At 39.3% G+C, this 140573-nt stretch overlaps 3 protein-coding genes across 9 annotated transcripts; 1 reads left to right on the forward strand and 2 right to left on the reverse strand.

The window, feature by feature from the left end:
• The first annotated feature begins 28938 nt into the window (after window positions 1-28938).
• arsh.L (arylsulfatase family member H L homeolog) lies at window positions 28939-59587 on the forward strand. 5 transcript variants are annotated; one of them, XM_041581012.1, is made up of 10 exons: window positions 28939-28956; window positions 42216-42365; window positions 42767-42888; window positions 47630-47755; window positions 52224-52647; window positions 53998-54134; window positions 54953-55081; window positions 55317-55479; window positions 57750-57871; window positions 59040-59587. In XM_041581012.1, the coding sequence occupies exons 2-10, from the start codon at window positions 42223-42225 to the stop codon at window positions 59381-59383; spliced, it is 1710 nt and encodes a 569-aa protein (XP_041436946.1). In that variant the 5' UTR covers window positions 28939-28956; window positions 42216-42222; the 3' UTR covers window positions 59384-59587.
• Window positions 59588-62796: 3209 nt separating this feature from the next.
• gyg2.L (glycogenin 2 L homeolog) lies at window positions 62797-84243 on the reverse strand (the record flags this gene model as incomplete). Its single annotated transcript, NM_001110742.1, is given in 10 exon segments — window positions 62797-62958; window positions 62961-63108; window positions 68965-69051; window positions 71584-71797; window positions 74444-74570; window positions 75441-75603; window positions 77592-77766; window positions 80323-80464; window positions 83544-83629; window positions 84160-84243. Coding segments are annotated over 8 exon segments (1063 nt in total), but the record flags the coding sequence as incomplete, so codon positions are not given.
• A 9870-nt stretch (window positions 84244-94113) lies between these two features.
• On the reverse strand, window positions 94114-121262 carry MGC115708 (uncharacterized protein). Of its 3 annotated transcripts, none has more exons than XM_018245308.2 (12): window positions 120984-121262; window positions 107870-107917; window positions 106328-106372; window positions 105569-105619; window positions 104946-104978; window positions 103922-103978; window positions 101723-101782; window positions 99695-99718; window positions 99241-99267; window positions 98152-98265; window positions 97383-97439; window positions 94114-96427 (listed from the first exon to the last, which is right to left on the reverse strand). In XM_018245308.2, exons 1-12 carry the CDS (start codon window positions 121039-121041, stop codon window positions 96405-96407), a joined length of 597 nt encoding a protein of 198 aa, XP_018100797.1. In that variant the 5' UTR covers window positions 121042-121262; the 3' UTR covers window positions 94114-96404.
• Window positions 121263-140573: the final 19311 nt, after the last annotated feature.

Raw genomic sequence — 140573 nt, forward strand, 5'->3', positions numbered from 1 at the left:
GGAAGAATAGGAAAAAAGTCTATAGTTTCCAAAGTTCATAAAGGCAATGGGATTAATTTCTGCATTTTATGCCAAACATCTTTGTGCATATTTGTATATAACAAACTGAAACACGAGAGAAAAACTAAGATCCTGAGCTACTCTGCTGATGGCTCAGTAGACACATGGGTATTTTAAAATATGTAAGTATATCCTGGACCTTTCTAAGTAAAGAGATAATTAAGTGAAATCGCAGTCTTGCATTAGCATAACTTTGAAGAAAGTGGCCAAGTGGCTTTATATCCTGGAGTTTGGAAATATGTATACCGAGTTATTCCAAACAATAAATCTTCTCTCCCAGTGTAGGAGTCACTAGATAGCATGAGCAAATTAATAATGGAAAACACATGTGAAATATAATGTGGGTTAGGAACAACAATACATTAAACAAAACAGCAGTTTATGCGCTAAACCGGGGCAATAAAATCTGTTTATACATTAATAAAATAAGGAAAATAAATAGTTTGATGTTATTTATGTCTGTACTTGGTATTTCGATTTAATTCAAGGAAATAAAAAAAGTTTGCGCTGAACTGTTAAGAGCATACGACTGGTTTGTACTTTAATGATACTGAAACTGGGTCAAAATTATTATGTCAAAAGAATTTGACCCAATGTATTCCTATTGGTGAATAATATGAACATTTTTCCATAATTTAAACATAAGTGAAGCCCCAAAATAAATAAATTATAAATAAAGTAAGTATGCTACATTGGTAGAACAGTGAATAGCCATGCCTCCAAATGCAATTTCCCACATTTTTATCCTGTTGTTTTTGAATAATTTTCCAACTTTGAAATGGGGGTCACTGACCTCAGCATGGAAGAAACAGCAGGAACTCACAGATCCCAATTAAAGGTAAGTAAAAGAACTGACTTTATTTTAGGCTAAGGGTGGACAAGCACACAGACTTATGCGTTCCATGCACTATATAATCTAAACCCAGCAATCAAAGTAACACATTGATTAACCAATGAAAAAAAGGGGAGAAGGGCATTAAAACTATATATATATATATATATATATATATATATATATATATATATATATATATATATATATATATATATATATATATATATATATATATATATATATATATATATATATATATATACACTGTATATATACAAACAAAGGCATCTGAGAATATACTTATAGAGAGTTATTCATAATAGCAGGATATGTTGAAATCATAATTCAGCTGTTGTCTTGTCCTTAATTTGAAAATCCATTTTACTTCTCTTTATTAAGCAATAAAAGTTGTATTAAAATTTTCAATCAAATCATTGCCTGGTTGCTAGGGTAAATTGGACCCGAGCAACCAAATAGCTTATGAAATTCCAAACTAGGGAGCTGCTGAACAAAATTTGAATTCAAAAATCCACAGAAAACATAATATAAAGACCAATTGTAAGATGGAATGGACACATGGACCCAAATTGACTAAGCGCCGAAGCGCCTAACGCTAGCGTCAATTCGCTAGCGTTGGGCATTTTCGTTACTTCGTAAATTCACTAACGAACTCTGGCGTAAATTCGCTAGTGTTACTTCGCACCCTTTCGCCTGGCGAATTTTCGCTACGGACGTAACTACGCAAATTCACTAACGCGCGCAGTGTACTGAATGCTACCTTTTACGCTAGACTTCCTTCGCCACCTCAGACCAGGCAAAGCTTCAAAAAAAGTTAAAAATTTTTCTAAGTCCCAAAAAATGCTGGGACTTAGAAAATTTTTTGGGGCTCCCCTCCTTCCCCCCTACATTTCCTAACTCATGGCAACTTAACTATACAGTGGGCACATGTGTAGGGCAAAAAAAAAATTGTATTTGATGTTTTGAAGGTTTCCCAGGCATTTGTAGTGATTGTACATATTCCTCCATTGAAATTTGAATTTGGCGCCGTATGCAAATTAATCATTGCTAGCGTAACTTCGCTTCGCTTAGTGAATCAACGCTAGCGCAACTTCGCAACCTTACGCTACCCCTGTGCGCAACTTCAGATTTTAGTGAATTTGCGGAGCGCTGGCGAAACTACGCCTGGCGAAGTGTGGCGAAGTGCGGCGAAGTTGCGCCTGGCACAACTACGATTCTTAGTGAATTTGCCCCATGGCTTTTACCACCAGTGATTCTTTTTCAGTGATTTTATCGCCAGTGGGAAAAGCATTTGGAAGAAATTAGTCACCATCAGAAGACTAGATTTGTAGCAGGCGATTAATCTCCTTAGGGCAGAAACACACGCGAAGATTCTGGGAGATTTAGACGCCCAACAGCAAATCGCCTCTTCTTTAGGCGACTAATCTCCCTGAAAATCCTTCCTGTCGGCTGGGATCTAAATCGCCAGAGGGATGGCACATGGATCATTTCGTTTTCCAAAGTCGCCCAAAGTTGCCTCACAAGGAAGCACTCTGAGTGCTTTTCTGGGAGATTAGACGCCCGAAGAAAAGGCAATATGTTGACGGGCGACTAAATCTCCCTGAATCTTAGCGTGTGCCCTTACCCTTATGGACCATTGCCCAAAGGTCGTCCAGGCCTGTTTCTGATGGTAAGAAAAGGGCTCGTTTGTACTTTGTACCCTTTAGTGATCCCTAATCTACAAATCTCAGTGGAACACAAGTTATGGAGCAGGTTGGAGAATGCCTATATGCCTGCCAATCTGTCTGATATACATTGCTGCTAAACATTTCTGGAGTGCAAAGACTTATGGCTATAGTTCTACTTGCAAAAACCATGGCCTTTGCACTGTGCCCTGCATTTCGTAAATAATGTTATTTCACAGATATTAGATTAGGTTAGGTTAGATATTTGATTAGTTATCTCCTTTAGGTTTCTTTTACAAAGTGTTGGAGCAATGTTAGCATTAAGATTAAGAAAGAGATCATCCTAAAGCATCATTGCTTTACTTGTGCATATAATGTATTGCCATTTAGACATTAGCAATGAATGTATTTAAAGTGCATTAAATGTTTTATTACATAAAGTTCCTTGCAAAAGCATTCATTTGACCAGGTCTTGTATTTCAATGAAAAACAAATCCTACACTCAAATTTTGATATTTTTCATTTCAGAGCACTGAAACACAAATTTGTTTTTAATGTAACATTATTTTATGTTAGAAGAAAAATCTAAAAAAATAAATAAAAAAGCAAATATGTTGTTTGCACAAGTATTTCATCCCTGTGTTGCTGAAGACTGAAGTCTACACAGATGAGAAAAGGTTGCCCTGATGAGCACACAGCACAGTTAATCAGGTCTTTGTTTTTGTTTTCTAAATAATAGACCAACCAAAACTATTGGTTTTATTATCAGGAAGTGGATGAAACCATACAGAGAAGCCTAGAAAAGGCTGCCCCTCAAAACCCTAACATGAAGACTTGTGACAATTCTAAAATTGACTTGAATTAGATGATGACACAAATGAAGTCATTGCCATCTACTATGTTACCGTTACCTGAAGGTCTAATGTTCATATGTTCTACTAAATAAACCTTTTTTAGCTTTCCCAAACCGTTGTAGGGTTTTATGCCTAGAGAAAGTATACAGAAACCGACAATGCTAAGTACTGTTACCAAATCAGAATCATGGAGGAAAACCTGTATTGAGCTTGGCAGCAATATCATTGAATTTCTTAGGTCACCCTGCATGATAGATTCAAAGCCAAAGGTAATGCCAATATGTTTAGTAAAAAAGGATCCCTTGGCACAAACATTCAGGTTCATTTACTAAAATAAAGAAATCGAAGCTTACATTATAATGATGAAATATTTATAACAATTTTCTCCTATGGGTCTCAAGGTGCAAAACACATTACTGATTGATGAGAAGCTTCTTATAGTAACACTTGGGTGAACCAGTGGGGGTTCTGACTGTACTGTGTTTCCTTCTGAACCTGGACTAGATATATTTTGTTGTTTGAGAGCCTGGCTTCCAACCTGTTTTCTACTGCCTTTCCTAGAATTAATACGTATAATAAACTATTGATGTTTTATGGAAAAACTGGTAAATTAAAGGGGTTGTTTATCTTTGAGTTAGCTTTTAGTATGATGCAGAGAGTGATATTCTGAGACAATTAGCAATTGGTTTTCGTTTTTTCTTATTTATGGTTTTTGAGTTATTTCGCTTTTTATTCAGTGGCTCTCCAGTTTGCAATTTCAACAATCTGGGTCCAAAATACCCTAGTTACCATGCATTGATTGGAATAAGAGACTGGAATATGAATAGGAGACGCCTGAATAGAAAGCTAAGTAATATAAAGTAGCAATAGATGGGGTCAGTGACCCCCATTTGAAAGCTGGAAAGAGAGAGAAGAAAAAAGGCAAAAAATTCAAAATCTGTAAAAAAAAATAATAATAATAATGAAGACCAATTCAAGAGTTGCTTAGAATTGGCCATTCTATAACAAACTAAAAGTTACCTTATAGTTGAACTACCCCTTTAATGGAGGGAATTGAGAATAAAGGGGTGTAGTTTAATTTCAATTTTCTAATTCCATTTTTTCAAAGACTAGATTCTTATATAAGCCAAAATGTAATTCTGCCTTTTTATTCCCTCGCTTTTTTTCAAGGCAACACCTGCCTATTCTCATTTGTCTGTTGAAGGTTGAAAATAATTCAAGTGCAGCGAAGGGTCCTCAAAAACATATGTACTGTTTACAGTAACAACCATTATGAACCTTTCATAACTTATCTCAGGGGCAGGGAGAATAAAGGAAAGTCGTGCCTGGATGACATTAAATTCATATTTGACAGTTTTTGTATGGTATGGATAGTATCACTGCTCCAGCAAATCACTAAAATAGTGCTTTTAAAAGATGGTATTAAATAAATGTAATACGCGAGTATGAGTTGTTCTTTCATGATCTATGCCTTATTTAAATATTCTCACCGTTTCTGTAAAACTGTATGAAGTAACCTACCCAAGGAATTTGTATAGAAAATAGTGTGACAAGTTGATTGTGGCCTTTTTTGTCCCTCTTTTTCCACCACTGTAAAATACATACATATAAATCTGTAGGATAAGGACTTGTCTCTGTGTATTTAGAATGATTCTGCAGTATTTTATGTGAGGGTCAGAGAGGAATGCAGAGATGTTCCCTGTAAGCTTCATAGTCATTAAAGACATTTCACTACTCATCCGAGCAGCTTTTTCGGATTTACCTATACTAGATGTACCATGACCTGGATGAATGAAAATCTTCATAGTCATATCCCTGTAAGCTATTTGCTCATTAAAGAGGATACAACATATTTGAAAAGCAGAGAAATATTTGAATGCATACCCATCATACAGCACTGGTAAGGGCTAAAGAACATGCCCACCAAAGAACGTTTTTTTTTGCATACAGCCTTCAATGTTTTTATGCAAGAGGCCCACCAATGGGATTTGTGCCCTTGACCCACAAGTGCTGTAGATAAGGTTGCCACGGTTTTTATCATGCCTTGTAGGGGTGGGAAAGAAAGGGATGGGGTTGTGATGTTTTTGGTGCGGGATTGTGCCATTTCAGGGACCTGGTCATTACGTTCCAGGGGTTGGCTCTCCAAGAAAAAACTGCTGGTGTCCAGGGTTTGGGGCAAACAGAAACAACAAGGAATCATAAACTTACCAGCAATGTATTTGACAATATCGGCTCCAGCATTGGCTGGTATTTTACCGGTTAGGTCAGCGACCCTTCCATGTTGAGCGTCTCTTGGTTCCTGGTAGGGTTGCCACCTTTTCATTACAGGAAAGCTTTGCAGGCAAGTGAGCAGCTACATCACAGGGTGGGGGCTGTGATGTTACAAGGGGTACCAGTGATTTTTCAGGGCGAGGCTATCAATTTAGGCAAGTTCTGCCCGAATTTTCTAATTTGGAAAACCGGGCAGGCAGTTTGGACCCAGGCAGCCCTTCTGAAAACCGGGCTGTCCTGTTCAAAACCAGACAGGTGGCTACCCTAGTTCCTGGTGTGCAATTGCTCTCCTGAAGTTGCTGCATTCTACCAGAATTGAAAGAGAACCTGCACAAAAAATTGGGAAAATAATTAAAAATTGAGAGAATGCAGTAGAACAACGGGAGACTGAGGGGAGAGGGCCAAGATCAGGTAACTCTCAAAAAAGGGGGCGGGGCTGAGCCTAGGTACTTCATCATTAAAACCCCATGATTTGACTTGCATAAGAATATCTTTTTGGTTGCAAATTTTAGGACAGGGAAAGATGGCTGGTTGAGCTCTGGGATGTTTATCACTGGTCTGTGTGCATGAGAACATATTCTTCTCTTCTATTTCTCGGGCGCTGCAGCTTTGCCTTCCAGACAGTAGGAATTCCCTTAAGCTCTGACCTGTATGAAGAAGTTATAATCTGAGCGGCAGAGGAGATATCAACTGACAGGTCAGCATAGGTCAGTTTTGGTATGTGTATAAAGTCTGTTTTTTGGGTGTGTCTAATTAAGATAAATAAGGTGTCCAGGATTTTTGCATATGGTTTAGTGCAGACCGGTATCACTCACATCATCATGTATAAAAAGATTAGCTGTGTTCCTACAACTGTCTGCTGGGTATTTGTATATTATTAGCATTATCTTTTTACCATTTACTTATAGTGCTTGTTAAAATTTCCAGAACTCTGCTGGACATTTATAAAATAAAAAATAACCTTTATTGCTGCTTTATTAAAAATTAAAGGGGTGGTTCACCTTCAAGTTAAATTTTAGTATGTTATACAATGGCTAATCAACTTTTCATTAATTTTTTATTTTTTTTACAGTTTTTTAATTATTTCCTGTCTTTTTCTTTTTCAAATGAGGATCAATGGCCCCATCTAAACAAATTTTCTCTAAGTCTACAAATGTATTGTTATTGCTACCTTTTATTACACAATTACACATCTTACTATTCAGGTCCTCTCCTGTTCTCATACATATATATATATATATATATATATATATATATATATATATATATATATATATATATATATATATATATATATATATATATATATATATATATATATATATATATATATATATATATATATATATATATATATATATATATATATATATATATATATATATTAGCTGCTGAATTAAAAGCTAAATAACTCAAAAACCACAAATAATAAAAAATTGCATTTATCTCAGAATATCATTCTCTTCATTATACTAAAAGTTCATTTAAAGGTGAACAACCCCTTTAAGCTAAAACCCTAATGAAACAGCAATAAAGGTTTTTTGATCTTGATATATTATCTCCTCAGGGATGCATGTTCTTCTGATTAAGTAATATTTATTAATATATATTATACTGTATGGAATACATCAGGTCCCTGTCTACATGGGAGACCACGTGGGTGACTGAGCTGTCAATGAGGTGAGCCCAGTATGTGTTTAACCTTGTTTCACTAGTTATAAAAGCAATATTTAAAGTCATGGTGCATAGATTTCAGCAAGGAAATATTTTTCCGTATCATATCAAAAGGCCTAAAGTCAACATCTATTTTCAATTACATGATTACAGTTTCAGGGCTTGTTGTGTGCAGGAAAGATTCCCCCAAGTATCCTTATCAGCAATTTGGGGGCAATTAGAGCTTAGGGCAGAGACACACGCTCAGATTTGGAGAGATTTAGTCGCCCGTCAATCGCCTCTTCTTCGGGGGTGACTAATTTCCCCGAACTGCCCCCCCCCGCCAGCTAGAATCTAAATTGCTGGCGGGGTGGCAATTGGTGCGCTTTGTTTTCCGAGGTCACTCAAAGTTGCCTCACAAGGAAACTTCGGGCGACTTTGGAAAACAAAGCACTGCGGGAGGCAGTTCGGAGAGATCGAAGAAGTCGAAGAAGAGGCGATTTATCGACGGGCAACTAAATCTCCCCGAATTTGAGTTTGTGTGTCTGCCCTTAGAACAACAAACAGGAATATGGACAGATGTCATTTCAGCACAGTAATTAATTGTAATGAATTGTATGGGCCTTACTTGCACCTTTGGAGTAAGTAGATATACCTTCCTTTAACCCAGTTATTTGTAATCAAACTGCTTTCAGTTTTCTTTTCTTAAATGTGTAATCCAGCCCAGTAGATCTTAATCTTGATTTATAAATGTGCTGCAATGTGCAAAGTACAATTTTTGGCCAAAATTGCAATTGTTTTTTACCCATAACAGGTTTTATTTTTCCAGAATTTCAGCAAATGTGCAGCCATATAAGGAGTTGCACCATATCAGTGCGGCATTGTAACAGCATTAGTTACGGGGCCAGATTCAATTCAGCTAGATAAAAAGGTTTATCACGTGAAAACTCATTGACGAGATTCAATCTGAGATGCAATTCAGAAAGACTTATCTCATAGTTTGTCACTTGAAAACACTATTGAAGTCTATGGGGATAAAACTGGAACTGAATTTGGAGGAAATTTTTTTCACATGATAAAAGATAACTTTTTCTCACTGAATTGAATCTAGTCCAATGTGTGCTAAAATTATTGCCATGTTCAGGGTGGCGGTAGTTCTGTAGTTCATCATTAGACGCACGTGCTTACAATTCAGGACACAGCGGCACTTAAAGGGCATGTAAAGTCTAGAGTAGAATAAGGCTAGAAATGCTTTATTTTGTATACTAAATATAAACATGAGCTTACTGCACCACAAGCCTAATCAAACAAATAATTTATGCTTTCAAAGTTGGCTACATGGGGTCACCATCTTGTAACTTTGTTACACATCTTTGCAAGACTAAGACTGTGCACATGTTCAGTGTGGTCTGGGCTGCTTAGGGATCGTCATAAACAAAGCTGCTTGAGTTCTGCATGGCTGGGAAGTAAGGCAGGGGCTCCCCCTGCTGTTCATAAGTATGATTGTTTCCCTGCTCAGCAGTTAGGGACCATCTGACAATTCCTATCCACAGCAGTAAATGAAGGGAGAATTTCACTGCATACAGTCAGGTTTCTTATAAAAACAGTACACATTTGCTAATTAAAGTATATTGGAGATAGTTTCTTTTTAATTAAAGAAAGTAAAAATGGGATTTTATTTTTTTGCCTTTCCATGCCCTTTAATGTAACTATAAGGAAGCACTTGTAGCTGCGTTCTTATAAGACCCTTTCCTATTTTGATTTAGTGGCAAACTGTGCAACTGGTTGAATTAAAACTCCCCATACTTTCTCATTTTTAAGGATCAGTTTTACATAACGAAAAAAAAATTATTACAATAATTTACAGAAAATATAAAGCAGTTTAGCTCCCCTCCCTTATCTGCAGTAACAGATAGTCTGCTGGGGGCAGGAGATAAAAGACCGTTAACGAAAATGACTAGGCATTTCTACAATCCCCCCCAAATTTTTTGTCAGGTTGAAGTCTCTGCAATTAAAGGAGTTGATCACGTTTAAATGAACATTTAGTATGGTGTAACGAGTGATAGTCCGAGATAATTTGCAATTGGTTTTCATTTTTTTATTATTTGTGGTTTTTGAGCTATTTAGCTTTCTATTCAGCAGGTCTCCATTTTGTAATGACAGCAATCTGGTTGCTAGGGTCCAAATTACCCAAGTAACCATGCATCGATTGGAATACTGGAACATGAACAGGAAAGGGTATGAATAGAAAATAAGTAATATAAAGTAGCAATAACAAAACATTTGTAGCCTTACAGAGCATTTGTCTTTAGGTGGTTCAGTAGATGGGGTCAGTGACCCCTATTGGAAAGAGTCAGAAGAAGAAGGAAATTATTAAAAAACTATAAAAAAATAAATAATGAAGACCAATTGAAGTTTGCTTAGAATTGGCTATTCTATAACATACTTAGGGGCAGATTCACTAAATGGCGAAGTGGCTAACGCTAGTGACTTTTCGCTAGAGTTGCCACCAGCAATGACATTGCCAATTCACTAACAGGCGCCAATTCGCTAGTAACCGGGACCGTCGCTATAGTTCATTCGAACTCTATCACCAGGCTACTTTATGCTCTGGCGAGCGATCGTTGCTCCGCAATTTCACTAAAGTGCAGATTTTACTTCTTTCGGCAGATTTGACTTCACCATCTCAGACCAGGTGAAGAGCGTAAAAGTAGCTAGATCTTCCTGAATCTTCTGTCACTTACATCATATCATGTGTGCTGAAAATGCATTAAAGTTCCAAAAACGCTGGCAACTTTTCCTTTTTTGAAGCGGAATTGCCTGCAAAAGTCCTGAAAAACTTTTTGTGGGTAACCGGTTTTCTCCAGGCATTTCATAACATATGGAACATTCATTTTACAGTGGGCACATGTGTAGGGCATTATATTAACTCTCTTGTTTTTATTAAGGTTTCCTGGACATCTATTTAAAAAAGTGGCAACTTAAAGCATTTCCACCCACCATTTATAATAAAGGCCTCCAAAAAACTTTAAATTACCCGTCGAATGCAAATTGACCTAAGCGCAAGATCACTAGTGAATTTTTCCTAGGCACAAATGAACGCTAGCGCATCTTCACTATGAAATGCTCGCACAGCCGAAGTAACGCTAGCGAAAAGTCACCAGCGTTCGACGCCTGGGACAAAACTTCGCATTTTAGTGAATTATTTTATTCGTAGCACATATGCGCCTGGTGAAGTTGTGCTTAGTATGGCGAAGTGGTCGCTGGCGACAATTCGCCCTTTAGTAAATCTACCCCTAAAAGTTAACCTAAAGGTGAACCACCTCTTCATTACATTCTCACCTTAATATCCTGTGTCATTAATTAAGTAAACCTGTTTATAGTACAGAATTTCTATCCAAATTCAAAAACAGAGGGGTAAACTTATAAAGGGGAAAGTAGCCATCATAAATCCCTTGAGTGATTCTCAGTGGCTTTTTGAATAAAAAGTGAGTTCAGTGGCCACCAAGGAGTTATACTATTTCTCTGCTTGGGAATTTGTGGTTTCTCAGGCTCTGCTCATGCTTATTTGACTACAGAGTTACTCTGAAGCCTGTGGAGAAGCTTTCTTAGCTCACTTACTTTCGTAAACTCCAAAAGTCTTCTGGGACTCTGGCCATAGTTTGGAATTTGCTGGAGGTTCAAGAGCACAGACAAACAAATGACTATAAATATATGTATTTCTGTATCTCCTGTGCAATGGAGAGGATGTGGGGCGTTGCGGGGTTATAGCACACACGAGGGGATAACTCGGAGGCCTGGTCTTTATTATACTCAGTGTGTCAACAGATTTAGCACTTTCTGGCAGTCTAATCATGTTAGGATGCTACTTGCTTAGACAGATGAATAGAAAGACTTGTGTTGAGTGTTGTACAGTTATTTGTCTAAGGGGTCTTATCATTCCTCCGCCCCATGTCTTTCATAGCCATCATTCAATTTCATTTGCATTAAATAATCTTTATTTGACAACTTATATCTAATAAAGTCAGGACCAATATTCCAGATGTGACAGTGAGGCCTATATAACTGCTGCAATCCACCAGAATAAAGATGGGTTTCATCATTCTTTTTATTAAGTTATATGAAAATATGTGTGAAGTGTCTACATTTTTTTCTGGTAGTTACTTTATAGCCTGGCATAACTTCCCTCTCCTTAGCCCCCTGCAAAAGGTTATTGGGGCCCCTTCCATGTCATGTTATCACAAGGGTGGGTGCCAGGGTGATGTGAGTTCTTTCTGGGCACCCTAACGACCCATACCTGTGGGCAGTCACGGTAACTGCTGATATATGCCAATGCTTTTACTATGTGTGTTTTATTCTTAAAGAGCATGTAAAGGCAAAAAAAAAAAATCCCATTTATGCTTTCTTTAATGAAAAAGAAACCTATCTCCAATATACTTTAATTAAAAAATGTGTTCTGTTTTTATAAGAAACCCGACTGTATGCAGTGAAATTCTCCCTTCAGTTACTGCTGTGGATAGGAATTGTCAGATGGCCCCTAACTGCTGAGCAGGGAAACAATCATACTTATGAACAGCAGGGGGAGCCCCCGCCTTACTTCCCAGCCATGCAGAACTCAAGCAGCTTTGTTTATGATGATCCCTTAGCAGCCCAGACCACACTGAGCATGTGCACAGTCTTAGTCTTGCAAAGATGTTTAACAAAGTTACAAGATGGTGACCCCCTGTAGCCAACTTTAAAAGCATAAATTATTTGTTTGATTAGGCTTGTGGTGCAGTAAGTTCATGTTTATATTTAGTATACAAAATACAGCATTTCTAGCCTTATTCTATTTCAGACTTTACATGCCCTTTAAGTTGGGTAAATGTTGCCAGTAATATAGAAATATGCAGTGAATAAAAAAGTATCCTATAAAGTACATGACATCTGTTATCCAGAAACCCATTATCCAGAAAGCACCAAATTATAGGAAGGTTATCTCCCATAGACATTTTAATCAAATAATTACAATTTTAAGAAATGATTTCCCTTTTCTCTGTAATAATAAAACGGTACTTTGTTGTACTTGTTCCCAACTAAGATATCATTACTCTTATTGGGGTTGATTGATGTTTAAATGATATTCTAGTAGACTTAAGATAAAGAAATCCAAGTTACGGAAAACCACATTCTGGATAACAGGTCCGATACCCGTACCAGCAATAAAATGTCTTTAAAACTGGCATTGCAAACACAAATGGAAGTGAAATGAATATGTTATCTATTCACACCCTCTTGTGGTCAAACCAAGAATGAAAACACTTACTAAAAGCCCAAAAGCAGCGGTATAAAGCTGAAAGTGTAAGTGTTTTCAAGGTGTTAACTGAGCCATTGAAGGTCTTGCAATTTATCCATATTAATTCCAAATACGGGAATGGAGGAGTCCCCTTACTTATATTTGCTCCTGCAGAAGAATTATAGCACAATAGCTCAGTTTTGTTTATTCCAAACAGTTGACTGGGCACACCTGTGAGATCCCAGTAAACTCCCAGTAGCCACCATGATCTCTGTACCTTGACTTGGGTTCCGGCTTAGGGAAGGTGGTCTCTAGCAGAAAGGTTATTACTACCTACAGATGGAGCGAATGAATAATGGCAAATAAATGCATGCCACAAAGGGTTCTTTAACATAATACACAATCCCATTAGCCTTTTGCTTCCTCCAATGCAATCAGTTACAGGAACCATGAAAAAGAATTTTCTACCACTGTGGAATTCTTGGATAGCAATGTCATTTTCAAGACCTCGGTATGCAACGGTATTTATTTTGCTCCTGAAGCCTACATCCTGCTGGGTTTTGAACCCATCAAAGAGAGTTTAGGCTTTAGCAGTCAGATTGCTATTTATTGTGTTAATGATCTTGGGTGCAGTGCAAATTGCAAAAAGAGCAGCATGGGCTCCATCAATGGCAAACAAAATAACAGGTGACCTAACATGTCATAGGGTAGGAGTACATCTGTAATAGATGCCTGTTTGTTGTTTTAATCATCCGAATAAAGCTGGATAGTGAATTTTATCCCACGTGTGTAGAATGGTTTTCTCACCTACCAAACCCCCTACATATGATGTCTATTGGACTGGAGACCAGTATGAGGGAACCAACACACTACTGGGATTGGACACAATGGAAGAGTGGCCACAGTATGGGCATGTGAGTTTTTTTCTTCCTTCAAACAAAATAACAGCCATGATATGCCAGTGTAATGGGAAAAACAAGTTGCAAGGCCAATTTAAATTGCTGCACTGCTGTCGTCTTCTTTGTCTCCTGCATTGCCTTACCTAAACTGGGTATGAAGATGGCAATGGCCCTCTTTTATGCTGAACAATTTATAAACAGCCCCAATTATAGGCAGTGGGTTCTCTGAAAAGACTACTGCTCGGGGGGGGGGGTGGCTGCCAAATCAGGGCTCCAGCCTCCCTCATGGGTCCCCTTCAGGCCCATTGGCTGATTGGTTGCTAAGAGTTACTGCTCTTGGGCAAACTTAGTGCATTTTATTATATAACCCCCTTAGCCTCAAAAATCCTGTGCTTCTCCTTAGATCTTCTGCCACTAGGAACTATGTTATACAATAGATGATTGTTTGACTATGGAACTGACAAAGAAGATGGCCTGCAATAGGAAACAGAACCTAAGATGGCTCTGAAACTGACTCATGCAGGGGATGCTTATATGCAAATTACTCACTTTATGAATTTGCTAATCCAGTATTATCTTGCTTGGCTGAGTGGATGGTTGAGTTCTCCAAATCAGCACATAGTCTACAAACACATGTAGTAAGATGAGCATGGTTTTGCCTAGGACATGGCACCCAAGATATGAAGTGTTTTGCTAGAGCCATCTCAGAGAAAACTCGCATCACAGATAGTAGACTTAATAACTACATTAGCTGGAAGTCAACACAACTCTTCAAAGATACTAAGGAGCAATTCTACCTAAACAAAATATATGGAGATAATGACGTTCAATATATATATATATATATATCAATATATATCTGATTTATCATGAATCAAACCTTAGCTATAAGTAAAGTACCATGTCCCTGATCTACATATATTGGTGGGGAAAACATTCTATAATAAATACAGATATAATTACCCAGCAAACATTCTTGAGGATGATACAGACAGTAGGCCAATCAGACAAAACACAGAAAGGACATGGCTAGGTACAAAACTCATGCTGATCTGTTAGAATACCAAGAATTTGGACAATCACTTGGTTTTTGGGAAACAAGGGGGTTAATTCATCAGTGTTCAAGCTAAAAATTTCGCCATGATTAATAAAACATTTTGTGCTAAAACTCATGATTTTAAATTGTGCTTTCAAAAACTTAAATGTATGATATGTATTAAGCACCAAAAAAAATTAGAAAAAATTCAAAAGTAAAAACTTTGCCATCTAAAAGCTGCTGAGTTGATGTACAAGTCAATGGGGTTGTCTATGGCAAAATTAAAGAGTTTTTACAATGCGAGTTTTTCTAATTTCTCGACACATTGAAAACGATAAATACAAATTTGAGATATTCAAGTTTTTTTCACAATTTTATTCAACTGAACTTTTTATATAAACAAGCATATTTATTTTTTAAATTTGAATTTATTTGAAGTAGAAAAACCTTACAATAAGCTCCCCAGGTGTGCTGAGGTTGATAAAAATCACCAGTACACATATCAGATTTGCTCTGGATTTATGATTTACAGTACTTGGTTTCTCCATTCTTGCTAAAATGTTACCTTTCACATATATTTCATGAAGCGTCACTATCTATGGTTAATTTTAAACTTTGCTATAAACTCTGAGTGAGCAAAAGTTAAAATAAGAGTAAATAAGAGTGACTAGCTATTCTGCTTATTGGTATGGCACAGCAAGCTTTGTTCCTTTTATTTCTGTTACATTTTTTTCAGTAGTTTTAAAGGGGCTATTTATCTTTAGAATAACTTTTAGTATGATGTAGATATTCTGAGACAATTTGTAACTGGTTTTCTTTTTTTTTTATTTGTGGTTTTTGAGTTATTTAGCTTTTTATTCAGCAGCTCTCCAGTTTGCGATTTCATCCATCTAGTTGCTAGGGTCCCAATTAGCAACCATGAATTGATATGAATGAGAGACAGGAAAATGAATAGGAGAGGGTCTGAATATAAAGATTATTAATACATGTGGCAATAACAATACATTTGCAGCCTTACAGAGCATTTGTTGTTTTAAGTGACCTCCATTTGGAACCTGGAAAGAGTCAGAAGAAGAAGAAGGCAAATAATTCAAAAACTACAAAAATGGGGGCGGAGCTAACCGCCATGCTGATCGGTCGCACTATCTGAGCGCTCCGTGTAGCGAAGCCATACCGCGGTGAATTGCGGGGCCTCCTGTCTTTCAAACATCGCCACAAATCTTCAGCGACCCCAGAGGACCCTGCAGATAGCAACATGTCCAGTGCTAAGCAACGTGGGTCACAGAGAGACTTTTTCAAACGCCAAGCACCTGGCCCGGATAAAAACCAAGATGGCGCTGGCTCCCCTTCTAGTAGTCCGGAACAGAAAAAGGCTACTTCTCATGCCTCATGCCTGAAAAAGCAGGACCTGGACACAGGTTTGGAATCTTTATTTACCAAATTATCAGCTACGTTTCATACTGAGCTCAAGTCAGCAGTTACTGATCTTACCAAAGAAATTACTTCATTGGGTTCACGTATTGACACACTAGAAGGGAAGCATGACACGATGGTGCAGGCCCATGACGCACTTCAGGAGCAAGTACACTCCTTACAACGTAATGTTACAGCGCTTAATCTTCACATAGAAGATCTAGACAACAGATCAAGGCGTAATAATGTTCGCCTTAGGAATGTACCAGAATCTGCTACAGACCTGCACAAAGTTTTTGACTTACTGTTCTCTAAACTGCTACCAGAATATAGCCCAGATTTACTTATTCTCGACAGGGTGCACAGGGCCCTTCGCCCTAAGCCACAACAAGGCGAACCCCCACGAGATGTTATCGCCAGACTTCATTACTTTGAAACAAAGGAGGATTTGCTTGCTTCTGCTAGAAAACACCCAGCAGTAGAACTGGAAGGGGAGACGCTCCATTTATTCCCAGATGTAGCACCGTCTACATTGCAGAAACGCCGCGAGCTTCGTCCTATTACCCTGCTACTGCAACAGTCAGGGCTCAAATATAGATGGGGATTCCCTTTTCGCCTTACCGTATTGAAAAACGGATCGCTCTTTTCAATAACTGATCCTGTTGAAGGCCCATCGCTATTGACTCGGCTTGGTCTCGCTGATACAGAACTTTCTTCTCCTGTGAAGAAAAATTTTCCTCCAACACTGCATCCTATTTGGGAAACGAAACAGCTGAGAAGTTCCTGAACTGGCTCATTTCTTGATTGTGCTACTCGACAACCACAGTCGCAGCAATCCCCAGAAATGGCTTATTTGAAATCGACATCAGGAATACATAGTTTTTCCACCTTGCTTTACTAGCACTGTGTGGCCCACTACATGTTAATCTCGGAATGTGAATATTGGTTCACCTTACTGGAAGTTCTATCTTTGTTCATATATACCGGTTGGCTGGCTTTTTTCTCCCCCCTACACGACCATGGATCGCTGCAGCGAAGCCACACAGCGAGGTCTATGGTCTACTTGAGGATCAGGTATCCTCAGGCACTGTTGATACTTTTATCACGATTTTTCTTCTTTTTTCTTGTTTTTCTTTTTTCTCCTTTTTTTTCTTTTTTTGACAATTTGAAATTTTTTATTCTTGTTTTTATTGCTGTTACAATGAAACCGACGCTCAGGGACAATTTCTATGAGACATTAACTGTACCTGTATTCCCGATTTGGCTAATAGTTTTAGCTGCACTTCTTCAAACTTTTTCGTTTACTGTTCAGCATCCTGTTCCTAGAGATCTTGAAGCTATACGTACTATGATTGACTTCAATGATTGGTTCAAGCATGGCCTATTTTACACCTTACACTCATATGGTTATCATGAGCATATGGCTGACCAGCTATTGGCGATAAAGCTAATAACTCATACTGCAGTTTGTAAGTTTTTACCGGGTTTTCCCGAACATTATGTATACTGTGACACTGAGATTTTGCCTTTTCATGTTGACTTTGAAGTTTGTCTCAAACACTGCTTAAGCGTTAATGATGTTTGGGTGATTTTCACTATGATTGTTACGATTGTTTACATAGGCCTGAATATCTGGTGTTTAAGATGGCTATAACTATCCTTTCGCATAATGTTAAAGGCCTTAATTCCCCTACAAAACGAAAAATGGCAGCTCAATACTATTTGCGCCATAAAGCTGACATAATAGGACTCCAAGAAACGCACTGGCAACACTCGGGACCTTCTCCCTATTTACACAAATCTTATTCTCAAATTTATGCAACATCTTATGCTGAAAAAAAGAGAGGTGTTGCCATTGCTTTTCGATCTCATTTAGCATTCATACCCTACAAGTCTATAATGGACCCAGAGAGTAGATATATATTATTACAAGGGACAGTACTGGGCTTTGACATCACGATAGTTAATGTATATGCGCCTTTCTCTGGCTTATTGACATTTTACTCCAAGGTTTTCAAGCTGTTACAACAGCACGCCAAAGGGATGGTAGTCTTACTGGGTGACTTTAATTTAGTAATGAACCCCACTATAGATCGTAAGGGACTACTTGCCAATACGTCAGCGGCCTCCCCAAAATTTTTGAAACGAATGTTGATTGAGGATTCGTTAATTGATACTTGGAGACACCTTCACCCAGATCAAACAGACTATACCTTTTATTCTCCTGTACACCACTCTTATTCACGAATCGATTACATTTTCCTATCTCAAGGTTACTTACCTCATCTAACTGCGGCAGAAATAGACCCAATATTTTGGTCAGATCACGCCTCTATAACCATTTCGATTCGGCTGCCCTCTACTTTACCAGGCAGGCCCTCTTGGCGTCTAAACGACTCTTTGTTGGCTAATTCCATGATACGAGATCAGATATCACAATCTATTGAGAATTATTGGAAAGAGAATCTTGATGAAGAATTATCAATGGGCACGCTATGGGCTGCACATAAATGCACCATCCGGGGGGAAATAATAAGACTTGCTACCCAGAATAAAAAATGGTTACTGATCAGATATCCGCATTAGAATCCACAATACAACAACTGGACGCCTTGCATAAACAAAATCCATCCTCTGCAATTCATTTACAGCTATCAGAAGCCAGACACCAGTTAAATACACTGACACAAGGTAAAGCTGCTAAACAACTTAAATGGTTTCAGCAAAAACTGTTCCAAATTAAAGATAAACCTGACAAATTTCTGGCCAAAAAACTTAAACTTGAAAAAGGCTTTAAGCCTATTCATTCTATCCAGTCAGATACAGGAGAGGTGGTTCATAACCCCCTAGAAATAATAAAGGTCTTTCAGAAATTCTACACCAAATTATATGAGATACCCATTCCCGACCACACAATTAATAAAGAGGTATTATTCTCGGATGTAACCCTCCCTAAACTTACAATGGAAGAGCAGTCTACCTTGAACTCCCCTATTACTGCCTTAGAAATTGAAGAGTCCTTGAAATCTTTAAAAAACTCGTCTAGCCCAGGCCCAGACGGTTTTTCGGCTCGGTATTACAAATCATTCAAAGCTCTCCTTCTACCACATTTAATTGTATTGTTTAATGATATGCTCCAAGGGCATTCAATTCCCCCAGAAATGGTACATGCCAACCTTTCATTGATTCCTAAACCTGGGAAAGACCATTCATCAGTCCAGAACTACCGTCCTATATCAGTGATTAATGTGGATATTAAGTTGTTTTCCAAGATATTAGCCACGCGTTTAAACCAATATTTACCAAGTTTGATACACCCAGATCAGACAGGCTTTATTCCTGGCCGACAAACAACTGATAGCATTCGTAAGTTAATCAACATAATAGCAGATGCGAATACTTCCCATTCTCAATTATTAGTATTGATGTTGGACATACAAAAGGCTTTTGATAGCGTGACTTGGCCATATCTTTTCCATATTCTCCCTAAATTTAACATTTCTGGTCCCTTTTTGGAGGCTCTTAGAGTACTCTATCAACACCCTATAGCATACATTAAATTTTTGAACCGTCAAACTTTACAAGTACCAATTCACAGGGGGACTCGTCAGGGGTGTCCTTTATCCCCTTTACTTTTTGCTTTAGCAATGGAACCATTAGCCCATCTTATCCGCAATGATGTAAACATTACAGGATATGTCAAAAATAATCAACCCCACGAGCTGAATCTTTATGCGGATGACCTATGTTTAACTTTAACCAAACCCCTGACGAGTCTCCCTAACTTATTCTCACTCTTAGATACTTTTGCCAAGATCTCAGGCCTCCGGGTTAATGTTTCAAAAACAGAAGCCCTACCGATTAATATCTCAAAACCTCACCTGAAATTATTGGAGCTGAACTTTCCATTTCACTGGCGAACTACTACGGTTGACTATCTTGGGGTTAAAATTACGAAAACATATCAAACGTTATATTCACTTAATTTCCCTACAATGTATAAAAAATTACAACGTTTCTTAACAGATTGGAATGCTTTGCATATCTCATGGTTTGGACGCATAACCGCGGTGCGCATGATTGTCCTCCCTAAGATACTATATTTATTTAGAGCCCTTCCTATTGCTGTAAAGTCCCAGGATCTTATGTTGCTACAGAAGCAAATATGGCAATTTATATGGCAACATAAATACCATAGAATTAATAGAAATGTATTGTATCGCTCACGACTGCAAGGCGGTCTTAAGGTCCCCTACATAAGAAATTATTACTGGGCAGCTAGAATCGCACAAATAATACAGTGGCATAATGACTCAGGAATGCTCAGATGGGTAGAATTTGAGAATGATTCAATTTATCCCTTGCAAGTTAGAGCACTACTGTGGTTAACTACGAACAATATACAAAAATACCCTATTACTAACCCCATTGTTAAATTTCATATGCAACTTTGGAAATTGCTTAAACCGAGATTGTTACCAGTGGCTACTAATAGTTACATGCAAGCTCTGGTAGGAAATCCAGATTTCCCCCCAGGGATGGTTCATAGCGATTTTCAATGGTGGGCCTCTCAAAATTTCAATAAATTATATGATCTATTGTCCCTGCATGGGTTTAGAACTTGGAACTCATTAAAAGAGTCGCTCACAATCCACCCACGAGAGTTTTTACGTTATTCTCAACTTTCCCACTTTTATTTCTCACAACTACAAAAGAAACCTACATTAACTGGATCCTTATTTGAAAATCTCTGTAAAAATGCCCTACGAGCTAAAGGTCATATTTCCACTATATACTCCATATTAATTGAGGCTCCACCTTCCTCTTTACCTATGTATATGAAAGCTTGGGACAGGGATTTCAACCTATTCTGGACTACAGAGGATTGGTCCAAAGTAATGGAATTCTCTCATAAATTTTCTCCCAATGTTGCCATACGGGAAATGGCTTACAAAGTAATTTCAAGATGGTATTACACACCAATGCGTAAACACAATTTTTCTCCTTCCTCTTCTCCTTTGTGCTTTAGAGGCTGTGGAGCACTAGGTGATTATAAACATTCGTGGTGGTCCTGCCCAGTAGTAGAGCAATTTTGGAATAGGGTAGTCCAAATTGCAGGTGACTTAACTGATTCCCCTATTACACGAACCCCTGAACATCTTTTACTGAATCACCCTAATCCAGATTTTAATAAAGTTACCAATGCTTTGCTATTTCAGATATGGGCAGCGGCGCGCTGGGTTGTTGCACTTAACTGGGTTTCCCCTACGCTTTCAATAACTCAATTCATTTCTAGACTCAACTACATTCAGGAAATGCATTTATTAACAGCCATTGCAGATAACAAAAAAGAAGTTTTTGACGATATATGGCAACCTTGGGAGAACTTTAAGAAATCCTCTGGTTTTTTGCTTTTGTTTCCTTAACTTAATTTCTTCCCACGAGTAATTCTACTTTTTCAGAGTCATTGAGAATACAACCTGTCATAACACACCGGTCTCCCAGTTAGGGAAAACTTAGCAATTTGAGAGCCACCCGTTTATTCTCTTTGTAGTCGCGCTATTGCCTACCCTGCCCTATTTAACTATGCAGGTTTCCTTACTCTTCCCCCCCTTTTTTTTTTTTTTTTTTTTTTTTTTTTTTTTTTTATTATTTTACTATTGGTTTTGGTTTATATTCTTTGCCTTTTCCTGTTGTTTAAGTGAAGTTGTAATACTTACCTTATGCTTTTGCAAGTTCATATTGTTGTAATGTCTTTCAATGTCTATTACATATGAAGCACCAAATGTGAAAAATGACGCAATGACAAGATTGTACTGTTACCATTTTGTTCACGAAATAAAAAAAAGATATGTTAAAAAAAACTACAAAAATGAAGGAAAATTGAAAAGTTGCTTAAAATTAGCCTATTTCCTATAAGATACTAAGAGCTAACCTAAAGGTGAACCACTCCGTTAAAGTTATGTGTAAATATAATTGAAATTGAAAGCAATAAAGGTATGGGACCTGTTATCCAGAATGCTCGGGACCTGGGGTTTTCACTATAATGGATCTTTCTGTGATTTGTATCTTCATACCTTAAGTCTTCTAGAAAATCATATAAACATTAAATAAACCAAATTGGCTGGTTTTGCTTCCAATAAGGATTAATTATATCTTCGTTTGGATCAAGGTACTGTTTTATTATTACAGAGAAAAATACAATAATTTATAAAAATTTGGATTATTTGGATAACATGGAGACTACGGGAGGAAGCCTTTCCATAATTTTCTGGATAATGGGTTTTTCCTCCAGGTCTGCTAACCAGGCTTCTGTTACATTGTTTCAAACCTCAGAATTATATTTTATTATTATATATAAAAACTGATTTTGGGGATCCCCTTTAACACAGTAGTTAAATGTAGGTACCTCATGTTCTGATAAGCTTACATTTGTCTCTTAATTAAAAGAAATGAATCCCGAGTGTCCACTGGTATCACAGCAAATACCCTGTGGAATTACTTCTGCCTTTATACCACAGTTATTATCCACTGGGTTTTCTTAATCCATACTGGGCAACAAAGCATTGTACTTTCTTGGGGGATAGTTGTGGGATCATTGGGTATACATACATCCTTGCTTGACCTTCAAACTGTAAACTTTGCCATGGAAAGTGCTGATGTGGTAATACAACTGTAATTTGCAATTATTTGTAGATATATTTCATTTTTCCTAATGACTCAATTGCAAAAAGCCTTGTAAATAAAGCTCAGCTTGCAGAGCCATTAAAAAGTGGTAAAAGATATTCAACTGGGAGTCATAAAGGAAGGAAAGAAAACATGGCATCAGCTGTCTGTCATTACCAAACCATAAGCTACACCAGTTTTTAAAAAATAAACTATAATAAATGCTAACTTAAAGAATCCTGGAATTTGCCAGCACATTAATAACAAAATAGACCACCAAGACTGATTTTCTTAGAACTGATCTGAAATCAACATTGTTTGATCATCCAGGTCCTTTCATTCATGTATATAACACAAACATAAGTCTATTCCAGTGCATTTTGGCCAGTGTAATCTATATCTACACTATCTAGTAACCCAAGCCCTATAGCTGTGAATGAATACTTCCACATTTTCCTAAAAGGCTGATTCTTTCAACTTCCCCCAATCTACTTTACCTGCTCTCCTCCACAACGCTTCTCCACTCTTCCCGATCCAATGCACATGGACGCCAGTTACGTTCTTCCATGGTTTTCAAATCATTCTCCACATCGTTCAGCCATCATTTTCTTTGGCATCCTGTAAGTTTCATCCCTCGGGCCTTTGATGATAGACTTTCCTCAGGGCTCACTCTTTTCCCATATGTTCCAGATGGCTGGCCCAGTGCAGCCTTCCACTCTTGATGATGGAGCTTATGCAGGAGGAGGTTATACAGGAGTCCAAGTAAAGGTCATACAGCTCTACGTTTGCCACTCTCCCTAAACCTGAATCGGGCCATGTATCCGCCTCAACACCTTACACTCCCAGGTGTTGAGCAGGTGCTCTTTACATGCCAACATCAATGAGGCCACACTACTGAAGGTGACCATGGGCCTGACAATGGTCTTGTAGAGTGTCCTCTTTGTTCTGACGTATCATCTGTTGCCCATGCTGGCCTTAATTTTTAAGTGGGTTTCGTTCCTCTCTGTAATCTGGGATTCCAGATACTTGAATATAGGTACCCTCTAATAGTTGTAGTCCTCTAACTGAAGTGAGCCTGCTTGTGCTTCATGCCTTATCATGAGTATGTACTTGGTCTTCTGCTTGTTGACTGCCAGCTCTGCTTACCCAGATGCCTCTTCTAGCTTTTGGAAACTCTCCCTAAGGAAGCATTCCATCTGGCTCAGAAGGCCCATGTTGTCTTCTTGGAATTCCTGGACCCTTGTGCTCATTGATGCTTTATTTCAAGTAGACATGGAAACAGCTGCCATGTTTTCTCCTTTCCATACGCATTTCTGTGTAGATATTAGTCTCTAAATACCCACAGTCACTTCAAGGCCCAATAATCCACTAAATGCAGGCCAGGAAGATTCTTCAAACAGGACAATCCTAATAAAAATCCATACAAAAGCACCCCTATACATATCCAGCTTGCTTATATACTGTATATAGTGGCAATGTCACCAGATTAAACCCTTGTAATAAAAGTGCTTTTCTATATAGTGGAAGAAGCACCCACAAAGGAATGCTTTTACATTATACATTTCAAAATGATGTCTACATCAAATGTTTGTATTCAAGTTTTATGTGTTTTTTATACTTGAATCTTGATTTTTAGTGTTTTAGAGAAATTTAAAATCAAACATTTTAGAGAAAAATAAGATTTGTGAAAAAAATAGAAGTCGGTCCCCTACGATAATTAGTAAATTGGCCCCTACGATAATGCTATATCCCCATTGTAGAGATACTCTGCTCTCAGGAGATCTCCTTTACTGGTGCATTATCTACATTTCTTACTGGTCAGTTTTGTGATCCCTTCTCTCTTCCTTTTAACCCCAAACTATCAGCATTGTTTTTTCCATATCTCCCTACCATGCTCTAGCATCCAAGAAATTATTATCCAGAACTCAATTTTTATAAATTACGTGAGGTGTGCAAACTCCTTCTCCTGCGCAATATGTCGGCACATAATAATAAACGACTAAATTTGAATAAACGGGATATGCAAGTCATCTTTTGCTTTTATTTCCCATTAATACTGGCAGTAAAAGTGAAAAAGCCCCACATTGTCATTCCCTGTGTTTTGAATGTGTTGCAATAAACTTGGTGACCTTTAAGCTCTTTTCTGTCTTGCGTAGTTTTGGACCAAATGGTCAGCTAAATAGTTACCTCTAATTTAAATATTAACCAACTGTGGACATGAAGCCATTGATGCATTCCTAGGGCACAGTGTTAATAGCTCTAACAATAAAAGATTTTTAGATTATTTATGGAATATACAAACATGGTGCATGGCAATTTGCACGTCAAACACAGGCTATGGGATCAGTAACCATATGCCACACTATTTGTTTGTTAGCAGATACAACTCTGAGTAGGGAAATGTATTTGTGTGTATTACAGATTTTGTTTATAGTGTTTATATTATTGATTCCATTACATTAAATACAGTAGGAAATCAACACAGGCACAATGACTAGTTTATTTTCACGCATAGCAAAACATGATTTATACTGCTGTTGAGCCAAATGTATTGAGATTGTGGTAAACTGATTAATCAAGGGCCGGATTTATTTATAATGAAATGAGAAAAAATAGCCGAAATGATTCAGACCATTTCTGTTTATAAAGTAACTTCACTGTATGTTGACACTTTATTATACACTTTCAGTTATGATAAAACTGTCTTGGTCTTATTAGGATAATAATGTACCTGTTTTCCTCCACAGATATTGAAGACAACCCAATCTAGAGTAAAACACTATCATAGCTTTCGCTTTATAGAAGCCAACTAAGGGTAAGATACGAATAATTAAACCCAATAATGAAGTAAATTCAAAACATAAATGTGGGCAGACTCTGCTTTTTCAAGTCTTTTAGGTAGGCTCATAATAGAGCAGTTCCTTATGTATATTGAGAAAAATTATGTACATAACTATTTTTTTAAAAAAAAACTCTTATTGTAAACTATTTTTGATACTTTTGATCTTTTTTTGATGTTTAGACACAATGCCATATATATGGAGATGGACAAGTTCACAGATGGACACTGAATTGTGACACATGGATTTACCATTTTTAAATTTTCTAAAAATTTTTTGACTAAGGACCTAAGGGTTAACTACCCGGGGCTTTGTTGATTGGTGGGCGGGCCAACATCACATGTGGTGTATAAGTATGTTCATTTCACACCAGTTTGTACACACTTGAAAAAGGGCCAATAGGTCCGAAACATGTCGTGTGGTGACACAATAAACAGCATAATTGCAGTTAACCTGCTGTCGTGAATGATTCCCATACTTCACAATACATTGGTGTGAAAGAAACAGGTTATTTATACAGGATTTAGTGCCGGTTTCACTGATCTGTAACTTTACAGCAGGGAAGCAGCATCAGAGAGGGAAAGGAAGGAGTCTTGTAAATGGTCCAATCCAATGTGGGAAAGATGTCAGGAAAGATGAAGGGCTTTCAAATGGGTCATTTATGGTTGGATCGGGCATGGGGGTTGGAGAAGTAGGGGCAAGGAAAGGGGAGCATATTGGGACCCATGATTCCTTATGGTAACCCTTACAGCAGTGAGGTGATGGAATATACTTTTTAGGTGGGTACTGTATACTGTCATTATCAATCCAGACAGTCAGTGAGGAGTGACTCCATTGCACCTGGTTGAATAGAAAATAACTTTAAGGCTTCATCTCGGTTTTCTCAGTCTATGACCAAAAGGGACACCCAAACATGTTTTATTTCTTTCTAAATAGGTTGGGGAAGCCAGGTCCTAAAAAAACCTGGTGGTTAGGAATATACACCAGTTGGATGGGGGAGGGGGGTACAGGGATCCACAAGCACAACAATGAGCATGGGAAGAGAAAGAGGCAGAGACACAGATAGGGTCATTTATCAACACTGGGCGAATTAGCCCATGGACATTTACCCATGGCAACCAATTAAATTGTTGCATTCATTGTTCTACCAGCAGCTGCCCAAAAAAAGCCAATCACTTATTGGTGGGTTTGGTTACTGCCCATGGGCAAATTTGTCCAGTGTTGATAAATGAGCCCCAGAGAGACATATGGGTGGTCGAGGAGACCTTAATGTCTGGAGCAATTGTTACCTTGCTTAAGAATGAATAGCCAAATTGTTACTAAAAACCATGTATTTCCAGGTAATTCTCACTTAAAGGAACAGTACCACCAAAAAATTAAAGTGTTTTAAATAATAAATAAATAATGTACTGTTGCCCTGCACTGGTAAAACTGATGTGTTTGCTTTAGAAACACTGCTATAATTCATATAAACAAGCTGCTGTGTAGCAATGGTGGAAATTGAAAAACGGCTATATGGCACAGGTTAAATAGTGGATAACAGATAACACCATTATGTTCTACAGAGCTTATCTGCTGTGTAACCTGAGCCTTTTTTCCTTTGAATGGCTGCCCCCATTGCTACACAGCAGCTTATTTACAGTTAGGCCCATAAATCTTTGGACAGAGACAACTTTTTTCTAATTTTGGTTCTGTACATTACCACAATGAATTTTAAAAAATTTCGTTTCAGGGGCTCAAAAGTAATTGGACAATTGACTCAAAGGCTATTTCATGGGCAGGTGTGGGCAATTCCTTTGTTATGACTATCAATTAAGCAGATAAAAGCCCTGGAGTTGATTTGAGGGGGAGGTGCTTGTATGTGGAAGATTTTGCTGTGAACAGACAAAATACGGTGAAAGGAGCTCTCCATGCAGGTGAAACAAGCCATCTTTAAGCTGCAAAAACAGAAAAACCCAACCCAAAGAAAGACAGACAGACAGACAGACAGACAGACAGAAAGAAAGAAAGAAAGAAAGAAAGAAAGAAAGAAAGAAAGAAAGAAAGAAAGAAAGAAAGAAAGAAAGCAAGCATTGGTGAACTCAACAACGCAAAAAGAACTTGACTTCCACAGAAGATAACAGTGGTGGATGATCGCAGAATCATTTCCATGGTGTATAGAAACCCCTTCACAACAGCCAAACAAGTGAACAACACTCTCCCGGAGGTAGGCGTATCGATATCCAAGTCTACCATAAAGAGAAGACTGCATGAAAGTAAATACAGAGGGTGCACTGCAAGGTGCAAGTTGCTAATAAGCATCAAGAATAGAAAGGCTAAATGGACTTGGCTAAAAAAAAAAAAAATCTAAAAAAGCCAGCACAGTTCTGGAAAAAAGTTCTTTGGACAACATCAACCTCTACCAGAATGATGGCAAGAAAAAAGTATGGATAAGGCGTGGAGCAGCTCATAATCCAAAGCATACCACATTATCTATAAAACATGGCGGAGGTAGTGTGATGGCTTGGGTGTGCATGGCTGCCAGTGGCACTGGGACACTAGTGTTTATCCATGATGTGACACAGGACAGAAGCAGCCGAATGAATTCTGAGGTGTTCAGAGACACTGTCTGCTCAAATCCAGCTAAATGCAGTCACATTGATTGGGAGGCGTTTCATAATGACTCAAAACATACAGCCAAAGCAACCCAGGAGTTTATTAAAGCAAAGAAGTGGAATATTCTTGAATGGCCAAGTCAGTCACCTGATCTGAACCCAATTGAGCTGCATTTCACTTGTTGAAGACTAAACTTCGGACAGAAAGGCCACAAACAAACAGCAACTGAAAACCACTGCAGTAAAGGCCTGGCAGAGCTTTAACAAGGAGGAAACCCAGAATCTGTTGATGTCCATGAGTTCAAGACTTCAGGCTGTCATTACCAGCAAGGGGTTTTCAACCAAGTATTAGAAATGAACATTTTATTTTCAGTTTTTTAATTTGTCCTATTAGTTTTGAGCCCCTGAAAATAAGTGATTGTATTAAAAAAAAAAAAAAAAAAAAAAAGCTTCAGTTCCTCATATTTTTATGAAATCTTTTTGTTCAACCCACTGAATTAAAGCTGAAAGTCTGCAGTTCAACTGCATCCGAGTTGTTTTATTTCAAATTCATTGTGGTAATGTGCAGAACCAAAATTAGAAAAAAAAGTTGTCTCTGTCCATAGATTTATGGACCCAACTGTATATAAACAACAGTAGTGTTTTTGAAGCAAACACAGCAGTTTTACAAGTACAGGGCAACACTGTATTATATTTTTATTACTTTAAAACACTTTCATTTTCTGGTGTTACTATTTCTTTAAGAATGGTCAGTTTACAGAACTGAGAAAGCAGTGAGCAAAGTACAAACAAATGGCTGGGTGCGCTCTGTATTATAAATGACCCCTGAACTAATGCTCAGCAAAGGGGAATACAGGTGGAGTTTTCCTATCCTGCGGGTGAGTGCCAGAGCAGCCTCCCTGAATGTGAGCTAAGTTTTTGTTTTGTTTTTAATTAAAAACTGCTATTAAATATATTGCATTGGTGAAAGACACCCTTTTGGTCATTGTAGTTAAATAATATCCTTATTAAGGGAAGCTGGACATTTGACTTCAGACTTTCCCCTATATAAAAGCAGCAATCCTGCCGGCTGGGTACTAGCACGTGTATTAGGCAGCTGCTGTCATGCAAATTGGTTTTGTTCAGTCCTCCACTCCCCGTGTGTAATACCTGGAAGCAGACAGAATTGATGGAATATACTTTTTAGGTGGGTACTGTATACTGTCATTATCAATCCAGACAGTCAGTGAGGAGTGACTCCATTGCACCTGGTTGAATAGAAAATAACTTTAAGGCTTCATCTCGGTTTTCTCAGTCTATGACCAAAAGGGACACCCAAACATGTTTTATTTCTTTCTAAATAGGTTGGGGAAGCCAGGTCCTAAAAAAACCTGGTGGTTAGGAATATACACCAGTTGGATGGGGGAGGGGGGTACAGGGATCCACAAGCACAACAATGAGCATGGGAAGAGAAAGAGGCAGAGACACAGATAGGGTCATTTATCAACACTGGGCGAATTAGCCCATGGACATTTACCCATGGCAACCAATTAAATTGTTGCATTCATTGTTCTACCAGCAGCTGCCCAAAAAAAGCCAATCACTTATTGGTGGGTTTGGTTACTGCCCATGGGCAAATTTGTCCAGTGTTGATAAATGAGCCCCAGAGAGACATATGGGTGGTCGAGGAGACCTTAATGTCTGGAGCAATTGTTACCTTGCTTAAGAATGAATAGCCAAATTGTTACTAAAAACCATGTATTTCCAGGTAATTCTCACTTAAAGGAACAGTACCACCAAAAAATTAAAGTGTTTTAAATAATAAATAAATAATGTACTGTTGCCCTGCACTGGTAAAACTGATGTGTTTGCTTTAGAAACACTGCTATAATTCATATAAACAAGCTGCTGTGTAGCAATGGTGGAAATTGAAAAACGGCTATATGGCACAGGTTAAATAGTGGATAACAGATAACACCATTATGTTCTACAGAGCTTATCTGCTGTGTAACCTGAGCCTTTTTTCCTTTGAATGGCTGCCCCCATTGCTACACAGCAGCTTATTTACAGTTAGGCCCATAAATCTTTGGACAGAGACAACTTTTTTCTAATTTTGGTTCTGTACATTACCACAATGAATTTTAAAAATTTCGTTTCAGGGGCTCAAAAGTAATTGGACAATTGACTCAAAGGCTATTTCATGGGCAGGTGTGGGCAATTCCTTTGTTATGACTATCAATTAAGCAGATAAAAGCCCTGGAGTTGATTTGAGGGGGAGGTGCTTGTATGTGGAAGATTTTGCTGTGAACAGACAAAATACGGTGAAAGGAGCTCTCCATGCAGGTGAAACAAGCCATCTTTAAGCTGCAAAAACAGAAAAACCCAACCCAAAGAAAGACAGACAGACAGACAGACAGACAGACAGAAAGAAAGAAAGAAAGAAAGAAAGAAAGAAAGAAAGAAAGAAAGAAAGCAAGCATTGGTGAACTCAACAACGCAAAAAGAACTTGACTTCCACAGAAGATAACAGTGGTGGATGATCGCAGAATCATTTCCATGGTGTATAGAAACCCCTTCACAACAGCCAAACAAGTGAACAACACTCTCCCGGAGGTAGGCGTATCGATATCCAAGTCTACCATAAAGAGAAGACTGCATGAAAGTAAATACAGAGGGTGCACTGCAAGGTGCAAGTTGCTAATAAGCATCAAGAATAGAAAGGCTAAATGGACTTGGCTAAAAAAAAAAAAAATCTAAAAAAGCCAGCACAGTTCTGGAAAAAAGTTCTTTGGACAACATCAACCTCTACCAGAATGATGGCAAGAAAAAAGTATGGATAAGGCGTGGAGCAGCTCATAATCCAAAGCATACCACATTATCTATAAAACATGGCGGAGGTAGTGTGATGGCTTGGGTGTGCATGGCTGCCAGTGGCACTGGGACACTAGTGTTTATCCATGATGTGACACAGGACAGAAGCAGCCGAATGAATTCTGAGGTGTTCAGAGACACTGTCTGCTCAAATCCAGCTAAATGCAGTCACATTGATTGGGAGGCGTTTCATAATGACTCAAAACATACAGCCAAAGCAACCCAGGAGTTTATTAAAGCAAAGAAGTGGAATATTCTTGAATGGCCAAGTCAGTCACCTGATCTGAACCCAATTGAGCTGCATTTCACTTGTTGAAGACTAAACTTCGGACAGAAAGGCCACAAACAAACAGCAACTGAAAACCACTGCAGTAAAGGCCTGGCAGAGCTTTAACAAGGAGGAAACCCAGAATCTGTTGATGTCCATGAGTTCAAGACTTCAGGCTGTCATTACCAGCAAGGGGTTTTCAACCAAGTATTAGAAATGAACATTTTATTTTCAGTTTTTTAATTTGTCCTATTAGTTTTGAGCCCCTGAAAATAAGTGATTGTATTAAAAAAAAAAAAAAAAAAAAAAAAGCTTCAGTTCCTCATATTTTTATGAAATCTTTTTGTTCAACCCACTGAATTAAAGCTGAAAGTCTGCAGTTCAACTGCATCCGAGTTGTTTTATTTCAAATTCATTGTGGTAATGTGCAGAACCAAAATTAGAAAAAAAAGTTGTCTCTGTCCATAGATTTATGGACCCAACTGTATATAAACAACAGTAGTGTTTTTGAAGCAAACACAGCAGTTTTACAAGTACAGGGCAACACTGTATTATATTTTTATTACTTTAAAACACTTTCATTTTCTGGTGTTACTATTTCTTTAAGAATGGTCAGTTTACAGAACTGAGAAAGCAGTGAGCAAAGTACAAACAAATGGCTGGGTGCGCTCTGTATTATAAATGACCCCTGAACTAATGCTCAGCAAAGGGGAATACAGGTGGAGTTTTCCTATCCTGCGGGTGAGTGCCAGAGCAGCCTCCCTGAATGTGAGCTAAGTTTTTGTTTTGTTTTTAATTAAAAACTGCTATTAAATATATTGCATTGGTGAAAGACACCCTTTTGGTCATTGTAGTTAAATAATATCCTTATTAAGGGAAGCTGGACATTTGACTTCAGACTTTCCCCTATATAAAAGCAGCAATCCTGCCGGCTGGCTACTAGCACGTGTATTAGGCAGCTGCTGTCATGCAAATTGGTTTTGTTCAGTCCTCCACTCCCCGTGTGTAATACCTGGAAGCAGACAGAATTGATGTGTAGATTGTGCCTGGAGCTCTGTGAGTATTCTGACTCTCTCATTACACCGACTCTATCATTGCGTACAGGAAGGAACCAGGATTTCCTAAGCTGTTAAAGCAAAATGTTTAATAATATTTTGACAATTCATATGGTTTTAGAAATGTTTTTTAGCATTCCTTTGGCATCTGTTATAGCTGCGTACTGTATTTGGCAAACCACCTTACTCCTAGCAATTGCCATTGTGCAAAAACAGATCAGGTTCTCAACCTGAAAACTATGTCTGTTAGTTTGACATCATTAGTAGGAAAGCTTTCAAAGGACTGATAAGAAATAAGACACAGGAATACATTGCAAATCTCAGTACAGCTTTGGGACCTGTTATGCAGAATGCTCGGGACCCAGGGTTTTCTGGATAATGGATCTTTCCATAATTTGGATCTGCAAAGTCTAGTAGAAAATCATGTAAACATTAAATAACCCAATAGGCTGGTTTTGATTCAAATAAGGATTAATTATATCTTAGTTGGGATCAAGTACAAGCTACTGTTTAATTATTACAGAGAAAAAGGAAATCATTTTTAGAAATCATTATTTGGATAAAATGGCGTGTGGGAGACGGTCTTTTCATAATTCAGAGCTTTCTGGATAAGGGATTTCTGGATAACGGATCCTATACTTGTACCATGAGTACAACAGATCTTGGTGCACAATGTTAAAGGGATACTGTCATGGGAAAAAAATTTTTTTCAAAATGAATCAGTTAATAGTGCTGCTCCAGCAGAATTTTGCGCTGAAATCCATTTTTCAAAAGAGTAAACAGATTTTTTTTATATTACATTTTGAAATCTGACATAAGGCTAGACATATTGTCAATTTCCCAGCTGGCCCAAGTCATGTCACTTGTGCTCTGGTAAACTTCAATCACTCTTTACTGCTGTACTGCAAGTTGGAGTGATATCACCCCCTCCCTTTAGATTTTTCCTCTTAGCAGAAAGATTTGACTAAATTAAAGAACTGGTCAACAAACTGGCAAATGAGGTAACACATTAATAAGTGAAAAGTCATTGCATTTTGGCAGAAATAACATAAGTGTGAGTTATACATTAAATGGAAATGTGTTGGGGGGCCTCCTTAATTGAGAATGACTTCAGAGTTTTTATTGCATAACAAACTGTGCAGCTTTAGGAAGTGACTTTTAAAGGACCAGTAACATCAAAAAATGAAAGTGTTTTAAAGTAATACAAATATAATGTAGTGTTGCCCTGCACTGGTTAAACTGCTGTGTTTGCTTCAGAAACACTACTATTGTTTATTTAAATAAGCTGCTGTTTAGCAATGGGGGCAGCCATTCAAAGGAGAAAAGGATCAGGTTACACAGCAGATAGCAGATAAACTCTGTAGAACATAATGGTGTTATCTGTTATCCACTATATAACAATTTCAGCTATTGCTACTCAGCAGCTTGTTTATATGAACAATAGTAGTGCTTCTGAAGCAAACAGATTGGTTTTACCAGTGCAGGTCAACAGTACAAGATACAGTATAACCCCGAATTTACGCCCCCGGATTTTACGTTTTCTCGCATTTTACATTGTTTTCCCACGGTCCCTTCATGTTCTAATGCATATCAATAGGAGTTTTTCCCTGGTTTTATGTTTTGTTTTCCTGGGTTTTAAGTCGCTTTATGATCCTTGCCAATTGCTCTATTTTAGCAATAAAAACCCTTTTACATTTAGTGTTAAGACATTTGAAACTTGTGACACGCTGCACAATTCTGCAAAAGGAGAAAGAAGTAGTAAGGGACCGTGCACAAGACTCGGTTCAAAGAAGCAGGAAGTGTTTAATGAGAAGTAAGGGACCGGGGCACAAAATTGTGATCGGCAAAAGGGAAACGGTAGCAGTGCTGGAAAAGAAGGGAGGGGGCTGGCAGGGAAGCTTTAGAAGCAATCCGGAGAGGTAACCCTTTGTTGGAGAAGAAAGTAGACAGGAGCAGCAGCAGCAGTGTTGGAGGGTGCGGAGAGGCAAGCGGTGCTAAAGGAGGAGTTAGGGACTGGGGCACAAGATTGTAAATGTAGCAAAAGGAAGCAACAACTTTGTTTCCCTTATTTTACGTTTTCCCGGATTTTAAGTTTTTTTCCCACGGTCCCTTCAGAAACGTAAAATCGGGGTTCTTACTTTAAAACACTTTCATATTTTGGTGTTACTGTTCCTTTAGAGAGAATAAAGTACTCTGTTGCATAGGGGCAATGACTCATGAAAACACAAGTTTGCCTCTTTATAGATCCCTGGTAAGGCCTCCCCTTGAGTATGGAATGGATAAAGTGGGCAGTGCAGACATTTATGGCCAAACAGACATTTATAAAAGCACTTGGCCTTGTGTCTTGGTATGGCCATAGAACTCCTTGATGTCTTTTGACAGCCTTATAAAGTGAACTTGGTGGTACATTATCCCCTCTATATATGTATGAGCATTGAGGTATCATATGGAAGGGTTGAACTTGATGGACAGTTGACTATTTCCAACCCAAATCAACTAACTAACTACAAACAGTAGTGTTGTATTACATAGAAGAGAATATCCACTGAACTGGAAAGAAAAGGGAGTCCCCAGAGAAATGTAAGGTTCTGCTTTAGGATAAATCTCTCTGTAACTGCTTCGCCCACCATAATAGAATTTAGTGTGCAGCTGCAGCCTATACTCCCACCTGGGCCACAAGCTTCACAGCTGTACCTGTGAGTATATATATTTCATGCACTTCTCTGCCGTTTAAATTGATACAGACCTCACTGTGTGTAACTCGTCATGCTCCTTAAATCCCAGTTGTGTATAGTCTCCATGCATTTGTATTGTAATTCTTAACTCCATCAGCAGGAACAAAGAAGACAAAACCAGATTTATACAGATCAGCTGGCTTTCTGATTGAAAGATTTTTTTTACAATATAATACAGCTGCTGACTGTGGAGATTTAGGGAAAAGTTTTATTGTGCCATATTGCTTTAAGAATACAATCCTGATCTTGCTGGACTACAACTCCCAGCATATACCAACCTTTAGTATTCTGGGAGTTGTAGAACTGAGTAAAGTTTGGTTGAGCAGTGAAGCAAGGTTTAGTATCCCTTTAACTTTTGGATATGATTGAATTATTTCTTATTGATTTTTTTTTTTAAATGTATAGTAAGAAGTAGTAGTAGCAGAATGCCATATAATGTGCATATTCTCATAAGAATGTGCCTTGTGCATACGGTGCTTGGATAAGATGCATTTTCCTGTAAGGCAAAACTAAACCTATTTACTGCAGCTTTATAGGATCTGTGCCTCTATTACTACTTTGCCGCACAGACTGAAATATAACATGCAGCTGCACAATTTGGCAGACAGTTCATCCACAGAGTCACAGCAGAGGGATACTGTATTCACTCTATTGTAAATCTTTCCCGTGCATGGTAGGCTTAAACATACTGTATGTCTCATGTAGCTAAGATCTTCTGTAATCGTTTTATGAATAATACGATGTTCAAATGCCAGGAGAGGTAAATATCCTGAGTGAATGGTTACCGAAGATGAAAAAAAATCATGGACAAAAATTCAGCTGAAAGGGCTGAACTGCTTTAAGATGCATACTGTTTAATTGTTGCTATTTATTACATTTAAACACAAAAGATGAAATGAGGAGCGGTAGACACAGTGTAACGAAGGCAATTACACTGCAAGTTTGTGTAGATTAAACTACTAATCACAAAAGAAGAAACAGAAGAAGTGAAATCAAAACACTGTTAGTCCATACACACTCACTTCAAAGCAAACTAGTTCAGTGTGGCGCCTATGTAGTATGATTGGCAAAACTGCCTTAAGTAAAACTTTTAATAAATAAGGCTAAAAAGAGAAGAGCGCCCACGAAAAGACAAACCCACTGCTAATAGCCCATAAGGCCGCAGTGCAGGAACAATGTCCCTAAAAAACATACAATTAAAAACCAGCAAATGGTGGAAACGGTGGTATCTTGGTCAGCCCAAGAAAATACTTAGACGGTAGTAGTATAAACCATTGGTTAGAGTGCAAACACTACCCGCTCCCACCCTTCCATTTGTGCCCCAAGTTTGTCAGCAAGAACCTGCCTGTCTACGTAGGGACAAAGTGGGAGCTAGGCTGCCACCGTCCACCTATGCCGCCCAACGCGTTTCGCTGACTACATCAGCTTCCTCAGGGGCGTAAGTGGTGGGCGCTCATCTTTGCAAAGTTTAAATAGGCATTCGCGCCGCGTGTTTGCGCCGCGTGTTCACGCCACATATTCACGCGAGATTACGCTGGACGCGATTTCCGGGTATTGCGCATGACATCATCAACAAAGGTTAAGTTTTACTTAAGGCAGTTTTGCCAATCATACTACATAGGCGCCACACTGAACTAGTTTGCTTTGAAGTGAGTGTTTATGGACTAATAGTGTTTTGATTTCACTTCTTCTTTTTCTTCTTTTGTTATTTATTACATTTGCCTAAATGCTTTCCTACTATAGGGGGAATATGTGGTGTTTATACAAATTAGGGATGCACCGAATCCAGGATTCGGTTCGGGATTCGGCCTTTTTCAGCAGGATTCGGATTCAGCCGAATCCTTCTGCCCAGCCGAACCGAATCCTAATTTGCACATGCAAATTAGGGGCGGGGAGGGAAATCGTGTGACTTTTTGTCACAAAACAAGGAAGAAAAAAATGTTTTCCCCTTCCCACCCCTAATTTGCATTTGCAAATTAGGGTTCGGTATTCAGCCGAATCTTTAACTAAGGATTCGGGGGTTCGGCCGAATCCAAAATAGTGGATTCGGTGCATCCCTAATACAAATGGCCTGTAGGTGTCACTGTGCACTTGAGTAAGGGCTCTTACTCACTGGCGTTCTGACCTGCGCTCCCCTGCATTCCGTTTTTTGGCGTTCAGCCGCAGGGGAGCGCAGGAATAGACGCATGCCATTATTTCAAATGGGGCTGTACTCACTCAGGCGCTTGTAGGCGCCGAACGCAGGAAAAATGCAGCATGTTGCGTCTCAACCTGCGTTCGGCGCCTACACGCGCCTGAGTTAGTACAGCCTCATTTGAAATAATGACATGCGTCTATTCCTGCGCTCCCCTGCGGCTGAACGCCAAAAAACGGAACGCAGGGGAGCGCAGGTCAGAACGCCAGTGAGTAAGAGCCCTTATACTGTGTTAACATAGTACTTTCTATACTGCTTAAAGTGATAGAGTTGAAGTGTAATGGCTGCATGAACCTGCTAATAAAGCACTGTTATACTCTACTCATCCTCGGTAACCAAAACATAACAATTACCTTTAATTTAAGTGCAAACAGTTTGCGATTAGCCATACCCCTGATTTTTAACTGAGCTGGTAGCCTAAGGGCCATTACACACGGGCGTTTTGAGCTGCACTCCCCTGCGTTCTGGTCTCATGCGTTCAGCCACAGGGGAGCACGTTGCTTTTTCATCCGGCGTGTCGTATTGGATGCAATCAGTTTTGCGACATTTCTATTACTTACATTCGATTCGGTGCATCCGCTGTGACGCCTGCGCTTCCTCTCATCTTGTTGGATCGGAAGGACATGCACTGTGTAGTTCCAGCCTAAGTCTACTATAAATTTGAAATATGTAAATGTTAAATAAACCCAATAGGCTGGTTTTGTTTCCAATAAGGATTAGTTATATCTCAGTTTGGATAATTAATGGAATAAATCTGCATGGAATATAGACGGCCGCATAGCAAATGATACATTTCTGTACAGGGATGGGATCCTTTATCCGGAAACCCATTATCCAGGAAGCACCAAATGATTTAAAGGCCGTCTCCCATAAACTCTATTTGATCCAAATAATACAAAATTTTAAAAATGATTTCCTTTTTCTCTGTAGTAAAAAACAATACCTTGTACTTGATCCCAATAAAGTTATCATTAATTCTTATTGGAGGCAAAACAATCCTATTGGGTTTAATTCATATTTAAATGATTTTTTCATAGACTTAAGGTATGATGATCCAAATTACAGAAAGATCACTCCTTTAAAATATATAAACCTTCATGTTTTAGGGTTTTATCTCACAAGTCATGATTATGCATCAAATGGGTAGTTCACTTTTATGTTAACTTTTAGAATTGCATCTTCAGACCAGAGCCTAGTTGCTAGGATAGATTGAACCCTAGCAACCATTAAGCTGCTAAAAGTCTAAAGTGGAAAGCTGTTGCATGACAAAAAAATATAACACAAAAAATGAAAGGCAATAAAAAATTGTTTTGGAGGAACACTGTCTGCATCATAGTAAATGGTAAAGTTGAAATATTCCTTTAAACATGTGTATGGCCCCTTACAAACGGGTTTGTTGCTATATTTTAATGTTTCATACATGTTTAGAACATAATAAACAGATAAATATATGTTAAACTCACAAAAGCTCACACATAATATTTTCATGCTTCAGCAATCATTTTAATAAACAAATTTAAAGGGGCTGTTCACCTTTTGCGAACAGCCCTCGCCCCATAGCCTTTACTTTAAAAACATTTTAGGGCATACAATATGTATGAACGCTTTGCAAAGTGCAGAATTCTGATGCAAATTGTCATGTTTTTTACCCTCACTGCCCCTTTTTTTCCCAGAATTCCAGCACAATAGCAGATATCCTTTCATTACTATTGCAACATGCATGCAATAGAGATATACAGATGCAAATCAATGTCCATTTTGGCAAATTGTGCCAAGTTGCACCACATCTTTTTCTTATAGCATTTGTGTGCAAATGGGCAGTTGTGCTGGATAAACAAGGGAAAGTTGTGCTCACCACTCATTTTTAAAACCATTAGGCAGGGTTGCAATGAGGCTGTGACCACAAAATACATATAGACAAATACAAACGTTCCTCTACAGTCAACCCATTATCAATATATTTAAGACATTGAAACATTTTGTGCATACTGCTACTAAAAAATGCCTTACCCTTTAAACAAAACAGGGATTGTTTGTCCATATATTGCAATATATTTAAGCTGGCCAACTACGTCCTCTTGTATTTGTTTATATGTATTTTGTGGTCACAGCCTCATTGCACGACCGCCTAATGGTTTTAAAAGTTATTGGTGAGCACAACTTTCCCTTGTTTGTTATAGTTCTACAGGAGCAGTGACCAGCTCCATGTTGTAGCTCCCACCCTTCACAGCTATAGTCAGGTGATCCCACTGGTGTCTAATAAAAGGGCAGCCAAGTTTGGGAGTTTTACTTTGAAAGCAGCTAGTAAGTTGCAGGTAAAACTTAGTCCCTGTGTAAAATGTATAACGACGCAATCGAATTCTTAATGAATCAGATGAAAATTGAGCATAGGACTGGCCAGATATGGGATGACTTTGACGTAGTTGGCCAGCTTAAATATATTGCAATATATGGACAAACAATCCCTGTTTTGTTTAAAGGGTAAGGCATTTCTTAGTAGCAGTATGCACAAAATGTCTCAATGTCTTAAATATATTGATAATGGGTTGAGTGCAGAGGACCTCTTGTACAGTTCTGCTGGATGGCATCAATAACAGCATCAGCATCTACTGTAATTCACTTGGTGCAAGCCATAGTAACATAGTAAGTTAGATTGAAAAAAGACATACGTCTTTCAAGTTCAAGTTTTTAAGTCTATATAACCTGCCTAACTGCTAGTTGACCCAGAGGAAGGCAAAAAAAACATCTGAAGCCTCTCCAATTTGCCTCAGAGGGGGGAAAAAATCCTTCCTGACTCCAAAATGACAATCAGACCAATCCCTGGATCAACTTGTACTATGAGCTATCTCCCATAACCCTGTATTCCCTCACTTGCTAAAAAGCCTTCCAACCGTTTCTTAAAGCTATCTAATGTATCAGCCTGTAACACTGATTCAGGGACAGAATTCCACATCTTCACAGCTCTCACTGTAAAAAAAAATCCTTCCAAATATTTAGCTGGAACCTCCTTTTGTAACTTAGGCTTTTTTTGTCTTAAAGGAATTGTTCAGTATAAAAATAAAAACTGGGTAAATAGATAGGCTGTGCAAAATAAAAAATGTTTCTAATATAGTTAGTTAGCCAAAAATGTAATGTATAAAGGCTGGAGTGATTTGATGTATAACATGTCAGTCAGAACGCTACTTCCTGCTTTTCAGCTCTCTTGGTTTACACTGACTGGTTACCCTGGTTACCAGGCAGTAACCAATCAGAGACTTGAGGGTGGGCCACATGGGTCATATCTGTTGCTTTTGAATCTGAGCTGAATGCTGAGGATCAATTACAATCTCACTGAACAGAAATGTACCATGTGGCCCCCCTTCAAGTCGCTGACTAACTCAGAGTTATAGAGCTGAAAAGCAGGAAATTGGATTCTGGCTGTTTTATTAGACATCTGTTCACTCCAGCCTTTATACATTACATTTTTGGCTAACTAACTACATTAGAAACATTTTTTATTATGCACAGTCTATCTATTTACCCAGTTTTTATTTTCACACTGAACTGTTCCTTTAACTAAGGCTTCTATACCCAAAATGCGAGGAGTTCTTTTTATAATTCCTCTGTTTTAAGGGTCCCCTTAGACATTGTTTCAACAGACTATGCTCAGCAACTGCCAGTTTCCATTGTAGATAAATGGCACTATGTTGAGGATGGTCAGCCTGGGTTCCATTTAACAGCCATGCAGGAGTGTTTGGTCAATGCTAGTTATCATATTAGTTGCCATACATAATTGTGACTGTTACAAAGTCAGTTTTCACACAGAGAAGCTCATGCCTTCGGTATATTTTTCTTTTAAATATTGGTCCTACATCTATGACTAATGGGCCAATTAGCCGTTTGGCTGCACAGAAGTGTGAGCTTGTGAAGCTGGGGATCAGCTGATGATCTCATACTAATAATAAATTAGGTCATTGCTTGGCCTTTTTTCCCCTTTTGACAGCTTTCATCAGCCAAACCATTTGTTAGGGGCCCTCACACAAGATCATTTAACTTGGGCATGCCTTTGTCATGAGGGCATCTCTGAGCCTGCCATCATGTGGATGTCACAAAATTAACCAATTACCTGCGTTTGATAATATGTCGACTATAGTTTGCCTCGTGGCTCATCTACAAATGGGGCAAGGTGTAGAAAAACAGGAGCAAAGTAGCACCTCACCTGCCCATTGTAAGGAGCGACTCTTTAGCATAGGAACAAAAAGAGTTGTATCTTGTCCCTTACCTGAGTATTCAATATAGACAGACTGGGGCGGTGGGACACCAGTAAAAAGCTAGGTGGGCCCAGCCGATGCAGACCCACTCCCCTCCAAAACCTAAGTCATTCCTCTGTAACCTCCCCCTGAACGTGGACACAGCTTAGAAGTATTAGGTATTGGGGCCACAGACACCCCAGTATGATGCTGCCCTCAAAGACCCTAAAAATAGTAACTTTCTATGGCATCTTACAGCTCCTCTGTCATTTGCAAGAACCCTCAGTAGGAGTATCTGTATGGCATCATACATAGAGTGCAATTTGATAATGACAGTTTGTAAATGAGCCTTTATAACTTAAATTGGGTGATTGATCTACTGTCAACCCACCAATGATTTCCTGATAAGTTACTACAGGTATGAGACCTGTCATCCAGAAAGTTCTAGACCTGGGGTTTCCAGGATAAGGGGTTTTCTTTCATTTGGATCTCTATACCATAAGTCGACTAAAAAATTATTTAAACATTAATTAAACCCAATAGGCTGGTTTTGCTTCCAATAATGATTAATTAGTTTGGATCAAGTACCAGGTACTGTTTTATTATTACAGAGAAAAAGGGAATCATTAATTTATTTGATTAAAATGGAGTATGGGAGATAACTTTCCCGTAATTGGGATAAAGGGTTTCTAGATAACAGACCCCATACTTGTATAGCATTGCTCGAACTGGTATGTTTAGCTTGGTTTGTTCCTATATCACATACTCAAGTTTAATGTTATTGTGTGTTGCCTGCTTCATTTTAGGAAACTCATGGCTCTTATTCCAGCTGTATTTTTCCTTCTCTGGGCCAGTACTGCATCACAAGCACATGGAAACAAACCCAACTTTGTATTGTTGATGGCGGATGATCTTGGAATCGGAGAAGTTGGTTGCTATGGAAATAACACTTTAAGGTAAATTGTTGATAAAATAATTGCAGTGAATTGCAGGGTTTTTTTTTTAAACTGTATTTGTTTGCTATGATTTATGGGATTTAGATGTGAAGAACAGGGAGGGGGTGAAGCCTGGTGACTGAATGATAATAGATTCAGATAATTTAGGACTTTGAGGAATACAGGGGAATCCAAATAAAGATGCATTCTGTCTATGGAGGATTTTTAGTTCTGTTGGTGGAGGAATACAGTATAACAGAGAGGGCACAGGGCAGTTGGGAAGAGGTACAGTATGTTTTGAAGCAGCTAAATCCCATATCATGAGACATAAATGGACTCCACATACGACACAGGGGAGTATTGACACTTGAATTGCCAGCAGCTCAATACAATGTCCTTTAATAAATGTGATTGTTTTTCAGGACTCCAAACATCGACAGACTGGCGAGGGAAGGAGTTAAACTTACACATCACATAGCGGCATCTTCTCTATGTACACCAAGCAGGGCAGCGTTTTTGACTGGACGATACCCTATCAGATCTGGTATTAAAATCTCAAATTCAATGAATATTTCAATAATTCAGGGGGTACAGGCAAGTTATTCATTTCTGGTTCTGTTAAAGCAGAAACCCCACAAGTAGAAACAATTCTTACCAGCAACATGCACATTGAATATGCACTCGTATAATTATTTATATCAATCCTGTAAAATATAAAAAAACACAGGTGTAGAATTGTCAGTGCGTTTGCTTCATCCTCTGCCCCATATACAATATTTGTGCCCTCTGAACTCTACACAAACACAATAAACTCCCAATGGATTTGGGAAATGATTTGCCAGAATGAGAGAGATAATAAGCATAGGTCCCATGCTGTTAGGGTTTCTGCCTTCAAATAGAATCTGATTCCATATGTAGTACAAGCGACCTGCCTTTTGTACAAATATATACATGTAGGATTGATCTAACTTTCTGACAGGGCCCAGGGGAAAATACTCTGCATTGGGTCCCATTATGTATAATACAGATTGCATCACTACAGCTGTCAGGGAATACTGGGAATTGTAGTTCACCCACAGCTGGAGGCTGCATGTTAAGTATTGCTTATGTTATTGAACAATTGCAGCCTCTTCACAGAGAAAAAGATAAATCTCAGAGGCCCATTTAATATTTTCTGAAAAGTACTGCGTCCAAATCCACAAGGATTTTTTTAGCTTATTTGTTAATACACTTTCCAGAACATTTTGTTTTCGGGGAAGAATCCCCAAACAAAACGTAAAAAATAACAAATCATATGAATTTTTTGGATTTTCCACTCAAAATCTCAGATTTTTTCTGATTTTAGCCTGAAAACCACGAAATCTTCGGATAATTGCACGAAACCCAGTGCAGATCAAAATATCTTTGGGACTTCTCCCATTGACTTATATGCAACCTCAGCAGATTATTTGGATTTTTTGGATTTGGACTTTTTCCATCCTCTGAGGGTATAATAAATCCCGAAAAAATTGTGTTTTATTCCCACTAAAAATTCGGATTCTATCATGAAAAAAAAACGTGATTTTTTTTTTTGGCATTCAGAGTTTAGTAAATAACCCCCTCTGTGTCACAATGGAGTTTCCTCGCTGACTAACAGCATGTTTGTGGTTCCCTGAATATATCAGGGCCGGAATCCTCTCTAAAGCCACAGTCCTTCCTAAGGCTAATGCCACACTGGGCTGAAACTAACTGCCTGCACCCAGATCCATCGCATCGGCTTGGGTGCAGGCACACATGATGGACTTTTTCCAACAGCCATTGAGACTAACTTGGCTTGATCTGTTTATACTTTACAGTAATTCATTTTATTTGTTTTTGGAAGTCACTGCAACGTCTAGAATATGGGGTCAATCCATAATAAAGGGCAGTTCCAGCACCTACAGCAATATGGACCCAGTTTTTTTGTCAGGCAGTTTGGCTGATTTACACCATACTTCTTAACTGGCACTTTGGGTAGCCAGTTGTGACCGATCATACAAGCGGATTGCAAATGGTCTTTCCAGACTTACATTTCGGCTGCTTTCTCATTGGATAAATGGCACATCAACAATGTTAGCGAAAAGCAAATTGCTATGTCATCCTCCAGCCTGATACTCCCTCTCTTGGGCCCCCCACCAGAAGGGGTCTAGAAAATGCTGTATCCTACTGCAGTATCAGACAGGGCACTTTTGTGGGGCGCAAGACTGCCCTTATTAGCTGGTCTCAATATCTCTCACCTCTATGCCTAACAACAGCTAGTGCTGTGCTACTTTACAGATATTGGCTTGCCCCTTTCCATCTGCTCCTTGGCTTGTAACTGAGACAGTTGTTTTAAACCCTGACAGCACTGTCTGATATTCAACTGCCCAAAAGAGTCCTGACCTCTTTCTTCATAACCCTATATGCCCACCACAACCCCTGCGTCCCCCAACTTTAGGTTTTTCTCCGTGCCTTGAACTGTCCAAAGGGAAATCCTAACAAGAGAGAACACTACCATCTAGTGGCAGAAAATAGGTTACTACAATAACAACATATACAGATTATATAATATAATAAGAGCTTTTAATATTACACACAGATGATCTCCCCATCACAGGGGAATGCAGGAAGGAACACCGCCCAATCTATTCTATAAGTTCGTACTCATTTGAGTGCAGGCAAGTGGAAGGTAACGGGATCTAATGTAGTACATGTACGGGAACTGTTATCCAGAATGCTTGGGACCTAGGGTTTTCAGGATAAGTGAGCCTACCATAATTTGGATGCTTTAAGTCTACCAAAAAAATCATTTTACAATAAATTAAACACAATAGGCTGCTTTGGCTTCCAATAAGGATTAATTATATCTTACTTGTGATCAAGTACAAAGTGCTGTTTTATTATTGGAGAGAAAAAGGAAATCATTTCTAAAAATTGTAATTATCTCATTAAAATGGAGTTTATGGGAGATGGCCTTCCCATAATTCAGAGCTTTTGGAATAACGGGTTTCTGGGTAACGGATCCCATAGCTGTACTTCAAGTTTGGCATCTGTGTAACATTCTCCAGTAGCATGTTTCTGCATGTTGATTGTCTCCAATGCTTCCCATAACCTTTAAAGCGCAAATAAAAGCATGAGTGCTTTGGGATACACCTCAGTTTCCCTTTAGAAAAGGTATTTAACAAGATATTCTGCAAAATACAAAACAGACTAAAACACTACATAATTAGGTGAACACAAACATAGAGATAACATCTATTGTTATGTTACCGTACACACTGTATACAGCATTGGGCAACCGGTGGGACATTATTCCTGGTGCAAGATTTCCCAGCTGTCATTCCGTGAGTTAAATACAGTCAGTGATACAATACTCCGACCAGGGCTGTCAAACCCACCGTGTAAAGTGCAGCTGTTGTGCTGCTCGGAATCCTGTTACACGGACAGCTGAAATAACATCATAACATTATTATTACTATTTTTTCACTTGAGGGAGAAGATTGATTTGTGGCGTTATATACAAAGTGTGGGGAGGAGAGGAATTTACAACAAAAATGCAGACAAAAACAAGTTGAAAATTTTGGTACTGGGTCTAGCGGTGCTGAGTGGCACATTTTCCCTTATGTAAATTGTACCAGCTAAATAGACAGTGCTTGGGACCCCATGTGCATAAGAGTTTGTTGGGAATGTATGGAAAAGTCACCCGCCTCCGAAGTGTTAGCGATATCTCTGTATAGTTGTTGAAGCAGCCGTATTGTTCAGAGCCCCGGATTTATATTTCCGGCACCTCTAGGCTGGCCGCTGTGTGTCTGTCTGCCCCCCTGCCCACCCCAGGTGTGTAAGTAAATGAGAATTTTTTTGTGCATCCAGACCTCAGTGCTTTAGGAAGAAGATGCGGCTGGGGGGCATGCCACCCCTGATATCCTGCCATCCTAGGTCCGGGTTCTTTGTGGCCTTGCCACAAATCCAGGCCTGATTGTTCATGCCAATCTCCAGGGCAATGAGGTTATAGTGCTTTGCCACCTCTACAACTGCAAAAGATCAATTTGTTGGTCCAAATAAACCAATAAATTGATATTCTGCTGCCACTTTTATGCATGGCCAAAAGTATGTGGATGCCCAGAGTCGGGCCAGACGTCCTAGGCAACCTGGCCAGTTGCAGCACCGGCTGGGCTTGCATATGCGCGAATTGGTGCTCATGCGCAGAAGTGCAAATAGACTGGGAAATAGCACAGACAGTCTGGGAGAGAGGGGACCGGACATGGGGTAGGAAGCATAGAAGGTATGTGCCTGGCGCCCTCCCCAGCTTTGCGCCCTAGGCATGTTCCTACCCCAAGTTCCCGCCCTGTGGATGCCCCATATAAAAAATTGGAATCAGTCATTTAAATCATACCTGTCATCAGGGCCGCCATTAAAGATCACAGGGCCCGGTACAAAAATGTTCTGAATCCCGCCCACCACAGATCCCGCACACCTTACACCACAATTAAAAGACCACACAGACATCAGTGCTAAAACGGTACCTTCTGTGTCCCCCTGATGGTGGCCCTGCCTGTCACTGCCAACACAGATACCATTGCATGATTCAAGGGTAGTTTTGAGAATTCTATGTTTATCTGCAACAACACCTTATTGGAAGCCCCATCCTGGAGTGTAAGAACTTGATAGACCTGCAGCAGCACTGTCTTGCAATGCCCATGTGAACCACCTTTATGCATCGCCAAAAGTATGTGAACACCCATATAATAAAATGGAATTGACCATACACACTATTGCCAATGCAGGTGCCAGTGCATCTTTCCAGGGTGGTTTTGAGAATTCAGTGTTTCCTACTCTGCAACGACACTTAGGGGAGGCCTATCTTGGAGTGGAAGAACTAGACAGACTTGTGGCAGCGAATTCAGATGTGAGCTTGATCCCTAGGAAGGAAATTCCACCAGCAAGGTTCCAATATCTAGTGGAAATTCTTCCCCAGAAGGATAGTGGATTTTTTTAGCAGCAAAGACACAACCAGCTTCTTATTAATATTTACATGTTGGACAGGCAACGGTCCACACGCTTTTAACCATACAGCAGAGTCAGACTGAGCCGGCGGGACACCAGGGAAAAACCCAGTGGCCCCCAGGCCTCATGGACCCCACCAACCCAGTCCGATCACCACCTGCCCTCTGCCATCACTCCACCATCACTCCACAGCTGCCCTCGGTGGGTAGGGGCAATGTTCTGTTCGGTGTCTATGGAAATCATTTAGAGTTATATCTTGTATTTTGTATGTTCCCTTTGCGTAGGAATGACTGGACACGATGGAGGATATTTAGTTCTGATGTGGTCCGCTGTGTCTGGGGGCCTCCCAACAAATGAAACAACGTTTGCCAAAATACTGCAGGAGCAAGGCTACACAACTGGGATCATAGGTTTGTTTTCAATTGATACAAGTTATATACTGTATATCATAATTAATTATATATGAATTTACTGGTACATACTGTTTGTTTGCTTGTGTTTTTCTATATTTGTATTTCCTATAGTCTCTAGGAGATGTAAATAAGTTAAAGGGAGTGTTCACCCTTCAGTTAACTTTTAATATGATATATGTAGAGAGAGATATTCGGAGACAACTTGCAATTGGTGTTCATTTTTTATTATTTGTGGTTTTTGAGTTATTTAGCTTTTTATTTGGCAGCTCTCCAGCTTGCAATTTTAGAAATCTTGTTGCTAGGGTTCAAATTACCCTAGTAACCATGCATTACTTTGAGACTGGAATATGCATAGGAGAGGGTCTGAATTGAAATGTGAGTAATAAAATATAGCAAAAAACATTTGTAGGGTTACAGTACATTTTTTAGAAGGGGAAATATTTAGAAGCTGGAAAGATTTACAAGAAGTAGGTAAATAGTTCAACAACTATAACAAAAATAAACAGTAAAGATCAAATGAAAAATTACTTTAAATTGGCCATTCTATAACCACCCCTTTAACTTCCCATTCTGTGCAGGAAGCCCCATGGTGGGAACATGTGCCATGTGTGTGGAAGGTGCTCCAGTTGGTCAAGGGTGTTATAGGTATTTTCTAGTTCCATATTTTCTAGTTCCATAGTCTAAATGGAGAGTATTTCTCAATGGACTCCACTATAAGCTGAAGGGCCTGAAGAAAAGTGTAGAACAGTAACCTTAGTAAAAGTTGGGGAACAGGAACCCCATGAACAAGGCTTTAGAAAGTAACAATCCAGCTCCTGTAAAAATTTTGAGACCTACTGAGATTCAATCGCCTATGGATCAAATATTGTGAGTTTGGTCTTTCATGCTAGTGTACAGTGAATGTAATTAAATGTCTTGATGAAGAAGCAGTTGATTTTGTAGCAAGAAACCCATGTCATTTTCAAGCAGGTATTTCAAAGAAACAATGAACAAGTAAAGATTTGCAATGCAACAAACTGTGTAGGGAGCAGTATTCCATCATAAATAGGGATGTCGCGGACTGTTCGCCCGCGAACTAGTTCGCGCGAACATCGGGTGTTCGTGTCCGCCGAATGTTCGCGAACGTCGCGCGACGTTCGCCAATTTGGGTTCGCCTTAGCTGGCGCTTATTTTTGCCCTCTCACCCCAGACCAGCAGATACATGGCAGCCAATCAGGAAGCTCTCCCTCCTGGACCACCCCCACACCCCCTGGACCACTCCCCTTCCATATATAAACTGAAGCCCTGCAGCGTTTTTTCATTCTGCCTGTGTGTGCTTGGAAGAGCTAGTGTAGGGAGAGAGCTGCTAGTGATTTCACTGATTTGAGGGACAGTTGATAGTAAGTTTGCTGGCTAGTAATCTACTTGATACTGCTCTGTATTGGAGGGACAGAAGTCTGCAGGGATTTGAGGGACATTTTAGGTTAGGTAGCTTTGCTGGCTAGTAATCTACCTTCTACTGCAGTGCTCTGTATGTAGCTGCTGTGGGCACTGCTGCTGATCTCTCATCTGCTGACTGCTGCCTGTAACCCAATAGTCCTTGTAAGGACTGCTTTTATTTTCTTTTTTGTTTTTTTACTTTGCTACTATAAGAGCCCAGTGCTATTAGTCTAGCTGTGTTGGGGAGTGGGACTGGTGTGCTGCTCCTAGTAGTTCAGCACCAACCAGAGTAATTTTTTTTTTTAATATATATATATATTTTTTTATTTTACTTATCTCACTGTTCTTTAACGTGTCCAGTGCTGTTTGCTGTTCTTCATAGTAGTGCACCAATAGTAGTGCACTTGCAGGCATTATTTGCCCAGTGTGTTCTTCAAACAACTGCCAGCTAGCTGTGTGAGATTGTTCACATTCTGTCTAAATATCAATAATAATACCGTCTCCAGAAACACCACCTGAGTGACGTTTTTCAAGCAGCAATAATATATTCCGTATCCACTGCTGTAGTGTATACGTTGACCTTGCAGGCATTGTTTCAATTTGTTTGCCCAGTGTGTTCTTCATTTTCAAACAACTGCCAGCTAGCTGTGTGAGCTTGTTCACATTCTGTCTAAATATCAATAATAATACCGTCTCCAGAAACACCACCTGAGTGACGTTTTTCAAGCAGCAATAATATATTCCGTATCCATTGCTGTAGTGTATACGTTGACCTTGCAGGCATTGTTTCAATTTGTTTGCCCAGTGTGTTCTTCATTTTCAAACAACTGCCACCTAGCTGTGTGAGCTTGTTCACATTCTGTCTAAATATCAATAATAATACCGTCTCCAGAAACACCACCTGAGTGACGTTTTTCAAACAGCAATAATATATTCCGTATCCACTGCTGTAGTGTATACGTTGACCTTGCAGGCATTGTTTGCCCAGTGTGTTCTTCAAACAACTGCCACCTAGCTGTGTGAGCTTGTTCACATTCTGTCTAAATATCAATAATAATACCGTCTCCAGAAACACCACCTGAGTGACGTTTTTCAAGCAGCAATAATATATTCCGTATCCACTGCTGTAGTGTATACGTTGACCTTGCAGGCATTGTTTGCCCAGTGTGTTCTTCAAACAACTGCCACCTAGCTGTGTGAGCTTGTTCACATTCTGTCTAAATATCAATAATAATACCGTCTCCAGAAACACCACCTGAGTGACGTTTTTCAAGCAGCAATAATATATTCCGTATCCACTACTGTATACGTTGCCCTTGCAGGCATTGTTGCCCAGTCTTTAACCAAGTGCCACCTAGCTGTGTGAGCTTTTTCACATTCCGTGTCCAGAAACATCACCTGAGTGACGTAGTGTGATTTCTGCCCTTTACAGCACAAAACGCAGCGCTGTGTCAACAATGTATTTTTCAGAAACATTTTTGCCCTTGATCCCCCTCTGGCATGCCACTGTCCAGGTCGTTGCACCCTTTAAACAACTTTAAAATCATTTTTCTGGCCAGAAATGTCTTTTCTAGCTTTTAAAATTCGCCTTCCCATTGAAGTCTATGGGGTTCACGACGTTCGCGAACCGTTCGCATTTTTGTCCGGAAGTTCGCGAACATGTTCGCGAACATTTTTTCCGACGTTCGCTACATCCCTAATCATAAAAGGCAAACAATTTATTGGTTTATTTTATTTTTTTGTAAATTAGTATTCTGTTTGTCTTTTATTACATATCGTCAGAGTATCGTCTTCTTCTTCTCTTTCCAGCTTTCAAATGGGAGTCACTTAAAAACAAATGCTCCATAAGGCTATGCATTTATTGTTATTGTAACTTTTTATTAATTGTCTTTGTATTCACACCAAACCAAATTGCAAATTGTCTCAGAATATCACTCTCTACATCATATTAAAAGTTCATCTAAAGATGAGCAACTAACTTTAAAAACATGGTGCTTTCAGATTTCAAAAAAGTGAATGTCCTTTTATTTTCTGTAAGTACAAATATACTCAAATATCAGGAAATGTTTGTATTGTGGTGCACATATTGTTTCACTGAAGACAAAGTGGAAGATCTCTATCGTGAGTAACCTATGCTCATGAATTCTATGTTGATTCTCAAGTGATATAAAATCTAAACCTACTTGTAGTTATGGTATACATACATAGTAATGGTTTAAAAAAGACACAGATCCATCAAGTGCAACCTTAAAGGGATACTGTCATGGGCGAAAACAATTTTTTCCAGCTGCCCCTGGTCATGTGACTTGTGCCTGCAGTTTAGGAGAGAAATGCTTTCTGGCAGGCTGCTGTTTTTCCTTCTCAATGTAACTGAATGTGTCTCAGTGAGACTTGGGTTTTTACTATTGAGTGCTGTACTTAGTTCTATCAGACAGCTGTTATCTTGTGTTATGGAGCTGTTATCTGGTTCCCTTCCTATTGTTCTGTTGTTAGACTGCTGGGGGGGAAAGGGAGGGGGGTGATATCACTCCAACTTGCAGTAAAGAGTGATTTATCAGAGCACAAGTCACATGACTTGGGGCAGCTGGGAAATTGACAATATGTCTAGCCCCATGTCAGATTTCAAAATTGAATATAAAAAAATCTGTTTGCTCTTTTGAGAAATGGATTTCAGTGCAGAATTCTGCTGGAGCAGCACTATTAACTGATTCATTTTGAAAAAATATATTTTCCCCATGACAGTCTATATATATATATAACCGGCCTAACTTCCAGATGATCCAAAGAAAGGCAAAAAAAACCCAATTTGAGGCCGCCAATTTGCCTCAGAGGGGGAACAAATTCCTTTGTGACTCCAAAATGGTATATATTCCATTCGACTGGCCTAACTTTCAGTATCCCTCAAAGCAATGCACTTGACCCTGTTAGACTTCTTACTCAATCGCGGGCCCCCATACAACTGCAAAAACTGCAGAAAAAACATTGCTCTAGTGGCTTTATAGTTTTTTGTCAATATTGGACGCTAATTGTTTATTTTTTTGATCAGGAAAATGGCACCTTGGAGTCAACTGTAGATCCAGGGATGACTTTTGCCATCATCCACTCAACCATGGCTTTGATTATTATTATGGCCTACTCTATACACTGATCAATGACTGCCAAGCCTCCATGCCAAGTGAGATCCATGTGGCCTTTCGGGCACAACTGCTATTTTATGCGCAGCTATTTGCCGTGACACTGCTCACTGCTATGGTTACTAAGCGAATGGGATTTATTACAGTTTCCTGGAAAGTTCTTGTCATTTTTGCCTCCGTCGGTATTATATACTTTGCCTACTGGTATGTGGCCTATGAGTTCTTAAGGTACTGGAACTGCTTCTTGATGAGGGACTTTGAAATCACTGAACAGCCAATGGACCTGGAAACAACAGCTGGGAAGATGGTTAATGAAGCAAAGTCCTTTATCAGAAGGTAAAACAACATTGACAGATGACCATGTGATTTGTGTAAATTGATTAAAAAAAATCTTTTTATGTCTTCTTGTGTTTATCATCGAGCTTTTATATCTGTGCCGGAGGCAACGGGAGACTAAACAACATGCCCAAGTGCAGGAATATATAACACAGAACTGAATTAGAGTTCACTCTGGTGATTGATGGGGCCATTGAGATATGGTCTTTAATGCAAACAAACATTTAAAGGGCTATAGCACACATGTCATTGTCATTGCCGTCAGAGCAAACCATGGTGGTAAAACCAGTCTCTCATTTTAGTGGTTTTAGAGGTTTTTGAAAACTATTAAAAGATCCAAACTGAAAAAGCATAAATGGGAAAAGTCGGGAAAACCGTGACCTTTTCGACTTGTCGCACAATAACTACGACTTTTTTTGTAAACCCACTTATCAAAGAAAGAATTTCCAGTTGTAAAAGGGACAGCTGCCATTGACTTCTGCATGATAGCTGGAGAATTTTCGGAATAGGAATTGTTGCATAATAAATAACGGAAAACTTGTTTTTTTTTCTCACAACTTTGTTGGATTTTTGTCATCAAAAAGCCTGATCTGAAAAAAGTCGAGGTTTAATAAATTGCTCGTTAATCACTGAAACTGAAAGGTAGGCACCACTCAAAAATAGCAAAACCACCAGTTACTTATATATATATGATATATATATATATATATATATGATATATATGATATATATATATATATATATATATATATATATATATATATATATATATCTTAAATGAACCAGTGCCCAAAGGTTCAAAGAAAGACAAGCAAAAATAATTAAATATAGTGTAGTATTTCTCTAAAATATGGGAAGTGCACAGTAAAGAAAAACCGAGGCTGTGTATAGGGATTCCCCGTTGGAGAGAGAATTGTTGGCCTTACATCTTCACATTTTTTGTGGAGTAACACATAAAAAAAGACAACCCAATGCCCTGGCTTCCCCATTCAGCAGTTTGTATATATCGGTTTGCTAGTGTTCTCCCATTGTCACAACGTGCTTGGTGATGTGGGCACCTTCTGGTCTTCACGGCCTCAATAGTTTTGTCTTTGGCGATTTTGGCCAATAGCACTATTGCTTAGTTAATCTACAAAATTGTGAGTGTATTTTGACGTTTTTCTGAGATTTTATTAAGACACAGACACCCATCCAAATCCCTTCAGTTTTTTTATCTTCTCTCTAAAAGATTGAATTATCTTGTATCCATGGGCACCTAATGGTTTGGGTGCAGTCATAACCCCTGTAGCAACGTCCCTATAAAAATACTATTGTCTGACCCATGTATTTTATCTATCGTGTTACTTTTAGGAACAAAGAGGGTCCTTTTCTATTATTTGTATCTTTCCTGCAAATCCACTCTCCTCATTTTACTACTGAGAAGTTCAGAGGGAAGAGTAAGCATGGACTTTATGGGGATAACATTGAAGAAATGGACTGGATGATTGGTAAGATACAGTAGTAACTGCAGTTTTACACGCCAACAAAATATTCAGGCAAGTACAGGTATAGGAACCATTATCCAGAAACCTATTATCCAGAAAGCTCTGAAGAATGGGAAGACCATCTCCCATAGACTCCATTTTAATCGAATAATTATTTTTTTGTTTAATGATTTCTTTTTCTCTGTAATAATAAAACAGCACCTTGTACTTGATCCCAACTTAGATATAATTAGCCCTTATTGGAAGTAAAACCAGCCTATTGGGTTTATTTAAAATGTACATGATTTTCTAGTAGACTTAAGGAATGAAGAACCAAATTACAGAAAGATCCACTATCCTGAAAACCCAGAGCATTCTGAATAACAGGTCCCATACCTGTACTTTGGCTCCTGAAAATAGACAATGGGTGTGTTTTAGGGACCTTAGATGATAAGCTCTGCTGGGATAGAGATTTGAATCTTATTTGAATAATCAGAATTGACTGGGGGCACCTGGGAATTAGGCACAGAAACAGCCATTTGTACATTTTAATTAGCAAAATCAAGGCTAAAACAAAAGGCAGAAGAGTGGGTATAGAAGAGGTGGTATAGCTCATATGTTTTCCTTTTTATAAAGTAAGAAACAGTAGTTTGTTTATAGCAACTTTTCTTGACCTAATTATTTTGCAAAAAGCTTAAATTAGTTATTCTAAGGTTCTCTTGGCATCAGATGATTCCTTGTGGTTCCACTGTGGATGACTATAGCTGATCTTGAAACCTTTCCAGTTCTTCAAGGAATGCTTTATAAAAATATAATCATGAGATTGTTTTGTGTAATTTCAGGGGAAATAATTGGTGCTATAGATGAAGAAGGTTTGGGGAACAATACACTTACTTATTTTACTTCCGATCATGGAGCATATTTAGAAGGCTTGCATCCAGCAGGCAGAGGCTTTAATGGAATTTATAGAGGTAAGATCTGGACATATGAAAACTTTGCAGCTATATCTATTTTGGTACCATATATATATATATATATATATATATATATATATATCAGTAAATGGGCAAACTAGGGTTGTTCATACAATGTTTGGCATACACTGTACTAAAACTGTGTCTACATTAAATAAATGCCATTCAAGCATCTGCGGTCAATATATGTAGTCTCTAATTATAGTGATTTGTTTTGAACCCTGTTCTGTAGGGGGGAAAGGCATCGGAGGTTTAGAGGGAGCAATACGGGTACCAGGTATATTTCGATGGCCGGGTGTTTTCCCTGCAAATACCATTATTGATGAGCCTACAAACCTCATGGATATATACGCCACAGTGATCAAACTTGGAGGAGGCAAGTTACCAGAAGACAGGTATGTTCATGATAAATAATATACAGTATATGTTACATATTTCACCTGGATGGAGCTTGTTTGTAACCTTTTTTGTAAAAAATAAAAACTAACCTGGCTGCAAGCAGTGTATTGTCAATGTCAAATCTGTATTTGACACAATGCATTTTAGTGAGAATTACACCAGTTCACCATTTCATTTTTAGTATGATGTAGAGAGTGCTGTTCCGAGAAAATTTGCAAATGGGTTTACTGTGGTTTTTGAATTATTCAACTAGTCTCCAGTTTGGAATTTAGCAGCACTGGTGGTTATGGTCCAATTTGCCCTAGCAACCAGCTAGCGCTTTGAATGAGAGAGTGGAATACCAATAGGAGAAGTTCTGAATAAAAAGAGAAGTCATTAAAAGTAAAAATAACAATAAAATTGTAGCCTTGCACTGCAATAGATTTTTGGTTGCTGGGGTCAGCGACCACCATTTGAAAGCTGGAAAGAGCAAGTTCAAAACAATAGAGACCAGTTGAAAAGTTGCTAAGAATTGGCCATATTATAACGTACTAAAATTTAAGTTAAAGGTGATTTACCCCTTTCAGGACTACCAGGACTTAGGAGCAGCATCCTGTAAGTGCCCATGAAAAAGCACTATGGTTATGGAGCCCATCCTATGCAAGAAGTCTTCTGATAAGACCAGTGGTGTAACTACAGTGTTCTGGGCCCCCCTTCAAAAAATCTTTGGAGGAGCCTGCTGCACTGCGATCCCCTACGTCCTCCTGCACGCCCGCGCCCTGCCCCGTATCTGCCCATTCCCCGCCCTGTATCTGCCTACTCCCCTACCCATGCCTGTCCATTCCCCACCCCATGCCCACCTACTTCCCAGTCCACACTGGAGTTTCCCAGCTGCCTGCTTCCCCCCCTCTCCCCAACCCATGCCCGCCTACTTCCTGCCCCACACCGGAGTCTCCTGGCCGCCTCCTCCCCCCCTCCCCACAGCAAGTAAGAGAGCGGCTGGTAGGGGTATTCTTTTCATCTATATTCCCCTGGTCTGCACACAATTGCAGGGTCTGCTTCCTCTATAGTTACGCCACTGCATAAAACTACTTTGTGCTTATGTAAGTTTTGTACAAACAAAATAAAAAAAATATTTGAGAATTCAGTCATTTCTAGCAGAAGCGAAGATAAAAGCAAACAAGGTGGGCCTTTAACCTTTTTTTTTTTTTGTTGTTTTTATCTTTACCTCTAAAATTCTAATCTCATCAAACAAACTGCAGTTTTAGGTCAATCTAATCACTAACCTTGGACTCCAGGCAACCAACTTTTAGGTTCTAATATATTCCATGCACAACCTAGGCCTGTGCATGCATATGGCAAATCAGTGTTGGATGCCTAAAAAAATGGCAGCCCTGGTGCAATTGCCTTTTCTTGTCCTTTACATACAGTAAACTGCATGTACTTGGTAGGGAATCCCTGCTTTTGGGTGTATTGCACTTTTTTGTACACTAGGTTAATAATTGGCTATAATTAACTAATCTGAGAGCATACATTGTATGGAATCTAACTTTCATAACTGCAATTAAAAATATCACCAAACTGAGTTAAAACCCTTGGATTTTTTCTTAGAAAGTATGGTGGGGTCAGTGTTATGCTCCATTTAAAGGTGTTTTAACCCTAGTTAAACTGTGCCTCGTTCTAGCCCATTAAAGTAGGTGACCCAAACTTTACAGATGCAAGAATATTCACCATTGAGAATACTCATGCAGAGAATTGTGCCCATTTTGGCTGCACAAGATTAAATAACAATTACATTCACGTATGACCTTGAAACCATATTCGATATATATTGTTATAGAATTAAATTTGCTTTCATTATGCATATTTTTTATATTTTGATTAACAACCCTTTTACTGTCGTATGACTAGACAACTGAATGCAAGAAGTATAAATTGATTTGAATTGACAATGCAGCAAATTTCTAACACTGTATCCAAAGTCTTTGCCAAATCCAAGTACAGCATATATACATGTAATAAAGTAATCAAAGGTACAAAGATTGCATTAGGTGCAGTAACCCATGGCCACTCCTAGTGTAATACGTACATAGAAGTAATTATCATATGAAACACATTCTTGGCAGGAGCATTCTACTGAGGGTTTGTTTTATGTGATAAGCACTTATAGATCTATATAATTTTGGGAACCATTTTAGCACTTTTGTGTTATTTATTCTATAATGAAGAAGGGGTACATGGTTTACATATTTAGCATGAACTAATTTAGTCATTTTCATCATATTAGGATAATTGACGGCAAAGATCTGATGCCTCTGCTGCAAGGAGTCGATTCTGTGTCATCTCATGACTTCATGTTTCATTACTGCACTGACCAACTGCATTCTGTCCGATGGTATCAAAAGAGCAGTAAGTATGTTTCATTGTAGTGGATGTTTCATACATCACAATGGTAAAGTATGCAATGTATATCTTGTTTTACAATTAATTTGTACATAACTGACAGACTATGTAGAGGGGGATATAGCGGACATTCCAGAGGATATAGAGCGAAGCAAGATCCTATGTACAAGTTATTCTGAATTGAGAAAGCCAGTTGGATGACTGGTGAAACGTCTTCAAGAAAAACACAACAAATCCAGTTGATTTGACTTATTTATATAGATATACCATGACCTGGATGAATGAGAATCTTCACAAACATAATTCACCAATAAGAAAAAAAAACTATTTTGTAACTGTGGCTTCATTATATTACAGTGTCATTAAACATGGGGAGAGAGGACATACTTGCTGGGTGCTAGAAAAGCTATTTCATGCTTTCAACTCCAGTTGCAGGAACAAAGAATGTAGAGCCAGATTTACATCGATTTGACAGTATTCTAATTGGACAATTATTTGCATATTAATTAATTTGCTGGCTCATATAAGAACAGGGGAGTTATACTACCACTAGGCCACAGGTGACACCTTACATTGAATACTGCATTCAGTTTTGAAGGCCAGCTCTGCAGAAAGGTGATTGATAATCTAATGGTTGAATTAATAAAGATTAAAAGGAAAGACCCCAAGAAAAATAGAGGTGATGAAAGACATTCAGTGCAGGAGGGAATAATTACCAGTCAAGGTAGGTGGTTAGAAACAGGGAACCACAATAGGTCAAATAAATAAATATGACCATCTGCACCATTTCACTTTTGAGCTGGATCTGGTAGTAATTGTTTAATTATGTTTCTGTGTTTCTATTTGATTTCAATGTGTGTTTCACTCCAAGATGAAACATACACACATTTTCAGTAAATGTAAGACCTTTCCTTTGAATAGTGGATGGATTGTACATAGAGTGCAAATGCAATAGCTACAACTCAAAATTATTTGACCCATCTCAGACCCACCATTAGAATGCACAAGACTCGGGTACAGTACTTTATTTTCAGTCCATCCATGATTTGGCAAACATCCAATCCTGGCTGCTGCATATTAAAGGTGCCTGCATTTCATCTTGGAGCAAACTACATCTTGAACTGGGGTACATAGCTCGACAATATATTTATTTCATATACATTTTCTATTATAGATCAAACAGTTTGGAAGGTCCATTACATGTCTCCGAAATTCTCTCCAGAAGGAGCCGGCGCCTGCTATGGAACAAAATTTTGCTCATGCTCTGGCAATGGCATCATACTCCACGATCCACCACTTCTTTATAATCTCTCTGGTGATCCCTCTGAGAAAAATCCTTTTCCACATGACGTGGGACCATACCGGGAAGTGGTACAAGAAATTGAGCAAGCTGTGGCAAATCATAAAATATCTTTACACCCAGTGCCTCAACAGTTGTACAGGTTCAACAATTTCTGGGACCCCAGGCTACAGCCTTGCTGTGGAACATTTCCACTATGTTGGTGTCACAAAGAATGAGCAACTCCGGAACTTTCTTTGTATGGGTCATCAAAGTATTCGGTTTAATTAAATCGTGTCCATATTTCCAAAATGTTTTTCACTGGTGCTGAAGTACAACGGAGAGGTATACTGTATCTTACAAATTGTTGTGTTGTGCTTTTTTGACAACTGATAAAGACCATTCTGCAACAGAATTTAGCCTTTATAAACCGTTTGAACTGAGGTCTGTATGGGGTCTACTTTTATTCAATTTGTTAATTAATGACGGGGATTGCGGTTAATGTATCAGTTTATTGTTCATGACACAAAACCATGTAGGATAATTCATTGCATTCAAGATGCAGGATCCTTGCAGCAGGACCTGGACTAGTTGCCAATCTGGGCACCTAAGTGGCAGATGAGATTCAATGTGAATAAATATAAAGTTATGCATTTGGAATTGAAGAATTTGCAAGAAAATTATACCCTATATGGGGCTTAGTTAGGGAAGTCTTTGATTGAAAATGACTTGGGGATCTGCATGTATCTGTAACAAGCAATGACAGGCAGCAAGGGCTAGTAAGACAATTTTCTGCCATTTGATATTTCATTGATGAGGAGACCAGTGGTCCCAGACTTTTGTATGTTTTTAAAGTAAGAAAATTAATAAAACATTTCGGTTTTAAAAAAAGGGGTTTAGGAAAGTCCTACAACCCTTCTAAAAGACATAAAGGGGCCGATTCACTAAGGGTCGAATATCGAGGGTTAATTAACTCTCGATATTCGACTAGGAACTATAATCCTTCGACTTCGAATATCGAAGTCGAAGGATTTAGCGCAGATAGTTCGAACGATCGAAGGATAATTCCTTCGATCGAACGATTAAATCCTTCAAATTGAACGATTCGAATGATTTAAATCCAACGATCGAAGGAATATCCTTCGATCAAAAAAAGTTAGCCAAGCCTATGGGGACCTTCCCCATAGGCTAACATTGACTTCGGTAGCTTTTAGATGGCGAACTAGGGGGTCGAAGTTTTTTTTAAAGAGACAGTACTTCGACTATCGAATGGTCGAACGATTTTTACTTCGAATCCTTCGATAGTCGTCGTCGAAGTAGCCCATTCGATGGTCGAAGTAGCCCAAAAAAAACGTCAAAATTCGACGTTTTTTAACTTCAAATCCTTCACTCGAAGTTAGTGAATTGGCCCCTAAGTCTCCATCTAGAATATGCAGTGTGTTTTTAATCTCCAATTAATTCAGGAGGAGACTAATCTTATTATGGGTATAGAAGTTCTCGTTATGAGAAAAGTTGGGACTGTTTTAAAAGGAAACATGATAACTATATATTAATACACAAGAGAACTGTACTGTGGTGCTGTATTTACAAGTAAATCCTTTGAGCGGACATGATGGATTCCATTCGGCTTAGAAGGAAGGAAGTTTCAGACAAAGGGCCAGATTCAATTCAGTGAGAATCACATAAAAACTCATGGACAAGATTCGATTTGAGATGCAATTCAATTCAGAAAAACTTATCTCACTGTTTATCACACGAAAACTCTATTGAAGTCTATGGAACTGAATTTGGAGAAAAGTTTTTTTTTCTTTTTGAATTGAATCTCGTCCATGAGTTTTCACATCATAAACCATGAGATAAAATTAGATAAAAATAGACTTGTGTCTGATTGAGCTTCTTGATTACCTTTTATAGCAGTGGAAACAGAGTGAGGAGGCAGATGCATCACAGGATTACCAAGAAGTCCCCTGTCTCAGCCCTTGTATGTGTGCCTGGTCTGTGTGCTTGACAATTTAGCATTCATTTGAGATGCCATGAGGTTTCTCTCTCTCTGCCATTCTTATTTTTGTAAGCTGACTGAACACATAAGGATAAAAACTGGAGTTCCTGTTTAGGTAGTCTCTCAGATATTAACAACCTATGTATATTGCACACATGGCTAATACTTTGCCCATTAGAGTCAAATTGGGAGCAGAATCAGTAAACATTACTGGTATGCATGCCGGAGACCTCTAGTGACCAAACAGAGGTATAACCAAATACTCAATAATTTCTCCAAGGCATGCTAGTACGTAAAAAAATATACTTTATTTACATCAATAGTTAAAAAACATGAAAAATATCCCCTCTAACGCCTAACGCGTTTCATGCTTACCCAGCGTGCTGGGTAAGCATGAAACGCGTTAGGCGTTAGAGGGGATATTTTTCATGTTTTTAACTATTTGCTGGGTAAGCATGAAACGCGTTAGGCGTTAGAGGGGATATTTTTCATGTTTTTTAACTATTGATGTAAATAAAGTATATATTTTTTACTTACTAGCATGCCTTGGAGAAATTGAGTATTTAATACTTTGCCCAGTCTAGAAATATTCTGTTTCTCCTTTAAAGTCTGCGCTGTGTGAAGACTGATGTCCTTATTGCTTGCAAGTGATGAAAGTGCTTTACTGATGAAAGAGCTTTGAACTCTTGTTACTTTAAAGGAAAGATGGTGGCCCAAACAAGTGGCACATGAGAAAGGAAGGAGTAAGGCTTTTGAAGAATTGTCTTACATCAATGACAAAGCTACAGAGTTCTGCACTGTATTAGAGAAGGCCTTGTCTATAAATCACATGGTAAAGGTAATCTTTTCCTGGTACTAGGAATATGTTGTGCAGGCCAGGTCAATAGCAGCGCTAGTCATTGAAGCAGCCATTCATCTCCGTACTTTTCTCCACTGAATTCCTAACCATACAGGAGTAAGTGGTTGTTTAAATGTATCAGTTCAAACCCTCCTTGAAGGTCCAAGATTTAGTCAGAACAATCCTTGTGTATCAGTAATTCAGCTAAGACAGCAAATAAATGTTCAACCTAATTCTTGACCTTTACGTTGGGCTTTTGGGTGAATCAAGGAGAGTAAAGTGTTGCCCCCCCTCCCCCAAATTATTATTATTTGCATCAATGAAGCCTTTACATTCACTATTTAATGAGATAATATAAGGATAATGATGTCTTGTGGAGCTCTTGTGACTTCTATGGGTCATAAAAATCACATCCTTTCCCCACTTGTCCAACTGAACAATATATATATAATATATATCTAGACAGACCATTTGTTATGGAAAAAAGACTCACATTAAAGTGCTGAACATTCTTTAATTGACTGTATTCCCATAGCAGGTACAGTTTTTCAGACTTTATAGTAACATCAGTTTCGATTAAAAAAAAAAAAATAACATTTCAATGTTAAGGCAGATTATATGTGACAATGCTGTGATGTGAAAAATAAGAAATTCTATATAAATATATGAAAAAAAAACTCCTTCGAAAAAGTACTCCAATTAAAAATACTCTGCTTATAATTCATAAAATGGAAATAAAAGAAATTCAAGAACACGACCCCCACACCGACATGCCTAATTATGTTAGAGGCAATGGATAATAAAGACAGAAGATATTGCAAAACTAAATAGCTCTAATTTATTTGGATAGTTTGTATTAAAATATTACAAGGTCGTTAAGCATAATATAAAACCAAATAAAATGCTACGGCACAATAAATAATGCAGAGAGAAGGAAGGATGAACAGCCCAAAAAAGGTAGAGAGTTACTGTAAAAATCTATCTAACTTTTTTTGGATGTTCTCAAAGGCATACTTTCCCATGTAGTCAATATGCCCTTGCTCCCACTTTCTGCGCTCATCTTCTGTTCTGGCCTCTTCTTCTGATTCGTGGATGGACAACTCCGAAGCAGAATGGGCAAGCTGGACCTTTATCAAAGCAAAGTTAAACATATTTTTAAAATAGTGTCCCATTCCCAATGGCTGAAAAGATTTTATTATTTTTAATGATCTTTTGTGCATCTCTTTGGCAGCATGAAAAACTATGACCTTTAGGGTAAGGGCACACCTGGCGATTCGGGGAGATTTAGTCGCCTGGCGACTAATCACCTATTATTTGGGGCGACTAATCTCCCCGAACGCCTTCCCTCTGTCTTGCGCTGGCTATAATGAGAAGTCACCTGCGGCATGGCACACACTGAGCTTTCGCCCGAAGTTTCCTCGTAAAGCAACTTCACAATATGAAGCGCCGCGTGTGCCATGCCGCGGGCGACTTTTATAGCCGGCGCAAGACAGCGGGAAGGCGTACAAGGAGATTAGTCGTCAGGCGACTAAATCTCCCCGAATCGCCAGGTGTGCCCTTACCCTTACAGAAACATACTCCGTGCCAAATAATCTTTGACATTTTTTTTCAATCAATTGTTTTTATTGAATTTTTACATTTTGATCATGGATTAAGAAACAACAAATGGAGGGGTGAATAAAATTTAATTTCTCAAATAAGCGTCATGGTGATGCTTATTTGTCCATTGAGGTAAGGGGTAGGGTATGGGGGGAAAAGGGAAAATATACTGAAAGGGAAAAAATAAAATTTTTAGCATGTAATCCACCATAACCAATATGGCAGATTACATGAGGTGATATTTTATATACAGTAACGGACTATGGCTGCAAAAGAGATTCTAAATTATTTAACCATTGGATTTGCATAGGCTAAATAATTTAGATGAACAAACAACCAACACAGAAATCAAGAACAATCAAATGATAATGAGGGGTAAGATGGATCAAAAATTCAATTCTACTGATGCTGAAGCACGAAATTATTTGAGAATCTACTCACAGGTGTCTTTTATTACTTCTGCGACAGAATTATCCACAAGAAAACATTTCAGTTAAAAAGGTTATACACCCCCGTCTTTTGACAAAAAATACAGTCTTGAATTCAAGTTTTAAAATGAAACCGTGTATTAACACTTTTTTCTTGTAAATGAATTTGGAAAAACTTCGAACTCAAAAGCCTTCCCATGTAGACAATGTTATAAGACATTATTATTATTATTCTATGTTCCTCACAAGTTGGGAATTCAAATCTGGTTGCTGGAGTCCCACATAACCTAGCAAACAGGCATTGTTCTTAATGAATTAAAAAAAAACTGCCTTACCCCTGACCTCCGCCCGCTAAAATGAAAATCGCCTGGGGAAAGGCACACCCGGCGCTTAGTTTTCCGAAGTTGCCTGAAGTTTCCTGAGGCAACTTCGGAAAACAAAGCATTGCGCGTGCTTTCCTCCAGGTGATTTTCATTTTGGAGGGCAGGGTGAAGGCAGTTCGGGGAGATTGTCGCTCCAAAGTCGCTGGGGCAACTAATCTCTCCGAATCTGCCCGTGTGGCCAGGCCCTAAATCTCCTAAAAACTAGAGATTAAAAAATAATAAGGTCTTAATACATTTTTAATGGTTTATTGTCTACACTAGCTGCTGGAACAGGGTGATAGCAAATGCAACTATACAACACATAATTCAAAATAAAACCATAAACAGATGTTAAAATGCATCCACAGTATAATGTAAAGATCAGTATAATTAGCAGTCATGCAGGAGTGGTTAATTGAATTGTATTCATTGTTTGACATTTAATAAGGTGAGAGCCGCTGGTCTGGATGAGGGAATTATAAAGCAAATGATAAAATAAGAAGCGGATGGTAGCTTATAACACAGCTATACTACCATTGGAACGTTGTCTTGAGTTACACAATCATTGTTCAGCTCACAAGGACGATCCAAGCCTTGACCTGGACCACTGTAATCCAGACTGTGTTGTTCAGGGTTACTATCAGGTAGCTAGAAAAACAGTAAGATGCACAATGTCCACACATTTGGAAACAACCTATTTGGGAGAGGAGGATTGATTGTCCTTTAATAGAAATATTATGTAAGTGATGTCAAGATTTTTTTTTTTTTTTTTGAAATGTAAAAAATTCATGATTTTTTTTCAGAAGGAAAAACCTGCACGTAAATCTAATTAGTATAGTAACAGCTGGGTGGATTAGGGTATTCAAAGGTCATTAAATGCTATCCAGCAAGCTGCCAACAGAGGAGCACATATTTATTCCCATCTGCCAGCGGCTGCACTCAGATCTGAACCATCAGGAGCAAAATCGGGTAGCGTGCTTGCTAGATCCTCTAATGCGATGGCAAATGTTGGAACGATAAGTCAAAACAAATAAGAATCCCCCGTACCAGAGGTAGAGCCCTTATTGAATATGTACTTATTCTAGGAAAAAGGCTACAGAGACTCTAAGCACCCAAGTTCTCTTTGTCATAAGCCTAAAAAATGTTTTCCTCTCCAGCAACATAACGGGGGTTTATTTATCAAAGGTCGAGTTGATTTTTACCCGAGTCTTCGAGAGTACTCTAATTTTCAGGTAAAGAAATAACCTTTTTTTAAAGAGTTATTACACCCCGAAACTGGAAATAGTTAAATCCGTATATACTCCAGTGAAAACCTGTCGGACATGTAGAAGTCAATGGCAGATGTCCCTTAAACCTTTTGAAGATGTTTGTAGCCATCATGATGTTTGTTTTTTGGTGGGTTTTGCTCGAAAACTCGGAAATTCGAGCAATTAGAGGGTTTTTTTTACTTGATTAATTTAAGTTTTCAGGTTTTTCACCCAGAATTCACTGATTTGAGTTTTTTCCATTCAAGTCTTTTCTTAAATCAAAAAACATTTGAGTTGTGAGTTCATTCAAGGTATAAAAAAAACCTCACAAACCTCTAAAACTCGACCTTTGATAAATAACCCCGACTTGTCTCTGCTCGCAATTCAAAAAGTAACTAAAGGCTTTTTTAATACAATCACTTTATTTCAGGGGCTCAAAAGTAACTGACTCGAAATTGACAATTAAAGGGATACTGTCATGGGAAAAAAAAAATTCCAGAATGAATCAGTTAATAGTGCTGCTCCAGCAGAATTCTGCACTGAAATCCGTTTCTCAAAAGATTCAATTTTGTAATCTGACATGGGGCTAGACATATTGTCAATTTCCCAGCTGTCCCAAGTCATGTGACTTGTAATCTGATAAACTTCGATCACTCTTTAGGGCTAGTCCACACGGGGAGATAGCCACGCGTTTGCGGTCGCGGCGACAAAGCGCCGCGCCAGTCGCCGCGACCGGCGCAGGCGACAGTTTTGTATGGGCGCCTATGTAAAAACGCCTGTGCTAACCACACGAGGCGATGCGCTTTTCAACAGTCGCCTGAAAAAGCCTGGCGAGGCATTTTCAGGCGACTGTTGAAAAGCGCATCGCCTCGTGTGGTTAGCACAGGCGTTTTTACATAGGCGCCCATACAAAACTGTCGCCTGCGCCGGTCGCGGCGACTTGCGCGGCGCTTTGTCGCCGCGACCGCAAACGCGTGGCTATCTCCCCGTGTGGAATAGCCCTTACTGCTGTACTGCAAGTTGGAGTGATATCACCCCCCTCCATTTTCCCCCCAGCAGCCAAACAAAAGAACAATGGGAAGGTAACCAGATAGCAGCTCCCTAACATAAGATAACAGCTGCCTGGTAGATCTAAGAACAACACTCAATAGTAAAAACCCATGTCTCACTGAGACACATTCAGTTACATTGAGAAGGAAAAACAGCAGCCTGCAGAAAGCATTTCTCTCCTAAAGTGCAGGCACAAGTCACATGACCAGGGGCAGCTGGGAAATTGACAAACTGTCTAGCCCCATGTCAGATTTCAAAATTGAATATAAAAATCTGTTTGCTCTTTTGAGAAATGGATTTCAGTGCAGAATTCTGCTGGAGCAGCACTATTAACTGATGTGTTTTGAAAAAAACATGTTTTCCGTTGACAGGATCCCTTTAACTCAAAGGCTATTTCATGGCCAGGTGTGGGCAATTCCTTTGTTGTGTCATTATCAATGAAGCAGATAAAAGACACACTGTCTGCTCAAATCCAGCAAATTGGTTGGGCGGCGTTTCATAATGACCCAAAACATACAGCCAAAGCAACCCAGGAGTTTATTAAAGTAAAGAAGTGGAATATTCTTGAATGGCCAAGTCAGTCACCTGATCTGAACCCAATTGAGCTGCATTTCACTTGTTGAAGACTAAACTTCGGACAGAAAGGCCACAAACAAACATAAACTGAAAGCCACTGCAGTAAAGGCCTGGCCGAGCATTAAAAAGGAGGAAACCCAGAATATGTTGATGTCCATGAGTTCAAGACTTCAGGCTGTAATTGCCAGCAAAGGGTTTTCAACTAAGTTTTAGACTAACATTTTATTTTCAGTTTTTTAATTTATCCAATTACTTGTGAGCCCCTGAAATGAAGTGATTGTGTTAAAAAAAAAAAGCCTTTAGTTCCTCAAATAGTTATGAAATCTTTTTGTTCAACCCACTGAATTAAAGCTGAAAGTCTGCAGTTCAACTGAATCTGAGTTGTTTTATTTAAAATTCATTGTGGTAATGTACAGAACCAAAATTGAGCCTGTATTGACTGTATGAGCCTTATAAACCTAACTGTACGTTACACTGAAAATTTATTACTGCGGATGCTTGTACATGCCCTTGTTTTAAGACATTTGCCAATGGAACTTCAATTTTACATTTCATAAATTGAACAAACAAATACAGTATTTTTCTGTATGTTTTGCCAATTTGTTTTTGAGAAATATTATGAATATTCTGGCAAGCAATTTAGATTTCCTGCACACAGAATCACCCAAAATTTCCCTTCTGGGCATTCTGGATATCATTCCCACCATCTATGCCTGTAACTGGTAGCAGTCCCTGCTATTCTGTGACAGAAGAACAATGCAATGCACTGGATGGGCGCAACCCAACCAAATATCCCCTTGTGGCAACAACTAGTCAACAAAGCAATACCTTATCATTAAAGGGATACTGTCATGGGAAAACATGTTTTTTTCAAAATGCATCAGTCAATAGTGCTGCTCCAGCAGAATTCTGCACTGAAATCCATATCTCAAAAGAGTAAACATATTTTTTTATATTCAATTTTGAAATCTGACATGGGGCTAGACATATTGTCAGTTTCCCAGCTGCCCCCAGTCATGACAAGAGTCAGATTTCAAAATTGAATTTTAAAAAATTTTGAAAAATGGATTTCAGTGCAGAATTCTGCTTGAGCAGCACTAAAAAACATGTTTTCCCATGACAGCCTAATTCAGAGGCCTGGGGTACTCAAACTAAATTTGGGAGCCCATGGCTGGATCTAGGGTGGTAACAATGATGTAATAACTTCCTTTGTAATAATCTATAAACAATGTAGTACTTTCAATACAATATGTATATTCCTTTGAAATCACATTATATCATTTCCAAGAAACCTGTGTTTGTTTGTTTTCCCTGTGTTCAGCTTCCTTCCAAAAACATCCGTGCATGTTAATTGGTTGCTGGTGAAACTGACTCTGGTATGTAGATGTCTATTCTTTGGAAGCAAGTACAATAGTGGGGCAAGTTAAGAAGAGAAATGATTCGAATATCTCTAAAGTGATCGTATTAAGCCTAGGGTGATTCAACACAGCTTCTCAGAAATAACATTGCTCTGATGTTCCCCCTATTTATAACTGACATTTGCAACTGCAAAGAGAAGAGCAGCACACACCATGCAAATATTAATGATCATATTAATCCTGGAATCTCACAGAAGACATTCTGAGCTGAGACATACGCACATACTTACAGACTGGTTGCAGGTTGGATTTCAGCTCTAACATGCATGTTTGCCCTGCTGCTCCTATAAATGAAACACTTACTGTATCTCCAGGGCTTTTTACAGGAGTCTCTTGGGAACCAATTGGGTTTTCATTTTTCACAAGAAGCTCAATTCTTCCAATTTGGTGCTGTTCACAAGAAGGCATATCAAAGTAGAGAAACCACATATGCTGCAGACATTTCATGCATTTACATGACTTTTATTGATTTGTGAAGGCAGAGAAATATAAGGCATGACAAGAAGATTACTTGTCAACAGAATTGTATTGTCTTCGTCTGATCTGAGTTTCTGCAGTATAAATGGATTAGAGAACTGGTCGAAGTGATTAATACAGGGAAAGATTTTCTAGCTTAAAGCTCTGGAAGCTCCTAAGGAGATTAAAAGTAGTTAAAGCCATCCTTGCTTTTTGTATATGTGGTAAACCTATTCTATATTTGCCTTATGCCATCTAGAATAATATGCTTGAATGCCATAGACTGACAATAAGTACAAGGCTCCATTAGTTGGGGCCTGTTGGTGCTCCCTATGGGGTGTCCCAGTATTCATCTCATGACTAGAGCACTGCATGCGGCACTGTATTCACGAGAAATATGCAGGTCTTTGTGTTTCATTCTGACGTGCGGGGCAGGGTAGTGATGTGCGGGCCGACCTGAAACCCCCAAATCGGGCGGGTTCGGGCCGACCCGCACTCTTCTTGGTGGGCGGTGTGGGTTGAGCTTTTCTCCTGCTCTTCCCGCCCGTCTTTTATAGACGCTGCACCTGCTTGGCCCACCTATTTTGTGATGTCATCAGCAGGGAGGTGCAGGTCTATAAAAGCAACCCAGAAGTCGGATGCGGGCGCGGACCAAGGTAGGGCGGGTTAGGGTCGGGGAAACCCCTGCACATCAATAGGGCAGGGTACATAATACAAAAAACATGACTGAGTCTTTTGCAATTAGCACAGTGCCCTTAGTATAGCAACTCAATTCACATCTTAGATTCCTTGTTTACAAGCAGAATTCTTAGATGGCACAGCTTTGATGTAAGTAAAAAAAAATTATAATAAAATATTTTGAATTTTAGTTAAAGGGGTTGTTCACCTTCCAAACACTTTTTTTCAGTTCAGTTATTTTTAGATTGTTCCCCAGACTTTTTTCAATTACTTTCCATTATTTATTTTTTACCGTTTTTCCGAAATCTAAATTTAAAGTTGAATGTTCGTGTCTCTGGTGTTTCAGTCTTGGCAGCTCAGTAATTCAGGCGCAGACTCTGAACTGTTACAATTTTGCGACATATAGGGGCAAATTCATCAAGGGTCGAATTTCGAGGGGTTAAATCCCTCGAAATTCGACTGAGGAATAGAATCGAATAGGCAATTCGGGCGAATTTACGCGCTGGCAAATAGTCGAATTGGCGAATATTCGCCAGGCGAATAGGCGCTCGATCGAATATTCGCTCGAAGGATTTTCATTCGATCTAATGCCTTTTTAATCGATCAAAAACTTGGAAAACAAGCCAATGGGACTTTCCCATAGGCTTTTAAAGCAATTCGGTAGGTTTTAGGTGGCGAAGTAGGCAGTCGAAGTATTTTTAAAAAAGACAGTACTTCGACTATCGAATAGGCGAATAGTCGCAGCGTTTTTGTGCTTGATCCAGTACTTCGACTATCGAATGGCGAATAGTCGCAGCGTTTTTGCGCTCGATCTATTCGAATCATTCTACTCAGGCGAATTTACGCCAATTCGATAGTTGAGGAGCACAAAAAACTCGAAATTCGAAGTTTTTTTACTTCGAATCCTTCACTCGAAGTTAGTGAATCGCCCCATAGTTGATACATTTCTCAGCAGCATCTCTGGAGTATTAGCAACTATTGTATCAATTCTAACAGCTGTCTGTAATGAAACCCAGAGATTCTGCTCAGCAGGGACAAAGATAAGAAATGTATAAACTAAATGTATCAATTTAGAACAGTTTACAGGGTCGGCGACCCCCCCCCCCCGGGCTGCCTCATTAGGTGAAAAATAACACTTTACACTTCAATATTAGAAAAACAGTCACACATAGAAAATAGTTGTTTGACGGTGAACCACCTCTTTAATAAAAAACAATGTGATTTAAGAATGTGAATTTAAATTTCAATCAGTAATACAGAAAAGTTAAACATTAACAAACATATTTCAGAGAAAGCATTTTCTGTATTAGCAGCAGATTTGACACTAACGGAGACATAATTTCCCAATGGCAGACAGTTTAGGGGGGGCTTTTGGTACGGGGGAGGGTTTAGTTTTCCTTTAATATATAAACGTTGGATTTATGGAAACCTTGATTGACAGTGAGGCTTGTGGCTCCACTGATGGGATGGACAGTGCCTCCTTGTGGTGCTATGCAAAAATGTAGTTAGTGCTATTTCAAACTGATGATTTCAGGCTCTGTGTGGCTCATTTAGTTTCACTTTTAATATATAAAAGAGTTATTTTATGGCCCAGATAATCATGGTGCACATCAGTGGCAACTCCACAAGGACATACATGATTGTTGGTAAAAAAACACAAAAATTTAGAAAATACAGTGCAATCCCCACTTTCAGGGGACCAGGAAGAAATTATGTAAAATCTGGGAAAATGTTAAAATCACACAATTGACTCTTTACTGGGATATATTTGTGTTAAAGTTTACTTACCTGTTGACTGTTTGCCCCTTCAGTTTCTTCTTGGTCTGTTAATAATGGCAGTATATCTGAAATATAGATTTCCCACCAAAGGACAAGATAGGAGAGGTGCTCATTTCCACTTAAAGATTCATCCTCAACAATCCATCTGGTCTGGGGGTTGTATTTGCAGTTCCAGGGCTTAGGTGTGCCCAGAAAATGAACCACCTTTGCCTCAGAGCCAAACCTTCATGGGAGACACAATTTCATATTCAGACGGAGTGTCAGAAATATCATGTAAAGCAAAACACACACCATTAAAGGAGAAGGAAAGCTAACGAAGCAGTTTATTGTCAAGAGTGCAAGCTATAAGACTATATTTATTCTTTAGAATGCTTTACCATACCTGAATAAACACCTCTAGAAGATATCTCTGTTTGTTTAGGATAGCAGCTGTCATATTAGCTTGGTGTGACATCACTTCCTGCCCGAGTCTCTCCCTGCTCACTCATAGTTCTGGGCTCAGATTACAGCAGGGAGGGGAGGAGGGAGGGGGAGAGTTAGAGAGGAGCAAACTGAGCATGCTCAAGCCCTAGCCCGGGAGGTTTTTGCTAAAAACAGGAAGTCTGATACAGAAGCTCATGTGTATATAATAGAAGGAAAGAAAAGCTGAGCAGCATTACTGGTGTGTTTATATAGACCTTTCTGATAAAGCTTCATTCGTTTTAGCCTTTCCTTCTCCATTAAGTGAATACAGTGGAACTAAATATAATTAGCAAGGTGTGGTATATGTATGCTGCCCCATAAGACATATGGGCCTATAAACTAAAAGAAAGGTGGTGGGAACTGCAAACCAGTCAGCTGAGAGCACGAACCACATTGGATCAATAGGATCTACTGATTATCCCAACCAATATCATCAGAATGAGCTCCAAATTGCACATTCACAGGCCAATGATCTGTTAAAAATGTACCCGTGCATAGTCAGCATAAGCAAGAGGTTTCTCTGGTGTAGCCTGACTTTTTTGCAGAAGGGAATAATGTTAGGATGTGGTAACAAACCATTTAAAAAAAATAGAAAATTATAATAAAATCTAATCTGTAAAAAAAATAAAAAAGCCTGCTAAAGCTTTTTTTTTAATTTACAGTTATGATTGACAATATACAATTCTCTGTATAAAGTATTCCAGCTCTGCATTTATACATGTTGTAAGAGATGTGGTTGAAAAGGGCACGATTTTGTGTATATTTCACCACTGGTGATGAGAAAACTCCAGGGAAAATATGTATGTTGCTACAAGTGTGGCTGTATTTATTTTGACAGTTTAAGCTGGCCATATACGCAAAGATATGATCTTACGAACCGAGGATTCGTACGATTTTCAGACCGTGTGTGGAGAGTACCGAGATTTTTCGTCCGGCGGAGATCGGTCGTTTGGTAGATCGGACAGGTTAAAAGATTTCTGTCGGCTGCCAATAATATCTCTGCATGTATTGTCGATCGTACGATTTTCAGATGGAGACTGTCAGCTTTAGTCGGACTTAACTTTCGTACAATTGCTGTCAGGGGCAGAACATCGGCTGATCTGTTCTTTTGTACTTTATTTGATCGGAATGGTTAGTGGCAGGTTGGGAGATGGGGAAGTCTGATTCGTACGATTGGATCTTTGCGTCTGTGGCCAGCTTTAGGAAAAGCTTAATAAATAGATCCCTGGAGTGAATGAAGGAGAGCAGGGTGGGACCTCCATTACATACTCCATTTAGGGTAAGCGAACACGGTCAGATTCGGGGGGGGGGTTTAGTTCGCCCGGCGACAAATCTCCTCTTCTTTGGGAGGGGGGCGATCTCCCCAAACTGCCTTCCCCTACCTTCCCATCGGCTATAATGAAAAATCACCAGCGATTTCCTCATGAGGCAACTTCGGAAAACTAAGCGCCGTGAGTCCCATCCCGCTGACGATTTTTCATTATAGCCGGCGGGAAGGCAGTTTGGGGAGATTGTCGCCCTGAAGTTGAGTGAGAGTCTAAACAGAGCATTCTGGGACGTGCAGTGTACAACAATGTGGGTATTGGGACTGCTAATCCTATGTGAGGTAAGTGTACTGAATCTGTTGATTTTGTTTCTTATAAAAGCAAGCCAAGCTGCATTGAACTTTTAAAAGTGGTGTCATACTCCATTCACAATGTATATACTGCATGTATGGAGCATAGGGATGCACTGAATCCTGAATTTCATGATTCAGCTGAATCCAAACCTTTTTCAGCAGGACCCAGCCAATTCCAAATGCCTGGTTGAACCGAATCACATGATTAAAGGAGAAACAAACCCTTTACCAAAAAAACCCTACCCACACCCCACATAGACCCCCCAGCCTAGCTGCTCCTAATGCCCCTAACTTTTTACTTACCCCTCAGTGCACAGTAACAGCATCGGAGTTCACCGCAGCCATCTTTGGTAAGCTGAGATGGAGACCGGCGAAGCGGCGCATGTGCATATGGAGAAATTTACCGGTTTGAGACAACTGCGAATGCGGCGAAATGGACAGAGGGAATTGGACGGAAACTCTGATGCTGTAACTCTGCACCAAGGGGTTAGTAAAAAGTTAGGGGCATTTCCCCGGGGGGGCAGCTAGGCTGGGTGGGAGGAAGGTCTACGTTGGGTGGGGGTAGGGTTTTTTTTGTAAAGGGTTTGTTTCTCCTTTAAGGGGATCCATTTTTATCCACATGCTGACATGCGTGGACTTTCTTTCCACCCTTGCGTTTGCTAATTTGTATATGCTTATATGGAGAATATGGATTCGGTGCATCACCCATACTGGCCGGTTATATCACTTCTGTGTGCTTCATTAGAAGGTTTATCAATGAAAACCACTGTAATATTAAGCAACACTTACTGTAGAAAAGCAGGTTTATATGTATAAACAGAACTAATGCTCAGGTTATAGATGAATGGTAGGTGCTTGCTGATGTCTGTTGTCGCCCAGTTACTGAAGAAGCTATTCAGTAGGCCTTGGTCACCTCCTTAAGGACAAATCAACAGAAAGAAAATGTAACTAAACCAAAGACAGGTCATTTCAATGTACAGCATGATATGGGTTATGGTGCATAATGTTCAGTGATCAGCAGTGTTATAAACCCCTTCTGGATGGCACAGGTCGACTGATCAGAAAAGCTTTTAAAGCCTCTATGAGAGGAGTACAATGTATCAACATATTAAGCTGCCATACAGCAAAGCTCTGTAGCTATTATTATTATTTTGAAAATCTTTCTTTTATTTTTACAAGGAACATTTATTTCATATGAGGCTTGCTACACAGGAAACAGTAAAGCATAGTTACAGCCAGGTATGAGCAGCATCAACTCGGATTAGACACTTGTTTTTTGATTCTTGTGACTCTTTCCAGCTTTCTAATGGAGGTCGCTAACCCCGTCTGAAATTGCTCTGCAATACTGCAAATGTATTGTTATTGCTACTTTTTGTTACTCATCTTTCTATTCAGGCCTCTCATATTCATATTCGAGTCTTTTATTTAAATCAATGCATGGTTGCCAGGATAATATGGACCCTAGCAACCAGATTGTTGAAACCACAACCCGGCGACAAAACTCACGAGACAAGTCAGATGGAGTCGCACGCGTCAAAATATAATTGGACTGAATGAAAAGTCGGAAGTAACAACTACACGGTCCGACTGTCAGATGAAAACGCTGCTTTCTGCGTACACATCCGATAGTCATGTCGCATCGGATGTAATGTCGTTTTTACTTGCGACTTTTCATTCAGTCCAATTAGAATCTTGACGCCTGCGTCTCCATCCGACTTTTCATTCGTTTTTTCGCCGGGCGTAGATCCGATGAAAAACGCTCGTGGAGTTCTACCCTTACACTTACCATCAAAGCTGCCATGTATTTCCGCAAATTGGAGAAGTTTGTGAAATGTCTCCAGGCTTGGTCTAAAGACAAATACACCACTGTTGAAGCAATCTGGCCAGCCAGAATCAGGAGCAGCTGAAAACTCATCCCGATCAAACAGTTCGTCGATGTTGCAAAGGACCTTGAAGCAGAACAGTTTCCAGTTTTAAATCTAAAACATAAATAATTGGCAAAGCAAACAAGTATCTTGAGTTTCAACACAGTTACAGGAACTAACTTTGAGAGAGTATAAACTTGGTAGGTTTTATTATAAAAAGCATACCTCCCAACATTTTGGAAGTAAAAAGAGGGACCAAAATTTTTTTTCGCATGTAGAACAGCAAAATGTTTGACCACACCCCTTTCTGTGGCCACACCCCCTAATTACCATGTTCATTTTACAAAATTTGGCAGGTTATGAAAGTTTGAAAATATTTCTCCTCATCTAAACTGTTTTTTTGTGTCTCAAAATTGTTACAAAGTATCTTATTTGCACCTGTTAGCTGTTCTGGGCTCTCTGCTAAAAGCCAATAAAGTGAGAAACTTTGTTTCTTTTTCTGGCTGTTCAGTGCAGAGAAAAGAGGGACTTTTCAGTACAAATGAGGGACTGCGGGTTGAGCTGTCAAAAGAGGGACTGTCCCTCTGAAAAAGGGACAGTTGGGAGGTATGTAAAAAGGACCATTAAAAGAAACCTGGTGTTGATTTGCTTAAAGGAACAGTAACGCCAAAAAATTTAAGTGTGTTAAAGGAATGACAATATACTGTACTGTTGCTCTGCACTGGTAAAATTAGTGTGTTTGCTTTAGAAACTCAACTATAGTTTATATAAACAAGCTGTTGTGTGGCCATGGGTGCAGTCATTTAAGCAAAGGTTACACAGTAGATAACAGATAAGTTCTGAAGAATCCCACTGTACGTAGCTTAACTTTTATCTGCTGAGTATCCTGTGCCTTTTCTCCCTTTTTACAGCTTGAATGACTGCCTCCATAGCTACACAGCAGCTTGTTTATATAAACTATAGACACGTTTCTGAAGCAAAAACACCCTACATACCAGTGCAGCACAACAGTATATTATATAGTCTTTACTTTAAAAACCTAAATTTTTTGGTGTTATTGTTCCTTTAAAGGAGAACTAAAGTCTAACTAAAGAAGAAGGCTAGAAATGTTATGTGTTGGGCTTCTGTACCAGCCCAAGGCAACCACAGCCCTTTAGCAGTAAAGATCTGTGTATCCAAAGATGCCCCAGTAGCTCCCCATTTTCTGTTCTGCGATTCACTGCACATGCTCTGATTCACTGCACATGTAATACAGATAATTACTACATGGCAGTACAGAAACCAATTAGCATCAGAATTTAATAATCAGCCCAGTAGCATCAGCTTATATTACAGGCAAACCTCATTTTCTGCTTGATAATTTGTGACTAGGGTTGCCACCCGGCTGGTATTTTACCGGCCTAGCCTGCCATTGCACGTGTTACTCCGCCCCGTTTTGTGGCACTGTGTGTGTCTCCACCCCTTTTTGCGGCACAGACCGCCCCCTTTTGTTTCTGTCCCCACCGGCCGGAATTTATTTTTAGAAAAGGTGGCAACCCTATTTGTGACGACCCCTAAGATTAGTTTCTCAACAGCTGCTCAGAGCCCACTGAGCATGTGAGTGTCGCAGATACTTTCCAAGATGGTGCCGTCCTGTGACAAGTTTGAAGTTCTGGATCATTGCTGCTATTGACAAGCTGAAACTTTAGGCTGGTGCAATAAGTTCTGCATATAAAATGTGGCATTTTTAGCCATATTCATTTTTAGGGTTTAGTTCTTCTTTAAGGATACATCTTTGGTAGGGCATTTGTTATTTTAGAGCAGGTGCCTGAAGAAATCTGCACTAGGTCCCTAAATGAAACATGGCAATTGGGCTAACCCTCTATGGTACCATACAAACTGGCCCTATTAGTGGCCACAATTCCTTCTGCTGCTGCTTTTCTAAATTTACTGTTCTGTTGAACTATGCACCGACTGATAGGATGCACTGATAATTTTACATTATCACAAACAAATATATGTATACAGAGGAATATGTGTCCCCCATATTTAGCATTGCTTATAAAAACAGCAATGAGTGTAGATCTACTTACAATTGTGTCAGCATCCATGTAAACACACTTGGTATACCGAGTAAGAGTCCAGCACTGAAATTTGGTGAATGTGATTCCAAGTTCGGGTCTCTTCATCAAAGCCAAATGGACAGAGTCGGCACTATCTAAAATATCCACTTCGATTACTTCATCGAATATATTACTAAGGACGGCCCTGTAATAACAAACCAGAAGTGCGGCTGTCGATATCTGTCTAAATCTACTGACTGATAAATATGCCCCGAGCTACACTGTTTTGGGATATCCCAAGTGCCTTTCTAGCTAGGCTGACTCCTCAATAGGGATGGGCGAATTTTTCCGCCTTGTTTCGCCGCAGAAATGACGCCCATTGACTTGTATGGCATGGTGCAACAAAAAACAATGGGTGTCGGCGACATTTCGCCTGCGGAAAATTTTTGCAGAAACGAAACGGGTCAAATTTGCCCATCCCTACTCCTCATGTCATAGTATATAGATGACCGGGAGACAGTTTACACGGCTCATTTATTGGAATTAACTGTATTAAGTCACTCTGAATTTGCCTGCAGAAGAAACATGTATCCTATAAATGAACATGCTTGTAATACAGGTATGGGACCTGTTATCCAGAATGCTCAGGACCTGGGGTTTTCTGGATAACTATTCTTTCCATCATTTGGATCTTCATACCTTAAGTCTACTAGATGTAAACATTAAATAAACCCAATAGGCTGATTTTGCTTCCAATAAGGATTAATTATATCTTAGTTGGGATCAAATACAAGGTACTGTTTTATTATTACAGAGAAAAAGGGAATCCTTTGGGCAATTTTAATTATTTGGATAAAATAGTCTGTGGGAGACAACCTTTCTAAAATTCTGAGCTTTCTGTATAACGAGTTTCCGGCTAATGGATCCCATACCTGTACAAGAAGCATAAGGATACCAAGGGTTATTTGCAGAACACTTCATATGTATGGGCATCTGCACACATACCAGAGCTTTTCTCCAGCCAAGGTAAGCAGGCTAAAAAAAAGGGCAAACCCAGAACAAGAACATGGTACAGGTATGGGACCTGTTATCCAGAATGTTTGGGACCTGGGGCTTTCCAGATAACGGGTCTTTCCGTAATTTGATCTTCATACCTTAAAGGGGTGGTTCACCTTTAAAGTAACTTTTATTATGTTATGGAACGAACAATTCTAAGCAACTTTTTCATTGGTTTTCATTATTTATTTTTTTATAGTTTTATAGTAATTTGCGTTTTTCTTCTGATTCTTTGCAGCTTTCAAATGGGCGTCGCTCTCCCCTTCTAAAAAAAACAAATGCTCTGTAAGGCTACAAATGTATTTTTATTGCTACTTTTTATTGCTGAGCCTTCTATTCAGACCCTGTCCTACTCATATTCCAGTCTCTTATTCAAATCAATACATGGTTGCTAGGGTAATTTGGGCCCTAGTTACCAGATTGCTTAAAATGCAAATTGAAGAGCTGCTGAATAAAAAGCTAAATAACTCAAAAACCTTCAATAATAAAAAATTAAAACAAATTGCAAAATATCTCAGAATATCACTCTCTACATCATACTAAAAGTTATCTCAAAGGTGAACCACCCCTTTAAGTCTACTAGAAAATCATGAAAACATTAAATAAGTGCAATGGGCTAATTAAATCTTAGTTTGGATCAAGAACAAGGTAATCTTTTATTATTACAGAGAAAAAATAAAAATATGGATTATTTGGATAAAATTGAGTCTACGGAACTTCCGGATAACGGATCCCATACCTGTAATAACTTTACACTGCACATAGCCGATGTACTGGGGAAAGTGGTACAGCAGCCCTATGTAATGCAACATCATTTTCAGGAGCAAGACATTTTTGTTATATCAGCCTGTCATGTTTCAAAGCTATACCAACATTAGAGGTTTCTTTAATAAATACATTATATTAATTTAAAGATGTCACTTTGGCTTTAAATTAAAAGTAACACCAGAATATAATGCACTGTTGCCCCTCGCTGGTAATTGCTGATCTATTTGCTTCAGAAACGCTACTACAGTTTATATAAACAAGCTACTGTGTAGCAATGAAGGTAATTAAAATAGGGTGAAACAGCACAGGTTAAATAGCAGAACATAGATAAGCTCTTTAAAACACCATTACAGTCTACAGAGCTTATTATGAGCGTTTTTTCCTTCAAATTGCTTCGCCCAAAGTTACATAGCAGCTTATTCATTTATTACTAAATAACTACACTAGTGTTTCTGAAGCAAACGCACCCGTTTTACCAGTGCAGGGCAAGAGTACATAATATTTTTTATAGGTAAATGTTATTGCTATGTAAAAAACAAACAAAATAAAACAAACCCATATGCATTACATAGAGTCACGTATAATATACACATTCAGTAGTGAAACACTAAAAGCCATGGGGGGGGGGATTAATTGGACACACCAAGCAGTAGTCTTTGTGCTCTAATCTTTAGGTCCAGTACATTATATTTAAATTACACTTTAATTTTTTGGTGTAACTGTTCCTTTAAACTGGTTTATATCAGTAGTGAGTGCTTCAGTGCTCACTCACCATCTATTTTAAGACTCTCAGATTAAATAGCCTGATAACTGGTGCTTATAAATGACACAAGAGGAAGCCTGTCTGTTGTATGAACGGGACAACCTACACATCTTTGTGAGGTGACCATCAAACGAACCCCAAAAGAACACATTAGTAGTACAACGAATGGCTTACCTCATACGGCCGGTGACCTGTGATGTAATCATTACTACCAGTTGTCTAGTTGTTTTGTGATTCCGTAGAGATTTCCCCAGGACCAGGGCTCCTTGACAGTATATGTCATTTGTCCCCAGGGTGACAAACGCTTGGTCTGTAACTGAAAAATAAATAGGATTCATTTAAATAGGAAATACCCCAGTAACTGTATCACAATGGCATACGACCCATGGAAAGTTGTATGCCATATTAATACAGATAAGGGTTATTTGCATTGAGAAACCTTAGAGGGGCCGGCACCACACTTCTGCATCTTCTGATCTATGGGATTTTTTTTTTTTTAATAAGGTTACAGTGATTATTGGTGCAAACGTTAGAAGCACCAATTTAAATGGTGCACAGTTTTTGCATGCTGTAATTGGGCTTTATCTGTGATGTGTGTGGTGGATGAAGGCTACACTGGTTCCATGTGGTATTCAAAACATGACCTGTAGTTTATTCAGTAGTAGCTTAACATTCTATATTACTGTTTCTGAAACTCCTACACACCCTATCACAGCACAGCATAGCCCTGCAGTATTAGAAAGTCAGCTCACTCTTTAAAGGGATACTGTCATGGGGAAAAATGTTTTTTTCAAAACACATCAGTTAATAATAGTGCTGCTCCAGCAGAATTCTGCACTGAAATCCTATTGAGAACAGCACTCAATAGTAAAATCCAAGTCCTACTGCGACACATTCAGTTACATTGAGTAGGAGAAACAACAGCCTGCCAGAAAGCAGTTCCATCCTGAAGTGCTGGCTCTTTCTGAAAGCACATGACCAGGCAAAATGACCTGAGATGGCGCCTACACACCAATATTACAACTAAAAAAAATACACTTGTTGGTTCAGGAATGAAATGTTATATTATAGAGTGAATTATTTGTAGGGATGCACCGAATCCACTATTTTGGATTCGGCCGAACCCCCGAATTCTTTGTGAGAGATTAGGCCGAATACCGAACCCTAATTTGCATATGCAAATGAGGGGTGGGAAGGGGAAAAACATTTTTACTTCCTTATTTTGTGACAAAAAGTAACGCGACTTCCCTCCCCACCCCTAATTTGCATATGCAAATTAGGATTTGCCCAGGCAGAAGGATTCGGCCGAATCCCAATCCTGCTGAAAAAGGCCGAATTCCGAACCGAATCCTGGATTTGGTGCATCCCTAATTATTTTCAGTGTAAACTGTTTAATTTAGAAATAAAAACTGCATCATAAAAATCATGACAGAATCCCTTTAAGCAACCACTTCCAGGCTAATAAAGTTCTCAGCACATATCGATTTTGCAAGGTGGACGACATTTGTGCCAAATGGACGGTCCCCTTGATGGGAATCTGGCAATAACTCCCAGTGTTATCACAAAGCCAAACAACTACCAAGGCATAAGCAAAATGCTTTATTGCAAAACACAAGAGAATGTGTGCCAGTTATTTGTACAGTAGGATAAAAGGGGTCAGTGAACCTTCTTGTTTGTAGGAAGCATCGCTTCACTTTCATCACAGAGAGGAACATGGCAGCAGCCGACATAAGCCGCCTTGCTGTCTATGAACAGGGTGCCTGGCTATTTGATATACTGTAGCATGTGGGCAGCGCCAATGGAATCTCTGCCAATGTGGGTGGAAGATTTGGTTTCATATGTATTCTAAGTATCTTGGAATGGCCGCTTGCTGTAGTGTTGCACAGTGAAGGTTAGAGCTGCTCATGTGATTGTAGCTAAGTCACTCTTTCTGACTCCTGAATTCTCTTTATCATTATACAGGTATGAGACCATTTATCCAGAATGCTCGAGACATGGGGTTTTCCAGAAAATGGATCTTTCCCTAATTTGAACCTCCATGCCTTAAGTCTACTATAAAGTAATTTAAACATGAAATAAACCTAATAGGATTGTTTTGCCTCCAATAAGGTTTGACTATATCTTAGTTGGGATCAAATACAAGCTACTGTTTTATTATTACAGAGAAAATCATTTTTAAAAAGGGGTGGTTCGCCTTTAAGTTAACTTTTACTATGTTACAGAATGGCCAGTTCTAGGAACCTTTTCAGTTGGTCTTCTTTATTTATTTATTTTTATATAGTTTTTTGAGTTGACTTCTTCTTCTTCTGACTCTTTCCAGCTCTGAAATGGGAGTCACTGACCCCATCTAAAAAAACAAACACTCTGTAAGGCTCCACATTTATTGTTATTGCTACTTGTTATCATTCATCTTTCTATTCATATTCAAGTCTCTTCTTCAAATCATTGCATGGTTGCTAGGGTAATCGGGACCGTGGTAACCAGCTTGCTGAAATTGTAAACTGGAGAGCTGCTGAATAAAAAGCTAAATAGCTCAAAAAACAAATTTAATAGAACAATGGAAACTAATTGCAAATTGTTTCAGAATATCCCCTTTAAAGGGGTGGTTCACCTTTAAGGTAACTTTTATTATGTTATAGAACGACCAATTCTAAGCAACTTTTCAATAGTTTAAAATTTCATTATTTATTTTTTATAGTTATTTGCCTTTTTCTTCTGACTCTTTTCAGCTTTCAAATGGGTGTCGCTGACTCCCTTCTAATAAACAAATGCTACAAGGCTACAAATGTTTTGTTATTGTTACTTTTTATTACTGATCCTTCTATCCAGGCCTCACTTATTCATATCCCAGTCTCTTTATTCAAATCCATGCATGGTTGCTGGGGTAATTTGGACCCTAGTTACCAGATTGCGTAAGATGCAACTGAAGAGCTGCTGAATAAAAAGCTAAATAACTCAAAAACCCCAAATCATAAAAAAATGAAAACCAATTGCAAATTGTCTCAGAATATCACTCTCTAAATCATAGTAAAAGTTATCTCAAAGGTGATGACAACTGAGGCTATAGAATATGGCCTTCCCATAATTTGGAGCTTTGTGGATAATGGGTTTCCGGATAATAGATCCTATACCTATGTATCACTACTCAACAGTAGAAAGTTGGCAAAAAAAATGCAATTACAGTATGCCTTTCCCTTTTCTTATCTTTCTAGGGTTTAAACTATGGCAGGTGACTTTAAACCCATCATCCTACTGGATGCAAATTTCTTTGGTGCACCTACAAAGTCACTGCTGTGTTTGATAATGAGTAAACAGCGGCCTCAGATTTAGATACAAGTGCCAGGATTCGGAGGTGCGTAGGGTACGAGTGGCACTTGGCAGACGCTGCAACTTACCCGGCATTGTGAAAAGTCAGCTGGCGTGAAAATTCCTTCCTTGTGTCTCGGGAGTCATCAATAAGGGAACTGACGGCAACGAGGATCTGAGAAATGAAAAACAGGACAGAAACTGACAGTTTGATGAGAATTCTGCATGATATGACAGCTGAATGAATATTTCTCATCTGGCCCTAACAGATTATTTAAAGGATGTATATCACTTGGCGTGGGACTTTGCAATCACAAGGATACCGTACGTATAGAATTGTGACAGTGACTTATAAGGCCATGTATAACTGTAAGTGTGATTTGTATCGATATCCAGCTACTGGCAGACAGGGAAGGAGTGGGCTGCCATTCAGGTGCTGAAAGAATATAAATTAATGAATAAGAAGGAAGTTGTTTGTGCAAAGCCCTGGCACAGTTGCCCTGCAGTTGCCCCTCCCCCTGCCCTGGAGATGCCCAGCCGCCCCGCACTACATATTCGCTCAGCACTCGATTCTACTCTCTCTCTCACACTCACAGTGACACACACACACTGAATTAGTGATAGGGCACTGGCAGGATTCTATGGGTTTGTAGCAGCACACAAGGACCATGCAGAAATCCTGACAGAGAAATAAAAGGCCTTTACATTTCGTCCTCCAGGTGACCTCCCCCGCCGCGGCTATTGGCGCAGGGACACGGGGACACGAGCCGCACTGCAGGATCTCAGCCGGTAGCGCAGTAATCTGTGACGTCTCAGCTCGGAGCTGCCGGAGAGGGAGGAGGGGAGGGACCGAGTCAAAATAGGAGGAAGAGTGAGGAGGAGGAGGAAGCCTCGGGGCGGAGCTGCACTTTGTAATACATTGCCGAGTACTGCTCTGTTTCCCACTGACTTTTATGGGAACCAGCAGAAGTTTGTTATAGAGCTAGGGCTCCTACCTACTGTGTGCCAGTGCCACACACACACACACACACACACACCCACCCCCCTCTGCTGTGCTATACACACTGTTCCAGTGCCACAAATACACATCTTCAATGTCATATACAGTGTGCCAGGGCTATACAGTGTGTCTGTGCCATATACATTGTGCCAGGGCCATAAACAGTGTCCCAGTGTCATACACAGTGTGCCAGGGCTGTCCATAGAGATGGACTGCAGCTCACCGTTTAATTGCTTGATTGGTTATCCTGCGGGGTATCCTGTGTCGATCCCCCAATAGAGTCAATCAATAGAAATCCAAGTGCAGGACAAATCCACAGCAGTTTTCTTTGACTGCAAAATCTTTTATTGGGAATGTGCAAAGGGCTATACACAGTGTGCCAGGGTTATACAGAGTGTGCCAGTGCCATACACAGTGTGCCAGGGCTATACACAGTGTTCCAGGGCTATACACAGTGTTCCAGGGCCATAAACAGTGTTCCAGGGCTATACACAGTGTTCCAGGGCCATAAACAGTGTTCCAGGGCTATACACAGTGTGCCAGGGTTATACACAGTGTTCCAGGGCCATAAACAGTGTTCCAGGGCTATACACAGTGTGCCAGGGTTATACAGAGTGTGCCAGTGCCATATACAGTGTGCCAGTGCCATATACAGTGTGCCAGGGTTATACACAGTGTTCCAGGGCCATAAACAGTGTGCCAGGGTTATACACAGTGCCCCAGTGCTATGCAGAGCGTCCCAGTGCCATATACAGTGTCCCAGTGCCATACACAGTGTGCCAGGGTTATACACAGCATTCCAGTTCTATACACTGCATCCCAGTGCCATGGCCAGGTCTGGACTGAGACTCAAAATAGGTCCTGGCATTTTAGGTACCCATAGGCCCAAAGAGCCCCCACCAGCCCAATAAATAGTGAGTGTCTATGGCATCTTACAGCAGCCCCTCTGGCATTTGCCAGAACCCATAGATTGCCGGGCCTGGCCATGGCCCATGGCTATACATGGGCAAGATAAGTAGGGTTGCCACCTGTCCGGTTTTGAACCGGACAGCCCGGTATTTTGAAGGGCTGCCCGGTTCAATGCTTCCTGCCCGGTTTTCCAAATAAGGAAAACCGGGCGGGATTAGCTTGATTGACGCCGCGATCGGCCAATCGGCGATCGCGACGTCATAGCTCCGCCCCGTGACGTCACGGGACCGCCCACTGACGTCACGGGAACGCCCACTGACGTCACGGGAACGCCCACTGACGTCACGTGAACGCCCACTGACGTCACGGGAACGCCCCCTGTCCGGCTGGAGCCACAGGGAAAGGTGGCAACCCTAAAGATAAGACATATATCCATTTCCTTTATTCATGGAACTCTACCCTTAAAGTGGACCTGTCACCCAGACATAAAAAGCTGTATAATAAAATTCATTTTTTTATTAAAGCATTTGTAGCTGTTGTAAGATCATTTAATAATCTCAGCTGTCAATCAAATATTGTCTGCCCCTCCTCTATGCCAAGGGCATAGAGGCGGGTCAGACAATTACTTTCACTTTCCATTCAGCACTTCCTACATGTCACTGCTCTCCCCACATTCCCCCAGTTCTCTAAACCATTTAATTGTGTAGCCAGTGCATGGGGATGGAAATCGTGTCCCCCATTCTGGTGCACAAACAAGATTCTGAGATGATACAAGGCTTGTCTTAATAACAGTGTCCACAAAATGGCTCCTGCCTGCTTGTTATAATTATGAATTCCCAAACTGAAGGAAACAAGATTCAAATAATTTATATATAGTGTAATTAAAGTTTCTGGGAAACCTGATTGGACAGGGCCCTCATATGGGTAATTGCACATGAAGAGCTTAGTCACACACAATAAATCTGCTTTACCGCAGGCAACTAATCTCTAAAAAATGCTTTCCCACAGGCAATACTGTAAATCGTTGGTGTGAAAACATAAATGTTCAATTTTTTCCACCTGCAATACATCCGCTATAGGTGTACACCAAGGGCTGGGAGTTGTAGTGAAAGAAGAGAGTATTTTACCGTTAGTATCAGAACATTCTTAATGCCCTTTTGGTGTCAGTGTCCATCACCTCTTACTGAATTCAATGTGCTTGAAGCATTGTCCCCTCTGTCTCACACTCTATATACCAGTGCCTGTTGAACTTTTTTGGGGTGCATATTTTAGTAGCAAAAACGTCTTCAGAACTCTAAAACTTGGTTTATGTACCCCATTTAATAGCTATTGTAATTGGTAGGAAAAACTAACTGTATTCTGTAGGTTCCTGGAAATTCACCCTAAACACTATAGAGACCCATATTTGAGCCCCAAACCACAGGTTTAATAACCACTGCTATATAGTATACTAAGGATGTCAGCACCCATCGCTTCTCACTGTAAATAATCACAGTTCCCAAATCTGAATTTAATATGCTCGAGGTACCACTACCCTTGTTGGTTGCCATTTCACTCTGTAGAGGCTTAGTACCTACTGTCTATTATTATAAAGTACTGCCAGTGCCTCTTACTGAATTTTATCTGCTTGGTATGGCAGTACCCACTGCCTCTCACTATAAATTTAAAGTGCTTGGGGTGCCCATTCCCAGTAGGGGTGCTTGCTTATAATATAGTATTTCACAGTTTTAATGTTTTTGTAGTGTTAGTATCCCACATATAATGTTGTTGAGATACAGCCTGTGAATATTTCGGAAAAAAATACGTTTTCCATGTTTTCCTTAAAGAAACAGTAGCACCAAAAAATGCAGTGTTTTAAAGGAATATATAATATGTTTAATATAATATATGGTTGCCCAGCATTGTTAAAATGGTGTGTTTGCTTCAGAAACACAACTATAGTTTATATAAACAAGCTGCTCTGTAGCCAAGGGGCAGCCATTCAAGCACAGGCTACACAGTAGCTAACAGATAAGTTCTGAAGACTCCCATTGTATACTACAGAGTTTATCTGTTATCTGCTGTGTATCCTGTGCCTTGTCTCCTTTTTCATCTTTGAATGGCTGCCCCCATGGCTACACAGCAGCTTGTTTATATAAACTAAGTAATGTTTCTGAAGCAAACTCACCAGTTTAACCAGTGCAGCACAACAGTACATTATATTTTCATTACAGTAAAACATTTTAATTTTTTGTTGTTACTGTCCCTTTCAATATCTTTTAACGGTGGTGTGTTTTATAGTGGCAGTGCCTGAGCATTAATGTCTTCTGCTCCCTATGGGTGCAAGAACTAGAAAGGAATGGGAAAGCTTTAACTGCAGCCTTTAAATGGTTAGTGTTGTTAAACTACAACCTTTAACAGGAGAGCATTTAGGGCTAAACATACACTAGCGTGAGCTGACCAGTACACAAAGATATAGCAGATAGACAGCATTGCAGGGAGCAGACTCATGAGCCACTTTTATTGGATTTCATACAGTAAATATTTACACTATATCTTTTTCCCTGGCCATGACCTGTAATAACCCAGTGTTTGCTTCCAGCATATTAATTTATCAGCCCTTACATGAGCTCTACTCTGAATGCACACGACAATCCTAGTATAATTTCCAGTACCCTCAACCCCAGCCAGCCCTCAACTTTGCTCTATGCTCATACATAAAAATAGGGGTTCTACTGTACATTAATATATAATAAAGAACGATTCCCATTTCCCTAACAATTAACCTGCTTGGAAATCGCTGATCTAGAAAATGTCAATACAGCAACTTGTCCCAACCCCTGCCTATTTGATTATAATTGTTTATTGTTAATTATATGAATAATTTGTATAATTTAACATTTATAAATGTAATTAAACTCCCTGGAGAAACTGCTACATAGTTTAGGGGGCAGATTTAGCAAGGGTCGAATTGAAAATTCGAATTTCAAATTTGAGTTTTTTTATGGCAAAAATTGTCAAATTAGACTAGGGAATTGTTTAAATTCAATTTGAGTTTTTTAAAAAAAAATTCAAATTCGATTTCCGAGATTTATCATACACTGACACAACTCAAATTCGACCATTCGCCACCTAAAACCTGCCAAATTGCTGTTTTAGTCAATAGGAGACGTCCTGGGATCAATTGTTTGGTGCCTTCCTGACATTCGAGTTTTTTTTCGGAGAAAATAACAAATCAAATTCGAAATTGGACCTTTAATAAATGTGCCTCTACGTGTCAGTTGTTCCCATAGCCTCAGGTCAGCACTGCCTGGAATATAGTGCCATATGACTGCCATCTAGAGGTTAATGTAGGAAGGATAGCAGTCATGCTCCAGACATAAGAGGGCTCTTGTGCAAAGGGCTAGATGCAAAAACCATCACACACCAACATGTTTTTATTACCATAAATTCTAGTCCAGAATTTATGAATTGGATGAAACACTGGGTCTTCTGGGTCAGGAGAGGTTTCCAATTATGACTCAGGTGACGATGACGATTCATCCTTTCATATAGATATGGCGGAACCACTTATTAAAGCGATCAGAAAAATCCTTGACCCTGAAGAGCAAGGAGATCCTCTTACCAAACAAGATGTTTAAGTCTGCATCCACAAAGAGCCATTTGTCATTAAATCCACTATTAATGCAGAATAGGAGATCCCAGATAAGAAACAGGTTACCCCCATGAAATTAAAAAAGATTTTCCCCTTTTCTACAGAGTTTACCAAATTCTGGGAAATTCTGCCCAAACAATGAACTACTCTCCCGGTTGATAAAGGTGTCTCCCTGAAAGACACAATGGAAAGGAGGCAGAATGAGTCTTTAAAAAGGGCTGTCGCAGTGGGTGCTACATGTAAATCAGCTATTGCCATAAAGTCAGTAACTAGGGCCAACAAAATATTGCTACAAGAGTTAGAGACAGCTATAAAAGCTGGAACACAGAGAGAAAAGTTAGTAAATATGCTTCAAGACATAAAAGTGGCAAATGATTTAGCAGCGGAGGCTTCTATGTACTCCATTCAAAAATAGCTGAATGAAAAAAAACAGAATTGATGTTGACCTGCTGTTTCCAACACACACCATCCACCGCGTGATAGCGTTGGACTCCATCAAGCAGCATTGTAGGAAAATCCATGAGCTTTCAGTAGTGGCCAGGGGGATTATGGCTCGGACATTGGAATGCAGACTCAGTCTAAACACAACTTGTGTTCGCTCCCCTTATTCAGACCAGAATTGGATCAGATAATCTCAGCCATTGGCAGGAAAATCCTCTTTTCTACAGCAAGAACCTAGAGAAAAGAAGAACACCTATAGGATTCCCAGGAAATCATTGAGAAACTAAACACTACAAACATGGTAGACAATTTTCCAGACAATGGAAGTTTAGGAATTAGTCCTTTCCTGCAAAAAGGGCTGAACAAAAAACAAAGACCATGAAGGTTTAGGAGCCCCATGGAAGACTTTGTGGACTTCAGGGAGATGTGTTCCGAAAAATGGGTCCTGAATGTTATTTCGAAGGGTTACAAGCTAGACCTTTTACAAGGACTTCCAAGGGTGTGCGTATGCTCGGACAAACCAAGATCCCCAGAGGGAAAAAACGCTTTGACCTGTATCATTCACGATCTTCTGAAAAACAGTGTAATTTCAAAAGTTCCAAGATCATATTCTTTCAGGGACATATTCTCACTTGTTCCTCAGACAAAAACCTGAATGGAGACTTCGGAGTGATCTAAGGGCATGTTTAAGTGTGGTGCATCTAGATGTTTAACCTGTGCGCAGGTCATCAAGACAAAAACATTTAGATCCAGCACAACAGGACGCCAATATACCATCAGATGTTTTATTAATTGTAACACCTCATTCGTTATTTATCTTTTAGAATGTAAGGTATGTAACATTCAGTACGTGGGTCAAACCTCCCGCCCCTTAAAAAATCGTATTCGAGAGCATATTCTGGATATAAAGAAGGGACATAGTGATTCCCAAGTAGCAAAACATTTTCAGGAATGCAATGGGGGAGATATTACCAAATTGTCAGTTTTGGGTATTGATAGAGTAATAAAGGGTAAACGAGGGGGAGATGCCCTGCCAAAATTGCTCCGTTTGGAAACTAAATGGATTTTTTTCTTGGGGAGTAGAAAACCTTTTGGTCTTAATAGTGACTATGATGTCACATGTTTCTTTTGATTTCCTATTTTGATTCGTTTTTGCTGTGTTTAAGTTATTTGGTATATTTTCTTTTGAGTATCTGTTTTTCCTTTTTTTCTTTTTCCCTTTTTTGAAGAGTATTTTTTGTATAAATTATATATATTTTATTTTTCTGTGAATAGAGGCCTGTTCTTCATAAATAATCCATTTGGTATGCTATACTTTCATCGTGTCATGCACCGTATTATAGGTGCATTCACGACGGGCATATCTGGAATACTTATCATTTTGTAAATTTAAGTACATATATGTTTGCTTTAAAGTCTGTTTTTTGTATGTAATTGTTTTTTTTTCATTTATATTATTTGTTTACTCTATTTTTTGAGGTGTTCCTTCCCTTCCCTCCTTTTCCCCCTTTTTTTGTTAAGACATATGTATTTATGTGCTCCCACCACTAGGTGGAACTTCACTAATTGTATATAATGGCAATATGTGTTTGCATCTTGGTGATTGGTCACAGCCCCCTATATAACATGTGCATAGGGGTGTGACATTTAACCTATGAGTAAGTGCCCACACAGGCACGAAACGCGTTAGGTCTCCATGTCCTAATAAAGACTTTTTACTTTTTACATCTGACTTTTTCATTTTCTGGAAACCCTCACAACTCTGTGATACAGTGTTCTTGGCTTTTTGCACCTTGGGACTGAGGTGAACTGTGAGTGTTTTCATATTTACTTATATTTTTTTGTTATTTTTTGTATTTCATAATTATTTTTGTGAGGTGGCATTATATAGACTTTTCTATTGTGGCAGCAGCACAGACTAAAGTATCTGTGACTTCGGAGTGATCCTCAACTTAAAAAACTGAACAGGCTGAAAGTTCCATCCTTCAACATTGACATGTTGAATTCCATTGCCTAGTTATTAAACACAGGGGACTGGCTAGCAAAACTAGACATAAAGGATGCATACCTCCATATTCCAGTCAGAAAAAGTCACAAGCAATTTCTCAGCTTTTTTGGTCCTAAACAAACACTACCAATGCAGAGTGCTCCCGTTTGGCCTTCCTAGAGCGCCAAGGGTCTTTAACAAAGTCTTGGCTCCAGTTGTAGCAAATTGACGCTTCAGGGGATTCAACTGTTCTCATATCTGGATGAAATCCTAATTAAGGCCCCTCAGGAGAGATGCTGTGTGTTCAAACATGGCAACTTACCTTCAAGGTCTAGGATGGATGAGAAGAGTGGAAGCAGGATTTTTATTGGTATTTCCTGTCCTATTTGCATGGCAGGAGGGATTAACCCATTTTTGCCATCCGCCATGTTCCAGTGCAGGAAAGGAAAATCTCCAAGTATGATATGATATTCACTATCCTATATGAGTGCTGCCATCCTAAGGGCACTTGGTAAAAGAAGCTCAGAGCTTTTGAATGAACAGCACACAAGAAAGCAGCAACAAGCCTAAAACCAAAAACATAGTACAGGTAAGGAACATGTTATCCAGAATGCTAAGGACCTGGTGTTTTCCAGATAACTGATCTTTCCACAATTTGGATCTTCATAACCTTAAAGGGCATGAAAAGGCAAAATCCCATCTTTACTTTCATATTAATTAAAAAGAAACCTATCTCCAATAAACCTGACTGTATGCAGTGAAATTCTACCTTCATTTACTGCTGTGGATAGGAATTGTCAGACTGTACCAAACTGCTGAGCAGGGAAACAATCATACTTATGAACAGCAGGGGGAGCCCCCGCCTTACTTCCCAGCCATGCAGAACTCAAGCAGCTTTGTTTGTTTCCCTTTAGAGCAGTCGGGGGCCGCATAGAGATTGGAATTGGATTTTATTTGTGTCTTTACATCCACTTTACTGTTTCCAACTCCAGCTGCAGGGACAAAGATTACAAATGTTTAAACAATACAAAAACTATAAAATCCACATTAGATCACATGACACAGGACCCAGTGCAGTCTGCATATGCTGATTATTAATCAGTCTTGCTGTATCTGCTTCTGGCAGATATTATTTGACTTGTTCTGTTTTAATAATTTATGACAATCCCTAAGCCTCCCAACAACCACCCAGACCACACCGAGCATGTGCATGTCCTTGCAAAGATGTATAACAAAGTTACAAGATGTCAGCCCCCTGTGGCCAACTTTGAAAGCATAAATCATCTGTGATTAGGCTTGTGGTGCAGTAAGTTCATGTTTATGCTTAGTATACAAAATACAGCATTTCTAGCCTTATTCTAATATTGGCCTGTGCCATGTTTGAATAAAGGCCTTTTATTACATTAAGAAGGTGCTGTTCTTGTCTACATTGAATCTCCATGCAAGCAGGCCAAGCCCTGTGTGTTTATTACAACATAACGTTTCTATGGACTGCCTTTCCAGAATTTGGAGCTTTCTGGATAACTGGTTTCCAGGTAACTGTATATAAAAACATGTATTGTACATGTATGGGATCAAAGTCTCTCTCACACTTGGCAGTGCATGATAAATGCATCTTTTGTGCCATGTTTGTTGGCAGTAGTCAAAGCTCAAAGATATAAATGACGACATGCTTTGTAGCCATGCATTCTATCCTTAAAAATAACGGGATACATTTGTGTTTGTGCAAATGGTTTATTGCAGCGATGAAAACACACTGATGGGAAATCAGAGGATGTTCTTTGAAGATATATGTGTTGTCTTTTACAGCACTGGCACACATTGGCAGATACATTTTAAAAGCGTACTGTAACAATGACATGGTAATAGAAAATGCTCAATAAATGGTACATTACAAACTTGTGAACAACATTTTTAAAATGACAATAAAGAGTAGGATGTTTAAGGGGGGGGGGGTGTATAAATTCTGGAAAAACATTTATTGCTTGCCTCTTTTTGGTACGTTATCTGGATTTCAGTCTCAAAATATGCAGTTACGCAAATACAAAACCCCTGAAGATTTACCCTATGGGAGACTAAAGGTGGCCATATACGATAAGCGATAAGATCCGCTCATTTGACAAGGTTGCCAAACTAGCAGATCTTAACCCGATATGTCTCCCAAAGGCAGGGCGATAGGTTAATCCCAAGGCCAAATGATTAGATTATAACGAAGGAAATGGGCGCAGACAGATCGTAGGACCACAACCAGGTGATGCAGTCCTTGATCGCAGGAAAAAAAGAAAATCAAACCTGCTCGATCTACATCTGCCTGATTTTTGGCCTATCAATCGAGGAGACCAGTAGAAAGCTCCCACACACGGGCAGATAAGCTGCCAAATCAGTCTACAGAACACATATTAGCAGCTTTAATCTGCCTGTGTATGGCCACCTTTAGGGACAATATAGTGGTTTTATGGGGGGGGGGGCAGAATGCAGTAGTTTTTAATTTAAAACAAAGGCCTGTTATACACCTCTGTGTAGAAATGATTCAAATGTCAAAGTATTGACATAAGTCTTAGGTGGCTCCAAAATATTCATATAAAAACCAAGAGTCACTATAGAGGGCTTCACATTTTTCATTCGTTTGCATATCTTTTCATTTAACTTGAGAGCAAACTATAAAGAAAATGAAAAATACACGTGAAATACAGACAAAAGCCAAAAGTTTATTGGCCACAGCAAAACAGCTAACAACGTTTACTCCAGCTAAATATATTGACCCAAGTTCACATGATTGTGATACACATGTAATCCAATTAAAAACGCTATAACTATGCACAAATGTTGTCCTTTTATAAAATGTCCATGAAATCACTACAAACCAAGAACACTCCCATAACACATACTATACCCATACTTCTTATGATACACTTGGGCAACATTTACAATTAAAATTAGTGATTGTTGGAACTTTGACACTGGGAACTGCATTTCCAGTAGTGAGGTTTGGGTCTATACTAAGGAGTTTTGTATGTGTGACAGTTTTAAAAAATGAGTAGAAGTTAAGTTTCCTATGGGAGCAGCCCCAATTACTATACACAGCCATGGCAGTCACCTGAACCTTTGATCTGGATATCATCGGTGATATTGTTTAATTATGGAGCAGAACAGAACTTTAAATAGCAGAATGTTCCAAACCACTTTTAAGTCAGATTGTTATTTTCTCCTGCCCACTTGCACAATTCTACGTATAGTTCCAAGAACAAACATCCAGTGCCTTTCAACCCAGTACAAATGTACCTGAGCTAACACTGGAAACTTCTATTTTTGCTCTAAAAAAAACTAAATTTCTGAGGACAAACAAAACCAATCAACTGTCCACTGAGAAGCCCCCTGTATGATAACATGCTCCTTATCTAAATGGATAACAGGCTGTAGGTGGAAAAAGTGGGGTTGTTTATTCAGAGGCTTCTCAATGAACGGTTGATTTGCTGTAACTATGTTCTGACGAACAGAAACTAGATTGTGACTTTCAGAATGTGTCCTGTTTAGTCAAATAAATCTATATAAAAAAAAAAAATTAACATTTTATAATTACTGGCACATGGAATCCAGCTTATGGCCAGAATTAGTAGAAAACCACAAAAGTGAATTGTGTAGGGCGATGTAGCCCACATGTCCTAAGTATGTCCCCACACAATCCAGTAGATTTTTACCTGTAAATGAAGTAAAACAAGATGATCAAAGACAACAAAAGTCCTTCTTTAAATCTATTTTCAGTAGCCACAAAATGAAACATTTTGTGGCACTTGTTTGGGAACATCCTTCACATGGAGTAGTTTGGTTATAAGATTGGTTCCTTATCACTACTACAAAACATACAACATATACAAGGAAACTTTGGCCTACTTCATGACACGTGTGTTCTCCCACCATCAATTCACATTACTGCCTGTGGGAAGGAAACTATGGAAATGTTGTTGCATGCGATAGTGCAGACTTACCATGGAGACAAAACGTCCCATGTGCCATTGCCCTAACCTCTTCAAACACTTGCAGCAAACCCTTAACTTCATGGGCAATGTCACAAGGGTATATGACTGCAACCCACAGGGGGTCATTTATAAACACTGGGCAAATTTGCTCCTGGTTAGTAACACATGGCAATGTTTGGTCATGTGCAGATTTGCCCATTGTATGTAATGAGCCTCAGTGTTTCCAGCTGATGTCAAAGAGAAGCAACCCAACAAAAGCAGAGAGTGTGTTTTAACCATAACTTCAAGAAGCATCTATAAAAATGCACCCTGTGATATAAGCCAGGTGTTAAAACCAATTCAGGAAACTTTATTAAGGCGCTTGTTATTTTGAGGGAACATATAGATAATGAAGCTTAAAAACATGCCATCCGTATGAAGGAAACAGTTTAGGAATTGATAGGTGTGAGATATGCTGACCTACACATCAATGATTAAGGCATCGTGGTATTTACATTCAAGTCATACCAGTGGATATTATACAAACGTCTCCAAATAGTAATTTTTTTACCTTTTTTTAATTAAAAAATAACCGATTAATTTAAAACAGAAAATGGAATAAAGCTTAAAGCCACTCAAGGATATTCCCCCATGATACCTAGTCAGTGGAACACGACCTTCTACTTTTATCTTATTACATCATGAATGATAACATGTAGTTGTGCCGACCATGGATGGCACTAAATATAAAGCGAGGATAATGTGTGCATCTGTTCAAGAAGAAAAAAAAAAAAAAGTCTCAAAGCAAAACTAAAGTATATACACCTAAAACAATGCATTATTTAGTTTTCAATACCCAAATTGTATGTAACAGAGCACGTTTATCGGTCTCCCAAACATTTTTCCTTCTACTAGAGATTTTAGGCAGTTTTAGAAAATGTAGATGACTGATGTTGCTTCTCCATAATTCGCCACTAGTGTGTTAAGTGTTGTGGTATTCATTGGATGTCTTCATTTCCACGATTATTTGGCGAGGAAGGGTTGAACTAAAAAAAAAAATTAATTAATTTAATTTCCAAAACACCATTGAATTGTGAAAAGATTTTCTACTTACTAATTATGTGGAAAACTGAAAAATCTAAATAGATGTATACTATACAAAGGGTTGTGCATATGGATGTAGCTCCTCATCTGATGCACCATTAACTCCATTTCCAACATATTATTGGAACTATGGCTATAACAACATTTACATATGTCTAGAACTCTGTTCCAATTGAAGGTGGGGGATTACAGGTTAGACCTTACAGGGAAAGCTGAATCAAAAAGGGATTCGATTAGTTTAGAGATTGTAATTCAAGAATTTATTGGGTCAATTTAAACAGTTTAATTAGCCTTCTTCCTATTACTAATTAAACTGCCTCAGCAATTTTTTACACCAGTTATATTGATCGCAGCACAAATGAACAAATTCCTATCCTCTGCCTGCCCACACAACAAAGTTGAGAGGTCAACCCTGGCCCACCAGGCTGATTCCAGCATGAATTGCAGATTATCAGATTGGTTGTGTTGATGTGGGCAGGGACAGCATGGTAGGCTGAGCTGGCAATTTCTCTTAAGGAAAGGAAAAAAAAAACAAAACCCTGCCATTTGTATGAAGCTGGAATACGTAATCAAAGAATCTACGCTCTGTGCCATAGATGCTGCTTTCAATGGCAGGCAAGTGATTTAACAAACTCTACACTGAAAAGGGCATGTTTATAGCGAATACATGATACAGTGTCATTAAGGTGAAGAAAGGATTTCCCTTTCATGTTTACTCTCTGTTCAGAAGAATAATGAATTTAGCAGGAAAGGGATGGAAGCAATGGCCACCCAAACAGTCCTTCAGTGCAAAATCTCAATACCGCTTCTGTATATAGAATGATTATTGTCTAACAGAGCATGTTTGTTTTTAGCTCCTACCAAAAAGGTATTAATCTATTCACATGTATTACTGACCTTGTGGCTCTGCTTGATCCCCTTTATAGCTTTCCATGTTTACATTTTCTGGGTCACCTTTATAGTGAAAAACATAAGTAAAAACAAAAGTCTTCAGACTATGTTACACAAGTATCAAGTCAGTCAACATTGTGTCTAATATTAGTATGAATTCATTCAAGCACTGATACATTCCCTGAATTGTACACTAAATGTAAAGACTTAGAAGAGATAACAACATAATTAAATGTTTGCATGTCCATGTTATACCCAGGATCGCATGATCCTGAGGATGACAACTTTTATTAAAAAGAAGGGCTTTTGCCAGTACATCCATGTCAAGTCTACGTTTTCAAAGAAAAGATTGTTCTTGGGATAACATGACTGTTTACTGCATTTTATCAGTATCCCTTTAAATGGAATTCAAAAACCTGTATTCAAGTTCATTATCATAGGGTGAAGTATGTATTATTCATCAAGTTTTTTCCACAACAGCACCACTTTTTTCATCTGAAATATTGGAACTTTCAGGTCAGGAGGTTGTGCTTTGAACAGTAATACAAATAAAGCCCTATGGTGATGGTTGTGAAATATGCACCTCAACACATACCCTTATTGCGCACTGGCCGCATTCAGCACGCAGAGATATTTTTTTGTAATCCCTACAGGAGGTAGGTGCAGTTGTATCCCCAGCCTGCCCCCCAGTAGTTCCACCACTGACTTGGAGATAAGAAACATTGTATTGTATTGTATTTCTAACTACCACTCTGTGCTTACGCTAAAGACTTACCGCTTGATTCTTTGAAGCACAGTTTCTTCTTCTGGTAAGCTATAAAGCTTGATACTGCCCCCAAAGCAGCTGCACCTACTGCGCCCAGTATTCCAGCAATCATGCTGGTTTTTGCTGCAAGAGGAACATAAGATTTTCACAATCACGTAGGCCTAACATAATTTAGCTATTTCACTCAAACAACCACACTAGGGATTCCGGCTTGCGCTATTTCACTATAAACCAGTGGTTTCCAAATCTGTGGTACTGAATTCCCAAACATGTGAACCAATATAAGGGAAGCCCAGACTGAAGACAAGATATCTGAATGTTTAAGAAGCGGGAATGCTCATCTACTGTCTTGGATTGCAATGGAACATTTTGCAACCACCAAGATAAAATATGCCCCCAAAATGTTTGCCTATAAAGCAGGGGTCCCCAAGCTTTTGTACCCATGAGCCACATTCAAAGGTTAAAAAGGTGGGAGAGCAACATATGCATTCAAAATGTTCCTGGGGATGCCAAATATGGGTTGTGGTTACTATTGGTAGCCTCTATGTGGACAGGCAGCCTACAGGAGGCTCAGTTTGGCAGAACACAGTTTTTATGCAACTAAACTTGCCTCCATGCCAGGAATTCAAAAACAAGCACCTGATTTGAGGTCACTGGGAGCAACATCCATGGGGTTGATGAGCAACATGAGCCACTGGTTGGGGAACACTGCCCTAAAAGAAAGGCTGAACACCTCTTCTGTAAACTCTCAAACACACCTAATCTGGTCACTTTTTAAATGCTACTACAGAAGAAAAAAAACAATAAGCCACTTTTTGGGTGTTTGCCCATTTAGTGCTACCTATTTAATATATATATGCATTGTTATGCTGTCAGTTAAAGGCCAGCTGTTCCCAGATCCACAACTATTATAGTAGTTACTGGCCATATTAGTAATTGCCGTTTCCTATACAAGCCAAAAGGCGAGTTTATAGTAACAATTAAAAGAAGTGCCCTGGTAAGATACAGGTTCCTCGGCACATTGTTTTGGGGAACAGTAGTAACCAGCGCTATATAATTTCAGAATCTTAATGGGAAAAAAAAAAATTAATAACTTACGTTCTTCTACTGGCTTTTCTTCTGTGTCTGCAAAGACAAACAATGTTCTGATTTACTGTTCTGCTCTATGATAAGTCAATAAACACCACCATTTCACCAAGTTAGTATGCATAAGCAAAGCATATAGCACTGATACAGCAAATAGAAAGATGTGTTAGGTGGAAATCTGGTGAGATCCTGCCATTAAAAAACAGGTATCAGGAAGCAGAATAAAGTCACTGTTCCATTCCATAACTAGCAGGCTTAGCCTTCTATAGCTGGCAGTTCATTCTATCATCAAACATGTCTAACTGTGTAGCCAAGAGAAGGGGAGAAAAAGTGCAGCTTTAGTAGGTTATTTTTTTTGGAAGTTCTAATGAAGGTTTCAAAAAATGAATATAAAATAATCAAGGGTTTTAACGAAGAGTAAGGACAGGGAATATTGAGGGAAAACAAAACAAAAAAGACAACGTACCAGCAGATGGATGATAGTCACGGTCTAGTAGTGAAACCATTTAAATAGAACTCTTAATGGCACTATTCATCCACCAGTTCTATCAGAAGGTTGGGCATTCCTTATGGCTTTAAATATATTTTTAAAGGTTATAAATAAATAATAAAAACAAGCATATGATCGGTTGCTATGAGTTACTGAACGCTGAGCAATAACTTCATTCCCTGGTTTTAGGGGATAAGCACTGGCTGGTATTAAAGAGTGTATTTGGTAAAGTTTGGCCCACTTGTAATCCTTAGCAACCAAGCAAATTTTTCTCTCACCCAATACTATTCTTGTTTGCAAATATTAATGCTTATTTTGTGAAGGCCAGCACAGAATTTTAAGAAGGCGGAATAAACCATTGGCAATGAAATGCAGGTTGTATTCATAGCATAAAACATGCTTTATTTGAATTTTAGAATGTCCATTTATACTGACAAGGTGGTTTGAAATAAAGTTAGAAAGCCACCAATTATAGTGTTACTCAAGCAAAACAGAATGTGCTTTAAACAGGAAGTTCACCTTTGTTAACTTTAGTATGTTGTAGAATGGCTAATCTTAAGTAATGATTCAATTGGTCTTTTTTTATATATATATATATATTTTTTTTTTTTACCTCTTCCAGCTTTTAAATAGGGGTCACTGACCCAATCTTAAACAAATGCCCCTTACAGCTACAAATTTAACCGGAGAGCTGCTGAATAAAAAGCTAAATAACTCAAAAAACACAAATAAAAAATGAAAACCTATTGCAAATTGTCTCAGAATATCAATCTCTACATCATACTAAAGTTAATTTAAAGGGGGAACAACCCATTTAATATTGCTGGCAAGCATGACAAGCTCAGAATTCACCATGTTACTACTAATTTTTACTATGTGCCAGCTCTAAGATTTGTCTTAGTAACCCCTCTAATGATGCCCAACATTGCAGTTATACATAATTTTACCTGATACGTACAGTGAGTAACCAACCATTTGGGACTAAAAGTACATACCAGGCAAGTGTTTTATAATAAAACGGTGCAAAGTTTGTGACAGGGCTAGTTATCTATAGCAACCAGAAGGTAGTGGTCAGAATCTTATTGGTTGCACCTAGGCAAACTGAACAGCCTAATAATGCATTTTATATTACAGTATGTACAAAGAAAGAAAGGATAAGTTATCAAATGCAGATAAAAGAAGGTATATTGTGTTCTGTAATTTCTAGTACATGTATGGGACCTGTTATCCAGAATGCTCGGGCCTGGGGTTTTCTAGATAATGAATCTTTCCGTAATTTGGATCTTTACACCTTAAGTCTACAAGAAAGTCATGTAAAGATTAAATAAACCCAATAGGATGTTTTGCTTCAAATAAGGATTAATTCTATCTCAGTTGGGATCAAGTACAAGGTGCTGTTTTATTATTAGAGAAAAAGGAAATCATTTTTAGAAATTTGGAATGGATCAAATGGAGTCTCTGAGCTTTCTGGATAAAGATCCAATACCTGAATCACACTTGGTCACTTTCATGGACTAATACACATCTTTTACTCAAAAATTATTGCATGAATACGTCTTGAGCTTGACATGCTTTAAATCTGTTTTTTTTAGTTATATTTCGCCCTAAGAAAGAAAATTAAACCACTTATAGTTTCTAACTTTCTGGTTCAGCCAAATCCCTCCTTGCACAGGAGTATGTAAAACTACCAGTTGATAGATAAGCCCTCTATATAACCCACTCCTGTTGAATAACAAAAGGCTGCAGATTTGGGAAGGTAAGGCTCATTTATACAGAGCTCACTACCTCCATTTTCAACAATTTGATTCATAATAACTTTTTTAATAAAAAAAAAAGCCTGCATACATTTTAGTGCTTTGTAGTATTCTTATGTTTATCAAGTGTATAAATGTTTATACTACCCCTTAAATAAGAACTGGTTTTGTTTTACCCAATAGCGTTATTTTAGAATATAAAAAAAGTTCTTGCTCCTTTAGATAAAAATCAGTCTGGTTTCATTCTTACCTTTGGGTTCATCGGGTAAAGGTTGGCCATCAACAAGATCGTTGTCGCTGATATGTCCTCCTAAAAGACACAAAGAAATCTCAGGCATGCATAATCCAACTGGTTAATACGTTTGAGCAACAAATGTATTAATGAGGATATTGGTGAATGCTGAATGATCTAGAACATATAGATGCAGATTTGAAAATCTTCCATTAGTAGATAACCTATTGGGGCAAAAGGAAAGAACAGAAGGGAAGGCAATTGGTAAAACTTCAGCATATGGGGGGGGGAGAAGAAAGTCAATATATGACAAAACATGGAAAAAGGAAAGGTGGTGTCCTTACATTGATTGCACCCTTGCTGTAGGTTATTAAGCCATACAGACTAATTACAACAATGGTACATGCAGGCCATTGGGCACTGACCTAATCAACGATAAGGTAGATGTACGGCCCAACCCGAAACACACGGGACCAGGCTGGCTACTGCAAAAAATCTTCAGGTCACTGGCAGGGAGAGCGGAAGGGAGTACTTAATCCGAACCCACCCAAGACTCAAAGAATTTTTGTGGTAGCAACACTGCCAGTTTCAGTCTGTCAAATTATATACTCGTGCCTGCCCCGCCCCTTTTGTGATGTCACCACGGGGCGGGCACAGGTCTAAAATAGAGGGGACAGAGCAGGCAGGGTTCGGGTTGGGAGAAAAATTCGGCCCACACATCACTTACACGGTGCCTAATTAATACAACCTGTAGTAGTGTATCTGGTCCTTTAATGGTTTGTTGATGCTATCAATGCTCAAATGCATAAGAATTCAAAGGAGAACTAAAGGACTGTGGTGAATTTGGAGTCGTACAGAAGGCCAAAATACAAAAAATAGAATTTCGACCCTAGTTCTTCATTAAACTTTAGTTCTCCTTTAATGCCACTTGGTTTCAGGGAAGCACGATGGCAGTGTTACATGGTTATTTTCATCTGATGCTGAATTATGGACCAAGAAAATGGGAGAAACCATAAGTGACTTACTTCAGGGTGGTTAAAAACAAATCAGATACAGCAGCCTGATTAGATGTATTGCATCAGAAGTTTAACACATGGAAATATCACAGTGTCTCAAAAAGACAGTAGTCATGCAACAATAAATGCAGGAAACTTGTCTCACTGAAGCCACAGCATAATCGGTACAAAAATCTTGACAAGTGGTATCTCAAACTGGAGCAAAATATCTCCAGGCATACAAAGATTTGTTAATTATATTTAGGGTCTGGCCACACAACATCTCCTCTTCTTCGGGGCGACAATCTCCCCGAACTGCCTTCCCCCTGCCCTCCGCCAGCTAAAATTTCAAATCGCCTGGGGAAAGGCACATGGGAAACTTTGGATGACTTCGGAAATTGAAGTGCCGCGAGTGCATAGCCACAGGCGATTTTCATTTTTAGCCGGCGGAGGGCAGTTCGGGGAGATTGTCATCCCGAAGAAGAGGAGATTTGTCGATGGGGCGACTAATCTCCTCGAATCTTTTCGTGTGGCCAGACGCTTAGCAACATGGTGGCTCAGTGGCTACCACTTCTGCCTTTCAGTGCAGAGGTCCAGAGTTTGATTCCAGTTTGGGCACTAACTGCAAGGAGTTTGTAGCGCTGCAAATTACGTTGGAGCTCTAAAAAAATACATGTTAACAATAACATGCTAATAATGTTCTCCCTGTGTCTGAGAGTGTGGCATACCCAGAGGAACTACACACACCAAAAACAGACAGGTTAACTGGTTTCAGATTAAATTGACTATACTGCGAGTGAATGTGACAAACTTAAGATTGTAAGCTTTACTGGGGCATGCTCAGCATGTATTATCTCTGTAAAGCACTGTGCAAATGTGTCCGTTCTATATAAATAACATCATAAATGAAATAAAATACTTTTTGTCAAACATAACTAGATGACCTATTACTGTTATTACTATGTAATAAACCGTATGAAACATGCCCAGGTGCAGTAACCCATAAGAGGTTTGCTTTTAGTGAACATTTAGTTGTAAATGTGTTTGGTAATTAAAGATTGGAACAAGTTACACGGATTACTAGTGGAAAGGGTTTTTGCAATCACAGGTTATTGCTTGCATGTAGGCTACAAACTGGAAAGGTTGAAAAGAAAGTATAAGTGCATATAGAGTGAAACAAGACTGGTTTGATCATATTTAAACAAGCCCATCAGAATCTTACCACCACCTGCTCCTCCACCACCACCAGGCTGAGGCTTAGGAGTTTCAGGGCCTTTATCTAGGGGAAAGAAAATATTTATTTTCATCAGAAGTTAAATTACATTCCCACAAAATGCCACAGCCCTGACCTATGTCTTGGCATGTGTATAAGGTGTGGCAGTACAGGGGCCTTAAGCACTTGTACAAATAATGATTTCCAGGACAATTAATGGGTGGGTCCTCAATTTCAGCTGCACAGGGCTTTTTGGCTTGAATAGCGTTGTCGGGGGGGATAATGAATATTGCTCTCTCTGTAATAATGTATCATATTAAGAATGATAGGTTACAAAAGGAAGTGCTTCTGTTCTCTACATAAGTGGATACATTGCTTATCATTGGCCCCGCTGAGCAGAATCCTTGACTTTCATTAAGCCTAGAGCCAGAGCATAGCTAAAAATCTAAATTATTGCATAGCAGACATTCAACAATACATTCGTTTATAAAGATATTGATCCGGCTAAAAAATGGTGACAAAATGGATATGTACAGGCAAATGCAAATAAAATCCCTTTGCTTTTGGTGCTATTGGCCCTTTAAAAAAATAAAGCTAAACCAAGTCTTTGCTGGGATTTTATCATTCATTGGAATATGTCGTTTGTAAGTAAGGTATATCTTCTGTTTTTTTTTATTTTTTTAATTAATAGTTGTATTTCACATTTAACTGTAAAAAAACAAAAAAAAAAACTCTTTATTACTTCAGTGCTAGGGATAGGAGAGATCTAAAAGTTTTAATACACTTGAGCTTTTTACTTTTACATTGCATCATTTACCCATGGTAACCAAATACTTTTCTGTCATTTTCTACCTTTTATTAGACTGATCATGTGGTTTTATAAAATTATTACTCGTTAAATTACTTATGCTTGGTAAGCAGTTCTTGTTCATTTTACAGAATATTACACAATTTTTACATGGAACAGAAATCCCATTTTGTGGATTCAGGTTCAGGGTATTGTTTTTTTTAAATCATACTGAAAAATGCTTACCGCCATTGTCAAATGCATCGTCAAGATTAAAATCTAAAGAAAAACCAAAGATATTTTAAAATACAAATCTATTACATCACAAAGTTTAAACCTTCACACCCAAAAAACCTCATATCAAGAAATTCCCAAAAACACATTAGAAAGGAGCTCTGCAGTGGCAAAAGTGTGTTTTGACAAAAGACCAACAACAACTGGTCCAATAAATTGGTTATTCTACATGAGCTTCTACTGTTGGAGGACAAGACTAAACAAGTATCTAAAGCTTAGCATCCATTAAAAGATCTGCTACTAAGGAGAAAACAACAAAGTAGTGGTCCATTTCCGGCCCTCCAGCCACAATCAGATCCCAATAGTGGACAATGTATTCCATATCAATGCAACCCTCGCCCAAAAGGGATTTCTAATTTGCCAGATAGATATCTGGACAATAACAAGCAGGATATCACTTGGCCTGGTCATGCAAGGGTCAAATAAGAGACTTGTTTGTTCTGAAGGGGACTAGTTGGCACCAAATATATTTGGCTAGGCTATAAGTCACCACCCTGATCTCACTGCACCATGAATTTTATTGTTCGGCTACCTGGTTTTTATATACTGCAGGATACCTTTTAATCAGGTCTTACCCTCAATCCCAGCACCACCTGGGTTTGGTTTTGGAGTTGCTTTTGGGGGTCCTAAAAAATGAAGAGAAAATAAAAAATTAAGAATATATATAAGATATGTTGGAAAGTCATCCTCAGACGAAATATGGATTTAGCAGAGGGAGCAGACTGATGGGGCCTATGAGTGCAGAGGGCCCAGTGAGGCCCTAATTAATGAGCAATTTCCAATATATTTTGTTCGAATAAGTCAACTGCCCAATACTTTGGCACCCTGAATTGAAATTGTTGTTGGGTCCAATAATATCCAGTTATGCCACTGGATTTAAGGAGTACCAATTTACTATAGTACTTGTATTATAAATATGGATAAACGGAGGGCACACCATACAATTAGATATTTGGCAAAAATATGCGTTACAGGTGCAAAAAAACCAAGGTCACCCCAACACAAGAGTGGCCATATAATCAATATACCATACAATAGGTTATGCACTCAAAAAAAAATTCAATTATAAACTCAGGTAGTATCAAAAAATCTGTTATTGTTTAAAACAATTTGGCAGTTTACAATAGTATTAACAAAAGTTCAGTTTATACAGCAATGATATACATAGCAATAGTATACATACCACCCAAAAGTTTGTGTGAAGCAAAAACAGGAAGCAACAAGGAGCCCTCAACTTCACTAGCTTCAACCCTAACTCCCAAGCACAAGCCAAAGTATATTATTAAAAGAGATTTCATTTAATCGCCTAAAGAATTTCACAGCTATTTACTTACCATCCACAGGCTTGGTGGGAGCAGCAGGTGTTTTTTTAGTTACATCTACAAAAAAAAAAAATAATTATATATGCACACACATTACATACCGGTATTTCTTCTTAAAATATCCCCCAAATTTGTCCTGTCCCTTTAATACACGTTAACCAGCTGCAAGGTCTCTTTACTTCTAGGATGAGCCACGCTGAGGTCTTATAGTCACGTATCCTTTAAAGGGATTCAGTCATCCAATTTTTTGGTATTCTTTTTATTTCTAAATTACACCGTTTACATTTCAAATAATTTATTCTGTAACATTTTATTCCTGAAGCAACAACTGTATTTCTTAGCTGTAATAATGGTGTGTAGTCGGCCATCTCTGTGCATTGTGCCTAAGCCAGTACTTCACAATAGAAAAGCTTTGAGATAAGCTATTGTACTTCGGTACAACCCAAGTTATGTACTAGCAACACAGGGTTTCTCCTGCTAGGGTGCTCTTTTCATGTCTACCACAAGGTGGGGAATGAGAGCATATTCAGTAATGCAAACTTTTTTTTTTTTATTTATTTATTTATTTTTAATTCATTCAACCTCAACAATGTTGGAATCGTCTCCAGCCTTCAGGATTCCTGCTTTTTGGATGGGGTGAAATGGAGTGTTAGAAATCATTGCCTCTCATTTATCAACACTGGGAAATTTTGCCCATGGGCACGTGATTTCCCTACCCGCCCCTAATTTACATATGCAAATTAAGATTCGGTTCGGCCAGGCACAAGGATTCGGCCAAATCCGAATCCTGCTCAAAAAGGCAGAATCTCGAACCGAATCCTGGATTAGGTGCATCCCTAATATATATATATATATATATATATATATATATATATATATATATATATATATATATATATATATATATATATATATATATATATATATATATATATATATATATATATATATATATATATATATATATATATATATATATATATATATATATATATATATATATATATATATATATATATATATATATATATATATCTATATATATCTATATATAATTTACTGTACAAGTCAATTGAGGCTAATGGAGGTAGGTTTCCAGCAGTGTACTTTAGCTGGCAGATAAATGCCTGATGCCACCCTAAATTACTGGGAGGTAGTATAGGCAGTTTTGCATGTTCATACACTTGCTAAAATTCAGGACAGTACCAGCAGTGTAATTAGCCCACAGAGCTACTATAAGTTCAGGCAGCCAAATCGAATAATAGAGGTTCAGGGAGCTGCTATCTGGTTTCCTTTCAGGTGGGAAAGGGAGGGGAGGCGTCATCAGTCCTACGTGTAGGGCAGCAGTCACATGACTTGAGGGCACCTGGGCACCTTGCTCTTTTGAAAAAGAGATTTCAGTGCAGGATTCTGCTGGAGAAGCACAATTAACTGATGTGTTTTGGGGGGAAAAAATTGCTTCCTGTGGCATTATTGCTTTATATATTCCTTATAGGCCACCTTCTCATTAGCTTTCCATTCCCGATCAAGCATGCAATTACAAGATGAGCTTACCGACAACATCATCATCGAAAACTTGTTTTAGATCAAAGTCATCTTGACCTGTTAAAATACACATATCAAATGTTAGTAGTGCATCTTGAAATGAATTACAATATAATAAAACCCAGTAATTTGATTTTACCTTACATCAATTGTTTATTTTGTTGGTGCAACCAAATTTGAAAAGCGAAGGGCTTTCGTAAGAAAAGCTACAATATCTGTAGCCAATTTTTGAAAGACAAAGGAGGGAAGGCAATAAAAGGTCTAGTAACTCATAGCAACCATCAGAAGTTTGCATTAGTCACCTGTAATTTTTATTAATATTACCCATAAATCACTAAATTATACATATAATTTGAGCATGCTCAGTTTGCTACTCTCCCCCCCCCCCCCTTCTCTGCTGTTGTCTGAGTACAGAGCTATAAGTGAGCAGGGAGAGACTCAAGCAGGAAGTGATGTAACACCAAGCTAATATGGCAGCTGCTAACCTAAACAAACAAAAGAGCTTCTAGAGTATGGTAAAACATTCTACAGAATATAGCATTCTAGCTTGCACTATTGCAGCTAATCTATTGGCAATAAAATGCCTCTGTAGCTTTCCTTCTCCTTTAAGGGTTTTAAAGGTTTTTAAGGGTGCAGAGCTTTCAATCTTTCACCGAAATGAGAGCCAGTGGTTCTTTATAACTTAAACAGATAAGTTTTATGGAGAAGAATACACAAAGGAGGCCAGCATAACATAGGCTGCAAACATAATAAGTCATCATATACTCAAGGAACGATAGCCGCACAGTGCTGTATTGTGAGTATATAAGGGCTTATGTTTGCAGCCTTAGAGAGGAACACATGAATTCACTTAAGAGTTCTATTCGCTTCTCCCAGAACGCCTCTGAGTGGAACCCAGGTAGAACTATCTAGCTGCCATGGCCTACATGCCGACTCCTTTGGTCAACAATGCCACTGGGAACCTGACCCCTCTAACACTAATTGATGGAGCTCATCATAGCTTCTAGAAAGACCTATAAAAAAGGAGAACTCACACTCACTAAATCCTAAACTGGTCTGGGATTCCACTCTGGACTCCAATCCATTTAGCAGAGATTCTCAGGAAAAAAAAAACAAAAAAAAAAAAAAAAAACACACACTTTGTCACCTTGTGGCTAAACTAGGGACCTCTAAGGGCAGGGGCACATGGGCAGATTCTGGAGATTGTCGCCTGGCGACTAATCGCCTCTTCATCGGGCGACAATCTCCCCGAACTGCCTTCCCCCTGCTAAAGTCGCTTTCACCAATGCACTCGCGACGCTTCGATTTCCGAAGTCGCCCGAAGTTTCCTCGTGAAATTGAAGCGCTGCGAGTGCCATTGTGCTGGCGTTCTCATTATAGCAGGCGGAAAGCAGTTCGGGGAGATTGTCATCCCACAGAAGAGGCGATTAGATCTTCCCGAATCTGCCAGTGTGCCCCTGCCCTAAAAGTTCATAGTTTGCCCCAGGAAGGGGAGCTTTTTTTCACCATAAACTAAAGAGCCCTTTTGTAGCCACACAAGAGACTTAAAGGAGAAGGAAAGGCTAAAGTTAAGTAAGTTTTATCAGAAAGGTCAATATAAATACACCAGAAAACAATCAAAGTAATGCTGCTCTGAGTCCTCTGTCAAAAGAAACATCACATTTCTTTACTTATATTGCGTACACATGGACTTCTGTATCAGACTTCTTGTTTTCAGCTTAAACCTCCAGGGCAGGGCTTGAGCATGCTCAGTTTGCTCCTCTCCCCCCTCCCCTCCCTGCTGTAATCCGAGCCCAGAGCTATGAGTGAGCAGGGAAACTCAGGCAGGAAGTGATGTCACACCAAGAGAATATGGCAGCTGCTATCCTAAACAAACAAAAGAGAGCTTCTAGAGTTGTTTATTCAAGTATGGTAAAGCATTCTACAGAATAAATATAGTGTTATCGCTTGCACTATTGTGGCTAATCTATTGACAATAAACTGCTTTGCTAGCTTTCCTTCTCCTTTAACAACAATAAAGGGAAAACCATTGACCAGTCTCCTACTTGAGCATGGCTCTGCGGTCAATTTGTCTGCAAACCCAATTTTGATTTTCCCTTCACACATACACAACTGCAGCCCAAGAGTACTTCTGGATATTCCATCTACCTAAGAACACACCCTACCACCTTTTAAAAGTGATAGTATATCCCTTCATACACCTTTGCTCAACATAACCACAATTACTAGACGGTAACAGATTTGAACAAATGATTTGCTGCTGGCTAAAACATCTACCTGTTCCCCAGTGTAGGTGGTGTTTTTGTTAGGGCACACTAGGTGATTTGCCACCTGCTGGAAATCAAGCAACCCCTTGTGTCAAGGCACCTGGAAATACCTCTTTATTGGGCTGAACAGGAATTGGCATGAGTTAAACATAGGACTCTGGTAACTGCAGAAAAAGGCAATTTCACACAATCGCACAATTCACGTGTTTGTGGTTCTCAAGAGGTGGCATTTATATAGCAAAGATGCACAAGCCCTATTTCTAGCACTCATGCAGAGCACTTCTATCATTTGAATTATGATTTAGACCTTAAAGGGTGGTTCACCTTAATGTTAACTTTTAGTATGTTATAGAATGGACAATTTTAAGCAACTTCTCAAGTTTTTATTTTTTATTTTTATTTTTTAATTATTTGCCTTTTTCTTCAGACACTTTCCATCTTTCAAATGGGGGTCACTTACCCCATCTAAAAAAAAGGCTACAAAACCTATTGTTACTTTTTATCAAGTTTTTATTCAGGCCCTTTCCTATTTATATTTCAGCTTCTTATCCAATTCAGTGCATGGTTTCTAGGGTAATTTGGACCCTAGCAATCAGATGGCTTACATTACGAACTGGAGAGCTGCTGAATAAAAAGCTAAATAACTAAAAAAAACACAAATAAAAAGTGAAACCAATTGCAAAAATCACTCTACATCAATACTGTCCCAACTTCTGTGGTGCCAAGGGCTGAAATTTTTCCGGGCTACATTGTGGAGGGCCGATAATGGAAGCCAGTGTTGATCACTCCCTGTTTTTAAACCACACCCACTTTAAACTACACCCATGTTACAACAAGACCATGTCCACATTAATTGTGGTAGCACACCAAAAAACCAAATAGTTGGTGCTCACTTCAGGGATATCACTTATCACTCATATGTGAAAAAAGTGGTCATATCAAGACATACCCGTAAATCCATATGCCTCCTCTACCCCTTGGATAACACAGCACATGATTAAACACCTTCATGCTAATAAACCCCCAGAAAAAATACCAGACTTGTGTTCCACAGGCAGAGTAGGGCACACACAGGCAGAGCACATGGAAGGCAGAATAGGTCAAGAGACAGGGAAACCTATCAGGACCACTCTAACATGTACTACATACAGTGACATTGCTGGTGCCCTATTAGCATTTTGTATAAAGTGTAAACAGGCGAACAATGTGGGCAGTTTCAGGTGTGAACAGTACAGGGCTTTAGGGGTGTGAATAGAGGTGTCACAAGTGTGGGGGGGATCACGGGTGTGAATACAGGGGATTAATCTGAATTTGAGATTACAATGCAGGGCCCAGTTAATCTGTAGTGATACCATTTAAATTTTACACATGGTGGGGGGCCACACAAGGGGGGGCTGCCAGTTGGACAGCCCTGCTCTACATCATACTAAAAGTTAAGTCAAAGACGAACCACTAAATTATTACCAACATTGCTATATGATGTACCTTCAGATCTAAAAAAAAAAAAAAATTAAAATAAAAAGTCACTCAAAACCCATTTTATTTCGGATTTACAGATCGAAGGCTTGACATCTACCACTAGAAGACCGCCCCTAGGGATACTTGGGCATAGATATCCATTCAAACATTTATCTGCCAGAATCAGAACTGCATGGTGGCACATGAAAAGTTGCTAAGTCTGCGGAAGTTGATTGCTGATGACTCAGCACAGGATTCACACACACGTACAGGCATTTTTCATAATATGAGCTAACGTGGAATAAAAGCACTAAAAACTGTAGTAGATAATCAATATTTTTTCTCACAAACGCTATTTATTGTTTATACTCTTAGGGGCAGATTTATTAAGGTTCAAGTTGTTTTTTCCCCCATGAAAATTTCAGTTTGAGTTTTTTGGTCAAAACTCGTTTTTGGATTTAAAAAAAAAAAAAAAATCAAATAATTAGAGATTTATTATAACTAGAACCTGGATAAAGCTTGAATCCGAAAATACACCATCTAAACCCCGTCGACGTCATGTAGGAGTCAATGGCAGAGGTTTCTTTTACCATTTGAAGATATTAATAGTCTTCATGATATTCGATTTTTTTTTTTTTTTTAGAGGGTTTTGCCGAAAACTCAATCAATTCGCAGTTTATTCAAGTTTATTCTTAAGATACTATTCGAATTGTGAGTTCATTTGTGGTATAAAAACAAAATAAAAAATTCGACCTTTGATAAATGAGTTACAAATGGTTTATTAATGCGCTTCCTAATACCCATTTTTCCTACTGTAAACACCACCACCATGCTGAAAAATGAGCTAGATATCTAATGAGCAGGCTTAAAACTCCAGTCAGGCAAAATCCGCATCGAAACTATCCCGATGGGCTTGCGTAGGTGCCCATTATGATCCTATATTTTGGCCCCTGGGCCCAATCCCAATTTGGCTAAATCAGGCAAACATCCATTTGCTGACAATGTGTAAAGCCAGCTTTAGACCAAGTGAAAACAGTTCGCAGCTAACCAGAGAAAAACGGTTAGAGTGAGGAAGTCAAAAATAAACTGTAAAATCTAAAAATCAGTAAGAAAAAAAAATATAAGGTATAATAATTTGTGATCAGATTTATTAAGCATCCAGCCGAATTACTTTTTTTCAATATACATGTATGGGATCAGTTTTCCGGAAACCCATTATCCAGAAAGCTCCTGAATCTCACACAGACTCCATTTTAATTAAATAAACCACATTTTAAAAAAGTTATATCCTTTTTTTCTGGACAAAGTACGTTTTATTAGTAAAAACTAAAATATAGTTAATCTTTATTGGAAGAAAAACCAGCCTGGTTTTTTTTTATTTTCTAGTAGACTTAAGGTATGAAGATCCAAATTACAGCCTCCGAAGGCAGCACAGGTATGGGATCAGTTTTCCAGAAACCTGGAAAACCCCATGTCCTGAGCATTCTGGATAACAGGTCCCATATCTGTATATTCCCCACAATGCATAACTTCTCTGCCATTTATTCAGGACATCTGTTTGAAGGTGTGGTTACAAATCTAGCAGTGACAATGAGCAAGTGAAAGAACAAAGTGCTTCTGTAATGGTGCAGTGGGATTTGGTTACAAGAATCCTCTCTGGGGAGTTATTAAAACACAGCGCAGCCCTCACTTGTATGCACTGAATTAAGCTCTGATCTGACTGCTCTAATCCAGTTTTTTGGCCTATGCAGAATGCTTCATGCCTACATTGAGCACCTCCCATTAATATAAAGATACATTTTATTTTGCAAATAAAGTTTGCAAGGAAGGAGTTAAAAAAAAGTTAAATTTATGAGGAACCTGTTCTATGCAGCTGCTATGGTTTGCTTCTCTGAGCACATTAGAGGAGTGGTTGCTTTCCAGCGGACGATAACGTTTTCTGTGTGCCATTACTGCCATAACGCGGATTAACAATTCATTATTTTCAATATATGGAGACTGACCAGCAAGTCTGCAGCTTATATCAGTCCCTGTATGGCTAGCTGTAGTCAAATCTTGTATTTAATGCACAAACTAATATAAGCACCTATTATTGACTTTACACCACTCAAGCATATGCAGGGTCAGACTGGGGGCCCCGGGCCCCACCGGGGCTGCTGTCTTAGGGACCCCCTGACCCTGCCTGTCCCACCTGCGTTTGACGCTTACATGCGTCTGTGTGAGTACAGCCCTCTTGACAATAATGTAGTGTGTTTACTCCTGCGGCTGAAGGGAAGAAAGCGGAGCGCAGGAAAAAACACCCGTGTGTAAGTGCCCTCAGACAAGTTTTTTTGGTGATCACACCTAGATTAGTATTGCCAATGAAGTAGGTAGACCACACAATGCTTCTTGCAATCAATGGCACAACTCTGCATAGTTATCCCCAACAACTGCGAATATGAAGGCAATCAGAATCACATACATAGTCAGAGCTCTGCATTGTGATTCACCTAGATTTCCTGCTGCATTTCCGGACACAGATTTAAAACCTACTTCTTTATGAACAACTGCAATCTCACAAGTGCTGTGCTTTATACACAGACGTCCTAATGCAGCACTTCTTCAGTGTTAAGGTGGCCATACACGGATAGATCCGCTCGTTTGGCGACCGATATGCCCACCTTGAGGTGGGCAATATCGGGCTGATCCGATCGTGGGCCCTAGGGCCCAACGATCGGATCCTAGCGTTCGCCAAACGGGCGGTCGGATCGCGGGACCGCATCAACGAACAGATGCGGCCGCGATCCGACGGGATTTTTAATCCCATCCGATCGAGATCTGGCCGACTTTCGTCGGGGGCCCCCATACACGGGCCAATAAGCTGCCGACACGGTCTGTCGGCAGCTTTTATCGGCCCGTGTATGGCCACCTTTAGATTTGACGGAGAGATGGACAGATATCCCGGAATCTTGTTTACTTTGCTACATTGTGTTCATTTTCTTACACTGTGGAATCCTTTCTTATGGACGAGCCTTATGCAGCACTGACTGAGACTGCTCCTTAGTACATCTTTGTAATTACTAACCACATTATTAAATCAGGATTAAGTAAGCCCTGCAGCAGTCATATTTATCTGCTAAATACACTTGAAGCGAAAGGCTGTTATGATTTTTTTTCTTAAGTCAAGGCCAACACTCACAATACAGTACACCATTGTCCAACTTACCATGTGTTTAACATTAGCTGGGTAGAAGGGAGCCGGCATTAAATAAAAAGCAGTGTGCCAAATTCCTCTTTGTTGTGTCACCACGAGACTGTGAGTCACTGCTAACTAATCACAGATTCACTGGAGCAGCATCAGCGGACTAGAATGTTGGATACACCCTGACAGATCCCTCCAAACTGCTGTACTAAAGTGATCTATTCATAGGGATGTCTGTCATTATGTACTAGTTATTATGTAAGTTACTATTGCCACCATTATTCTGTAAATACGGATTTAGAATACAAACTAACAGTATATATGTGTCTTCGTGTATACGGACATTCGTAACATGCAGAACATTCATTTTACTGCAACTGTGTTTGTATATGCGACTAATGCCTGCGAGTACAATTTTAAATTAAAGGTGTTGTTCACCTTTATATTAACTTTTAGTATGATGTAGAGAGTAATTCCAAGTATTTTTTTTTTTATTATTATTATTTGTAGTTCTTGAGTTATTTAGCTTTTTATTCAGCAGCTCCCAGATTTGCAGCTTCAGCAATCTGGTTGCTATTGTCCAAATTACCCTAGCAACCATGCACTGATTTGAACAATAGACTGGAATATGAATAGGAGATGCCTGAATAGAAAGAGGAGTAATAAAATGTAGCAATAACTATAAAATTTGGAGCCTAAAGGTGGCCATATATGGAGATCCGCTCGTTTGGCGATGTCGCCAAACGAGCGGATCTCCCTCCGATATGCCCACCTTGAGGTGGGCAATATCGGGCTGATCCGATCGTGGGCCCTAGGGCCCAACGATCGGATCCTAACGGGCGGTCGGATTGCGGGACCGCATCAACGAATAGATGCGCCCGCGATCTGACGGGATTTTCTGTCCCATCCGATCAAGATCTGGCCGACTTTCGGCCAGATCTCGATCGGTGAAGCCCGTCGGGGGGCCCCATACACGGCCCAATAAGCTGCCGACACGGTCTGTCGGCAGCTTTTATCGGCCCGTGTATGGCCACCTTTACAGAGTATTTGGTTTAAGATGGGGGTCAGTGACCCCAAATTGAAAGCTGGAAGGAGTCAGAATAATAAAGCAAATAATTAAAAAGCTACAAAAAATAAAAAAAGATAAAATAAAGACCATTTGAAGCGTTGCTTACAATTAGCAATTCTATAACATACTAAAAACTTAAAAGTAAACCACCCCTTTAAACCCAGGAATTTTTTATATATGCAATTGAGATGCAGGTTTGGACACACCGAATTGCATTAGTTAATGGATTCCATTTTATTGTGCCTTCAGAGTTGAGTTTTATTCCATCTGCGTTTTAGCAGCATGCTGCATTCTCGTGCTTGGCGCACGTTTCTAAATCAATTGAATAGAGGGGTGCGTATGGCACTGACAAAAATGTATTTATGTGCATTAAAGGGGTGGTTCACCTTTAAATTAACTTTTAGAATGTCATAGAATGACCAATTTTAAGCAACTTATTAATTGGTTTTCATTATTTATTTTTCATAGTTTTATAGAGTTATTTGTCATTTTCCTCTGATTCTTTGCAGCTTTCAAACGGGCGTCGCCCCTTCTAAAAAAAAAAACAAATGCTCTGTAAGGCTACAAATGTATTATTGCTACTTTTTATTACTAGGGATGGGCGAATTTGACCCATTTCGCTTTGCCAAAAATTCGCAGCTGGCGAAATGTCGCAGACGCCCATTAAATTGTTTTGACGCACATTTTTTTTTTTTACGCACGCCCCCATACAAGTCTATGGGCGTAATTTTTTCGGCAAAACGAGGCGAAAAAGTTCGCCCATCCCTATTTATTAGTGATCCTTCCATTTAGACTCTCTCCTATTCATATTCCAATCTCTTATTAAAATCAATGCATGGCTGCTAGGGTAATTGGGGCCCTTGTAACCAGATTGCTTAAATGCAATTGAAGAGCTGCTGAATAAAAAGCTAAATAAACGCAAAAACCTTCAATAATAAAAAATTAAAACCAATTGTAAATTCTCTCAGAATATCACTCTCCACATCATACTAAAAGTTATCTGATAGTTGAACAACCCCTTTAAAGAAAAACACGCAAGTACAAGTTTTTACATTCTCAGCACGTTTTAAGAACACCAAAAAATGGCTATATTTAAAAACCATAAAAGGTACAGATATGGGATCTGTTATCTGGAAACTCATTATCCAGAAAGCGCCGAAATACGGAATGACAGTTTCCCATAGACTCCATTTTATCCAAATAATACATTTTAAAAATGATTTCCCTTTTCTTAATAATAATAATAATAATAATAAAACAGTAGCTTGTACTTGATCCCAACTAAGATATAATTAATCCTTATTGGAAGCAAAACCAGTCTATTGGGTAGTAGACTTAAGGTATGAAGATCATACCCATGTCCCGAGCATTCTGGATAACAGGTCCCATACCTGTACTCTAATCTCAAACAGCATTCTTCTAATTTGCCTGGTTAGAGGAATGAATGAACCATAACTCTGTACAGACTAAGTAAATGGACTTTCCATTCTTTATCTAGGACTGCTGGCATCACGCCGGCGCTAATCACACGCGGTATATTCGTTTTGGGTGACAAAATTTCCCCAAAACGCCCAGTGTGGCCTGACCCTTATACAGAAGGAAGGAGCAGAGCTGTGGAGTCAGAAGCAATTTTGGGTATCTGGAGTCTGAATCGCCAAAAATTTACTGACTCCTAATAACTTTAAAAACAAGCACTGAAAATAATCAAATCAGATTTAAGAGCTTCTATGAAGGAGGATATGGCAGCAGCAATTCTGTTTCTAAGAACAATACTTTAGTTGATTTTGTATTGTATTTAGCAGCTATTCTACAGCTATAGGCCAGGTTCAATTAATATATAAATTGTTTTAGGTTTTCCAATTGTTCCAATTGCACCTTCTGTTCAAGTTCAGTGAAGTATCTCTTGCCTTAGGCTCCTGGTACATGGGAGACTTGGTCTGCTGATGCCTTCAGGTAAAGAACAGTAAATGCCACCCTCCATCCTTCACCGCTCTTTATTTCTTGGCATACTAGTGAATTACACACAAACAAATGAACTCACACGGAGCAGTGGCACTTAGTGTTGAGTTCTGCCACTGGTTGTTGAGCATGTAGTTATGTGCTTCTAATTCACTAGGATGACAAACTGCAACACTTATGTCACACAAAGATTCCTTCAGTGGAACGGGTACCCACAAAAAAGCTACATACTCCTCTGATTAAAAGAAGGGAATCCTCGGAAGCAGAGGAGGAGTGTTCTTCCCCTGTCTGACCCATACCAAAGCCTAAACCACATTGGTTGGCCAAATTTCAACCCAACTGGAGGTACACCAGCAGGTTACCAAAGCATGCGACATGTCGGATGTCCTGAAGATACAGAAAGAGAAGGAGAAATCGCAGGTAAGAACTACATTCATCCGACTGTCCGTTGAAAACGCAGCGTGCATGAGTTTAGTCTCATAGCGACATGTCGGCTGGGGCCGCACCGTGGAGTTCTACCCTAAATGAAACTCAGGGATTCTGCTCAGCAGGGACAAAGAGACAAAGATAAGAAATGTATCAATCTAGAACAGTTAACAGGGTCGGTGACCCCCCCCCCCATAGAGGCTTTAGGTGAAAAAAATTTGATTTACACTTCAATATTAGAAGAAGGGTCAAACAAAGAAAATAGAAAGTAATTGCAAAAACCCCTTAAATGAAATAAGTCACATTTTTAAAAACAAAATGAATGAAATATAATGAATAGAGCTGCACAATGTCAATGCTCTATAATACGTTGAAAAAAAAAAACACATGTATGCAGTGACTGTGCAAATAAGACAGAAGTCTGTAGTAGGAACCAGTTCTAAATGATAATGCTGCAGAGGATCAAACTGGAGGACCTTACACTTCAATAAGGCTCTGCCATAACATTTCCTTGAGAATGTTGTATAGCATAGGGCAATACCGTGAGAATTAAACTCTTAATATTTGTTTCTTTGCACACAGAGCAGTTATTATATATACATACACACATATAAAATGTACAGATTAACACCTTGAAATCCAATTGTGAATGCAAGAGGTTAGTGAAGGAGCTGCCCAGTTGCCTCCTAGTTATCCCCACCTGAATGATCAAATTAAACAACAAAAACTAAATTGATCATATTTCCAACTAAACTTGATCTCCCCACCTTCTTGGCACACAAGGAGTTGAGTCACCCATAGGAAATAGTCAGTATCACGGGGCCTCAAATCTGCTGTTTAAAACCAAACACTTTCCTATGTAATATTGCCAACATTTCTTCCATGTTTCCACAAGTAACAGCATCCATGCCATTACCCTGTCCCACCAAGACTTCTGTAACCTGCTACTAACTGGTGCCTCTCCCCTCTGCTGCCTGTCACCCTGCTTCTCAAATCCTCCTTTTCTCACAGGCCTCTGTCTGCATTCTTTATAGTGGGTTCCCCATTAAGCACAGAATAACATACAATCCTTCTCATGCCTTTAAAGCCCTTCATTCCTCTGCACCTCACTACATCTCGTCTCTCCACACATTCCTTCATTGCTCTCAGAGCCTAGGCCTGACCACTCCACCTACTTCCACTGTATCCGCTACTCCTTACCTCTGGAATGTCATCCCTGAATTCCTTCATAGAGAATCCTCCCTCAGTCTCTCCAGAACTCATGGCAAAAGGTAGTCTTTAAGTTAACATCTGAGCGCTTATAAGGCAATGACAAGCCTGCGTATCCATACAGATTAAATACCCACGTAAACTGGCAGAAACTTTACCCCAAACATGTGAAAACCAAGACATACAGAAGCAACGTCCGGACATATATGATTTTTTTTTTTTTTTTTTTTTTTTTTAAGATGCTCCGGCCAGACAAGGATATCCAGTCCCTGTTCAAAAATGACAACGGCAACGTGTGTGTCTGGCTGTTGCTGAACTACAACAGTTAGAGATCTAGATGGGATGTGGGAGTGGTTCAGCAATGGCAAGACACCACAATGTCTAAAAACGGACTAGTAATCCAAGGAAAACCTGAATATAAAGTACCTGTAAAATCTTTGTGGAACAATAAGACAATATGTCTGCAGGAATCTAAATTGAAAACATTCTAGTCAACAATTAAACTTGGGCACATGGAAAAAAAAATTGTTGTGAGCCCAATGTTTCAGGCTGGTCTAATACAATCAATGTACACAGGTTTAGATAGATAAAAATATGCTTTATTCTGTGCTGCCCTTGCCTTGCATCAGTGCTTTACACAACCAGACCCTGGGGGCCCCACAGACTGCTCTGTATGACATCATTGTATCCAAACCCAGCCCTGAGTATGTGAAATTATGGAGAACACTGGGACACAACCGCACTGGGACTGGCTCAAGCCTCCAATGACTCACACACAGGACAGAACTGTTATACTTTGCCTATTTTTTAAAAAGTTGGCATCAATTGTCAGAGGAAGTTGCTGTGAGCAGCAAACATGGAAAGGTTACTCTGTGCCACACACACAAAGCCGAGCGCAAAATAGCAACATGTTTTCTTTGTATGAGTTGCATTATATTAGTCAGTGCACCATGTGGTCTGACACACTAACAGGGCACCCCTGCCCTCCCCCCACATAACTTTTAATACACAGAGGGCACCCCTCCCTTTAATAGAGACAAAGGGGCACCTTCACCTTTAATATACAGGGCACATTATTACAAACTATGCAGAGCACCCCTGCCCCCCTCATTTAATACAAACACAGGGCCCCCCTCATTTAATACACACTCAGGGCCCCCCTCATTTAATACAGACACACAGGGCACCCGTGCCCCCTTCTTTTAATACACAAAGGGCACCCCTGCCCCTCCTTTAATACAGACACAGAGGGCACCCCTGTCTCCCCACCCCTGCACCCTATGACTGTGCCCCACCCAAAAAGTACAAAAGTAACTGCCCACTGCAGGCAACTGCCTCCCCACTCTTTATATATAGCAGTCCCAGCTGTTGTTGGGAAGCATGGCAGCAGCTGCATATACACATATATCCATTTATATACACACACACACACACACACACACACACACAAAGGAGCAGGCACATAATGGGACATGATGGAACATGAACCCTTCCACCGATAGCAGCAGTATTAGCAGCGTTTAGCAGAGGTGTGATAGAAAGCCAGATAGTTACCTCTAATGTGCAGAGTGAGAGAGGCCAGGCACAGCAGGAGCCCCAGGCTGCGGAACATTCTACTCGGAGATGGGGGGAATGTCAGGAACCAAAGGTGCAACACAAGCGCCTCTCCTTATCCCAACTGCGCGCAACAAGTGGAAAGCAACAACAGCGTCTGCCTCCAGATTAATTTCCACCTCTCAGACTTTAAAATAACTTTCCACACCCTTCAGGACGCTCCGCCCACATTGTGCCCAGAAATGAGTGGAGCCAATCAACTCGCACAGGCACAGCCGCCCTCCCCCCTCCACTCTATCGGCTCTTCTCCCTGTGAGGCGGTGGCACAGCTGTGTGGCCTGGGGTGGGACCCTTTCAGTGCCGGGAGCACCTAGCATTTCCCTCTACCGACACATATTTATTTACTGTGTGTTTCATTGCTCTTCTCTTTCACACTATACAGCTGTAACACAGAGCTATGAATGGAAGCCTGAAGTCTCTAAAGGGATATATTAGATGTATTTCATGTCCTCCTCCATATGGCCCACCATAAACCCCCAGACCAAGGGCCCCAGCATAAACCCTTACACCAGGGGCCACTCTCACTACTAATATTCTTCATCTCCTCAATCAACCTCTTATCTTCCTAGTCTGTTTCTTTATACTATAATCTATTATTCCATCTATATAGCCTCTTTGTCCTCATAGAAATAGGGAATGGTCATAAAATAGACCAAAGCAGCATGAGGGCCCAGTGCTAGCGTTGCCACCTAGCCGGTAAAACACCTGCCAAGGCTGGGGCCGGTATTACAAATCTACTGGCAATGTAGCTGCCGTAAATTTGTAATAGCCTTAAAAAGACCCCGCGGCCTGCCCCCAGTCCCCTGTAAACTTAGCTTTTGTCCTCAGTCTTGAAATCTCCGTTCAGCTTTACGGTAACTTTTAATATGTTGTAGAATAGGCAATTCCTAGGAACTTTGCAATTGGTCTTCATTATTTATATTTTAGTTTTTTTTTGTTATTGGAGTGCCCCTTTGCCCTTTTTCCAGTTTTCAAATGGGGGGGTAGGGTTTCCACCTTTTTTGGAAATAAATACCGGCCTTCCTATATATTTAGATTTTTTCCCTATTAATAACAATGGGGTCAAGCATCAGTTTTACTGATCAGGCCGGTAAAATACTGGCCAGGTGGCAACTCAAGTATGGGTTATTATTTATTGTTTTTGCTAATTTTTATTACTCATTTTTCTATTCAGATCAGTAGCATAACTACCGGGGGAGCAGGAGGTGCGATTGGGCCAGGGCCCACATCCCCTCATGGCCCCCCGGCAGCTTGCGCGACACTGATTCCGGGCGGATTTCGGGCGTACGGAGGGGGGCGGGGGCCCGACTGCACGTCCTGCGGCAGGGCCCACCCCCTTCTAGTTATGTTGCTGATTCAGATTCTCTCCTATTCAAATCAATGCATGGTTGCTAAGGTCATTTGAACCGTAGCGACTGAATTGCTGACATTGAGCTGCTGAATAAAAGGCTAAATAACTCAAAAACCACCAACGATAAAAAACTATGAAGATTTTCATTCATCCAGGTCATGGTATATCTAGTATAGGTCAATCTAAAAACAACTGGACTTGCTGAGTAATCAATGAAGACGTTTCACTACTCATCCGAGCAGCTTCTTCAGTTCAACTGACTGGTGTGGGAAGATCTCAACATATAAACTCTTCCACTAATCCAATCACAACGGCACATTGTAACTCTTCAAATAGGTGACATCTGAAGAAATTCACAGAGGTGTTGATTCTGTGTAGTTACTGTGATAGGAATATCCAATGTGTCATGCAACTCCTAGATACAGGTGTTACTTGTGAGAGTTGCATGAATGGATGTGTGACGTGTTCTAAAACTGCCGGGGTACAGATGTTAGAACAGCATTGTATGTAGCAGACAGGTGGTGTCGAAGGCCCCCACCTCTGTTCAGGGATGGTCTCTCCACCTTGACATGAATCGCCTCTTTCACGCCTCGTTCAAACCAGCGGTCTTCTTTATCCAATATTTGGACCTTGCTATCTTCAAAGGAGTGTCCCTTGTCCCTTAAGTGTAGAAAGACAGCTGAGTTTTGCCCTGTAGAGTTCGCCCTCCTATGCTGAGCCATTCGCTTGGGGAGCAGTTGTTTTGTCTCCCCAATGTATAGATCTGTGCATTCCTTACTACACTGGACTCCGTATACCACATTGCTTTGTTTTCCTTTTGGTGTTTGATCCTTTGGGTGTACCAATTTTTGTCTCAGTGTGTTGCTAGGTTTGAAGCTGCTCGGATAAGTAGTGAAACGTCTTCATTGATTACTCAGCAAGTCCAGTTGTTTTTAGATTGACCTATACTAGATAACGATAAAAAATGAAAACCAATTGCAAATTGTCAGAATATCACTCTCTTCATCATATTAAGGGGGTTATTTACCAAAATCCGAAACTATCTCATAATTCAGGGCTGTCCAACTGGCGGCCCATGACCCCCCCCCCCTCATGTGGCCCTCCACATCAAAGTCTGCCTGCTGTGTCTGATTACCATATGTAAAATTTAAAAGGTATCACTACAGAGATTAACTGACCCCTGCATTGTCTAAACCTCAAATTCACACTGTAATCCCCTTTATTGTTCACACCTGTGATCCCCCTGTATTGTTCACACTTGTGACACCTCTATTGTTTATATCCTAAAGGCCTGTACTGTTCACACCTGAGACCCAGAATGAAACTGCCACATTGTTCACCTGTTCACACCTTATGCAAAATGCTAATAGGCACCAGCACTGTGTCACTGTATGTAGTACATATAAGACTGGTCCTGATTCCTGTCTCCTGCTCTGTTCTGCCTTCCCTATGCTCCCTGTGTGTGTCATACTTTGGTATGTTTTGGGTGTTTGTTAGCATTTGAAAATTATTGTTAGGGGCCCTTAAGGTGTTTAATCATATGCTGGGGTACTGTATTATACACAGGGGAGGAGGCATATGGATTTAATGTCTTAATATGACTTAGCTTTTTTCACATATGAGTGACATCCTTGCCAGGGCAGGTACAAGGTAGTTCGGCACCCTAGGCAAGAGCTTCACTCAGTGCCCCCTGTCCTGCATTACCATTTCCCTCCTTACCATGATAGTAAATATTTTTAATAAAGAGAGCAAGAAAATGTACAACACTTTTTCATTTATATTACTGCCCCCAGTACCTGTACCAGCAAGCCCAGCAGCCATCCATCATACAGCCCTCCTGCAGCCATCATATTGCCCCCAATCTTTACCTGTGTCAGCAGCAGCCAAAAGTAAATCTGATCACATCAAATTGCCCCCAAGTATTTATGTACCTGTGCCAGCACCCAGCCCAGCAGCAAACATATGGGCCCCAAATCTGTACCTGGCTGTGCCAGCAGGAAGCTTCACACTTTAAAGTAATAGAAAGAATGTCTTCAGTTCAGTGCAACTGTGCAAGACTGAGAGCAGCGAGAGCCACACCAAGCAGCCCCCCAGCGTGGTCCTGAAAAGCCTGAATTTTCGGATTTTTGCCTGAAAAGGTCCTATTTTTGGGCTAATTCCAGAGCAGACCACAGAAATTTCAAATTAGGATAGGGACCTCTGCCACTGACTTATACACAACTAGTGATGAGCAAATCTGTCCCATTTTGCTTCGATGAAAAACTAGCGAAACTCCGAAAAAATTCACGAAACGGCGAAAAATTGGAGAAACACATTGAAGTCAATGGGAGTCAAAATAATTTTGACGTGACAATTTTTATGCGCTTGACAATTTTTACACGTGCAACTTTTTTTGTCCAAGTGCAATTTACAATGGGTGTAAAAATAATTTTAAGCACGACAATTTTTATGTTAGCAACATTTTTTCTTTTTGCAGCAGGTGGTGATGTGTGGAAATTTGCTGCAAATCCATACCTGGCGAATACATTCGCCCATCACTATACACAACCTCGCCAGGTCTGAGATGGAGGATTTTCAGATTCAGGCTTTTTGCAGCATCAGGCTTTAATAAATCTTGAAAAAATCGTTTTGCACCAAAAAGCCCGACCAAATAAATTCGGAATTTAGTAAATAACCCCCTAAAAGTTAATTTAAAGGTGTACTACCCCTTTAAAAGTGTAAAAAGATGAAATAATGTCTCTAAAGTATAAAGGATAGGGCTGGATTTCAGCTTTGTACACAACTAATCTGGACAGTACACTTCCCATTTCCTTCTTGAACAAAGAACTGACAGTTAAAACAATTAAGATGAAGTCTTCCTTAATGAGTTCCTAGGTACTTTATATCATCTTGATCATACATGAAAGAATTACAATACAAACAAATCCCTTTAATTACAGAACACAATGGAAACTGCAGGTACAATTATGTGGAAATACAAGAGATAGGAATCTTATGCTTATTAATGAGTGCAGTGGGCGACTGCCAAATGCAAGATAAATATTGGTGACCTGTGCATGTAACACACATTATCTTAAGGGAATGTCAAGCCAAAAAATAACTGTTGCCTAATAAAAGAAAACATAAGTCTAAGCAACTTTGAAATATACATTCATAACAAATTTTCAATGGTTTGCAAGTTATTCATATTAATATTGAAAGTGGTGTGTGTCTGCCCCTTTCTTTTCTCTGTCCTGGTGCCTCAGACGGTTGATACAATGTAAGACAAGGCAAAGTGATTAACAGACTTTAAAAGTAACAACCAGGAGTGAAGCAAATGCTGCTTTCATTAGCAACTGTTTTTACAAATAAGCACTGAAAACGTTTAGTACATGTATATTGGAAAATTGCTTAGAATTAGGTTTTATTTTTAATTATTCACATTTTTATCTTGGGGTTGACTTGCCCTTTAAACAGGCAGCCTGGAAGGGCCTGATTTCCAGACTCAAAAAGCTACACGTCTGACTGCCACTTTCCCAACATCCTAGAGGTGCTCAGGTTTAATAACTGTCAGGAACACGGTGCTTCTCTCTCTCTCTCTCTCTCTCTCTCTCTCTCTCTCTCTCTCTCTCTCTCGAGAGAGAGAGAGAGAGAGAGAGAGAGAGAGAGAGAGAGAGAGAGAGAGAGAGAAGAGGCACAATCAGCAACAGCAGCAAAACACAGGACTTCATAACAGTTGGAATAAAAACTATGCAAAACATAAACTGGTGCAAACGATATAGAGGGGTTGTTCACCTTTAGGGTAGGGGCCAGGCCCAGACTGGCAATCTGTGGGTTCTGGCAAATGCCAGAGGGGCTGCTGTATGGTTCCATAGAAATTTACCATATACGTAGTGGGCTGGTAGGGGGCTCTGTGTACTTGGAATGGCAGGGCCTATTTTGACTCCCAGTCCAGGCCTGGTAGGGGCAGACGGGCAGCTTCGGAGTTAGTCGCCTGTCGACTAATCGTCTCTTCTGCGGGGCGACAATCTCCCCGAACTGCCTTCTTCCTGCCAATGAGAAAACGCCAGCGCAATGCACTCGTGGCGCTTTGAAGTTTCAACTTCGGGTGATTTCAGAAATCGAAGCGTCGCGAGTGCATTGCACTGACATTTTCTCATTCAAACAGGCGGAAGGCAGGAAGAAGGCAGAAACTTCGGGCGATTTCAGAAAATGAAGCGTTGCTAGTTAATTGCGCTGTCGTTTTCTCATTCTAGCAAGCGGAAGGCAGGAAGAAGGCAGTTCGGCGAGATTGTTGCCCCACAAAAGAAGCAATTAGTCCCCGAATCTGCCCATCTTTGTGATTATTATTTGTGATTTTTGCGATATTTAGCTTTTTATCCAGCAAATCTCCAGTTTGCAATTTCAATAATCTGGTTGCTAGGGTTAAAATTACCCCAGCAACCATGCATTAATTTGAATAAGAGACCAGAATATGAATAAGAGAGGGTCTGAATAGAAAGAGGAGTAATAAAAAGTAGCAATAACAATACATTTGTAGCCTTACGGAGCAGTTGTTTTTTTAGATGGGAGTCAGTGACCCCATTTAAAAGCCGGAAAGAGTCAGAAGAAGGAGGCAAATTATTTGAAAAGTATAGACAATAAATAATGAAAAGTTGCTGAGAATTGTTACTATAAAGGTGAACCACACCTTTAAGATCATTGTCTTTCTTTCTTTTCTAATACAATACTTCCCTGTGCTCTTCCTCTTTCCTGATGTGGCAGCACATAATAATCCAATAATATATATTCTTGTTTGGCTGCAGGTTTGTCCATCAGCAGCTCATACTGATCTTAAAATAAGAGGAAACACACAGTTCACCTCTGCAGCTGTGAACAGTCTGGGAGCAAAGGATATTGAATTCATATTGACGTTACATAATGAGAACACATTTTTAAGATCCAAAGTCACTTTTAACACACCCCCTTATAAACAGGACTGTGTTACATTCTGTTACTGCTCAGATTTACTTCAGCCCAACAAAGGGATCAGTGCTAGTTGACCTCACTGCTGGACAAATAGGAATATATCTGAACATTAAAGTGAAAGAATATATTCCTTTTTTGACCTCATTCATAAGACTTATGCAAAAAAATAAATGTACATAAACACCATGTGGAATACCTTTTTACAGAAATATACAGGATTCCAAAGACGGAGAGGAAACCATGATAGCCCCCCTCTGATTGGCACAGATCGTTTCTCTACACTAGGTTTGCATAGCCTTGTTGAATATTGAAAATCATGGATTCTGGAACTTGATGTCCCAGAGTCATTTCTGGGCCCACCATGGAAAGCAGAGAGATTTCAACTCCCAGAATCTATGACTTCAGCCTTGAACAAAGTAAGGGAAGGGTTGCCACCTGTTTAGATATAATTTACCCACCAGCAGGGAGGGTGGTGAAAAAGGGGGTTGTTCATGATGTCACAGAGGTGGGGTGATGACAAAACAGGGCAGACTTATGACATCACGCCAGCTCAAGGAGGATCAAGGAAGAGAAAAAGGGTATGTTTTTGCTAGATTCTGGGAGGATTGCAGAGGGGACAAGGCCATGAGGCTGAACTTTAGTATATTCCAAATTTACCAACTGCAGGTATGGGACTATTATCCAGAATGCTCTGGACCTGGGGTTTTCTGGATAACGGATCTTTCTGTAATTTGGAACTGCATACCTTAAGACTACTAGAAAATCATTTAAACATTAAATAAACCAAACAGGCTGCTTTTGCTTCCAATATGGATGAATGATATCTTAGTTGGGATCAAGTACAAGGTACTGTTTTATTATAACAGAGAAAAAGGGAAATAATTTTTAGAAATTTGGATGAAATGGAGTCTATTGGGACGGCTTTCCCGTAATTCACAGCTTTCTGGATAACGGGTTTCCGGATATAGATCCTATACCTCTACTTCATTGCCGGTAAATTTGTAATATTGGCCCCAGCCTTGGCAGATATTACACTAATTCATCAGGCGGAGAGAAGTGGAGAGGACGCTAGTTTGCCCGTAGCCTAGCACCCCCACTGCTTTCACAAGCAAGCTATTTTGGATCAGAACAATGAAAGATTTACCTTGTTAGTAACTATCCCTTTGTAGTATGAGGTTTCTGTTTGCTTAAGCAAGATTCTGATAAGTGTTATAGGTATTCAACAATAACTTGTGTAAACTGTCTAGATAAGATAATAGTCTTTGCATAGTGTCAGTCCAAACATACTGTATGTGCAATGGTACATGGTAAGATTTGTTGCCTGCAGTTAAAGCTGTGCTACCCCCAAAAATGCCATCCCCTTTTGCTAAAATTTAAATTCTCCCAAGTAAATGACATAACTCGCCCCTATTTCCCTTAAACGGGTTGTTCACCTTTAATTTTTTGTATGATGTATTGTAGAGAGTGATATTTTGAGCCAATTTGCAATTGGGTTTCATTTTTTATTATTTGTGGTTTTTGAGTTATTTCGCTTTTTATTCGGCAGCTCTCCAGCTTACCATTTCAGCAATCTGGTTGCTTGGGTCTAAATTACCCTAGCAACTATGCACTTATTTGAATAAGAGACTGAATAGAAAGAAGAGTAATAAAAAGAAGCAATACCAATACATTTGTATCCTTAGGTGGTGGCACATGTGCAGATTCAGAGATTAGTCGCCCAGAGACAAATCTCCTCTACTGCCGGAGGCTTATCTCCCCGAAATGCCTTCCTGCCGGCAAGAATGTGAAAGCAGGAAACTTCAGAAAAACCGAAGTGATCAGTATGCCATCCCGCCGGTGATTCACATTCTTGCTGGCAGGAAGGCATTTTGGGGAGATTAGTCGCTGGCAGTAGAGATTTGTTTCTTGGCAATTAATCTCCCTGTCTGCCACCGCCATGAGGGCAGAGACATACATGGAGATTCGGGGAGATATAGTCGCCAAGCGACAAATCGCCTCTTCTTCGGGCGACTTCGGAGAGATTAGTTGCCCGAAGAAGAGGTAATTTGTCGCCAGGTGACTAATCCCCCCAAATAGCATCATGTGCCTCTACCATTACAGAGCATTTCTTTTTTAGATGGGGTCAGTGACTCCTATTTGAAAGCTGGAAAGTAAAGAAGTGATAGTGATAAGCACTGAAGAGCAGATGTGATAATACAAAGCCAATATATATTTTTTTTAATTGTCCATTTTATTTCTCAAATAGAGATCTGTGCTTATTTTCCCCTTGCTTTGTTTTATGTTCTTCCTAAGACAACTGCTACGTGGGGCTGATTCTCCGACTGCGAACCTAGGGCGAGACTTTGGCACAGAAATGTACGACTATGCTCTGTGTGTCTGCATTGATATTCTATTAATATAAAATATTCTATTGCAGGTCAAACAACTCCTTCTACTCTAACATTGGCCTCCTATACTGTGAAATTCCTCTTTCAAAAAAACTGAAAACGGTGTGGTGCAGTGTAACTGGCGAAATGCAGTTATTCCAAAACACTACTAGCAGACAACATGTTTCCTGGATGTGCCACATACTGTAGGCTGAAATCCAGAGTGTATTGAGGGATGTACCCCACTGACAAGTCATACAATGGAAATCCACATGAGAATTATATTCCCCCATGTCTGGGACATGTTCATAAATGGGAAAAAGGGACATTTGCCTAGAAAATACATGTGACAGCAGCTTTTCAATGAAGCAACTATCAGAAATCACAGGGCCCTGTAGAACATCATTTTCTGGGCCCCCTGGTCCCCACTCACCTCAGCCCCCAAGCCCCACCCCAGATTCCGTCCGCTCCACAGCACAGTAAAATGGCCACACAGACAGCGCTAAAAACGGTAACCCCCCCACACACAAAAATTATTAAAAGCCATTAGTGGTCAGGACCCCATTATTAGTTAAAAAAAAACACAGGCAGCCAGGGTCCCACTTAAAAGTTTTTAAAAAAAATCATCGGTGGTCAGGGCTCCCCTATAAGACTAAAAAAAAACACAGGTGCCAGGGTCCCATAAAAGTTTTTTAAAAACATTGGTGGTCAGGGCCCCCCTACAAGTTAAGAAAAAGGATTGGTGTCAGGGCCCCTCCCCCTATAAATTAAAAAAAAAACATTGACGCCAGGGCCCCCCATAAACATTTTTAAATAAGCATTGGTGTCAGGGCTCCCCTACAAGTTAAAAAAAAACATTGGTGGTTAGGCCCCTCCCCCTATAAATTAAAAAAAAACATTGGCTCCAGGGCCCCCCATAAAAGTTTTTTAAAAACATTGGTGATCAGGGCCCCTCTACAAGTTAAGAAAAATCATAGGTATCAGGGCCCCTCCCCCTATAAATTAAAAAAAAAAACATTGATGCCAGGGCCCCCCATAAACATTTTTAAATAAACATTGGTTTAAAAGTTTTTTAAAAACATTGGTGGAAGCTCAGAACTACAGAACCCACAGCCAGTCATATCCAATTGTACAGAGAGAGCTACTTCCCAAAGCCACAAATCCATGCTCCTCAATCTGCAGCTTTGTTTGTTAATAAACAACTGAACTACAGGACTATTCCCATCATAGAGTGTCCTGTGAAAAACAAATTAAAAGCACCAATTATAAGACATTTGCTGTTTCTTGCTACTCTCTGTAATTTGTAAAGAAGCCTAGTGTCACACACTTCTATAAGGCTGGAATACAAATCCCACCACATTTAGGGTCAGGGCACACGGGCAGATTCGAGGAGTTTAGACGCCAGGCGACAAATCACCTTTTCTTCGGGATGACTAATCTCCCTGATCTGCTTTCCACTGCCTTCCGGCAAGCACTCAGAGCGATTTGTTTTCCAAAGTCGCCCATAATTGCCTCATGAGGAAACTTCGGGCGACTTCGGAAAACGAAGCACTCCGAGTGCCTACCCCCAGGCGATTTCCATTTTCACCAGCGGAAGGCAGATAAGGGAGATTAGTTGCCCCGAAGAAGAGGAGATTTGTCGCCTGGCGACTAATCTCCCAGAATCTGCCCATGTGCCCGACCCTTACTGTGTATATGTGACAAATACAAGTGTCCTCTGCACTCAACCCATTATCAATATATTCAAGACAGAGACATTTTGTGCATACTGCTACTGAAAAATTCCTTACCCTTTAAACAAAACAGGGATTGTTTGTCCATATATTGGTCCCTTTAAAAATAGCTTCAAAAATAGCAAAACGAAATGATACCACAGAAATAAATGATGATGGATTAAAGTGAGCAAAATTATATTTGTCTCCAGTTAAAATGTTCCAGTATTTAGTCAATGAAATGTGGAAAATGTTAGAGCAGTGTTTTACTGACATCAATGCTACCTGACTGGTAACACAGGTTTTCCTGTAGAACCTTGTACAAGGGTAAGGTTTTTGGCCTCTTTTGATATACTAAGCATTTTGTTTCTTTCCAGGATTAAAATTTGTATCATTGCTATACAGGTATAGGATCCATTATCCAGAAACCTCCAAATTCGGTATAGGCTCCAAATTATCTCCCATAGACTCTTTATAAGCAAATAATGCTCATTTTTATACAATGCTGTTTTGGCACCTCTCCCTGGAAGGTTTAATAACACCTTAAAGCTCCAATCCTACTAATATAATCGACTCCTAACTTCATGACATCCTTGCTGATTATGATAAACAGATTATGCTGATTGGAGCAACATTCTAGGGGATATAATGCCGGAGAAAGATCCTATTTACAAGTTATTCTGAATTGAGAAAGCCACCGGTGAAGAAAAAACACAGCAAGTCCAGTTGATTTGACTTATTTCTACAGATATACCATGACCTGGATGAATGAGAATCTTCACAAACTTATTTATAAATGATTTCTTTTTTCTTTCTCTGTAATAATAAAACATTACCTTGTACTGGATCCAAAATAAGATATAATTAATCATTGTTGGAAGCAAAAACAGCCTATTGGGTTTATTTAATGTTCAATTGATTTTTTAGAAGATTTACAGTATGGAGATCCACATTATGGAAAGATTCATTATCCAGGAAACTCCAGGTCCCAAGCATTCTGAATAACAGATCCCATACCTGGATAGTATTTTGCTTTCATTTTTCCTTAATTTCAGACCAAATGGCTTTTTGCTTGGAAGCATGATGCACAGGCCTTGACATGTCACCAGCTGTAATAAAGAATTATAACTTATTAATGATTATCTACTGTAATTGTGCGCCCCCCCCAAAACAGCCTTATCAAAACAGCGTATATTCCTCAAAAATGTAAAATCCAGTTAAGAAACATATAGTTTGTCTATGTTGGACTATGAAAAAATAGCATTGATTCCAGGAAAATGTAAAATCGGGGTTGTACTGTTTTATACAGTATGATGCTGTTGTTTTGCAATCAGGCTGTTACTAGGGAAGCAACATAAACGAATGCAGCAACATACATTTTTATTTAAACTGGTTATTCATATCCTGCACATATTTTACTCATCATCACAATGAGTCACGGGTGTAACTACAGAGGAAGCAGATCCTGTAGCTGCAGGGGAGGGTGGAGGTATAGGGGCCCCATGAGATTCATGAAATTTACAATTTCAATAAATAGTGGTAAAACAGGTCAATCTCTAGATATTTTGGGGGCCTGAAAAATACCATGCTGTGGAGTCCAGTAATATGTAGTTACGCCACTGCAATGACAATACTATTTAGATAAGTCAGTAACGAATTCACTATACTCTCAGTTACTCCTGTAGACATGAACTCATTACAGGTAGCAGCATACCTCCCAACTGTCCTGTTTTTCGCAGGACAGTCCCAATTTTGACAGCTCAACCTGCAGTCCAGGATTGTCAATGAAATGTCCCGACTTTCTCTTTGCTCTCCTGCACTGAACAGCCAGAAAAAGATACAAAGTTTCTAACTTAATCGGCTTTTGGCAGAGAGCCCAGAATACGTGACAGTGCACTTTGATACTTTCGTAACAATATAAGATACCGGTAAGCAATTTAAGAAGCAATTGTAATTATGTAAGATAGGCAGGTTTCTTGGGAAAACTGTGACTTACAGCTTAAGGGTCAGGCCACACAAGCAGATTCGGGGAGATTAGTCGCCCCAGCAACAATTCTCCTCTTCGTTGGGGCAACAGTCTCCCTGAACTGCCTTCACCTTGCCCTCCACCAGATAAAATTAAAATCGCATGCGGCAATGAACATGCGGCACTTTGTTTTCTGTAGTTGCCTGAAGTTTCCTCGAGAGGAAGTGAGACTTCGGAAAATGAAGCGCCGCGTGTGCATTCCTGCAGGCGATTTTGATTTTAGCCGGCGGAGGGCAGGGTGAAGGCAGTTCAGGGAGATTGTCGCCCCGAAGAAGAGGAGATTTGTCACTGGGGCGACTAATCTCCCTGAATCTGCTCGTGTGGCCTGACCCTAAAGGGCAATTCACCTTTATTAACAAAACTGTAATAACACATACAAACCACAGAAATGTGTTCAAGCTTTCATAACCTGCCAAATTTTGTAAAATGAACATGGTAATTAGGGGGGATTGAAAGGGGGCGCAGGGCAGGTACAAAGGATTAAAGGGTCTTTTGCCAACCCCTAGTTTGTGTTCACTCTCCCCTCCCCTCTCCTCCTAGGGGGGAGTGGCCATGGTAAAACCTACTAAGTTGTCTCTGTTTTGGGGAGTTCTATGATGCCAAACCAGGTCCGGATTGAGAATTAAAATAGGCCCCCGGCATTTTAGGGACACAAAGGCCCAATCAGCCCACATAGAGGACCAAACAGCCCCCACCAGCCCACTAAACACTAACTTTCTATGGGACCTTATAGCAGCCCCCCGGGCATTTGCCAGAACCCACAGATTGCCAGTCCGGGCCTGTGCCAAACCATGGGTACTAGGCCACCCTATTAAATACAACATGAGAAATATGAAAACATGAGAAACATGGGCAATAATAAGAAAGTTTGTAGGGAGCAAACCTGAACGAATATTGTGGCTTAGGCAAGGCTAAAGTGACACATTTGTTAATTAAACCTTAGTCACCATCACTTTTCATATGGCAATTGCAAACAGAAACGTAATAGTAGTTGCTAGCCCTTTAAAAGGGTGGTTCACCTTTATGTTAACTTTTAGTATGTTATAGAAGCAACTTTTCAATTGGCCTTAATTTTTTTCGTGGTTTTTGAATTATTTGCCTTCTTCTTCTGACTCTTTCCAGCTTTCAAATGGGGGGTCATCCATCTAAAAACAAATGCTCTGTAAGGCTACAAATGTATTGTTTTGCTAATTTTTATTGCTCATCTTTTTATTCAGGCCCACTCCTAATCATATTCCAGTCGCTTATTCAAACTGATGCATGGTTGCTAGGGTCATTTGCACCTTAGCAACCTGATTGTTGAAACCGCAAACTGGAGAGCTGCTGAATAAAAAGCTAAATAACTCAAAAACCACAAATGATAAAAAATGAAAACCAATTAAAAATTGTCTCAGAATATCACTCTCATTATACTAAAAGTTAATTTAAAGATGAACAACCCCTTAAAACCTAGTGGACCTCATCACTTTAAGGAACAAATCTAAACCCCAAACCCTTAAACTAGTAAGGGAATGGTAAATTAGGTACTTTCTAAAGATTAACTACTCCATAACCAAGCACTGGTTAACTTTTAGTATGTTATAGAATGGCCAGCTTTTCAATTGGTTTTTCTATAGTTTTTAAATTATTTGCCTTCTTCTGATTCTTTCCAACTTTCAAATGGGGGTCACTGACCCCATCTAAAAAGCAAGTGCTCTGTAAAAATACAAATGTATCAGTATTGCTACTTTTAATCACTCATCTTTCTATTCAGGTTCTCTCTCTATTTATATTCCAGTCTCTTATTCAAATCAATGCGTGGTTGCTAGGGTAATTTGGACCCTAGCAACCAGATTGCTAAAATTGCAAATTGGAAAGCTGCTGAATAAAAAGCTAAATAACTCAAAAACCACAAATAATAAAAACTAATAGAAGCAACTTTCCGATTGGTCTTCATTGTTTATTTTCCATAGGTTTTGAATTAATGGCCTACTTCTGTCTCTTTCCAGCTTTTAAATAGGGGCCCCTGTAGGCAAAACCTATTGCTCTGTGATGTTTTAATTTTATTGTGATGTTACTTTTACAGTTATTATCTATTATTACCAGTCTTTCATTCAAACCATTCCCTGGTTGCTAAGGTAATTTGGACCCTAGCAACTACATAGCTGTCAAAATATGAAACTGGAGAGCTGATGAACAAAAAGTGAAATAATTAAAAAACTACAATTTTTTAAAAAAACGAGGACCAATTGCAAATTGTCTGTAAATATTACTTTCTATATCGTAATAAATGTTAACTTGAATGTGAACAGCCCCTTTAATAAGACCAGCAAGAAAGCTTGTAAACCACAGTTAACCCAGTTAACTCTGTTGGACCAATAGAAAGCTTTGATTTTATTAGAGTAGTGTGTAGGAAACCACAAAGTGGTTAAAGGAGAAGGAAAATTACTAAGGCAGTTTATTGCCAATAGATTAGCCACAATAGTGCAAGCTAGAACACTATTTTCATTCTTTAGAATCCTTTTCCATATCTGAGTAAACAGCTCTAGACACTGCCTTTGTTTGTTTAAGATAGTAGCTGCCATATTAGCTTGCTGTTACATCACTTCCTGCCTGAGTCTCTCTCTGCTCGCTCATAGCTCTGAGCTCAGATTACAGCAGAGAGGAGGGAGAGGAGCAAACTGAGCATGCTCAAGCCCTGCCCTGGAGGTTTAAGCTGAAAACAAGAAGTCTGTTACAGAAGCCCATGTGTACACAATAGAAGGAAAATAAATGTTGTGTTTCTTTTGACAGAGGACTCAAAGCAGCATTGCTTTGAGGGTTTACTGGTGTATTTATATAGACGAATTTTAGCCTTTCCTTCTCCTTTAATTTAGCAATAGGTGTGTTAATTGTTGCCTTTGGCAGGCTTTATGCGTTATCACTTTACTCCTGTCCTGAAAAGACTGTGTCACAATGGTTAGGTCAAGGACACGCCGCCCTCTTCCTACCAGATGCTACAGTTCTATGTTCTGTGATGCGTAATGTAGTTTATGTACTTTGTTCCCATTAATGCTCAGGAAGGCTGAACAGGAATAGCACATCATAAAAAAGCTGCAAGTGTTTGGATCAGTTTTTATATATCAAGAAGAGATTGTTCATGCATTTCATTCAAGCAGCACAGTGTTTTTTTTTTTTTCTCTGCTGGATAAAATCAAACTGTGACGGTGCTATTAAGGTAATTGAATTTGTGCAGGTATTTTTTTTATTCTTGGGATTGATGGTCGATGTGGGTTAATAAACACTGACACTGTCCATGTTACAAGCAGGTCTATTATCAGCTTTAAAAATCCACCTGTTTATGGCGAAGGCAAAGCATACAGTGGGGAAAAAAGTATTGGAGATACAGCAGGATAGGGATTATGCAGGAGCAGGTACGAACAAGTAACCCTTATCAAGCAACGCATTATTCATGGCAAACATCTGTTTAGTATCTTCTGAGAAAGACAATATATATAGTGCCAGTCTCTGACTTGTCAGTAGATCAAACATTAAATTTCCTAAAGGGCGAAGTGGCAAACGATGGCGAAAATTCGCCAGCGTGACTTCATTTCAGCACTTCGCCGATTTACACGGGCGCTGGCGTAATTATGCTAGTGAAGGAGATAGACTCTTGAGCAACTTCGCACTCTAACGCCAGGCGAATCTTTGCTCTGGTTGAAGAGCGTTACTACGCAAATTCACTAACTTTTTGATTTTAATGAACGTTACCTTTATCGCCAGACTTGACTTCAGACCAGTAGACAAGTAGTGCAATAGAGTAGATAGGACTTGCTTCAATAAAAGTTGTCATTTTTTCTAAGTCCCAAAAAACGCCGCCGTCTTTTCCTTTTTACAGGGTGATAGGCTGAAAAAGATTGTACATTTTTTTGGGGGGTACCCTCCTTCCCCCTACATTTCCTAACATGTGGCACCTAAACTATACAGTGGGCTCATGTTTAGGGCAATATAACAACTTTATTTTATTTTATTAAGGTTCCCTGGGCTTGTGTAGTGTAATGTATTTGCTGCAACATATACGTCCATTGAAATGTAACTTTCCGCCGTATGCAAATCATCTAATGCTAGCACAACTTTGCTATGCCTGGCGTAGTAACGCAAGCAAAATTTCGCAAGCGTTCGGCGCCGGAACTTTGCAACTTAGCATCTGGTGAAGGCGGCGAAGCCGTCGCTGGCGAATTTTCACCTTTTAGCGAATTTCCCCCTTTGTATGTTATAGAATGGCTAATTCTAAGAAACTTTCCAATTGGCCTTCAGTTTCTGTTTTTTATAGTTTTTGAATTATTTTCCTTCTTCTTCTGACTCAGCTTTCAAATGGGGGTCGCTGACCCCTTCTAAAATACAAATGCTCTGTAAGGCTACACATATTGTTATTGCTACTTTTCAGTACTCATCTTTCTATTCAGTCCCTCTCCTATTCATATTCCAGTATTCATCAGCTTATATTATAGGCCAACTTCATTTTCTGCTGGATAATTAGCGACGACCCCTAAGCTTAGCTTCTCAACAGCTGCTCAGAGCCCACAGACCTTTTCCAAGATGGTGACCCCCTGTGACAGGTTTGAACTCCTGGATCATTGCTGCTATTGACAAGCTGAAAACTTTAGGCTGGTGCAATAAGTTCAGTATATAAAATATGGTATATTTAACCATATTCATTTTTGGGGTTTACTTCTCCTTTAAAAACTTGACCAGAATAAACAGAGGTTTAATAAATAGGCCCCTAGGTGTGGCAAAAGTATTTGTGCGAGGAATTATTCAGCTACATGTGAAAAATGCCTGCCTTTCACTGGAACATAGGTGTGATCATATACTTAGCACAAAGTAGGAATGTCTACTATAAGAATTTTACATTTAGTGGTGTCAGATCACATACAGCTGGCACAGTTTAAATGAGATGATCTGCTCTGCATACCCCTGATCACAAAGTGAATATCACAAGAGGCAGGTACCAGTTCTATCTGCATTATATGTGTTTAGAGTAATGAATTACAGAATACGTGAAGCCTTATTTATTAAGCTTTAGAGTATGGGACTGCTGCTTCCCTTGGGGCTGTGAAAATCCTGCTTTCCTTCCCTTTTCTTGCCTGTGTTAGGGAGTGGAAGGTTGACTTTTAGGGGCAGATTTATCAAAGGTCGAGGGGAATTTCGAGCTATTTTTTGTGTCTAGGGAATAGTTTCAACTCGAATTTAAAAAAAATTCAAAAATTCGAATATCGAAATTTATCATGTACTGTCTCTTTAAAAATTCGACTTCGATCATTCGCCGTATTTTAGCTTATGGGGAACCTCCTAGAACCCATTTGGAGTCAATTGGTGGACTTTGAAAAATCCAATTTTTTTTTTTTAGGAAAAACTTCTCATCGAATTCGAGCGAATGCGCTATTTCTTCGATTATAATTCGGCTGAATACGGACCTATTTGATCAGAAATCGACCTATTCGACCAAAGAAAAAAACTTCAACTTAATTTCGGTTGGTCTTTTTGAATTTGAATTTCAAAGTTCTTTCAATTCGAAATTCGACCCTTGATATATATGCCCCTTAATGTTCTTCCTTCAATCATTGCTCATCCCACTCGGCTCATTGTAGCTGCAGGGAACATAAATTACATGGGGCAGATGTACTAAAGGGCGATTTGTCGGCAGCGACAGATTCGCACCCATCGATGCACTTCGCCAGGCACAAATGCGCTCAGACTACGCTAATTCAATAAAATGCAGAGTTTCGCCATGGACGCCGAACTCTGGTGACTTTCCACTTGCATTATTTCGGCAATGCGAGTGTTCATTTCTGCCTAGCGAAACTTTGCCAGAGATCTTGCACTCGAGTCAATTTGCATAGGGTGGGAAATTTAAAGTTGTATGGACATCTTTATGTTAAATGTTGGCACATATACTTACAAATTACACTTTTTTAAAACACATGTCCAGGAAACCTTAATAAAGACAAAATAGTTATTCTAATGCCCTACACATGAGCCACTGTAACATTAATGTTCCATATGTTATCAAATGTATGGGGAAAACCGGTTACCCAAAAAAAGTTAAAGTTAGGACTTTTGCAGGCAATCAGGCTGAAAAAAGGAAAAGTCGCCAGCGTTTGTTGGACTTTAATGCAATTCCTGCTCATGGAATATAATGTAAGTGACTGAAGATTGAGGAATACTGTATCTAGCTTCTTTTTAGCAGTTCACCTGGTCTGAGGTGGCGAAGGCAACTCTGGTGACAGAGGTAACGTTCAGTAAAATCCGCACTTTAGTGAATTTGTGGATTTATGACCATTCGCCAGAGCGAAAAGTCGCCTCAAGATAGAGTGCAAATGAGTCTCTTTCGCTAGCGAATTGGCACCTGTGCCCGTTAGTAAATCGGCGATGTCCCTTCTGCGATGTCACCAACGTTAGCCTCTTCGCCCTTTTAGTAAATCTGCCCCTATGTCTCTTGTGGACTAACACCCCTCCTGTCACTTGGGACATTTGGCAGCCCTCCATTGTGTACTGTACACCTCCTGTTCTTTTACACAATTGTATTGATTTTTCCTATGTGTGACTAGAGTGAGCACTAATCCCACCGCATACCAGTTATATTATATATGTTTAGTTCCACATTTTTTATATTTGCCTGTAAAACTACAATTGTATGGAGAGTGCCACTGGATTTTGACCACCAGTGTTGTCATGCAAATATTTTTAATATATTGATTGATTTTATTTGAAGATTTTGTTGCATTCTGTATTGTTATTATTAACAGGTATTTATAGAGCGCCAACATATAGCACAGTGCTGTTTATTGGTTTTGGATTGATTGTATTTGTCTGTACAAATGATGTGTGCACTGTTTTTTATTTTGGGGTGTCTACATTCAAAATCATTTTGAAATACAATGCATATTGGGTATGAAACTGTTCATAAGACCCTGGCATTCATAATTATTGTGTTTTATCTTTAAAAAACGAAAACATGTGGCAGGTAAGATGCTGTAAATTGTAAGCTTTATAGGGGTTGTTTGCCTTTAAATTAACTTTTAGTATGATGTAGAGAACGATATTCTGAGACAATTTACAATTGGTTTTAATTTTTTATTATTTGTGGTTTTTGAGTTATTTAGCTTT

This window comes from Xenopus laevis, chromosome 2L (genome assembly GCF_017654675.1).
Source record: "Xenopus laevis strain J_2021 chromosome 2L, Xenopus_laevis_v10.1, whole genome shotgun sequence".
NCBI lineage: Eukaryota > Metazoa > Chordata > Amphibia > Anura > Pipidae > Xenopus > Xenopus laevis.

What these genes read in the sequence shown, in the direction of transcription:
- MGC115708 (XM_018245308.2), bottom strand. Translation starts at nt 121,041, where the DNA reads ATGTTCCGCAGCCTGGGGCTCCTGCTGTGCCTGGCCTCTCTCACTCTG. An exon ending in TTTCGATGATGATGTTGTCG is followed by an intron (nt 106,373 to 107,869) that starts GTAAGCTCATCT and finishes TTTTTTTTGTAG; the next exon opens with ATGTAACTAAAAAAACACCT. An exon ending in TGACTATCATCCATCTGCTG is followed by an intron (nt 99,268 to 99,694) that starts GTACGTTGTCTT and finishes TTGTCTTTGCAG; the next exon opens with ACACAGAAGAAAAGCCAGTA.
- arsh.L (XM_041581009.1), top strand. An exon ending in ACGATACCCTATCAGATCTG is followed by an intron (nt 42,889 to 47,629) that starts GTATTAAAATCT and finishes CCCTTTGCGTAG; the next exon opens with GAATGACTGGACACGATGGA. An exon ending in AGAAATGGACTGGATGATTG is followed by an intron (nt 54,135 to 54,952) that starts GTAAGATACAGT and finishes GTGTAATTTCAG; the next exon opens with GGGAAATAATTGGTGCTATA.